We start from the raw sequence: 114,674 nt of genomic DNA, 5'->3' as shown, positions 1-114,674 counted from the left end.
CCGGGAGAGACCGTGGGCAGCTCAGCTCAGGAGGTGAGTGAGGCCTGACTGTGAGGATGCCTAGGAGAGCGGAGGCCAGGGGCAGGACCACAGGTTGGCGTTTTGTCAGTGTAGAGAGTAGAGTTTTGAATGTGATAGTATAATGAGAGACAGGTCCTAAAGAAAACTACAAAAGATGTGCTTAAAGTCTGATTACAAAATTGCTTAAATTCCTGGATAGTGACAGATGAGACAGGATAGATTTTAAGGAAGGGCAGGAGGGGAGCAGGGAATGGGAGAAGTCTTCATTTTAACTATCTGAATGGGAGCTAGAGTTTGGGGTGGGAGGTTAACATTTTAAAGAGGAGCCTTCCCTTTGTTATTTTAAATGGTGGGTGGAACTTAATAAAACTTTGTGTTTAAAAATAAAAGATAAATCCTATGTCTCTATGGCAAGCCTAATAACTGTTGTCACAAACTAAAAGAACTGCTTATACAACAAGCGTTCACATAAATAAGCCTCTTAATTTCTTTATGTAAAGAAAAACTCAGCATGTGTTTTTGTTATAGCAGGCTTTCTTCCAAGACAAATTACACCCCCATATTTAAGGAAGAGTTTCTCTCCAGGGTATGCAAGGAAATAATCACTCCTAGGAGATAACTACAGTCACCTCAGGATTCCTTGACCTTCAGTAAAACATGACTTTCAGTCGTAGGGGGGAAAAAGACTGAAAGCTATTGATTTGTAGGTCATTTTTCCATCTTAAATGGCACTGCAGAACACTGGAATAACACTGAGAGGACAAGGGAATCTGTAATCTGTACCCTCATTGAGCAACTGGTAAATGCCGTCATTGTGGATCTTACGAGCAACCCACCGGGAGCCTGTTCCGAAAGTGTTTGTGACCAAATCACATTTGGTAGGCTGAGGAAGGGGAAGCTTGTCACACATCCCTTGATGTTGCGTGTGCCATAGTGTATAGCTACCTGTATGGCTTGAGATGGGCATTTTCTCTTGTATTTGCCACAGTCACCATCACTCATCCTTTTTCTTTTTTTTTCTTGAGACAGAGTCTCACTCTGTTGGCCAGGCTGGAGTGCAATGGCGTGATCTCAGCTCCTGAGTAGCTGGTATTATAGGCATGTGCCACCACTCCCAGCTAATTTTTTTTTTTTTTCAGTAAAGACAGGGTTTTGTCATGTTGGCCAGGCTGGTCTCGAACTCCTGACCTCAGGTGATCTGCCCGCCTCAGCCTCCCAAAGTGCTAGGATTATAGGTGTGAGCCACCGAACCTGGCCCACTCATCCTTTTTATTCAGCCTATTAACCTGGCTGGCCCCTGAAGGCATTTGAATTTGTGATGCCTACACATCGAACAACAAAAGGAGAAAGTCTATACAGTTTTGCCTGGGCCCATATGATACACTTAGAGGGAGATGAAACACAGACTTATCGGCAGTGGCCCTAGAAACAAATGATAGATGTTACAAATCTCTCTGAAAGATGGAAGCACCGTACGTAAGGTAGTTCATGTAGAACCAGCTGCTTCTTTTTTTTTTTTTTTTTGAGACGGAGTCTTGCTCTGTCCCCCAGGCTGGAGTACAGTGGCGCAATCTCGGCTCACTGCAAGCTCCGCCTCCCAGGTTCACACCATTCTCCTGCCTCAGCCTCCCGAGTAGCTGGGACCACAGGCACCCGCCACCATGCCCACTAATCTTTTTGTATTTTTAGTAGAGACGGGGTTTCACCATGTTAGCCAGGATGGTCTCAATCTCCTGACCTCGTGATCTGCCTGCCTCTGCCTCCCAAAGTGCTGGGATTACAGGTGTGAGCCACCACACCCAGCTACAAGCTTCTATTCTTTTAAAGCTAGTTTAGACTTACAGAGTTTGATAAACTGGAAATAGTTATATTCAGTTGAAAAATTCATCAAATCTTGTCCAGCACTGTGTATCGTGGTAGTGATATAGAATGATCCAGATGAAATATCTGTTCTCAGAGTTCACAGTCTAGGAAAGTAGATAAACATTTAGTTATAAAATAAGTATTGAGGCCGGGCACAGTGGCTCATGCCTGTAATCCCAGCATTTTGGGAGACCAAGGCAGGCAGATCACGAGGTCAGGAGTTCGAGACCAGCCTGGCCAACATGGTGAACTCTTATCTCTACCAAAACTACAAAAATTAGCCAAGCGTGGTGGTGCATGCCTGTAATCCCAGTTACTTGGCAGGCTGAGGCAGGAGAATTACTTGAACCCGGGAGGCAGAGGTTGCAGTGAGCCAAGATCACGCCACTGCACTCCAGCCTGGGCGACAGAGTGAAACTCCCACTCAAAAAAAAAACCTTGCCAGAGCAACATCCCTAAAGGAAGTAATGCCTGAGGTCAGTTTAGATGGGTGAAGAATTCAAATAGACTTCAAAGAAAGTGGTGTCCCGGAAGCCAAGGAAAAAGAGAATATTTAAACAGTAAAATGCTGCAAGGCAGCAAGGTGAGCAACTAGTGAAGGAAAAAAAAAAAAAAAAAAAAGGCACTGAATTTGGTCCTTGGGAGGCAGTTGGCAAATTGCAGGAGCCTTTAGAATGAATGGGAAGTCAAAGAAAAACAATGATCAAGCAAGCCACATGAAAATCCTTCCTAAGAACTAGGGATGTGAAGGAGCAGTTACAGTAGTTGCTGAAAGGGAGGAAGAGCTAAGGGGTGTATGTGTTGGATACTTCCAGGAGCATCTGAGTGACTGCAGCTGAGATGGGGGAGGAGGAAGCAGTAAGACAGAAGCCGGCCCCTTGCTCAGCTCATGGGGCAGGGGCAGGGGATGCTTCAGGTGCCTTTGTCACCACAGGGAAAAATGCCCACAACAACATGCTGGCGAGACTGCCAAGAGAAGAGAATGCTTATACCCTGTGGGTGGGAATGTCCATTAGTTCAGCCCCTGTGGAAAGCAGTTTGGAGATTTCTCAAAGAACAAAAGCCTGGATTACCATTCAACCCAGCAATCCCACCACTGCCTATCTACCCAAAGGAAAATAAATTGTTCTACCAAAAAGATACCTGCATTCGTATGTTTATCCAGCATTATCCACAATAGCAGACACACGGGATCAACCCATGTGCCCATCAACAGCGGATTAGATAAAGAAAATGTGGTATATATACACAGCCATAAAAAAGAATGAAATCATGTCCTTTGCAGCAACATGGATGCACCTGGAGGCCATTATCCTAAGCAAATTAATGCAGGGGCAGAACACGAAATCCCACATGTTCTCACTTACATGTGGGAGCTAAACCTTGAGTCCACATGGACATAAAGATGGGAACAACTGACACTGAGGCCTCCAAAAGGCAGGGGTGGGGGGATTGAAAACCTTCCTATTGGGTACTATAGGAAGTATAGTATCACTATCTGGGTGACAGGGTCAACAGAAGCCTAAACCTCAGCATCATACAATATGCCCTTTAACAAACCTACACATACACCCCCGAATCTAAAATTTAAAAAGTTTTTAAAACCATAGATTTCAATAAAAACTTAACGACAATACAGGAAAGAAGACACTTCCCTAGAGTCATCTATGGCCTCTAGCAAATGCCCCTGAAAGCAGTCTACTACAGCCCTGAACCCTGCAAAAAATAGGCCTCGGTCTTTGTCACAGGAAGAAGGATGGGGAAGGAGTCAAGAGGGGAGGGTGCTTCAGGGAGGCCTGGTCAGCTGAGGTTCCAAGTACAAAAGCCAGGAGTTCATCTGCTGCCTGAGGGCAAAGCAAATCCTCAGGGGAGCTGCTCGGAGGACGGAAGGTCAGAGCACAGAGGAACACCTAAAATGACAAATGAGGCTGAGGCCACAGATGGCAACAGAGTCTGCCGGGGTAGCTACAGAGCTGCTCCCTGCTACAAGTGAGTCAAAAAGGAAGGGAGCCTGAGTGCAGAGCTGGGAATGGGCCCAAAGGTTGGCTCAGTCCCCAGGATCAAGGTGAGGAAGCTGATGCTGCTCTTTTTCCCTGAGGGCTGGATGTCAGCATCTCCAGGACGCCTCCTGGTCCAGCGTTCTCTCGGTGTTGCCTGGAAAAGCACATCAATTCCTGCCTCCTGCCACCCTGCGCCGTCTTTCCAGGACTGAGCAGCTCACACACCACCCGGCACAGCACTCCCCAGGCTGTTTTCCTGTTTCTTGGTGGAAGTGTTGGACTGATGTCTGTCTCCCCATTAGACTGCCACTCCTTGCAGACAGGGGCAAAATCACATTGAATCCTTGGCACCGAGCACAGCACATGGCACACAGGAAGTGCTATAAGGATTCCCTGAAGAAGACAATGTGGAATAGAGCCTCTCTGGTGAGTATTTTCAAAGAGATGGCCCCAATATCCCCCCAATATCCCAAGCTCATGGTTTTTGCAACTTCCATCAACCCATTCTCAGAATCAGCTCTTTAAATCTTACACCTACCACAGCCTCTCCTCTCTGTCCCCTCCTTTTCATTCCCAGGCCTATTGTAGTTGAGGCCTTTATTGCAACAGTAACCTCTCCCATTGTATTGAATGCAGCCTTCATACTGCTACCAGATTAACCTTCCAAAACCACTGTGTTCTTGTGTCTTCAGTGGCTGCTTCTTACCTACAGAATGAAGTCCTCCCAATCAAGCTGGTAAAGACACTTCAGTTTGGGCCTAGCCAAACTTAATTCCCACTAATATTCCATAGTATTACGGCCTCGCATTCTGCATTTTCATCTCTGTTCTTATATTCATGGAGGCATCCCTTTCCTAATCCTAGAAAAAAACTCCTTCATCCTTCAAGATCTATTTCAAGTGATACCTCTCCTCCAGGAAGCCATCCTGCTTACCCCAACAAAAATGACTTCTACCTCCTCATAATCCTGATGGTGCTCAGTTTACACTTCGTTTTGGCACTTGTCACATAGAGCCTTGATTTACAGTGACCTGGGTGTCTTACTGTCCTTTTTAGACTAAGTTCCTTGCAGCTAAGATAGTGTCGAATCCATCCTAACATCCTCCACGTCAGCTAACTCAAGGGTTTGTAGAGAACAGTGCTCAAATACATGCTCACTAGGTACTGGAAGTCATATAAATTCTTCAGATGTACTTCAGTGAAGACAGTCCATGTAATGGCACTGAAATCCATACACTCTCAGGTCATGAGAAGTGTAGCCTGTGAGCCCTGAACTGGATATACCTAATGAAATGAAGTTAGTTAACCTCATTCACGCTTTTGGACATAAAAATAAAGTGCTCTTGGCTGGGCATGGTGGCTTATGCCTGTAATCCAGCACTTTGGGAGGCCAATGCAGGCAGATAACCTGAGGTCAGGAGTTTGAGACCAGCTTGGCCAACACGGTGAAACCCTGTCTCTACTAAAAATACAAAAATTAGCCAGGAGTGGTGCTGTGCGCCTGTAATCCCAGCTACTTAGGAGGCTGAGGCAGGAGAATCACTTGAACCTGGGAGGGGGAGGTTGCAGTGAGCCAAGATCAGGTAATTGCACTCCAGCCTGGACAACACAAGCGAAATTCCATCTCAAAAAAAAAAAAAAAAAAAAAAAAAAAAATATATATATATATATATATATATATATATATATATATATAGAAGAAGAGATGGCAAAACTGGACTTATAAACATTATTTTAGACAAATTAAACTGTAAATTAATAACCTACATAATGTAACTAAGTTTTATTATATAATGAATAAAGTATTCAGTCTGTAGTCTTTCACTTCACTTACCTAGTCACGAACAAAGTTACTTTGTAGATGGCCTTAAATTATGTAGGCTTCATTTTTCCAAAATAAATTCAAATGCTTAACTGTATGTGCAACTTCATCCACTCAGACTTCACTAGAGCATTTAGTAATTAATAACGACATGATGAATATTTCTCCCCCACTAAAGGTGACACTTTGTTGAAGTGCTGGAGAAATGAGAATATTTGCAGATCAAATGATACCGCCTAGTAAGTTTACTCAAAACATATCACAGGCTGGGCACGGTGGCTCATGCCAGTAATCCCAGCACTTCAGGAGGCCAAGGTGGGTGGATCACAAGGTCCGGAGTTCAAGACCAGCCAGGCCAAGATGGTGAAACCCCATCTCTACTAAAAACACAAAAATTAGCTGGGCGCGGTGGCACGCACCTGTAATCCCAGCTACTTGGGAGGCTGAGGCAGAGAATCGCTTGAACCTGGGAGGCAGAGGTTGCAGTGAGCCGAGATCATGCCACTGCACTCCAGCCTGGGCCACAGAGTGAGACTGTCTCAAAAAAAATTAATTAATCAATTTAAAAAATTGTGAAGCCACCATTTTTACCTGAGCTATCTTCATCATCTTCAACTCAAATTTCTCCTTCCAAGAGATACATTAAATTGTATTTATACAGATGCTGCTAAAGTGTTTTATTTACACAAAACTTGAAGACATTTCTCCAACAAAAAAAGTCCATTTTACTTTTAAAATTATTAAAAAAAAGCAACACCACTCCAAGCTGTTTAACATCCTGAACTTTCTGTTAACACTATCTGACCAAATTTTAATAAGAAAGGTTAATTTTTATGAACAAATAGATAACTCAATTGCAAACTACCAACATATATTCTATCTGAACTCAGCAGTTCCCAGAAATGCTGTTTGGAGGGGGGGAAACTGAATGCATACAGAACACGGAAGTCTGGCTAACGTGGCCGGAGCCAGCGGTAACCTTGCTCTTTATCTTCGTCTTCAGGCAGCCCAGGCTGGCAGAAAAGGAAAAGGAGAGCAGTAATTAGTCAAGGCCAAAGTGTCCTCCTCTTAGTCCCTAAGAACCCTGAGCCAATATGAGCATCACTCCTTTTTATCCACTACATCTCACTAACTCAGGTATTCAGTGAAGCATCTTACATGTTCATCAAAAGCTCTTGTCAGTGTCCTCGGCAGAGACTGCCTGGTTATCCTCAGAAACCTCTTCAATACATGCCACTCTGAAGATGTACATGCCGTCTCTCGAGAGTTTAACATAACACATGATTTTGTTGGATGTTGGAGATAAGACGGCTCTTTCTCCGTTATAGCATCAGATGAAGGGGGTGGCCTGGCTTTAAGGGCCACACTAGGAAAACTATATGTCGTTAATAAACAGATTGGCAATCGGCCCTATTGTTATTATTATTATTACTATTTTGAGATGGAGTCTCACTCTGTCACAAGGCTGGAGTGCAGTGGCACGATCTTGGCTTACTGCAACCTCTGCCTCCTGGTTCAAGCAATTCTCCTGCTTCAGCCTCCTGAGTAGCTGGGATTACAGGCACGCACCATCACGCCCAGCTAATTTTTGTATTATTAGTAGAGACGGGGTTTCGCCACGTTGGCCAGGCTGGTCTCAAACTCCTCACCTCAGGTGATCAGCCCACCTCGGCCTCCCAAAGTGCTGGGATTACAGGCGCGAGCCACCATGCCCTGCCTATTAGCCCAATTAGATACTCATAAGTAAGAGGTTGGTAGGAGCTGATATCAACTGAGGGAACAGATTCTCCCATCCCACCCAAACTCCAGGGCACATGCCTATTGAGAAGAATTGCAGAATCATCTGTGTGACGTAAGTTATTTCTCCATTTTTTTCTGTGTGCAGCCTGTGTAATTTAATTCAGTTATAACAGACATGACTAGTTACCTATCCAACACCTATTCTCCCCCGTTTCCTTATTAATAGAGGCCCTCACTTTTGGGGAGTGCTGTGACACAGTCAAATTTTCACCTCTCCAGATTCCCCTGCAACTAGAGTGAGCCCTGTGACCTAGTTCTGGTCACTATGATGCAGACAAAAATCTATCCGCTTGGGCTTCCAGGAAAACTGTTTCCCTGATTTTAAAAAGCAGGAAGGAAGCTGGGCATGGTGGCAGACACTTATAATCCCAGCATTTTGGGAGGCTGAGATAGGAGGATAAGTTGAGTCCAGGAGTTCAAGACCAGCCTGGGCAACACAGCAAGGCCTCATCTCAAAATAGACTAAAGGAATAAAAAACGAAAGAGGGGAGGGTGTTGGCACACATCTTTTACCTTTTAGTTTTACTCAACTCCTTCTTCCTGCCTGGGGTGTAGAAAAGATACCTAGAGGCTCAACAGCCACACTGTGATTATAAAATTCCCAAGTCACATGAAGAATGGTAAAGCAAAAAGCTCAAAGAGCCCAGGTCCCTAATGACTACTTAAAGCTGCTGTACCATTGGCCCTGGACTACGTTGCTGCTCTTCACAGGGGAAAAAATAAAAGCCCTACTTGGTTTAGCTGCCAGAGTCCAATTTCTGTTACTTGTGACCAAATGCAACACGTACATTTAGTTCACATTTAATCCAATTCTCTATTGGAGCTGGGAATTATTCCAATATTCTTAGCGCAGATTAGTCTTTTTTAATATCCTCTTTTAGTCCTATTTTGATTTGGAGATTTGTTGCTATTGCTATGTCCTCAAAAGAAAACAGTATTTTTTTCCCTCAATAATGTAAGTAATTCAAGATATGTGTACAAAGATACTCACTACAAATTTTTTAAATCATAATTTAAAATAACCTGGATGTCCATCATAGGGAAAAGGATATTTAAGTTATAGCATGTTTATAAACTATTTTGCAGTTATTAAAAAATAAGATGTATATTGCTGCCTAAGAGGCGAGTCCTATTTTTATTGCTGAATGAACGAATTATATATATTTAGTATATCATTAAAATATATTTACAGGCTTGACACAGTGGCCCACGCCTGTAATCCAAACACTTTGGGAGGCCAAGGTGGGTGGATCACCTGAGGTCAGGAGTTCGAGACCAGCCTGGCCAACATGGTGAAACACTGTCTCTACTAAAAATACAAAAAAAAAAATTAGCTGGGTGTGGTGGGAGGCACCTGTAACCCCAGCCACTCGGGAGGCTGAGGCAGGAGAATCGCTTGAACCTCAAAGGAGGAGGTTGCTGTGAGCTGAGATCCTGCCGCTGTACCCCAGCCTGGGCAACAAGAGTGAAACTCCATCTCAACAAAAACAAAAACATATATACGTACACATGTGTAAATATTTGTATATATTCTGGTGTAAGCATCAGAATAAATCTTTGGAAGAATATTCTCCCAACTATCAAGAAGTGTTTATCTCTGGATCACAGATAAGAGGAAAGGCTAGGGAGAACAAGGAAATGTAACTCTTTATAAACTTCTATGTTGTTTATTACACAAAAGTAACTCCTATCTGTCTTTTTCTTTTTTTCTTTCTTTTTTTTTTTTTTTTTTTTTGAGACAGAGTCTCGCTCTGTTGCCCAGGCTGGAATGCAGTGGCACAATCTCGGCTCACTGCAACCTCCGCCTCTTCAGTTCAAATGATTCTCTTGCCTCAGCCTCCCGAGTAGCTTGGACTACAGCCTCGTGCCACCACACTCGGCTAATTTTTTGTATTTTTAGTAGAGATGGGGTTTCACCATTTTAGCCAGGACGGTCTCCATCTCCTAACCTCGTGATCTGCCCTCCTCGGCCTCCCAAAGTGCTGGGATTACAGGCATGAGCCACCGTGCCCGACCCCCTATCTTTCAGTAAGTTGTAAAAACACAGAATGACCTAAGATAGAAATTAAATTTACTTTAAATATCACCACACAGAAATAAACTCAGCTGACATTTCTACAACATCCATTTAGAATCTAGACCTCTTACTTCGCATCCAAGTACATAAATAAATGCAAACTCTCATCCTCCATAACCGCCCTCCCCCTGTCGGGTTATCTCTGCACTTGATCTTAGCCAAAAGGTCTAGTGGGGTGATAGTCTGATTATCTCATTCGTCACTCCTTCTCATCCTCTTGCTGGCTTCATCTTCTCTACCTGACTTCAACACATTGGAGTAGCCCAAGAATGTTGTCCTGGGCTGCCTCTCTATACTGAGTCCCTCGGTCAACTCATCCAGTCTACGTTCAGCCCCCAGCCATGAGCTTCAGTCTCAGATATCCAGTTACCCACATGACAATGCCATTCAGATGCTGAGATCACATATGGAATGCATGTCCTGAATGTGAGATGCATATCCATCCTTATCCCCCCCTGGGCAATCAACTGGTCCTTTCCCAATCTTCCCCACCTCCTTAAGTGACACCGGTTTCCACCCAGCTGCTTAAGCCCCAAACCTAGAAGCTGCCCTTGATCCTGCCTTTTCCCACCTATCACATCCAAGCCATCAGCAATCCTTCCAGATCCTTCTCTACTGCCCATATCATCCAATTCCCCACCCCGAAACATACATGCCTTCAAAAATAGTCCTTTGACTACTACCCATTCATTGCAATTGGAATAAAATCCAAACTCCTTACCATGGCCTGTGAGGTCCTGGGTCACCCCCACCATCCCCATCCACACCCCTCCTAACTTCATCTTATGTACTCTGCCTTTGCTCCTTCTAATGGGGCCCTCCGTAAATTCTTAGAATATAGTAAGTATATTAGTATATTAATATACTTAATCTCAGAACATCTGCCTGGGCCATTCCCTCTGAAATGGACTTCCTCAGAAGCTGCTGGCTCCATCTCAACCTTCAGATTTCAGCTCAAATGTCACATCCTTAGAGAGGTTTCACTTGGCCCTTCCTCCTTCCACGCTGTGAGTCTCTCTCTTATCCACAGTATTTTCCTTCTTAGCACAGGTATGAATCCTCATCTGTTTCCTTTATTACCACCACTCAATCCTATAGAACTGAGGTCAGGGATCCTGTGGATATCGTTCTACCCCAGCATCTAAGACAGTCCCTGGCACCTAAAAGACTTAGTTGTTTATTGAGTAATGAGCAGGCACATACTCATATAACATTTCATACAAGTGGGATCATGTTATATATGCTACTTTGCAACTTTTCACTTACTGTTAAACATCTTCTCAAGTCAATTAGTATCATCTAAATCTTTCTTTGTAATGGCTACATGGCATATCATACGACTGTATTTAGCTGGGCATCTAGGCACTTTCCATTATCTCCCTATTACGATCAAGTTTGTAATATATATTATCGCACGTATCTTTGCACTTGTCCAATTTCATCTGTAAGATAATTTCCTAGAAGCGGAATTATCAGGTCAAAAATAATAAAGCACAGTGTTAGACATGAAAACAGTGTTTTTATAAAAATCACCTACTCTATTTACTCTCAAGTAATTTACTCTAAAATTTAATTTACTCTAAAATTAAACTAAACACAAGTTTTGCAAAAATAATTACTCTACTTTCAAGTTAAACAGAATTACATCCTTATAAAAATATACTTGGATATGGTCTGCTTACAAAATCTACTTTAGACTTCTAAATTACAGAAAATCCCCGAGTGGATATCTGTATAAAAAGCCATATTATTAAAAGCTGTGAGAATGAACAAAATAATATTCAAAGAATCCAGCTGGGTGGGAGGGTCGCTATCCTTAAAGAGACTGCATCCAAGAACAGAATAGTTGGTGGCTGTCTCACACATTCCATACTTATTTACTCTGTGATCCTCCATGACTCTGCCAGAAAATTCACGAAGTAGTAGCATCATCAGCTGAAGGACCATTCAGCAAAACACAGGGCTCTCAGAGATAACTATAAGCTTCCTCCTTTGAAAAGCTCAGAGTCAGTTCCATTGGTCTCAAATCCCCTTGCTTTAGTAGCTGCTGAAAGACGGTCATCAACCCCCACATCCTCACCTGATGCTGTGTGTACATCTCCTCCTGGACCCCAGTCTATCTACTGCTCTTCCCTGCCTTCCCCACTCCCTGAGGTCTTCCTCTCCTGCTCCTACTATTCAGTCTGCCAGCAGCAAATGAATATCCTCAGCCTCTTCTAGAAGAAAATATTTCCTTTCCTCTAACATGGCTGGTTTCTGAAGGTACCACCTCCCCCGACACCCTGACTCAATTGAAAGCTTTTTTTCCTCTGAAATCCCGTGACTTCCTAGCCAGGCAGAGGGGTAGCGTTCTCCTTGCTCCCCACTGCTGCACGCAGGCATGACTCCGACTCTCACAGAAACCTCCCTGCCGACGTTTGTCATCCATCTGCATTCTACTATCAACCTCCTGGCCCCTTTGTCCACTGGGCCCTGGTTCCTATCAGCTTAGCAGTAATTACAACACTGTCATAAGGCATCCGTTTTCAAGCTCCGGCTTCTTGGTTCTTCACGTCCCTCCTTCTTCTAGTAGTTTCTTCAGCGCCACCACAGCTATGTGCACTCCAACCTGTTATCATCACAGATGTCTTGATTCTCAACATCCCACATTCTGACCACATCTTCCAGGCCTTTCGCCATCACTTGTTCTCCTTGCTTACCTGGACAATTTTATTCACAGGAAATGCCCATCCATTGAACCCATTACTTTATCTAACTGGTCCATCGAAGGAACTGGCTTCAATTTCTCCTTCCCAGTCAGGCTTAAGGTGCATCACTCTAACAACTCCTGAGGAAACATCCTCAATTTCTTGGAATGAGATTGCCCCTGGATTCTGGCAAACACACTCCCCTAGATGAAGCCTTCTCTCTAACTTTCTTTACACCTGAATCTGAGCAGAATTTTGCTGGAGAAAAATCATGCAAGAATGCTCATTACAAATCTCAAAAGGACACTTAAGGCTAACCAGAAATTACTAGAATCAGCAGTACACTAACTAGGAAGAAAGAACAGAAATTATTGTTAATGATTTTAAATGTGTCGCCATTAAGTTCAGTGTTGCTGCAGACATTGTATCCCTAGTTTTTTAAGAGTCTTATTGTTTATTGGTTCGATTTTACTCATGAATGGGTGCTGAATTTTTATCAAATGTGTTTTCTGAATTTACTAGAATAAGCATGTGGTTATTCTATTGATCAGGTAAAAATAAATTAATAGATTCTTAAATGTTAAATCATCCTTGCATGTATGATATCCATCTACTTCTAATGGCTTTTCTTTTTTTCTCCTCAATACACACACATACACACACACACACACACCCTCCACCCATACACATAATACTGGTGGAGTATGTTTGCTAAATTTTTAGCATTTTTGTATTTATGTTCATTTGAGACTGATCTATAATTTTCTTCTCATGATTGTCCTTGCCCTGTTTTGGTATCAAGGTTATAGAAACTTCCTAAAATAAACTGGGAAGCTTTCCTTTTTCCCCTCTTCCTTGGAATCATTTGTTTATGGATTACGTATTCCCTATAAATTTGATAAAACTTATATTAAAAATATCAGGACCTGATGTTTTTTTTTGTAAATTAAGGATGGGCTTTTTATACTATCAATTTAATTTCTTTAATTATGATTCTAGGTAATACATATTCATCTAGGAAATTGTTTATTTCATCTAAGTTTTCAAATTTGTTGACATATTGCTGTTTCTAATATATTCTTTTGCTTTCTAAGGCCTCTATGAATTGGTTATTTCTACACTGGTTATTTCTACATTTCATTCATATTCATCTAGGAAATTATTCATTTCATATAAGTTTTCAAGTTTATTGACATATTGCTGTTTCTAATATATTCCTATGCTTTTTAAGGCCTCTATGAATTGTTTATTTCTACATTTCATTCAAAATTTCAATTGTGCCTTCTCTATCATTTTATTTTCTTGATCAGTCTGAAGTGAAAGTTTGTTTAATGCATTTAGTCTTTCTAAAGAACCAGGTTTGGTTTTACTCCTTCCCCTATGGTTTCCATTTTGTTTATTTCGGATTTGAAACTCATTATTAACTCCCTTCTAATTGCTTTGGACTTGTACCAGTACTCTTTTTTTCTCATTTGTTTTTCAATCATGTTCTGTCTACTTTTTCCCTCTCCTTGTCCTTATACATTAGAATCAGCTGGTCAAGTTTCAAAAAATAACCCTGCTGGGGCTTTGAGAGTGGTAGATTTAATTCCTTTACTAATGTAGGCAGAATGGACACCTTTATGTTATTCCATCTCCCATTCATTGGTCCTGATTTTAGTGATAATGCATTTAGAATTTCACGATTAAGCAGAATACTGGCTTTTGAGCTGAGATTTATCATACTACAGAGTAACCAGTCACTACTATTTTATTAGGTTTTATGTAAATTCAAAAACAGATGTAGAATTTTCAAATGCTTTTGGAAATAAAGATAATCATAATGATTTTTCTCCCTAGATCTATTGGTAATTAATGTATTAGTATATTCCCTAATATCAAACCATCTTTGTGTTCCTGGAATAAATCTCATTTGTCCATGACAATATGCTGCTAAATTCTGTTTGCCAACACTTTATTTAGAATTTTGGTGTGGTTGTTATTGTTATTATTATTATTGAGACGGAGTATTGCTCTGTTGCCCAGGCTGGAGTGCAGTGGCATGATTTCAGCTCACTGCAACCTCTGCCTCACGGGTTCAAGCAATTCTCCTGCCTCAGCCTCCCAAGTAGCTGGGATAACAGATTCCCATCACCATGCCCAGCTAATTTTTGTATTTTTAGTAGAGATGAGGTTTCACCATGTTGGCCAGGCTGGTCTCAAACTCCTGATCTTAGGTGATCCACCTGCCTCAGCCTCCCAAAGTGCTGGGATTAATAGGCATGAGACAACATGCCCAGCCTAGAGTGGTTATTTTAAGTGAGAGTGTTCTGTACCTCTCTTTGCAATTTTTGTCCCATTTTGACATTGTAATGCAAGATTTATGTTAAAATTAGGAAATTTTTAATCTCCTATGTGCTAGAATGGTTTTTGAACAGCACTAACATTATCCTTCTTTTAAAAAACTAGTAGAATTCCTCTGTGATATAATCTGGATCCTACACATATTTGTAGGGTACTTCCTTGACAACTTTGTCTCTCTCTTCTATGAAGATTTGTCTGCTAAGGTGTCCCATCTATTTAGAAGTCCATTTTGTTAAACTGTATTTTCCTAGAAAATTGCCCAGTTACTCCGGGTTCTCATCAAGACTTGGATGTGCACAGACATCTGCAAGTTAAAATGTTAAATAAACTGTAGTTCCTGCTTGACCCACATATTCCTCCCACCCTGAGTGTTCCTTATCTCTCTAATTGGCAACACCATCATCTCATTGCAAAAGACAAAAACCTAGAAGACTGACTTCATTCTTCCTTTACCTACTGCTTCCAGTTATCAGCAATTTATTAACACTAGCTCCAAAATATATCTGAAATCTCTCTATTTCTCACCACCTCCACTGCTATCCTCCTGCTTAGAACCACCATCTTGGACACAAAAAGACTTCTGGTTGGACTCTCCTCTTCCAGTCTTCATTCCTCCCATCAATTCTTAACATAGCATCTAGAGTAATTTTCTTAAAATATAAATCAGATTATATTATCCTAATCTATTCCCAGGTTAGGATCATCAATACTTTCACCAAAAACCACATATATTTTCTCTAATTCTTAGTATAAAATTCAAACTCCTCAACATGGACCATGAAGCCTTACCTCATTGAGAGTTTACCATGCTCCCAACTTCACTTCAAATAACCGCCTCCCTTACTCACTGTTTCTCAAAGATGACCCCACCTGACCCTGTTACTTTAAACCACAAGTCTAGTTTCTTCTTATTCTTGAAACCTCATCTTAAATGTCATTTCCTCAGAGAGACCTTTGATGAGCAACCTATCTTAAGTTGACACTTCATACCACTGCTCTCTGCCAAAGCACCTTGTTAATATCCCTCAAAGTACTTGTTGTCATCATTTTGTTTACTTACCATTTTTCTATCTTCCTTCAAAAAATGTATCTTTTAATGGATTGCCTCCATTAAACACGTTTGTGTGTTAATCACTGAACAGGCTGAACATACCTAACCTGAAAATCTGATATCCAAAATGCTCCATAATCCAAAATTTTTTAAATGTCAATGTCAAAGAAATGTTCACTGGAGCATTGTGAATTTCAGATGTTTGGATTAAGGATGCTCAACCAGTACATATTCTGCAAATATTCCAGAATCCAAAAACATCTGAAATCCGAAACACTTCTGGTCTCACGCATTTTGGATGAGGGATACTCAACCTGTATCTCTATGTCCATCATAGTAATTGATGCAGGGTAAGCATTCAGTTATAAACACTTACTGAAGGAATGACCCAGACCCAAAAGGATAGTTTCTAAGACAGGAGAAATTGCTGTAAAGGAGAAGCTCCGCTGCAGAGATGCCCTATGAACAAAGCGTTACGGTATCTTTTAGAGCTTGCCCCCTGCCCTGACCCCGATTCATATCCACTGAACAATGCAAATCTTTGCACCTACCTGAGGGCTGCAATCACAAAACCAGGCTTTGGCTTTCTTATGAAGTCTGAGTTGATTTGAACCTGGAAGAAATTGGTCCATCTCTCATTACATTCACATTAGGCAATTTAAAAACAAGAACATACATCTAGATACATCCGCATATCAGAGTTATTTCACAGACCATTATATTACTTAATTATAGAGACCAACAACCGAGGATATTAACATAGAGATTAACATGTTCATTTGATTCCAGTTTATGCACTCTCTCTGTCGGCACCACTGGCCCACAACATACGCAGAGGTATTTCATGGGCACCATCGAAGCACTGAATCCCTAACTCCTTGGAGTTCTAAGCTAGGGGCCGAAATAATCCAGTCTGAGGGATATTCTTTTCATTTCTTTAACAAAACACATAGGCCATCACTGACATGAAAACATAAGACAAGGACAGACAAGGGATACCTGTTTGACCTTGAATAAGGCTGACTAACTTCTTATAAGGCCCTTGCACATCAAGCACGCAGCCCAGGGCCAGGCACCCATAAGCATTCAGTGTGAGCTAAGAGAATCACCATCATCCCTCACTGGCAAGCCAGAGGAAAGTTTTCTTGGTGTTTGGAAGAGAAAAGAACAAACGTAAAACCCCAAGGGAGGTATACTTAGGAGATGGTTGTTTTTAAGGCATTTAAGTTCACACAGGGACCTGTTATCAAAGGGAGATGAATGCAAATAGTAATTAATATCTTACAATATTTGAAGAGAAAGTTGCCTAAAATTGGGGATTTAGTCAAAATAAATGCATCCCCCAGGTTTCAGAAGACTAGGGGATATAATCTTCTCTAGTGCTTAACACAGCGTGGCTTTTTATCAGCTGTTCTCAAAGTGTGTCTGGGGAACCCCTAAGAAACCAAAGGTTCTGTGAAGTCAAAATTATTTTAGTAATAATAAGAATATTAAGACATTTTTTGTTTTTTAAATTCTTACTCCCTCAAAAATGTCCAGGGGAATTTCCCAAAGGCTACATGACTCACAACAGATTAAACTCAGAAACAGATACGAGAATCCAGCCGGCTTCTATTAAGCCAAACATTAAAGAGATTTGCAAAAACATGAAGCAATGCTATTCTTCCCACATGCTTCCTGTTCTGAAAAGTCTAGTTATTTTTCACAAAAAATCTGTTATTTATATCAACACGAAAAGGTTTATTGTTATTTTAAAATAAGTGTATTTTTAAAAATCTGTCTCAATTTTTAATATGAAAACTATTCACAGATAGAACCCACATAAGCAAAAGCTCTTTGGGAATCCTTAGTAAATGTTAAATATGTAAAGAGGTCCTGATTCCATGACCTTGGAGAACCACTCACTACCAAACATAGATATTAAGAGAAGACAGTTTAAAAGGTGTCATCACCTTTAACTATACATAATGCAACACAGAGGGAGACGGTGTGTGAGGGATTGTGGAAATGGTTCATACAGTCATTATCATTAACTGTGTTAACGGGAGTAAAAGGCAGGATAGATAACTCAAATTTTAAAAGATTTTTTTTTTTTGCTTTGAAATATATGTATGACCAGAAGAATATCCTTCCAAAAACCACATGCCTTAAATTTCTGTGAAAGCAGCTGATTCTCAATTGGAAGATAAAGCTTTAACTATTATAAATTTATATGGGGATTCCTTTTGATTATTCTAATGGGAAGAGAACACTAGAATTTTCCCTCAGGGCAGAAGTAGAGAAGTAGGAGTCCAGACTCAACTCTCCCCTTCTTTGGGCTCCGAAACATGGGACGATATCCCAAATGGATAGAAAGAGAAGCCCCAGGGGATGCACTGACAAATTACAGTCCAGGGAGCCATAGCAGGATCAATCCATTTGCTGTTTTAAAAAATGTGTAAATGAGTAAAATAGAATATAGTCTATCAAAAGCACAATTTTGTATATAACTGAACATTTGTATGAAACTGAAAACTGTTTACTTAGAAGCCTAAACATTTTTCTCAAAATCTAGTCATTTTAATTTTTAAAAATACTGCTTGAAAATAAAACAATCGGCATTTTAAAAAAACACAGAAACTTGGAAGTTAGGCTTTTCAAGATTTACGCTTCTTGACTGGTATCATTAGCCGCACTCTATCCTCAGGGAGGTGCCACAGAAGCGGCCAGTTCAAAAAGATGCAGTTATTTCGCTAGTTATGGGAGTTTCACCATCACCAACTGCCCATTCTCTAGCTAAAGCATTACCTCGTACTTCAACCAAGATTCTGCTAGAAAGAACACCTTTCCAAGTACCTTAGCACTTGCAGATCACAGAAAGATTGCAGATCAGCAGACTGTTTCCCCCAGAATTCCTAAGATTGAACAAAAGTTTTGTTTAAGTAGTTAGTGTTATTTTTCCCTGGGAAAGATCTGAAGTCAGAAAATGTTCCAAACAAAAGAAACTTACCAGAACCTCCTTCTCAAGGTGTTCCAGGGCCTGAATATCCTTCTTAAGACTGTTCAATTCTTGAAGAACCAAATTTTGAAAGTGCTCTAGTTTATTGAGTCTAATAAACATAAAAGCAGTAAATGTCATTGGGACAGCTTGGATGTGACAGCAGACTTTCTTAGTAAGTCATCTGATTACAAGGCTACTTCAGATTCTTCTCCAGACATTTCTCGTCATGGGAACACGTGGTGTCTCCCTTCTCTTCCCTTCCCTCCCTGCCTGCTCATCCCCAACCTGGAAACCTCACTGTGCAAACTCTCAGGTCATCTTTTTCTTTTTTTTGTTTCTGAGATGGAGTTTCACTCTTGTTGCCCAGGCTGGAGTGCAATGGCGCAATCTCAGCTCACTGCAACCTCCACCTCCCGGGTTCAAGTGATTCTCCTGCCTCAGCCTCCAGACTAGCTGGGACTACAGGTGCACGCCACCAGACCCAGCTCATTTTTTTGTATTTTTAGTAGAGACGGAGTTTCACCATGTTGGCCAGGCTGATCTTGAGCTCCTGACCTCAGGTGATCCGCCTGCCTCGGCCTCTCAAAATGCTGGGAGTATAGGCGTGAGCCACCGCACCTGGTCTCAGGTCAGCTTTCAACAGCAGCAAGGAGGAAGCTGATTTTTTTTTAGTAGAGAACAGGACAGATGACTCCAGGGAAGATGAGACTGAGGCTCCCCATCCCTTCCTACCTTCTACTTGCTCCCCTTTCTCTTGCATTAAGCTGGCCCTGAAAGCTGCGGTCAGGAATGAGCTAATATACTCTTTTCCCACATCTACATTTTAGCTCTAACATTTCTAAAAGTCGCTATTCTTTGTCTAATGGTCATATTTGCTTATTTGTTAATTTTCTTATTTGCTTGCTTATAGTTTGTCTTCTCTATTAGGTCAAATGTTTCCATGAAGAGCATCTAAAACTCGTCCTCACCTCACTCTCATACCAAGCACAGGGCCTGGTATCCGACGTTGCTCAGTGTGCATTTGCTGAGCGAATGCACAGATAATTGTGTGCCCTTGAAATAGCATGGGAATTCCACAAATGCAAAGTCCTTCGTGGGCTTGCTTTCACATTCAAAGGACACTGCATGCATACCAGACTTTGAAAAATAGTAAAAATTTCTATTCAGTCATAATGCATTCCATCCTCAGAAACTTTCTGTCTCGGTTAAGCAGATCAACTGGCCATTCCTTTCTTCCCTTCCTTCATTTACAGGCCATTCTCTCCAACAAGGAACAAGTTCTACTCTCACCTTCCCTGTGCCATTCGACTCTTTGTTTCTAAAACCTTGCTCAGGAAGCACTTCCATTGTAATCACTCTGAGTTAACTCAAACCACTACAGAAACCCATCCCTCCACTCGCCTTCCTCACCCCTCTGAAATCCTGGCACCTTTGTATTTCTTGTTATATGGTCATAAGGGTGCGTGTGTATGTGCACGTACAAATGTGTGTATTGTGTATGTATGGTGTTTTCTTTTTTTTTTTTTTCTTTGAGACAGAGTTTTGCTCTTGTCACCCAGGGTGGAGTGCAAGGGCATGATCTCGGCTCACCGCAACCTCTGTCTCCCGGGTTCAAGTGATTCTCCCGCCTCAGTCTCCCAAGTAGCTGGGATTACAGGCATGCGCCACCACGCCCAGCTAATTTTGTATTTTGAGTAGAGACGGGGTCTCTCCATGTTGGTCAGGCTGGTCTCGAACTCCCAACCTCAGGTGATCCACCTACCTCGGCCTCCCAAAGTGCTGGGATTACAGGCGTGAGCCACCACGCCCAGCTGGTGTTTTCTTACTGTGGTAAAATACACATAACATAATATTTACCCTTTTAAACATTTTTAAGTATAAAATTCAATGGCATTAAGTATATTCACAATGTTTTGTAACCATCATCACTATCCATTTTCAGAACTCTTCCATCATCCCCAACAGAAATCCGTACCCATTAAACAACAGCTCCTCCTTCCCCCCACCTTTGGCAACCTCTTTTGCACTCTCTGCCTCTATGAATTTGACTATTCTAGGTACACCTCATATAAGTGGAGTCATACAACGTTTGTTCCGTTATCTGGTTTCTTTCCTTTAACATAATGATTTCAAGGTTCATCCATGGTATAGCATGTATCAGAATTTAATTCTTTTTTAAGGCTGAATAATAGACCATTGTATGGAGATAGCATATTTCATTTAGCCGCACTTTTAACATATATATCCATGCTTGCCTTGTCTTCATAATTGGATAATAATTTTTTTAAGAACAGCATTTTAGTATCGTGGTAGACCATGAGGCTTAAGAAAGACATTTAGTTCAAACCCTTATCATATGAGTGAAGAACCAGAAACCCAGAAGGGTTAAATGATGTATCAATCCTCACATCTGCTCAGGCCCCAACTCCTCAGGGCCCTAGCACAGTGGTCATGAGACAAGCATTGCTGGTGAGTGATCATACTTCCATGACTTTGTTTGAAAATCTAATACTTACCTGTACAGTTGCATCTGGTTTAAAAGCTCTATTAGGCAATCTGGTGCTTTCTTTGCATTTTCTGAATTAAGTGGACGCTTTCCGTACCTAAGCTAAATCATAACAACAATAACAAAATGATCACATTTGGGTTTAATATAATTACATAAGTTGAGTGTATGTTTTGTGTTAAAAAGATGCTGCCAGCATGCAATGATATTCATAGCAAACATGAATGCTAAACAAGTGTGATCAGGCATCATCCTACACACCTGTCAGGTATTACCCCAGGTTCAGTACCAATACAGAACAAGCTGAAATAGAAAAATTTACACTCATGCTACCTGATGTAGTTTGCATATTTGTCCCCACCCAAATCTCATGTTGAAATGTAATCCCCGATATCGGAAGCGAGGCCTGGTGGGAGGTGTTTGGGTCACAGGGATGGATTCCTCATGGCTTGGTGCCATCCTCACAATAGCAAATCATGACACCTGGTTATTTGAAAGTGTGGCACCTCCCCACCCCTTGCTCCTGCTCTCCGTACGTGACACATCCACTCCCCCTTGGCCTTCCACCACGAGTAAAAGCTCCTGAGGCCTCCCCAGAAGACAAGCAGATGCCAGTGCCATGCTTCCTGTATGGCCTGCAGAACCTTGAGCTAATTAAACCTCTTTTTTAAAAAAACATAAATTATCCAGTATCAGGTATTTATTTATAGCAATTCAAGAATGGCCTAATATACTACCAATACACATAATGAAAACTATGAATAAATTTCTATTACTAATTGGCTTACACCGGTATCACAGAAAATAAGACTCTGGAGATCTAAGTTAGTTAAATGAATGTTGGTTAGAGTAATATACTTCTCTCAAATGTACTAATAAATAAGTCATTTGGGATTTATAAGTAACAGGACAAAAAAGGAAGATTGAAATGGTTCCAATATTCATCTTGTAGACAAGATTTGGAGATGGGCTGTATGCAGTGTCTCAAAGGTCTGCCACCACTTGGCCAACCACCAATCCACAGTCTACCTCCATCTTTGTCTCAGCTTCCTCTCTCTTTTTTAAAAAAATAGAGACAGGGTCTTGCTCTGTGGCCCAGGCTGGAGCACAGCGGCATGATCATAGCTCACTGTAATCTTGAACTGCTGGACTCAAGGGATTCTCTTACCTCAGCCTCCTGAGTAACTGGGACTACAGGCGTATGTCACCATGCCTGGCTAATTTTTAAAAACATTTTTGTAGACACAGGGTCTCACTATGTTGCGTGGGTTGATCTTGAACTCTGGCCTCAAGCAATTCTCTTCTCTTGGCCTCCCAAAGTGCTGGGATCCATAGGCATGAATCACCGTGCCTGGCCCCAGACTCCCCTCTAGTCCACTTGGTTCCCTCCTTCCCCTCCTCCTTGTCTATCACTGTGACCAAATCATTGCTTTCCGGTAGTTCAGTTGTCTGAAAATGCTACCAATGAAACCAAACTATCAGTCTGATTTACACATAGGTCCACTTGGTCTCATTGGGGCAAATGAAAATGGAATAGCTGTCTGATAAATACAAACCACAATTCAGAAACACTGAAATCAGTGACCACAGCTAAGACAAATACCCCTCCCAAAACATTTAGAAGCACCTTCACATATGAAGGCTAACAATAGCATTGATAAATAATATGAAGTTGTTACTTTAAATTCATAATGAACTAGCTTCTCCTTCTTTCCTCTTTTTCAGCTTTGTTGAAGTATAATTGACAAAAAAAAATCAGGCCAGGTACGGTGGCTCACACCTGTAATCTCAGCAGTTTGGGAGGCTGAAGCAGGAGGATCATCTTAGGCCAGAAGTGTAAGACCATACTGGGCAACATAGCAAGACCCTATCTCTACAAAAAATTTTTAAAAGTTAGCCAGGTGTGTTGGCATGCACCTGTAGTCCCAGCTACATGGGAGGCTTAGGTGAGAGGATTTCAAGCCCAGGAGTTCATGGTTAGAATGAACTATGATTTCACTGCTGCTCTCCAGCCTTGGCAACAGAACAAGATCCTGTCTCTAAAAAACGAAAAACAAAAGTTTTATGTATTGAAAGTATACACATGATCGATATACATATACGTTGTGAAATGATTACCACAGGCCAAGCTTGGTGGCTTACACCCGTAATCTCAGCACTTTGGGAGGCCGAGGCAGGTGGATCACTTGAGCCCAGGTGTTTGAGACCAGCCTAAGCAACAGAGTGAGACCTTGTCTCTATTTTTTTTAAAAAAATTTTTTTAATGATTACCACAATCAAGCAAATTAACATATTCATCACTTCACATAGTTACCTTCTTGGGGGTGACGGTGGTAGGAATACTTAAGATACACTCTCTCAGCAAATTTCAAGTACACAGTACATTACCACTAACTACAGTGATGTTATGTTATAGGTTAGGTCTCCTATGCTGCATGTTAGGTCTCCAGAACTTACTAACTTGTAACTGAAAGCTTGTATGCTCCATCCAACATCTCCCATTTCCCCTACCCCGACCCCGGGGGTAACCAGCATTCTACTCCCTGTTTCTGAGTTCAACTTTTTTTAGATTTCAATATAAGTGAGACCATGCAGTACTGTCTGGCTTATTTCACTTAGCATAATATCCTCCAGATTCATAACACTCTCGTTTTTTACGTTTTGTGGACTATTACCTCGTATTTTCTTTCCAGTTTTCCAGAGAAGTTTTCAAAGGTTGGGAGAATGGCAGAACCGTTCAAGTTCTCCGGCACAACTTCTAGGGATGAAGTGGAAATTCCTTCTGGAAAACAAAAATAAAACATTGAATAAAACTAACAAAGTGTTCAAACTAGACTTGCTCAATTCATCAGTTGCCCAGAGGATGAGTTATTTGGAAGCACAGATGCGAACCATGGAAGCCCCGCTGACTGCCCGGACATGACCTCGTTCTCTGGCAAGTGCTCATTTCTTCCAAACCTTCCCAGCACTTGAAATCAGGGCAACTGACATTCTGTCTAAGAAGCAGGCCAAGGTGTTGTAAGAGGTTCTGAGGAGGACACATGGCTAGGGTATTTCTCTGGTGTAACCGCTCCTGGGTGCCCCTTGCTTGCAAGGGGTCTGGTGCTGTTCTGAGGGATTTGCAAGTATCAATTCTTTTAAGTCTCACAAAAATTGTGTGAAGTACGTACTGTCAGGATTCCCGTTTAACGGAGCTCACATAAGTTTTGCGTGCTCATACCAGCAGCTCCTGGATTCAAATCCAGGCTGTCTGGAATCAATGCTTTCAAATCTGTTGTGTTGGAACCCTTTGTTTCAAAATGTGTGGTACCATTTGTCCAGAAGGCCGGCCTCAAACATGCAGACATTCCAGATCAGTCTTCTTAATTGGTATAGATATTTCACACACAAAAATTTGGTTAATAACTATCAACTGTATCAGAGGCCTGCAACTTTAGGAATGCTTGGGCCCTGAAAATTGCCAGAAGGAAGAGTTAAGAGGAAGAAATAAAAATGCTAGGGGATAATGGCACTTGCTTTTATCTATAATTTGTGCAACAATTTACTTGTCTCCGAAAGCACGCAAAGCTTAGTTTTTAGGATTTTGTAGCTACTATGATCTTAAAACTATACCTCCCTTGTAATTCATGTTGGTACATCCTGTGCTGACCCATTTATCCCACTCCTACTTGAATCACTGGCTGGGTGCATGATGTTACCTGGCAACTCTCTTTCTTCTGTTATTGAGAAAGGGGATCCCGGAGCAACCTCTTCTTCCAATCTTGATTGTTTTGACTTAGCAAAACTACCTTCTGGTATGTCTAAAGGCAAACAGAGCAAATTTCCTTTTGACTCAAAATTATCTTGTTCATTTTTTGGCAGTTAATATCTAACTTTGATGAGTAGCATCTGAAACTTGTCCCCTGCCTGTTGCTAATGAGTTACTCGGTGCATTGACTAGGCACAGCCCAAGTATCAAAGCACGATGTCTACTGATACCTGAACATGGGAACAGGCATCCCTTTGATGAGCTCAGTTACGTTTAGGAACCCTCTGCTTAGCACAGACCACTCACTAAGCAGAGCGTTCCTAAGTGAAGCAGTAATGGTAGACATCAAAAGCAACGTTTCCAGGGTTCTGAGCTAAACAGCAAGACAGCAAGGTTACCAGGCAGATGGGCCTTTGGAAGTGCTTCAGCTCACATCCTGGAGCGCGCCATCTGCTGGTGACACTGGCACATCGGCGCTATGCTGAAGGCTACGTCATAAACGAGGCCGTCTTGCCTCCTCCCAGCTCAAGTGACTGAGAGTCTCGAACATAGATTCCCATTTCAATTCAGCACAACATTACATATTTTCTATGCTGATGTTCACTTTTATCCCAGACATGTCTGGTCCTCACCTGGGCCCTCCCAGTCTTATCAATGGCACCACCATGGTTCACAGAGCCCTGGCGTTATGCTCAACTCCTCCTTTTCTTTGCTGCCCGCTTCTCCATCCTCAAAGTTCTGCCTATGGAATGAATCCCTCCTTTTCTGAGTTCCTGCCCAAGACCATCTCCCTGGAGGAAATCCTAAATCCTTCACCTTCAATTGTCACTTCCAAATCTCTCTCTTGCCTGAGCTCTGTCAAGCGGCCAACTTGTGTCTCCAAGTATTTGACATCTTTATTTCAAACCCCACTCGAGTCTATCCCTCCCCACCTAAACCACTCTCTCTCCCCCACCATACCTTTAGTTGTGACATCGTCTGACTTCTCTTTTGTCACCCACCTGTCTAGTTGCTGTTGATTTTTCTCTCTGAAAGTTCTGGAATTCAATTTCACTAATTCATTCCATGAATATGTGGACATTACTATGTGCGAGAGGCAGGGCAATGCGGCTGGCAGATAGCGAGAGGTAAAGAGGCAAGTGACCTTTCCTCCACTCTGCTCCTGATATCCTGGTCACCTTGTAGTTCCTCGGACAACCCTGGCACAGTCTTACCTCAAGGCCTTTGCACTTGAGACTCCTTCTGACCAGAGTACTTCCCCATAGATCTGCACCAAGGATTTCTCCATCCATCTAACCTTAACTTTCAATGTAGCCTCCCAACTCTTCACACTCTGTTCTCAGCTGAATTTTCTTATCAGCCTTTATCACATACAACATACTACATGTTTTACTTGTCCATCATCTGTCTCCCACACTAGAGGGTAAAGCCCAATGAGGGCAGGCATTTTGGTTTTCTTCACTACCATATCCCTGACACCGACAGAAGTGTCTGGCACATAGTAGACACTCAATAAACATTTGTTCAATAAATGAATAAATGAATGCTGCAGAATACCCAAGCTGCTACAAATAAAACACCTGATATGCCCAATGGAGATCTCAATACAACAGATAAAGAGTTTATTTCAATTCTGTTATTCTAATTCTCCTAGTGGTGAGGGTAGAGGTAGAGAAACAGCACAAGCTTTAGAGACCTAAATAGCCACTATATATTTGCTATAGTGGCCAGGCTTTGGGCTATTGCTACAAATTTGCCACCAAGAAAATAAAAGTTCCAGAAGGGGCAGAACAGGCAGTAAGGAAAAGAAACTGCCTGTATTAACAGACAAATAGCAATTAATACATTTAACACTTTAAGACAAATAGTAATTAATACATTTAGCACTTTAAGATCTGATAAAACTATCTTTTGGAGGAAGCTATAAATATATGAATTTGGAAAAAAAAGAGAATGGTAAACAAGAGTGGTAAGAGATACCAACTGAGAGAGAAAAAGGATTATCTCAAAGCAAAAAGGACTAAACCAGTAATAATAGTAACTAGTAATAACTATTAAGGACAGACCTCATGGGACACCCTAATTAGTATTCTATAATAGTACTTTCATAAATGGAAAAATTCATTAGAGATCACATTTCCATTCTGCAGAACTTAGAAAAGAAAGAGCCAGTATCTAGCCTCTCTGTAATAAAAAAAAAGAAAAGAAACACATTAAGAAATACTCTTATTTGTGAGAGGCATCTTATAGGAGCTAGTACCTCTTTTCTTCCCATTGCACTTAGACTTAGGTGTGTCCATTTGTTTGAAAGGTTTGGATGGATATTTTCTGGGGGGATCCCATCATTTCAAGGGCCAAGATTTTTAAAAATCAAAAAAAGAAACAATTACAACTCTATCCTTTTCTTTTAGCCTCAAGGCAAACAGCATTCATGCTTGCATCTTCTGTGGTGTCTATACCCCAGTCAGGGCCAAAAGAAACCACTTAAAAAGGATTCCACCTAGCCTCAATTAGGCACTGATCAACAATCACCACGTTTCTTTTCCTTACTGCCTGTTCTGCCACTTCTGGAACTTCTTTGTTTTTTTTTTCTTGGGGGCAAATTTATAGCAATAAGCCAAAGCTTGGCCTTGAATTTCAATCCTCCCCCCTTCCCCGCCCACTGGGCATACCTGGGGCAAAGCAAGGCATCTGTCAGCACAGACACTAGTTACATCCACCAAAGAGAGAAGTCCAGGAACATCATGTAAATAACCTGGTCACGCCTTGAATGAATTACTCAGAATCTGTGAACCTACTAACAAGGGATCATCCAGATGGATGGCTTCAGAGACACAGAAATCGCTAGACTTCTAGAAACCTTCTTCGAAGTGGCAGTGCTGGTGAAGTTCTTTACCTGTACCAAAGGCATGGCTCTCCAGGGAGCACAGGCTCCTGCACAAGAACCAGCACTTCATCAGGAGAGGCTGCAGGTCCTAAGTGATGTCCTTGGCTCAGTTTTGTTTCCACAGTAACCGTATGCTGCTTTTCACTGTCATGTTCCAATGTTTTCATAACAGCGTTAAAACTATATACAGAAAACACCTCAAAAACACAAACGTAGTCAAGTCATCTTAAAAGAACGTGAAATCCGTGTGTATGTGTTAGTGGCTGTAAAGAGGGTGTTCTGCTCTCACAAGAACCCGGCTTTCTTCATTTCCAAGAAAAGTGAAGACAGGTACGATCTGAGGAGCTTCTGAACTTCTCTTGGGTGGCCAACTGGGCACAAGTTTCAGTGAACGTATGTTTGGCATCTGTGTTGTATTTTTCAACTTGCAAAACTTCTGTTAAAAACAATGTTTAATGCCAGACCAGAACCAATCCTGTGGTTAACAGCCAAGTTCCCCTAAGTTAAGGCATTTTTTGAAACCCTGCTCTGAAGTGACATCCTGTGGTAAACAATGATATAGGCCAACAGTCTTTACTGAGCAAGAACAGAATCTACTGAAAGATCCTCCATGTGGTTTTTACAATGCTTTCCCAATGCAAGTGCTTTGTTTACCGATGTTTATTAAGTGCTAAGAGTATGACAATTTAAAGATGATTTTTACTGTTGAATACTCAGTCTGATGGGGACTACTAAATATCTTTTGTATAGATTAATACAATTAAAAATGGATAACTCAATTGATAATAAATATTTGTGACTACATATACATGCTTAAATATGGAATCAAGCAGAGTTTCATTATTAAATGTTGGGTTTTTTGTTTCATTTGAGATAGGATCTTGCTTTGTCACCCAGGCTGGAATAGAGTGGCACAATCACAGCTCCCTGCAGCCTCATCCTCCCAAGCTCAACCACCCCCATGTCAGCCTCCAGAGTAGCTGGGAACACAGGGACATGTCACCATGCCTAGCTAACATTTTTGTAATTTTTGTAGAGACAGGCTTTCACTATGTTGCCCAGGCTGCTCTTAAACTCCTGGGCTCAAGCAATCTTCCTGCCTTGGCCTCCCAAAGTTCTGGGATTACAGGCATAAGCCACCATGCCCAGCCTTAAATGTTGGGTTTTCTAACTTTCTTACTCCATTCCCTTGACAAATACTTATGGAGTGTATCTATATGCCAGGCACTGAGCTAGGAAGGGGCTATCCTCTTGACTCCTTCCTGATTCTGGAGACCTCTCCAAGAAGGCAGATGATGGCAAAATTCAAAATCTTAAAAAAAAAATTATCCTCTGGCTGGGCGTGTGGCTCATGCCTGTAATCCCAGCACTTTGGGAGCCTGAGATGACAAATTGCTTGAGTCCAAGAGTTCAAAACTAACCTGGCCAACATGTCAAATCCCTGTCTCTACAAAAATTACAAAAATTCATTGGGCGTGGTGGCATGCACCTGTAGTCCCACCTACTTGGGAGGCTGAGGTGGGAGGATTGCTTGAACCTGGGAGATCGAAGGCTGCAGTGACCCAAAACTGTCACTCCAGCCTGTCTGAGGGTCCCTCTGACACACATCTCTTCTCTCCCAGCTTCTGTTGGAGTGCTGGAGGAGAGGGAGTTAAGGGAAGGGGTCCTGCTGATCGTACTACAAAAACGAAAGACCAGTTGGACCTTAGACTCTGTTTTCCAAAAGAAACATCAATCCTGTAATGAAAATGCTGAAAATATTTTTTAGAGTAATTCAGGCAAAAAGAACAAAAGGACAGTGATACCAGGAGGAAAGATGCAAAAAGGAATTGTGAGCAAAATGATTAAATCTGAGTGTAAATCTAATAAAACACTGAGTGAAGTAATACCAACAGAAAACATTTTACAAATTAGAAAAACTAGAGAAGCAGCTAAATGGTCAGAAGAATAAGTACAGCACAGAATGCTCATGAAATTTGGATAGTTTTCAACCATAAGGCAAGTCCAATTGGCCTTAATAAAAACCCCAATAAATTCTAAACAATATTACACAGACTGTGTTTCTCTGACCATCTTGCAAAAAGTTAGCAAAAGGTAATGAAATACCTTTAAAATAACCCATATGTTTGGAAACTAAATGTTCAGAAATGTGATTGAAGTTAGTGTCTGAAGGTCCTTCTTCTGTTTGGAATATGGTAAAAATATTAACTTGAAGCTTTTAAAAGTGTGTGTGTTAAAATTTCTAGGGTTAACTTTAGAAATAGGAGATGAAAACTTCCAAACTAGGAAAAGGGGGAAAATGATTAAAAATTATAAATCTAAATGAAGGCAAGGACAGAAAGAATGAGAATGTGGGACAAAGACAAGAAAACTCAATCCAAATATATCAATGGAAGCACAATGGATTCATTGTTCCTATTAAAAGAGATTGTCAGATCAGACTTTTTAAAATCCAGGTAAAAGCTCTTTATGTGATAGCAATTCACAAGGGTCAAAAAAAGATTGAAAGTAAAAGAATGGCAAAAAAAAAAAAAAAAAAAGATGTATCAGGTAAATATTAGCCAAAAGAAAACTAGTGTTGCTTTATTGATATTAACTAAGAAAGAAGAATTACTAGAGATGAAGAGTCACTTCCTGATGCACCTAGTAGCATTGCCTCAAAACATATAATATACAACAAAGGGAAATACATAAGTACATACAGAACACTCATGAAATTTGGATACCATTTTCAGCCATAAGGCAAGTCCAATTAGGCCTTAATGTAAGCCCCAGTAAATTCTAAAGGAAAGATATTGTACAGACTGTGTTTCTCCGACCATGTTGCAAACAGTTAGCAATAAGTAATGGAAGTATCCCATATGCTTTGAAACTACATTAAATTTTACTAAATAACTGAGTTTTTAAAAATACATAAAAAGGAAGAACTACTAAGCATTGATAGTAACAAAAGCACTAATATCAAAATGTGATAGAGCCAAAGCATTCCTAAGAAAACTTTAAATGCATTTATCAAGAAAACAGAAAGGTTAAAAACAAATGAGTATTTAACTCAAAAGCTGGAAAAAGAACATCAGAGTAAATGCAAAGATATAAGAAGTAAAAATTTTAAAAAAGCAGATAACAACAGAAGATAAAACAATAGAAATAAAAACAGAGAAGAGTAACAAACCAAAAGACCAATTCTTTAAAAGATAGACCTCTAGTAAAACTTATCAAGAATAAAAGATACAAATAAGCATGACACAATATAAAGGAAACAACTGCAATGATTAAAATTAAATTAAACATTAAGAAGCACACTAAAAAATATGGTGCTGAGACATTCCTAGAAAAACACACAATTCCAAAACTGACCCAAGAAGAAATAGAGAACTTGAGTATATCAGTGACTACTAAGGAAATTGAAATAACAACATTTTCCCATCCCCCAAATTCCCAGGTGGTTTTATAAACTTTAAAAAAATAGTTAGTTTTTATCTTATATAAACTTTTCCAGCAAGAGAGAGAGCTGCCCAGCCTCCATCCACAGGCTAGTGTGACACTGATTCCAATGCCAGATAATAGCAGTAGGAGAAAAGTACAGGTTTGTTCCACTCATGAACGTAGATGTAAAGTTCATTAATAAAGTATTCACTAAATAAGTCCAACAATGTATCTTTTTTAACACATACCACGAACAAATGAGGTTTATCCCAGGAACACAAGTATGGCTGAACAACATAATACCTATTGATATAATTTGTCATATTAATAAGCAAAAGGACCACTATACCCTTCTATTGTCTGTTACTATGAGTTGTACTTTTTAAAATTCCACATATAAGTAAAATTATGCAGCCCTGGTCTGTGTTTGTCTTCTTTCACTTAGCATAGAAGGATGGTTACCTTCAGGAATCAAGGGGTTGGGAAAATGGGGAGATGTTGGTCAAAGGGCACAAACTTTCAGTTATTAAATGAATAAGTTCTAGAGACCTGAGATATACAATGGTGACTATAGCTAATAATAATGTATATGTACTTGAAACTGGCCGAGAGAGTAGATCTTTATTATTAACACACACATATACACACACACAAAGATAACTATGTGGGGGGATATGTAAATTAGCTTGATTATGGTAATCATTTCACAATGCATATGCATAACAAAATATCACATTACATACCATAAATATATACAATTTTTATTTGCCAATTATTCCTCAATAAAGCTGGAGGGAAAAAAGAAACCAAAGGAGAAAATTCATTTGATTATCTTAGTTGATGCAGAAAAATGCATTTCATAAAGTTCAATACTTATTTATGATTTTTTAAAAACTCAGCAAATTATGAGTAGAAAGGAACTTCTTTAATCTGGTAAAAATTCGATACCAAAAATCTACCACAAACATCTTACTTAACAGAGAAACTTTAGATGCATTTGCTATAAGATTAGAAAAAAGACAAGGATGCAGATTTTCACTGCTATGTTTAAAACATACTAAAGATATTGGCCAATGATACAAAGAACGAAAAATAAGAGATGTAAGTATCAGAAGGGGAGAAAGAATCTATCATTTTTTGCAAGTAATAGAATCATCTACTCAGGATAACTAAGAGAATCAACAGATAAATTATTTGACTTAATAAGAGTTCAGCAAGGTTGCCAGATACAGGGTTATTTTATAAAAATCAACAGTATCGCTCTACTTTAGCAATAACAAATTTTAAAACAATAGTAAAAAAATCATAAATATCTAAGAATTACCCCAGAATACATTAGCCCTTCATAGAGAAAACTTTAAAACTCAATAAAGGACGCAGACAATGACACAGACCAAGAGAGAGACATTCATACTCTTGTGTGGGATGGTTTAATATTTTAAAGATGTCACTTCTCTTCAAGTTAACTTATATATGTAATGCAATTTCTATCAAAATTCCAGTGAACTTAAGTAATTTGATCAACTTAGTCTAAATTTATATGAAAAAAAAAAAAGTCCCTTGAACAACTAAAGTCAACTTTGAAAAGGGAAGAAGATTAACTATTCTATTTAAACAAAGAAAAACAAGCTTAAAAATATCTTCAGGGAGGCCGGGCGCAGTGGCTCACACCTGTAATCCCAGCACTTTGGGAGGCTGAGGCGGGCGGATCACGAGGTCAGGAGATTGAGACCATCCTGGCTAACACAGTGAAACCTCGTCTCTACTAAAAATACAAACAATTAGCTGGGCAGGTGTGGTGGTGGGTGCCCATAGTCCCAGCTACTCGGGAGGCTGAGGCAGGAGAATGGTGTGAACCCAGGAGGCGGAGCTCAGTGAGCTGAGATCACGCCACTGCACTCCAGGCTGGGTGACAGAGTGAGACTCCATCTCAAAAAAAAAAAAAAAAAAAAAAAAAAAAAAAAAAAAAAAGTCTTCAGGGAATAGAAACTACACAAAAGGACCTAGCAGCTCTAGAAAGGACCAAACAACTTATAGAAATAAAAAAATATAATAAACATTCAATGTTAGGTCCAGTATTAGATACTGGTGAACAGGTAGTTGTGAAAAACAGATGAAATTATCTAGCATGCAAATAAAGTGAAGGAATAGAAAATATGTAGGAGTGGCTAAAAGATGTAGAATCTAGTTGGAGTTCAAGCAGGAGAAAGAAGAATGAGCCAAAAGCAATACTTGAGGAGATAGTGACTGAGAATTTCCCAGAACTGATGAAAGACATGTCATATTCCAGATTCCCTACAAATGCCAAGGAACATAAACAAAAAGGTTTTTCTTACCTAGATGTATTTAGACTTACTTAGACAAATTTTAATAAGTGGAACATTACCAAGGATAAATGGAAAAAATTTTATATATATTCAGAAGGAGGAAAAAAAAAGGACAAATTACCTTTGAAGACTGACTGGTAGATTGACAGCTAAATTTTCATCAGGAAGAATAGAAAACAAAAAACAACTGAATAATTTATTTGATGTATGATAGAAAAAGTTTTGCCAACATGGTATTCAAGCAAAATTCAAGAATAAGGGTTGAATGGGCATTTTCATAAAGCAAAAATTCAACCTCAAGTTTTAAAATAAAGAACACCAATACATTATGTGGTTGGGGTAGGCCAATGGAATTCAAGGATCTTAGATCTATATAATCTGGAGGAAAAGTAACAGTAAATTAAATTTAGGCTTAGAAATTTACACATTATGTAAAAGTCACACTAGATTAACACTAAATTAAATTTAGACTTAGAAATTTACACGTTATAGTTTCTAAGTTAATCAGTAAATGAAAAAAGAAAGAGGGTATTTAGCTACAAATGAGTAGAGGTAAGACTATAATAAAAATACTTATGCAAAATGAAAAGAATGAGAGAAAGAAAACAGAATGGTTGGGGCACACAGAAAGTACAAAATAAATTAGTAGATATAATCCAAATATGCGGGGAAGTACATGAAATATATAATGGACTAAATACTCCAGTTAAAAGACATACTATGAAATGAAGGGCAAGGAAGTCCAACTACAGGCTGTTTACAAGTTATGTATATAACAATATATAACATTAGGAAACACATACACATATGTCAGTCATAAGAAGACTTTTAGAAATTATACCATGCAAATTCTAAACAAAATAAACAGACTTTAAGACAAAAACATGACCGGATATAGGGGTCATCACTTCATAATGATAAGAGTTTTAATATGCCATAAGGTAAATACACAATAAGGTAACTATTTTACTTTTATTTAAAGACTTATTCTTTTTTTTGTCGTTTTTTTTTTTTTTTTTTTTTTTGAGATGGAGTCTCACTCTGTCGCCCAGACTGGAGTGCCATGGCACGACCTTGGCTGACCGCAACCTCCACCTCCTGGGTTCAAGTGATTCTCTTGCCTCAGCCTCACGAGTAGCTGGGATTACAGGCATGCACCACCACACCTAGCTAATTTTTGTATTTTTAGTAGAGACAGAGTTTCACCATGTTGGTCAGGCTGGTCTTGAACTCTTGACCTCAAGTGATCCACCTGCCTCAGACTCCCAAAGTGCTGGGATTACAGGTATGAGCCATCACGCCTGGCCTAAAGACTTATTCTTTAGAAAAAAGATTTGTAGGAAGCAAACATTGAATAGAACCAGAAGAAAAAACTGGCAAATCTGCAATCATAATGAAAGGTTTTAATACACTTCTCTCAGCACTTGATATAATAAGTAGACTGATTAAAAAATAGTAAGAATATAAGATTTGAAGAACATAGTTAAGAAAAGTAACCTAATGAATATACATATATAGAGAGACACTATACTCAATGATTGTGAAATATACTCTTTTAGCCACAAACTAATATTTTTAAAAATTGGCATATACTAAGCCATAAAGTACATCTCAAAATTTCAAAAGGCATAATCATACAGACTATGTTCTCTAGTCACAATGCAATCAAACTAGAAAACAACCAAAAGATAGCTAAGAACTCCTATACCACTAAGAATTAACAAATACATTTCTAACCAACATCTGGGTCAATAAAGAAATTTTAAAAAATAATATTTTAGGCCGGGCATGGTGGCTCATGCCTGTAATCTCTGCACTTTGGGAGTCCAAGGCAGGCAGATCACCTGAGGTCAGGAGTTCAAGACCAGCCCGGCCAACATGGCGAAACTCCGCCTCTATTAAAAATACAAAATTAGTCAGGCATGGTGGCACATGCCTGTAATCCCAGCGACTCAGGAGGCTGAAGCAGGAGAATCACTTGAACCCCAGAGATAGAGGCTGCAATGAGCCAAGATCACGCCACTGCACTCCAGCCTGGGTGACAGAGCGAGACTCTGTCTCAAAATAAAATAAAATAAAATAATAAAAAATAATATTTTTAAGTAAATAATGACAAATATTATATATTATAATGTGTGAGATTCACCTAAAGCAGTACTTAGAGAGAAATGAATAGCATTAAATGTAGTAATATAGGAAATAATATATGATCATATGTTTTTGGTAAGAATTTCATATGACTAACCACAGAGAAAAGATTGATGAAATAGAATTTATTAAAATTAAAAGCTTTGGTTTATCAAAAAAGCAATCTTAAACACATTATACAGAGAGAGAAGGACAGACCACACAGTGGAAGAAGATATTTACAAGCCACATAATGAAGGACGAGTGTCCAGAATGTATTACAAAGAATTCCTAGGAATCAATATAAGAAGATAATTCTATAGACAAGTAGGCAAGACATGTTAGACACTACACAAAAGCGGAAATTGAAATGGCTAATAAACACATAAAACTATGCTAAACTTCAATCAGGGATATTTGAATTAAAACTTCAGTGTCCACACACACACACACATCAGAAATTTAAAATACCAAGTGTTGGTGAGGATGTAAAGCAACAGGGCTCTCATACACAGCTAGCGGGAAAGTAACAGATACAGTCACTTTGAGAAAGTTTGGCAGACGTAAAATTGTTAAAGGTATGCATATTCTGTAACCCAGCAATTGTACTCCTAAAAATGTACCTAGACAAGATTTTTAACATGTGTATCAGGAGAAATGTGCATGATTCTTCATAGTGGCATTATTTCTAACAACCCAAACTGCAAAAATCCAAATATCCCACAGCACTGGAATGGATTTTTAAATGTGGTATTTTCATGTAACTGAATGCTAAAGAAATATACTTCACTTACACATATTAGCATGAATGGATCTCACAAATGACTGAGCAAAAGAAGCCATATATAATATATACAGTATAATGTCATTTGTTTACATTTAAAATCAGATAAAACTAAACTGTATATTATTTAGGGATATATACGGAGAAAGCAAAAGTATAAAGAGAAGTAACTGAAAGGTTTTTACAAAAGTCCTAAGTCATTACCTCTATGAGGGATGAAAGAAATTAATAAGTAATAATCTAGTATGGAAGGATTGTAAGCCAATGGCAATTTTCTAGTTCCCAATTTGAGCTGTGGTTACACAGACGTTCTCTTTATAGTCATTCTTTAAACTGTACACATCTGACTATCTCTTCTGAATGTATGGAATTCTCGCAACGCACAAATGAACAAAAAAGCAGAGATTCAGACATAAAATTAAGGGGAGGGGGTGGGATGGGTTTCAGGCAAAGCACACCAGGATTTTGAAAGTAATAGTCATGTTATATTTCTAAAACTGGATGATGGCTTGCAGATATTTGTTGCATTAATTTTCTAAATATCCTACACATATTTATAACCAGTTGAATCCTTTCGATATGTAATTTTTAAAAGTAGAGAAAAAATGCAGTCAAGAAACATCATAAACAGTAGAAAAGTATTATATCATTACATTATATTATACACAACATTGTGGACCAGGCTGGGAATCTTTACACCACTGTTAACATGAGTAAATGAACTCAGAAGTTTTAATAATTTGACCACACAATATTTTAGAACATTTCTTATAAACTGCAAGTACATGCTTGAGAATGAAATAAGCTCTGGATGAGATCCTTAGGAAAGTACCCGCACTGTGCCCTCCTCTGAGGCTGGAGAGAAGGTGTGACTGGCTGGTGGGATTCAGGTCCCAGGCTATACCTTCCTTGGCACAAGAGGTCCTGGTTCCTGAATGGAGCCCCCCATTTTTCCTCCTAACCTTCATGAACATTTAGAACTAGTAAGCAGCTCACACTCCTCCCTCCACGGCCTGGCAAAAGTCACTGTGCAAAGTGACTTGATCTGCAATCTGAGTAACAGCCTAGTCTGCCAAAATCAGATTAATTTCATTTTATTCTGCCCAAAAAAAAAAAAAAAAAAAAAAAAAGGACTATTCTCTCACCTCTGTCTTCCAAGTTTTGCAGCTTATGTTTCAAGCTAGTACTTTCCATTAGCGATTCTTGGTTCACAATCTTAAAAACAAAACAGACCACAAATATATGTCCTTTATGGCGAAGCAGGAAACAGGTGGTGGTATATTACCCCGTCAAAAGGAATAGCCAATGTGTTATGCAAATATGACATTAATTCTAGAAAATCAGATGAATAACCAACAATTAAATAGTACCTTAGATATGTTTTCTTCATCTTCTGGGTGCTCCAAGGAAGTGAGCTTGCTCAGCGAGTGAGGACCTTGAAGTTCTGAGCATTAGAAAGAAGTTTCAAGTGAATACATGCCAAGTAACAAAGCAATAAGAATTCACTATCATTCTAGATATTAAATCTCATCATCAAAAAAAGGGACACAGTTCTAAGTGAAACAAAAATCTACTGACTGTATCTTTCGGGCCATGAATTCTTACTAGGTTTGTACATCTGTAGGTAAGATTAACAGCCAGTTACTTCAACTAGATCGGCACCCATCTGGCCTCAAATAACATGGGCAGGGATTCTTCCACCTCTATCTTGTGATTCTTCCCTTCTCTCCCTTAGAATCCCCTCCCTTATTGCCTCTTACTCTTTTTTGATGATTTGATATACATATACATGGTGTAATGATGATCACTTTTAAATCAATGAACACATCCATCACTGCCTGTGCTGTAGATCCCAGAACTTGTTCATGTTATGCCTAAAAGTTTATATCCTTCGAGGACCATCTCCTCTTTCCCCCCACCTCCTAGCACGTGGCAACCACTGTTCTACTCTGTTTCTATGGGTTTGACTTTCTTACATTCCATGTATATGTGAGATTATATAGTATTTGTCCTTTAGTGACTAGCTTATTTCACTGAACATAATGACCTCCAGGTTTATCTATGTTGTTGCATATGGCCTGATTTCCTTCTTAAGGCTGAATAGTATTCCATTGTTTATATATACCACATTTTCTATATTCATTCATCCACTGACTGATACTTAGGCTGATTCCACATCCTGGCTATTGTGAATAATGCTGCAATAAACATAGAAGTGCAGATATCTCTTCAAGATGCTGATTTTATCTCCTTTGGATATATACATGGAAGTGGGAATGATGGATTCTATACAATTCTAATTTGTTTTGAGAAAACTCCATACTGTTTTCCACAATGGTTGCATCAATTTACATTCCCAGCAACAATGTACAATTATTCCCTTCTCTCCATACCCTTGCCAACACTTGTTATCTCTTGTCTTTTTGATAATACCTATCTGGACAGGTGTGAGATATCACATTATGGTTTTGATTTGCATTTCTCTAATGATCAGTGATGTTGAGTACATATACCCACCATTAGCTATTTGTGTATCTTTTCTGGAAAAATGTCTATCCAGCTTCTTTACCCATTTTTAATTAGGTTATGTGCTTTCTTGCTTTTGAGTTGTGGAAGTTATTTTGAACATTAACCCCTAAACTATTATCAGATATATGATTTGCAAATATTTTCTTCCATTCTTTAGGCTGTCTTTCCATTTGATTGATTGCTTTCTTTGCTGTGCACAAGATTTTTAGTATGACATAGTCCCAAAAGTTTATTTTGCTATTAGGGTCGTATGCAAAAAATCATTGCTAAGACCAGTGTCAAAGAGCTGTTTCCCTATTTTTGTCTAGTAGTTGTACAGTTTTAGATCTTAAAGTCTTAATCTATTTTGAGTTGATTTTTGTATATGGTGTAAGATAGAGGTCCAATTTCATTGTTTAGTATGTGGATAACCAGTTTTCCCAACACATTTATTGAAGAGGCTTTCCTTTCCACATGGTGTATTCTTGGTGCCCTTTTCATAGATTAAGTGGCCATATATATGTGTAGGTTTATGTCTGGGCTCATAATGTTATTTTGGCCTTATGTGCCTGTCTCTATGGCAGTACTATACTGTTTTGATTACTATAGTTTTTAAATACACTTTGAAATCAGAAAGTGTGATGCCTCCAGCTGTATTCCTCTTTCTCAACATTGCTTTGGTTATTTAGGGTCTTTTGTGGTTCCATATAAATTTTAGGATAGTTTTTTCTATTTCTGTGAAAAATGCCAGTAGAAATTTGATAGCAATTGAATTGAATCTGTGTATTGCTTTGGATAATGAGGACATTTTAACAATATTAATTCTTCCAATCCATGTACATAGGATATTCTTCCATTTATGTCTTCAATTAATTTCATCAATGTCTTATAGTTTTCAGATTATGATCTTTCATCTCCTTGGTTATTTTTGTGTTTTTTATAAGCTATTATAAGTGAGATTTTTTCTTTTTTCTTTTTTTTGAGATGGAGTCTCACTGTGTCACCCAGGCTGAAGTGCTGTGGCATGATCTCAGCTCACTGCAACCTGTGCCTCCTGGGTTCAAGCGATTCTCCTGCCTCAGCCTCCCGAGTAGCTGGGACTACAAGAGTGTACCACCACGCTCGGCTAATTTTTTGTATTTTTAGTAGAGATGAGGTTTCACTGTGTTAGCTGGGATGGTCTTGATCTCCTGACCCCATGATCCGCCTGCCTCAGCGTCCCAAAGTGCTGGGATTACAGGCGTGGGCCACCATACCTGGCCGAGATTTTCTTGATTTCTTTCTTAGTTTATTGTTAGTGTCTAGAAATGCAACTCATTTTTGTTTTGTTGTCGTTTTGTTGAAACCCAGAAGCAAACTCCACAACTGATTTTTGATTGTTGATTTTGTATCCTGCAATTTTACTGAATTCATTTATTAGTTCTAACAGTTTTTTGGTAAAGCCTTTAGGGTTTGATATATGTAAAATCATGTCATCTTTAAACAAAAACAACTTAACATCCTCTAATTTTGATGTCTTTTATTTCTTTTTCTTGCCTGGATAGAACTGGGTAGGACTTTCAGTACTATGTTAAACAGAAGTGGCAAGAGTAGGCACCTTTGTCTTATTCCTGATCTTGGAGGAAAAGCTTTGAGCATTTCACCAGTGAGTGGAATGCTGGCTATAGGCTTGTCATATATTGAGGTACATTCCATATGTACCTAATTTGTTGAGAGTTACTACGAAAGGATGTCAAATTTTGTCAAATACTTTTTTGCATCTATTGAGATGATTCTAGGAATTTAACCTTCGTTCTGTTAATGTGGTTTATCATATTTATTGATTTGTGTATGTGGAACCTTCCTTGAATCTCAGGGATAAATCCTACTTTATCATGGTGTATAGTCCTTTTAATGTGCTATTTAGTAAGTTTTGTTAGTATTTTTGAGGGTTTTTACATATACGTTCATCAGGGACATTGGTCTGTAATTTTCTTTTCTTGTAGCATTCTTATCTGGCTTTGACAAGAGGGTAAAGATGGCCTCATAAAACGGGTTTGGAAGTGTTCTCTCCACCTCAGTTTTTCAGAAGAGTTTGAAAAGGATTGGTGTTAATTTTTCTTTAAATACTTGGTAGAGTTCACCAATGACACCATCTGGCCCTGGGCTACTCTCTATTGGGAGGTTTGATTACTGATTTGATCCCTTTACTCATTCTGGGTCTCTTCAGCTTTTCTATTTCTTCAAATTCAGTCTTGGTAGGTCACGTTTCTAGAAATTCATCCATTTCTTTTAGGTTATCCGATTTGTTGGTGTATAATTTGTTTGTTGTAATTGCTTACGATCCTTTGTAGTTCTGTGGTATCCGTTGTAATGTCACTTTTTCATATATAATGTTTTTTCCTTTTGAGTCCTCTCTCTTTTTCTCTTGGTTAGTCTAGCTAAAGGTCTGTCAATTTCACTCTTTCCAAATACAAATTCTTAGTTTCATTGACCATTTCTATTGTCTTTCTAGTATCTATTTCATTTATTTATGGCTTAATATTTGTTATTTTCTTCATTAAGCTGACTTTGGGTTTAGTTTCTTCTTTTTTCAGTTTCTTGAGGGGTGAAGTTATTTGAGATTTTTCTTTTTTCTTAATGTAGGTATTTATTGCTATAAACTTACCTTTTAACACTGCTCTTGTCGCATCCTGTAAATTTTGGTATGTTTCCATTTTCATTTATCTCAAGATTTTTAAATTTCCCTTTTAATTTCCTTGGTCCATTGTTATTTAGGAGTGTGTTGTTTAATTTCCATGTATTTGTGAATTTTCCAATCTTCCTCCTGTTGTTATTTCTAGTTTCATACTGCTGTGATCAGAAAAGACCTCTAAGATTATTTCAGTCTTTTCAAATTTGTTAAGATGTATTTTGTGGCCCAACATATGATCAATTCTGGAGAATGTCCCACGTGCACGGTGCACTGCAGAAGAGTATGTGTTCCACTGTGAGATGGAATGTTCTGTATATGTTAGTTAGATCCATCTGGTCTACTGTATTATTCAAGTTCACTGTTTTCTTATTGATTTTCTATCTGGATAATCTATGGACTGTTGAAGGTGGGGAAATTAAAGAACTCTGTTATTGTATTGCTATTTCTCTCTTCAGTTCTGTTAATATTTGCTTTATATATTTAGGTGCTGTAATGTTGGGTTCATATATATATATTCACAATTGTTATTTCCTGTTGATGAATTAACCCTTTTATCATCATCTAGCCTTTGTCTCTTGTGACAAATTTTGACAGAAAGTCTATTTTGCCTGATGTAGGTGTAGCCACATCCCTGCTCTCTTTTGATTGCCATTTGCATGGAATATCTTTTTCCAACCCTTCACTTTCAGTTTATACCTGTCCTTAAGGTAAAGTGAGTCCCCTGTAAACAGCATATTGCTGAATCTCATTTTTTTCTATCCATTCAACCACTCTGTGTCTTTCGATTGGAGAATTTAATCCATTTAAAGTAATTATTGGTAGGTAAGAACTTAGTATTGCCATTTTGTTGATTGTTACTTTTTGGTAGTAACTTTGTTCCTTTCTTCCCTCTCTTGCTGTCTTCCTTCCTTTTATTCTGTTTTTTCGTTTGTTTGTTTGTTTTCTTTGTGAGATAGAGTCTCACTCTGTCACCCAGGCTGGAGTGCAGTGGCACAATCTCAGCTCACTGCAACCTCCACCACCCAGTTCAAGCAATTCTCCTCTCAGCCTCCCAAGCAGCTAGGACTACAGGCGCCTGCCACCACACCTGGCTAATTTTTGTATTTTTAGTAGAGATGAGACTTACCATATTGGTCAGGCTGGTCTCGAACTCCCGACCTCAGGTGATCCGCCTGCCTCAGCCTCCCAAAGTGCTGGGATTACAGGAGGGAGCCACTGCACCTGACCCCTTTTATTATTTAATGTTACATTTTCCTCTCTACTTTTTTATTTTCCCTACTTATTTTCTTCCAGTGGCAGCTACACTAACAGACTGTTATTGAAGTACTTACTAAATATCATTGTATGCCTGGCAATGTACTGAACTGCAGAATAATAAACAATATTAATATTGTTATTAACAAACAAAATCATATTCTTAACAAACTTAAAAAGGAGACAGCGAAAATAAAATACATTGAGGGTTAAGAAAAAGCCTATAGGTTAAGGGTGGGCAAACTCTGGCCCCCAAGCCAAATCCAGTCTGCTACCTCATTTTATAAAAAAGTTTTATGGAAAGACAGCTAGCCCATTGGCTTACATCTTATCCACGGCCAATTTTGTGCAACAACCGCACAGTTGAATAGTTACAACAGAAACCATATGGATCAAGGCCAGCTGTGGTGGCTCACGCCTGTAATCCCAGCACTTTGTGGGGGCAAGGTGGGCAGATCACTTGAGGTCAGGAGTTCCAGAATGGACTGGCCAACATGGCAAAACTCCATCTCAACTAAAAATACAAAAATTAGCTGGGTATGGGAGGCTGAGGCAGGAGAATTGCTTGAACCTGGGAGGCGGACGCTGCAGTGAGCTGGGATCACACCATTGCACTCCAGCCTGGGCAACAGAGCAAGACTCCATGTCAAAAAAAAAAAAGACAAGAGAAAGAAACCATATGGATCAAAAAGCAAAAAATAATTACTATTGGAACCTTACAAAAAAATGTTTACCAACCGCTGCTACAGGTCATAATTTGAGATGTCTTGCTTCTTTAAAAAAAGAAGAGACCAGCAATTCTTGGGCACAAGCTGATCTCAAATGGCAAAGCAAAATTAAAACATCATATCCTCTGTTATTTTCTAATAAGACACATTAAGGTAAAGAACAATGTTATCTTCATATTTTCTTTAATATATATTAAAATGAAAATGTTTTATTTACTTCAAACTTCCTTTCCCAAATACAAATTTTTTTCTATGTAAGTCAACAGAAAATCATGTACCTGTTTTCTGGGCAGAATCTTCAGGAGTCGAAAAAACAAAACTATCTTGGAATTTTTTTTCAGAAGTCTTTGGAGATACGGTGTTATTTTGATTGGGTATGTCTTTCTGTGATGGTGACAGAAGCTTAGCCTAAAATATAGTATCTTTTTAAAGTGTTAACATTCATAACAATTCAAAACAAGTTATCAAAATATTCTAAGACATTTTCAATATTACTTTAAGAAGCTTAAGTATTAGATTTACTCCATTTGAAAATAAATGCTAATTCTATTCAGAATTTCTGTGTGTTTTTAGTTGAGGGGTGGATATTAGCTTAATGCTATGGTACTGAATCTGAACTAGATCATTTATTCTTTCAGGAGATACAGAAATGAAAATCTTATGAATCCTTAGAAATCATAAATTCTGTTATGTAAAAAGAGAGAGGCTGGCACCTGATCCTAGACTCTGGTTTTCACAGTTGAAAAGGATCTTATAGATTCTTAAATTTCCAATTTCCAGTTATCTTTTTTTGTTTAAGATGGAGCCACTCTGCCACCCGGGCTGGAGTGCAGTAGCATGATCTCAACTCACTGCAACCTCTACCTACTGAGTTCAAGCAATTCTCGTGCCTCACCCTTGTGAGTAGCTGGAATTACAGGCATGCGCCACCACACCCAGCTAATTTTTTTGTATTTTTAGTAGAGATGGGCTTTCGCCATGTTGGCCAGGCTGGCCTCAAACTCCTGACCTCAGGTGATCTGCCCGCCTCTGCCTCCCAAAGTGATGGGATTACAGGCGTGAGCCACCGCACCCAGCCGATTTCCAGTTATCTTCTAATTGCTCTGCATTAAAGTACTGCTCCACTCAAATGGACACTAGATTCAAACCTTGACTCTTTGAACTATTTTCAATGTATATATTGAGATAGAAATGTTTTCCTTCGGAACTACAACATTACTATTTTTATTAATTTAAAATTATCTTAAAGACATTTTCAAATAATAGTACTTTTATTAAATACATTAATAAAAACCAAAGGGGAAGGAGAATAAAGCAAGCTTATTTTAGAGATTTAGTTAAGAGAGAGACAGAGTGCACGAGACAGAAACAGAGGGAATGTGCCTGTCTAAAGTCCTAGGGTCAAAGCCAAGTGACTACTCATTGAAACATGCCTGCTCTACCTGCCTCCATTGTATTACAGCATGAGACCTGATCTGCCTAATGATCCCAGTGAAAATCCTAAATGATCAATGATTCAATTATATTTCCTTTACTCAGCTTACTAAGAAATAAAATATCTAACAATTAGAATTAGTGTAAGGGGACACTAGATTTAAATTTTAATTAGCAGGAAAATTACATTAACTAAATCTTTCCTTCTTGAGGTACTCTGGTTAAGTGAGATTTTACTGCAGTAAATAAAAATCTGACTGCATTTTTTTTTTTTTTTTGAGACACAGTCTCGCTCTGTTGCCCAGGCTGGAGTGCAGTGGCCGGATCTCAGCTCACTTGCATTTTTACTGAATAGGAAATTTCTCCTTTAGCTTTCCATTCAAAGTTTGGTATAAATGCTATTGAGCTTCTCTTTTTAATTTTTCAAAGACACATCTAATAAACAATAGCCACAAAAAAATAAATGCTAAGATCATAAGATCCCTGAATTGGAAGAACATGAAGTCATATTTCAGTAGATAACTCTAAGTGTGGTCTCAAAGTGTGGTCTACATTGGGGCATGAGCAGTATCTGGAAACTTGACGGAAATGCAAATTCTCAAGTCCCATCTATTCAATTCAAAACTCTAGGGACAGGACCCAGCAATCTATGTTTTAGCAAGCTATCCTGGTCACTGTGATGGCCACTGGTGTTTGAGAACCACTGCTCTACATCAGGGGTTGGCAAACTCTAGTCTGTTGCTGTTCTTGCAAACAAAGTTTTATTAGAACACAGCATACCCATGTGTTTCCATTCTGTCTCTGGCTGTTTTCTGGCTACAAAGGCTGAGGTGAGTAGTTGCCACAGAGATTGCATGGTTCAGAAAGCCTAAAGTATTTATTATCTGGCCCTTTACAGAAAAAATGTGCTGACCTGTGCTGTAAATTATTATCTTATACAAGAGAGAAGTATAATTTTGAATACCAGTATTTGTAGAAAATCAGCAATGCCCTCACTGAAAATCAACATAGATTTCTTGACAGAGGCACAGCTTAAATTTATCGATTTTTGAAACTGTGGCCAGGCGCGGTGGCTCATGCCTATAATCCCAGCACTTTGGGAGGCCAAGGCAGGTGGATCACTTAAGGTCAGGAGTTCGAAACCAGCCTGGCCAACATGGCAAAACCCTGTCTCTACTAAAAATACAAATATTAGCTGGGCATGGTGGCAGGGGCCTGTAATCCCAGCTGCTCAGGAGGCTGAGGCAGGAGAATCACTTGAACCTGAGAGGCGGTGGTTGCAGTGAACTGAGATCACACTGTTGCACTTCAACCTGGACAACAGAGCAAGACTGTCTCAAAAAAAAAAAAATTTTTGAAGCTGCGGTATTTCTTTGGTGTTTGTTTCAAATAAAAGCTGTATTTACTAGAAACTGTTCTTTGGGTCCATTTCTAACTGATAACTCATTATTTCAGGTTGAACTATTCACTGAATAAATACTTACTCTGACTCATAGGTTTAACCACCCCTGTCCTTACAGAGCATGAGAGCCCTTCAGGTTGACAGAGGGCAACACATCCCAGGTTGATGGAAGAAAGATGAAGGTGTGATTAAAACCCTAACCAAACTCTTTCTGCATGAGCAGGCAGGACACTGTCAATACTCTCAGAATCACAGCAGCTGCTCCTTACAAAACACTCTGAACTAGATTATATACTCTGTACTGTATATATAGCTCATATGACACAAAACAAAAACCAGCTGCTGATAGAGGTAATCCAGTGAATAAAAGGTGAAAATTGGCTTTGAATTGGTGCAGACACTGCTGTCTCTACTCTTAACAACTTTGATATAAAACAAGGATAAATGAAGGGAAAGGAAGAAACTTTGAGGGTTTATTTGATATTTATATAAGCCTGAAGGTATCCTAAGCACTTGCAAAATAAATGTCTAAATAATTAAATCATTAAAAGCATTAGAAAAAACTAAGGGAAGAACTGAACCAACAAGTTTACCTCAAAACACACATTCAAAAGAGTATACATTTGCAGGAAATGGGAATAGCCCAGAATTTTAGCATCATTAATAATAAACATCCTCCAGCAACATTTGGGAACAGTTTAAAAAAAAAAAAAAGACCCTAAATCTTTTTTTTTTTTTTTTTTTTTTTCTGAGACAGGGTCTCATTCTGTCACCCAGGCTGGAGTGCAGTGGCGCAATCTCGGCTCACTGCAAACCCCACCTCCCAGGCTCAAGCCATCCTCCCACCTCAGCCTCCTGCGTAGCTGGGACTATAAGCACATGCTACCACACCTGGCTAATTTTTGTATTTTTTGTAAAGACGGGGTTTCACCATGTTTCCCAGGCTGGTCTCGAACTCCCAAGCTCAAGTGATGCACCCGCCTTGGCATCCCAAAGTGCTGGGATTACAGGCGTGAACCAGCACGCCCAGCATAGAAGACCCTAAATACTTACCCAAGAGTCATATTAAACATTTAGAAGTCCTTGCAATTTCCATTGACAGTGATTCACATATCAGTAAACCAATATTTTGTTATTTTCATACTTCTGAAAGTTGTTTTGGGGGAAATAAATGCCGTTTAACTCGTAGGGCACACATCAACCCAGATAACATGTACTTACTTGGTCTTTCTCACGGTCACTGCCACTACTGGGAGGGAAAACTGGCAAGACTAAATTGAAAGAAAACAAGTACACAACATACACATTAACTCATGAGGCATAAAACTTCACTACTCCCTCTCCCAATATGCTAAGGCTAAAAGCAATTCCCACTTCCTACAGCTTCCTGAAATGTCTTCTCTTAAGATCCTTTCTATATTCAACCTTGCTCCTCACCACTCAGTTCCTCACCACTCAGCATGAATTCTCTGCTCCAGACTTTGTCCCCGAATGTCACCCTTACATCCTTGTTGTGCCCTTGTAGTTTGTTTTGTTTGAGACAGGGTCTCATTCTTTCACCTGAGCTGCAGTGCAGTGACGCGATCACTGGTCACTGCAACCTTGACCTCCTGGGCTCAAGCAATCCTCCTGCCTCAGCCTCCCGAGTAGCTGGGACCACAGACACACACCATCATGCCCAGCTAATGTTTTAATTTTGTAGAGGTGTGGTCTCACCACATTGCCCAGGCTGGTCTCAAACAACCCTCCCACCTCGGCCTCCCAAAGGGCCGGGATTAGAGGCGTGAGCCACCACGCATGCCCTTGTGGTTTTACCTGCCTAATAATGCTTCCCTTTCTCCTCTTCACAATCCTATTCTTTTTTCCAAGGGTTAAATCAAGTCCCACCCACCTCTTCCTTGAAGATTTTCCTGATGATTCCAGCTCATGACAGATTCCTCTTATCTAAATTTCTACTCCATTTATACAAAACTCATCTGTAACAATTGTTGGTTAATTCCACATTCTTCCGTCTCATGTACACAGTACATTTTGCCTTTCCAGTGTAACTGTAGCAGGGAAAGCTAGCCCCATGATCATATCTTTCTTTGGACCCACTCCCATTACATACCGAAAAATAAATATCTCATTTGAAAATCACTATTTGAAAAGTGATTCAAAAGAAAACATGCCAGACTTACTGCTCATACTACTTCTGGTTCTTGTCTTCTTTCTACCAGAATATGATTTTAGGGATTTTCTTTTTTGGTTACTGATCCAAGACAGTTCACTGGTACTCGAATCTTGATCACTCTCAGAGAAGAGATGCTTTCTGTAATGAGACTTTTACAAGCACAGATCATAAATGAGAATTTTAGAGGGGTGTTAGTGCCTCTTATGTACAACTAAACACATTCTACAAAGCTAGAGATAAGAGAAGTACCCTTCTAGAAGCCTGGGCTTTCTTATATAATATAAAGGCAAAGAAGTATGGAGAGGAAGTAAAGGATTATTCCATCAGTCAATTCGCAACCAAGTTGCTGTTGTACAGGATGACAAAATCCTTTCTAATAAAACGTTTGCAACAGAAGAGGTGCTGGATGACTGTTCAAAAGCTGACCAATCTCAATATTGTGCCTAATACTACTTCAAAATACTAAGTCAGATGGCAAAAGAAAGTATGGGAATATTTTTTGCAAAGACAAGCCTCTCTACATTTTAGAAGAACTAAAACCAAACAGGAGGGTCATTTCTTTTTTTTTTTTTTTTTTTTTTTTTGAGATGGAGTCTCACCCTGTCGCCCAGGCTGCAGTGCAGTGGCGCAATCTGGCTCACCGCAACCTCTGCCTCCTGGGTTCAAGTGATTCTCCTGCCTCAGCCTCCAGAGTAGCTGGGATTACAGGTGCGTGCCACCATCCAGCTAATTTTTTTTTTTTTTTTTTTTTGTATTTTTAGTAGAGATGGGGTTTCACTATGTTGGCCAGGCTGGTCTCAAACTCCTGAGCTCACATGATCCACCTGCCTCGGCCTCCCAAAGTGCTGGGATTACGGGTGTGAGACACCGCACCCAGCCCAGGAGCATAATTTGTTTAAAACATAAAGCATTTTGAAATTAAGCCTGGATTACAAAAGATTAGAGATTTAGGGCAAGTGTAATCTTTCTGGTGGATTATTCAACTGTACTTGAGTATTTATATTTTTAAAATCTTTTTCTGTTACATTGTCATAAATGCTGTGATGAACACATGTTTATGCTTGATTTTAATATGGAGTTTTTTTCAGTTCTGTTTGTTGGGTATCTTCAGGGCCCAATCCTCAAGCCCTCTTACCTCTCAAGGGCTGCAGCATTCAGCTACTAATAGTTCATTCTCATTTCAGGCCAGGGAGGAGCTAAGTGTCACTCCCAAACATTAGGCTCCTTCAGTCTCTAGATCCCAAATGAAGAAATGAGACAGAGGCCAAACAAGTCATGTATTCCAAGGGAAAGCCGAGTTGAACGAAAAGAGAACACACAGCCGGGTGCCGCCAGGTGCAGCGACTCATGCCTGTAAATCCCAGCACTTTGGGAGGCCAAGGCGGGTGGATCACCTGACGTCAGGAGTTTGAGACCAATCTGGCCAACATGGCGAAACCCAGTCTCTACTAAAGATACAAAAATTAGCCAGACATGGTGGCATGCGCCTATAATCCTAGCCACTCAGGAGGTTGAAGCAGGAGAATCATTTGAACCCAGAAGGTGGAGGTGGCAGTGAGCCAAGATCGTGCCATTGCACTCCAGCCTGGGTGACAAGAGCAAAACTCAGTCTCAAAAAAAAAAAAAAAAAAAAAGAAAAGAAAAGAGAATACACAAACATGGAGGCAAAAACAATCTCAAGGAGGGGATGGTGAAAAAAACTGACAGAGAGCTGATGAGGCATGGTGGCTCATGCCTGTAATCCCAGAGATTTGGGAAGCCAAGATGGGGGAATCTCTTAAGGCCAGGAGTTTGAGACCAGCCCGGGCAATGGAGCAAGACTCCATCTCTATAAAAAATGTTAAAATGAGGCAGGCATGGTGGCACCACATGTAGTTCTTGCTACTCAGGAAGCTGAGGCAGGATGATCGCATGAGCTTGGGAGGCTGAGGCCGCAGTGAACTATGACGACAGAACAAGGCTTTGTCTTAAAAAAATTTTTTTAATTGACAGATGGTTGGCCAGGAGAAAATGGTCTATGAACCAGGAAAGGTGGCTTCCACCTGTCACTACCCTAGTAGAGACAGATAAGAGCCTTGAGCCCCACTCCCTGTACTCACGGGTGGCTTAGGTTGGTCATTTAAGCGGAGAGTTATTAGGCAGCGGTCATCTTCAGCACTCATAAACTCTACCACGTTGGTGGATTCTTCTGCCTGCTCTATACAAATTAAGAGAAAGACATTTACTGTAACAACCATGCACACACTGACATTCTCACCAGTGCTCTTCATGGGATGCCCCCTCTGGTACCTCTCCATCCTTTGGTAAGAGCTGGTAATTAGGTCCTGCCTCAAACCTCCAATCAGAAATCTATGGGCACTGGCTGGCATGTTGGCTCATGCTTGAAATCCCACGACTTTGGGAGGCCAAGGTGGGAGGATCACTTGAATCCAGGAGTTTGAGACCAGCCTGGCCAATGTGGCAAAACCCCGTCTCCACTAAAAATAGAAAAAATTAGCTGGGCATGGTGGCACATGCCTGTAGTACCAGCTACTTGGGAATCTGAGGCAGGAGAGTCGCTTGAACCTGGGAGGCAGAGGTTGCAGTTAGCCAAGATCACGCCACTGCACTCCAGCCTGGGCAACAGAGCAAGACTCCATCTCAAAAAACAAAAAATCTATGGGCACTTGGGAAAACAGCCTTGGGGCGTAACTTAAAAGAGAAACATGGTCTAGTGCAGGGCCGGCTTTATGGGTAGACAAGACCCTCCCTACCCCCCAATGTCCTGCCTCCCCCAAACCCCATCATTTCTTCTCCTTTGTCATTTCCAGTTGACTGACAAGAGAGACCTTATCAGGTGTAGAAAACAATTCAAGGCTATCAGCAGTTCTTCTTCCTCCAGAGATGCCATCAGACATGCACCACTCATACGACCACAGGTTTCCAGTGACCTCTTCCAACTAAGGTTTCATTGCTTTTACAAGAAACTCAGGTCAGAATTTCGTTATTTCCCAATATACCTGTTTCTCTTTCATGGCCACTGGGATTCTCCCTGTCTTCTTTATCAGACTTACTAAAAAGTTCTGAGGAGATTTTCATCTGGTCAGGCAACATCTGAAATGGAAGACAAAAGTCAACTTTGAAATGTAGTCATTTAAAAAAAATAAATAAATAAGGAAAACCTAAAGCTTAGGAACAAAACATGATAAATCAGAAGTTAGTCAAGTTTACCAGTTTGTCCTCTCCTGACGGATCATTCCACTGTTTCTGCCTTCTCCAGGCCCCATCTCCCTCCAGGACCAGCTAGGGCTAGCTATTCCCCTGCTCTAAGCACTCTTTCCTAGTGTCTTCCCAGCCTCTCCCGTCTCTGGCCCAGGTCTCACCCCGTTGGGTAACGGCTAATCCCTGCTTCTCGTAGGCACTGAGTCTCTCTCAGGATGAGTCTGTAGTGAGTTCCCAACTGTAGGGCGCTCAGGCCAACCCCTTTCCCTAGGGTAGGGGCCTCCTATTCTAGGAACTGCAGCTTTATCACAGGAAAATCCTCATTCTCCCCTCCAAACATATTATTCATTTTGTGAAATATGGAAATACATATGGTTTTGATGTTTTTGTGAGTTAAGGCAAACTTCTCGTCAGAACATATGTAATTTGATGGAGGAAGTGTTTTTTTATCAAGTGACTGATTTCCCCTTTATTTCTCATCCTCATCCTCAACCACAAAATGGAGTTTTTGTAAAAAGACCATGTCATTAAAATAGGGTGAGTTTTTGGAAACTATTTTAAGAGCACTTTGCTACATATAAACACTTTCATATACAACTCAAACCAAAAGGAAGCCGGACCAAGACCTCTCCCTCAGATCTCTGAGCTCTTAATTCAACTCTCTGTGGGCCATTACCACAGTATTTTTTGCCTTTTGTCACAAATTTCTTTGCCCCGTCTACCGTCTGTGATATAGAAAGGTTTCCTGTTCCTGTCAACAAACAGGAAACATTACGGTCAGAGAGTTGGAGACCACAGCAATCTAGAGAGGTACAGACCATTTCCACAAGGTAAGACCAACAGGTAAAACTGTGGAAAAACTCCCTCAGAAACTTTATTCCTAATGACTCCCTGATATGGTTTGGCCGTGTCCCCACCCAAATCTCATCTTGAAACGTAGCTCCCATAATTCCCACGTGTCATGGGAGGGACCCCATGGGAGGTAATTGAATCATGGGGACGGGTCTTTCCCATGCTGTTCTCGTGATAGTAAGTCTCACAAGATCTGATGGTTTTATAAAGGGGAGTTCCCCTACACAAGCTCTCTTGCCTGCCACCATGTAAGATGTGACTTTGCTCCTCCTTTGTCTTCTACCATGATTGTGAAGCCTCCCCAGCCATGTTGAACTGTGAGTCCATTAAACCTCTTTCCTTTATAAATTACCCAGTCTCGGGTATGTCTTTATTAGCAGCATGAGAACAGACTGATACACTCCCCATAGGTCCAGGGGGAGCTGAGAGAGATGGAAATGCCAGTGTCCTCAGGACTCCAGGAAGAAGGTGGTAAGAGGGTGATATTATCCTAGAAAACCTTTCATCTGTTCACAGTAAGTAGAATAAAGCATTTCAAGGAACAAAGAGGCTTTCTGTCCTACCTCGTCAAGACAATGACCCATGGAAAGGGAAAACTGGGATTCAAATCCAGAACTCTCAACTCTTTTTACATGGCACTCGAAAGACCAGGTTTTCTGCTTGATCAAATATTCACATCAAAACCCAACAAGGACATTTAATAGACATGAAACATACTAAAACACTTTTAAATAATCCAAAAGAATGAAACCTGCCACCTGTTTATCTTTTCCTAAAGCTTGAATGGAAGCTTGTGATATGTTGAACTGCAAATCAAAATGGATTTCTATTTTCATGACTTCTTTGTAGCTGATAATCATGGGCTTCTTGAGGTAAATGATAAATATCTTTATCTTCTCAGTTTCTACAAGAAAATATGGAATATCAGTGCATAACAACACACTTCAATGTTTTGTTTTAAAATGTTATAATTTTAAATAACTACACTAGGGTGCCTGTTCAGATTTTTCTGTGGTAAGAAGTTGAAAAGAAATCATATTAAATAACATTACTTTGAAATTGTCCTTTAGATGCACATGTGTATTTACACATATACATATACTATACAATTAAGTGGTTGATCTTGCAAACATTGGAAGTAACTTACCTTAGCAGCAAATAAATGAAGATAGTTTTGCGTTCTGCAATTCAATTTTTTAAGAGCATTTTGTTTAATACAAGGCTATCATCTGCAATAGGTATTTCATTCCCAAATATACCAAGCACAACATTCACTCTCTCTCTCTGAAATTCTACTTATTTCTAGAATTGAAAATAAAGTGCAAAATGGAATAATCTACCCCCATTTCAATGGACTCCACTTGAAGAAGAGGCAGAAACACCTTAGAAAGAAGTCTGCAGGCCAGTGGCGGTGGCTCACGCCAGTAATCCTAGCACTTTGGGAGGCCAAGGCAGGCTGATCACGAGGTCAGGAGATCGAGACCATCTTGGCTAACACGGTGAAACCCTGTCTCTGCTAAAAATACAAAAACATAGCCGGGCACGGTGGCGGGCGCTTCTAGTCCCAGCTATTCAGGAAACTGAGGCAGGAGAATAGGCATGAACCCAGGAGGCAGAGCTTGCAGTGAGCCGAGATCGTGCCACTGCACTCCAGTCTGGGTGACAGAGTAAGACTCTGTCAAAAAAGAAAGACAGAAAGAAAGAAAAAGAAAGACAGAAAGACAGAAGAAAGAAAGGGAAGGAAGGAAGGAAGGAAGGAAGGAAGGAAGGAAGGAAGGAAGGAAGGAAGGAAGGAAGGAGGGAAGGAGGGAAGGAGGGAAGGAGGGAAGGAGGGAAGGAGGGAAGGAGGGAAGGAGGGAAGGAGGGAAGGAGGGAAGGAGGGAAGGAGGGAGGGAGGGAGGGAGGGAGGGAAAGAAGGAAGGAAGGAAGGAAGGAAGGAAGGAAGGAAGGAAGGAAGGAAGGAAGTCTGCATCTCCCAGCACTCTGGGAGGCCGAGGTGGGCGCATCACGAAATCAGGTGTTCGAAACCAGCCTGACCAACATGCTGAAACCCTGTCTCTACTAAAAATACAAAAATTAGCTGGGCGTGGTGGTGCACCCCTGTAATCCCAGCTACTCAGGAGGTTGAGGCAGGAGAACCGCTTGAACCTGGTAAGTGGAGGTTGCAATGAGCCGAGATCGTGCCACTGCACTCCAGTCTGGGCAGCACAGTGAGCTTCCATCTCAAAAAAAAACAAAAAAAGTCTGTGTCTCAGACAACGGCCTCCTTGCAGGCTCCTACTTGGTCACCGGCCCTTTCCTGACAAATTGTCATCAGGCTTAGAAGAGAAAATAGCTTAGACCAAATTCACAAAGAGCCCAAGAATAAGCCACGTTAAGTACAAGGTAAGTTGGAAGAAGCAGAATAGAAAAGGCAGCAAAGTTCAGGAAAGAACAGGCAAAGCTAATGGCCACAAATTAATGAGAAGGGAAAGAAGGGGAAAAAAAGAGTGAAACATACATGAGTCTAAATCTGTGAGGTCCAACTCATCAGAGTACTTAAAGCATGCCTAGTACCAACTGAGATGTTGTGTAAGCATAAAATATACATCAGATTATGAAGACTCAGTACACAAAAGAAGAATGTAAAATGTATCATTAATAATTTTAAAATATTGATTACATGTTAAAATAATATTCCTGATATTATTCCTGGATATAATATTCTGGGTTAAATAAAATATATTATTAAAATTAATCTACTTAATCTTACTTTTTTAATCTACCAAGATTAATCTACTTTTTTCTTTAATGTGACTACTAGAAAATTTTAAATTAAGTATCTGGCTCACCTTATATTTCTATAGGACAGTATTGGTCTAGAGTAAGGCTCCGTGATCTCCCCAAAATACTAATCTTACTGGACATTTTACTCATCACTGCAGGGAAAGTCTATAAAACCATGCAACAAAAGTAAGTTTAAATATCTTAAAAAGGAACTAGCTAATTGTTAGCCCAGCGTGGTGGCGGAAGCCTGTGGTCTCAGCTACTCGGGAGGCTGAGGCAGAAGAATGGCGTGAACCCAGGAGGCGGAGCTTGCAGTGAGCCGAGATCGCGCCACTGCACTCCAACCTGGGTGACAGAGCAAGACTCCGTCTCAAAAAAAAAAAAAAAAAAAAAAAAAAAGGGGGGGGAGGGTCATAGGACATAAACAGACACTTATCAAACAAAGATATTCATGCAGCCAACAAACATGAAGAAAAGCTCAACATCACTGATCATCAGAGAAATGCAAATCAAAATCACAGTGAGATACCATCTCATGCCAGTCAGAATGGCTATCATTAAAAAGTCAAACAACAGATGCTGGCAAAGTTGCAGAGAAAAAGGAATGCTTTTACACTGTTGGTGGAAGTGTAAATTAGTTCAACCATTGTGGAAGGCAGTGTGGTGATTCCTCAAAGACGTAGAGAAAGAAAGCCATTTGACCCAGCAATCCCATTACTGGGTATATGCCCAGAGGAATATAAATCATTCTATTATAAAAATACATGCACACCTATGTTCATTGCAGCACTATTCACAATAGCAAAAGCATGGAATCGATCTAAATGCCCATCAATGGTAGACTGGATAAAAAAAAAATGTGGTACATATACACCATGGAATACTATGCAGCCATAAAAAAGAATGATATCATGTCCTTTGCAGGGACATGGATGGAGCTGCAAGCCATCATCCACAGCAAACTATCACAGGAACAGAAAACCAAACACCACATGTTCTCACTTATAAGTGGGAGCTGAATGATGAGAATATATGGACACATGGTGGGGAACGACACACACTGGGGCCTGGGAATGTTGGGGAGAACATCAGGAAGATTAACTAATGGATGCTGGGTTTAACACTTAGGTGATGGGATGATCTGTGCAGCAAACCACTATGGCACACATTTACCTATGTAACAAACCTGTACATCCTGCACGTATATCCATGAACTTAAAGTAAAAGTTGAAGAAAAAAAAAAGGAATGCAATTATAACATTTACCTTCTTTCCATGAGGCACTCTTTGTGCTGCAAGCTCATCTAACTGTATGTTTGCTTAGAAATTCTAAGGAGGCCAGGCACGGTGGCTCACACCTGTAATCCCAGCACTTTGGGAGGGCGAGGCTATCAGATTACTTGAGGTCAGGAGTTCGAGACCAGCCTGGCCAACATGGCAAAATCCCATCTCTACTAAAATACAAAAATTAGCCAAGTGTGGTGGTATGGGCCTGTAATCCTAGCTACTCAGCAGGCTGAGGCAGGAGAATCGCTTGAACTCAGGAGGCGGAGGTTGCAATGAGCCAAGATTGCGCCACTGCACTCCAGACTAGGTGACAGAGATACTCTGTCTCAAAACAAAACAAAACAAAAAGAAATTCTAAGGAAGAAATGTTGAACCAAACCAGGCACCCCCTGAGATTCTCCCCACCAGGAGATTGCCCTGAGACAACAGTCAATGTACAACCGAGTTCTGCCCACAATGGCATCAGCCAGACCACCTGATGGATAAGCAAGTCATGGAGACCCCACACTTCCTCACTCTCTCCCTTACATACCATTCATGCCAAGTCCTCTTTAAAAGCCCCTGCTTTCTTGCTCACCCACTGCCTGGAAACAGACTTGGTGCTGTTGGGGGTGGGGGTACAGTGGGAGTGAGACTGGCCTTTGGATTGCACAGGAGCTGGGTGAGGCCTGTGACTGCTGACTTTTCCCCACTTCCCTGACAACCTGCATGACTCAGCAGAGACAGCCATAATCCTCCTAGGAACATAACTCCATTGACCTGGGAACCTCACCCCTCACAGCCGCAGCAAGACCCACCCAAGGAGAGTCTGAGTTCAGACACTCCTAATCCTGCCCCCACCCAGTGGTCCTTCCCTACCTATCCTGGTAACTGAAGACTAAGGGAATAGTGGCCCCACCCACCACACTACCATAGCTGATGCTCTCTGGAAAGCGCCATCTCCCAGCAGAAAGCCAACCAGCACAAAAATAGAGCATTAAACCACCAAAGCTAAGAACCATCACAGAGTCCATTTCACCTCCCTGCCACTTCCATCAGAACAGGTGCTGGTATCCAAGGCTGACAGACCCATAGACAGTTCACATCACAGGACTCTGCAGACACCCCCCAGTACCAGCCCAGAGCCTAGTAGACTTGCTGGGTAGCTAGATCCTGAAGAGAAATAATAATCTCTATGACTGGGCTCTCAGGAAGCCACATGCATAGGAAAAGGGGGAGAGTACTACATCAAGGGTACACCCCATGGGACAAAAGAATCTGAACAACAGTCTTCAGCCCTAGACCCTCCCTCTGACAAAGCCTACCCAAAGGAGAAAGAACCAGAAAACCAACTCTAGTACTATGACAAAACAAGGTTCTTTAACACCCCCCAAAAATCATACCAGCTCACCAGCAATGGATCCAAACCTAGAAGAAATCCCTGATTTACCTGAAAAAGAATTCAGGAGGTTAGTTATTAAGCTAATCAGGGAGGAATCAGAGAAAGGTGAAGCCCAATGTAAGGAAATAAAAAAAAAAATCATACAAGAAGTGAAAGGAGAACTATTCAATGAAATAGATAGCATAAATAAAAAACAATCAACATTTCAGGAAACAATGGACAACTTACAGAAATGCAAATGCTCTGGAAAGTCTCAACAATAGAATCGAACAAGTAGAAGAAAGAAAGTCAGCCAGGCATGGTAGCTCACGCCTGTAATCCCAGCACTTTGGGAGGCCAAGGTGGGTGGATCATGAGGTCAGGAGATCGAGACCATCCTGGCCAACATGGTGAAACCCTGTCTCTACTAAAAATACAAAAATTAGCTGGGTATGGTGGCACGTGCCTGTAATCCCAGCTACTCAGAAGGCTGAGGCATGAGAATCTGGAGGTGGAGGTTGCAGTGAGCTGAGATCACACCACCATACTCCAGCCCAGTACAGAGCAAGACTCTGTCTCAAAACAAACAAACAAACAAACAAAACAAAGTCAGAGCTCAAAGACAAGGTCTTCAAATTCATCCAATACAACAAAGACAAAGAAAAAAGAGTAAGAAAATATGAACAAAGCCTCCAAGAAATCTGGGATGATGTTAAATGACCAAACCTGAGAATAATCAGTGCTCCTGAGAAAGAAGAGAAATCTGAAAGTTTGGAAAATATATCTGGGGGAATAATCAAGGAAAACTTCCCTGACTTTGCTAGAGACCAAAACATCGAAATATAAGCAGCACAAAGAACACTCAGGAAATTCATCGCAAAAAGATCATCGGCTAGGCACACTGTCATCAGGTTTTCTTTTTTTTTTTTCTTTATTGAGATGGAGTCTCGCTCTGTCACCCAGGCTGGAGTGCAGTGGCGCGATCTCGGCTTACTGCAAGCTCCGCCTCCTGGGTTCACACCACTTTCCAGCCTCAGCCTCCCAACGAAGGAAAGAATCTTGAAAGCGGTGAGACAAAAGCACCAGGTAACCTATAAAAAAAACCTATCAGATTAACAGCAGATTTCTCAGTAGAAACCCTACAAGCTAGAAGGAATTGGGGCCCTATCTTCAGCCTCCTCAAACAAAACAATTATCAGCCGAGAATTTAGTATCCAGTGAAAATAAGCTTGACATTTGAAGGAAACATACAGTCTTTTTCAGACAAATAAATGCTGAGAGAATTTGCCACTATCAAGCCACCACTATAAGAACTGCTAAAAGGAGTTCTAAATCTTGAATCCTGGAAACACATCAAAACAGAACTTCTTTAAGGCATAAATCACACAGGACCTATAAAACAAAAATACAATATTACAAAAACCGAGGTATATAAGCAACAAATAGCATGATGAATGGAATGGTACCTCACATCTCAATACTAACACTGAATGTAAATGGCCTAAATGCTCCACTTAAGAGATACAGAACTGCAGAATGAATAAGAATTCACCAACCATCTGCTGCCTTCAAGAGACTCACCTAACACATAAGGACTCACATAAATTCAAGGCAAAGGAGTGGAAAAAGACATTTCATGCACATGGGCACCAAAAGCGAGCAGGAGTTATTCTCATATCAGACAAAACAACCTTTAACAAAACAGCAGTTAAAAAAGACAAAGAGGGTCATTATATAATGACAAAAGGCCTTGTCCAACAAAAAAATATCACAGTCCTAAACACATATGCACCTAACACTGGAGCTCCCAAATTTATAAAACAATTACTAAGAGACCTAAGAAATAAGATAAACAGCAACACAATAACAGTGGGGGACTTCAATACTCCACTGACAGCACTAAACAGATCATCAAGACAGAAAATCAACAAAGAAACAACGGATTTAAAGTATACCCTGGAACACATGAACTTAACAGATATAGACAGAACATTCCATCCAACAACTGCAGAATATACCTTCTATTCAACAGGCGCCTGGAACTTTCTCCAAGACAGACCATATGAGAAGACCACAAAACTAAAATTATTATGATGATTATTTTATTTTTTGAAATGGAATCTTGCTCTGTCACCCAGGCTGGAGTGCAGTAGCATGATCTTGGTTCACTGCAACCTCCACCTCCCAGGTTCAAGTGATTCTCCTGCCTCAGTCTCCCAAGTAGCTGGGATTACAGGCATGCACCACCATGCCCAGCTAATTTTTTTGTATTTTTAGTAAAGACAGGGTTTCACCATGTTAGCCAGGCTGGTCTTGAACTCCCAACCTCAGGTGATCTGCCCACCTTGGCCTCCCAAAGTGCTGGGATTACAGATGTGAGCCCCCATGCCTAGCCTAGAAAGTTGAAATTATATCAAGCACTCTTTCAGACCACAATGGAAGAAAACTGGAAATCAACTCTAAAAGGAACCTTCAAAACCATGCAAATACATGGAAATTAAATAACCTGCTACTGAATGATCATTGGGTCAAAAATGAAATCAAGATGGAAATTTAAAAATTCTTTGAACTTAGTGACAACAGTGACACAACCTATCAAAACCTCTAGGATACAGCAAAGGCAATGCTAAGAGGAAAGTTCATAGCCCTAAACACTTATACATCAAAAAGTCTGAAAGAGCACAGACAGACAATCTAAGGTCACACCTCAAGGAACTAGAGAAATAAGAACAAACCAAACTCAAATCCAGCAGAAGAAAAGAAATAACCAACATCAGAGCAGAACTAGATGAAACTGAAACAAAACAATACAAAAGATAAACGAAACAGAAAGCTGGTTCTTTGAAAAGTAAATAAAATTGATAGACCATGAGTAAGACTAATCAAGAAAAGAAGAGAGAAAATCCAAATAAGCTCAGTAAGAAATGAAGCAAGAGATACTACAACTGACATCACTGAAATACAAAGGATCATTTAAGGCTTCTATGAACACCATTACACATATAAACTAGAAAACCTAGAAGAGATGGATAAATTTCTGGAAAGATACAACCCTCCTAGCTTAAATCAGGAAGAATCAGATACCCTGAACAGACCAATAACAAGCAGTGAGATTGAAATTGTAATTTAAAAATTATCAGCACCAAAAAGTCCAGGACCAGATGGATTCACAGAATTCTACCAGACATTCAAAGAAGAATTGGTACCAATCCTACTGACATCATTCCACAATATAGAGAAAGAGGGAACCCTCCCTAAATCATTCTATGAAGCCAGTATCACCCTAATACCAAAAGCAGGAAAGGACATAACCAAAAAAGAAAACTACAGACCAAAATCCCCGATGAACATAGATGCTAAAATTCTTAACAAATACTAGCTAACCGAATCCAACAGCATATCAAAAAGATAATCCACCATCATCAGGTGGGTTTCATACCAGGTATGCAGGAATGGTTTAATATGCACAAGTCAATAAATGTGATACACCACAAAAACAGAATTAAAAACAAAAATCACATGATCATCTCAATAGATGCAGAAAAAGCGTTCGACAAAATCCAGCATCCTTTATGATTAAAACTCTCAGCAAAATCGGCATACAAGGGACATACCTCAGCGAAATAAAAGCCATCTATGACAAACCCACAGCCAGCATAATACTGAAGAGGGAAAAGTTGAAAGCATTCCCTCTGAGAACCAGAACAAAACAAGGATGCTCATTCTCACCACTCCTCTTCAACATACTACTGGAAGTGCTAGCCAGAGCTATCAGACAAGAGACAGAAATAAAGGGCATCCAAATTGGTAAAGAGGAAGTCAAATTGTCTCTGTTTGCTGATGATAATGATTGTATACCTAGAAAACTCTAAAGATTCCTCTAGAAAGCTCCTTGAACTCATCAAATAATTCAGCAAAGTTCCCAGATAAAAAATTAACGTACACAAATCAGTTGCTCTTCTATACACCAACAGCAACGAAGCTGAGAATCAAATCAAGAACTGAAACCCTTTTATCATAGATGCAAAAATAAAATAAAATAACATAGGGATGGGCCAGGTGCAGTGGCTCACGCCTGTAATCCCAGCACTTTGGGAGGCTGAGGTGGGCGGATCACCTGAGGTCAGGAGTTTGAGATCAGCCTGGCTAACATGGTGAAATCCCATCTCGACTAAAAATACAAAATTAGCTGGGTGTGGTGGTGAGTGCCTATAATCCCAGCTACTCAGGGGGGCTGAAACAGGAGAATTGTTTGAACCCAGGAGGCAGAGGTTGCAGTGAGCTGAGATCATACCACTGAAATCACTCCAGCCTGGGTGACAAAGTGAGACTCCATCTCCAAAATAAATAGATAGATAGATAAATAAATAAATAAAACTTAGGTATACACCTAACCAAAGAGGGGAAAGATCTCTACAAGAAAAACTACAAAACACTGCTGAAAGAAATCATAGACAACACAAACAAATGGAAACACATCCCATGCTCATGGATGGATAAAATCAATATTGTGAAAATGACCATACTCCCAAAAGGAATCTACAAATTCAATTCCCAGTAAAATATCACCATCATTCTTCACAGAATTAGAAAAATCAATCCCAGAATTCATATGGAACCAAAAAAGAGCCCACATAGCCAAAGCAAGACTAAGCAAAAAGAACACATCTGGAGGCATCACATTACCTGATTTCAAACTATATTATAAGGCCATAGTCACAAAAACAGCATGGTACTGGTATAAAAATAGGCACATAGATCAATGGAACAGAATAGAGAACCCAGAAATAAACCCAAATACATACAGCCAACTGATCTTTGACAAAGCAAACAAAAACATAAAGTAGGGAAAGGACACCTTTTTCAACAAAATGGTGCTGGGATAATTGGCAAGCCACATGTAGGAGAATGAAACTGGATCCTCATCCCTCACCTGATACAAAAATCAACTCAAGACGGATGAAGGACTTAAATCTAAGACCTGAAACTATAAAAATTCTAGAAGATAGGCCAGGCACAGTGGCTCACACCTGTAATCCCAGCACTTTGGGAGGCCAAGGTGGACAGATCACCTGAGATCAGGAGTTCAAGACCAGCCTGACCTAGAGGGAGAAACCCCATCTCTATTAAAAATACAAAAAATTAGCCAGGCATGGTGGCACATGCCTGTAGTCGCAGCAACTCGGGAGGCTAAGGCAGAAGAATCGCTTGAACCTGGGAGGTGGAGTTTGTGGTGAGCTGAGATCGCGCCATTGCACTCCAGCCTGGGCAACAACAGCAAAACTCCACTTCAAAAAAAAAAAAAAAAAAAAAAAACTCTAGAAGATAACATTGGAAAAACCCTTCTAGACATTGGCTTAGGCAAGGATTTCATGACCAAAAACCCAAAAACAAATGCAATAAAAACAAAGATAAATAGCTGGGACTTAATTAAACTAAAGATCTTTTGCATGGCAAAAGGAACAGTCAGCAGAGTAAACAGACATCCTACAGAGTGGGAGAAAACCTTAACAATCTATACATCCAACAAAGGACTAATATCTAGAATTTACAACGAACTCAATTCAGCAAGAAAAAAAAAAAATCCCATCCAAAAGTGGGCTAAGGACATGAATACACAAGTCTCAAAAGAAGATATACAAATGGCCAACAAACATGAAAAAATGTTCAACATCACTAATGATCAGGGGAATGCAAATCAAAATCTCTGATCTGCAAAGCCCTTGATCCTAACCACTAATTACAAAACAGCCTGATGATCCATCTCCATAGAGGGGGCAGGCACCTACATTTCCTGACAGCCATGTTCCTTCTTGCTTGATGTCTCCCTTACTATCCACAGTTTACTGCCTGATCTTCTAGGTTTATCAAGAGAGGAACCTAGGATGACATGTTCTCCTCTCCCCATCAGACTCTTTCAAACCAAAGCAGCACTTTGGGGAAAAGCATTGTTAATTGATTGCTGGATCACATGGTAGTTCTACTTTTAATTTTGTGAGGATCTACAAACATTTTTAAAATGAAAAAACTAGACAAATAATTTAATCCCAAGGTCACAAAGCACAGAAGTCACAAATCTGTGACAGCGCACCTTCCATCATACCATACAGCCTTCCTACCCCAAGGCATGATGAACATATGCCCTAGATTATAATAAAAATAAATATGCAGTATGTATAAATAAATATACACTGCAAATACAACAGAAATAATACTTGGAACTGGACGTAGGTTGTTTAAATGTATCATATTACCTATTATGCCGAAATTCATCACTGCTTCCTTCCGAAGTATCACTGAGTCCCATAGAGTATTCTTGGGAAAATGAATAAGTGAAATTCATGAGCGCAAAACATATACTTCCATAAAAATGATATCTAAAGGCTTAGTTCTAACCAAGAATCATTACCTCAGCGTTGTCTATATAAAAAGTGACACTGAATCATTACCTCAGCGTTGTCTATATAAAAAGTGACACTCTGACTTCCCAGGTTGAAGTCGATCCAAAATTTCTCTAATTTTTCATCTGCTGGTTTTCTCATCTGTAAGAGATCATTTCAGCATGAATTATACACATAAAAATCATGCTATAGGGTCAGATAAACATTATTCCCTTGAAAACAGAATTTGTGCTTTTCCTGGAACAGCATTCTCCTAGCATCATAGGGCCTCTCTTTATTGACTGACTCTTTTGTGCAAAACAGAAGGATTTCAGTTTTATAGAACTCAGCCATTTCTCCTCACCCCTTCAAAAATCCCACTATCCTTAGCGTATTTAATAGATATTTAAATATGTCACATGATTCTATCTACACAATTTTTTTCTAATGAAAATCACAGAGAAAACAGTTCTATGTTGAATCAGTAACAATCCACACTGCATATGGATGGAAACTTCCAGAGAAGGAGATACTGTAACCAATCATGAGTGATTTGCCATCTATCTTCCATTAGAGTAGAGCTAAAACTTGAAGACTTCAAATTTCCTTCATTTTAATTATGCTAAAATAAATAGATGCTTATAGTTAAAACAGGGGAAGAAAGATTCTAACAGTATGGTGTTTATAGAAACAGTAAACATCTTCTCTGCCCATCAGCTTTTCGTAAGTACCTTTCCATAGGCACCATTAACAATGCCTTTGTTTCCTTCCAGATGTTTTCTAGACATGCATCAAGTATAGGCCAGGCACAGTGGCTCTCGCCTGTAATCCCAGCACTTTGGGAGGCTGAGGCGGGTGGATCACAAGGTCAGGAGATCGAGACCATCCTGGCTAACACAGTGAAACCTTGTCTCTACTAAAAATACAAAAAATTAGCCAGGCATGTTGGCAGGCGCCTGTAGTCCCAGCTACTCAGGAGGCTAAGGCAGGAGAATGGTGTGAACCCGGGAGGCGGAGCTTGCAGTGATCTGAGATAACATGACAGCACTCCAGCCTGGGTGACAGAGCGAGACTCCGTCTCAAAAAACAACAACAAAAAGAAGTATATAGAAAGATTTTATTCCCCAACAATAGATAAAACACTAGACTTACTATTCTACAATCTAATTTTCCAATACGTTGTATTTCTTGGACATCTTTCCTTTCTATAGTACATGTCTACCTTTTAATAGCTACAGAGGTGAATGAGGGCTTTCACCCACAATACATGTTCCTGGAAGCCAGTGTAAGGGTTAGGGGTAAGGGCCCTGATGGAAGGGAATGGAAATTTGGATGTCGTAGAAAGAAGAAAAACCAAACAGAGCAGAATCGTCAGACAACCGGAGGGAAAATAAACAGAATCAGCCTACCAGACTCAGTTCTAGAGAGAAGGAATGTGTAGTGTAGCCATGAGTTGAAAGTTTAGCTCAGAGAGGCCAAGAAGGGGACTCCGAACCCAAAACAAAAAAATGATGAATGAGGACATTCTGAAGACAGGGTCCAGGACACTCAAAGTCAAGGTTCCAGACCTCTAAATATTTTAGCCTGAAACTGAGATGCTGTAGGTTGCGGCCCTTTTATATGAAGGACCTTGTTCCTCTAGAAACCAAATGGGGGGTGGGGAAGAAACTGGTCAACCTTGGACTATAAAGTGCAAGGTAGAATGAGATAGAGAGAAAAGACAGTGGCCCCAGTGGTTGAGAATAAGAGGGTGGGGCATAAGATGGAAGGAGAGAAGCAAGGAAATCATTCTTTTTACTCCAGTCTAGGCATGAATTATGTTGCTCATGAATAGGGTAAAATGAGGCAAGCTTCCTGTAACTGTCCTCATGTACACAGTATAGATCCTAAAATTCCTTTTTCCCATAGTAATAGTAGAGCCCTTAAACTTACTGGTAATGCATTCTGGTTAGGGTATGGTATGATCAGTTTGAGAATTTAGGTCATTAGAAGAAGTTGGCATCCTTTTTCAAAAAGCCCTTTTGAGTTATGAGAACAAAAGTTTGACCTAACCATATAAACCTAACTCCTGGTTTCACTGCACACCACCCTCAGACCTCCAAGAGAGATCAACATACCTCATGCTCATCAGCAAAAGCAGCAACACACGGAAATGAATACACCCTGCAAAACACCTCACAATTAAAAAATAAAATGTGAATGAACCTTAAACACATCTACAGACGTTCCGCAACAAGCACTTATAACTAGAGTATGCATTAAGTCTCCTCGTACAGAGTACGATAGGGGGTTTAAGTCTGCAAATGGAGACCTACTATGGGTAGATTTCAAATCTCCATCTGGCAGTCAGTAAACCAGGTTTACTAGTACTATATGTCAACCCAGTTACTCAGCCAGATTCTCAAACAAAAGGAGTGAATTTAGCAAATATTGTCTGATCAAGGACTTCACTGTTCATGATACAACTAACTCCAGCAACTTCAAGTCAGGAAATTGTTTTTAATACAATCTATGAACTCTTTAAAGAATGTATTATTTTAAAATACATACCCCAAGTCACAAATATAATAAAACAGATAGAGATAATTTTTAAACACACTCCAACAAGCTACTAGGCAGAAAGAGTCTGATCTTCTCAGGTTTCTTCTCAATGGACAACTCAATATGCTCTGTAAAGATGTACCCAATATTCTCTCCCAAAATGAAACAGATCCTAAACTGTTCTTTTAAAACATTAGACATTTTCAGAATACAACTAGTCAATAATGCTCAGAGACACAACTTACCTTCTTTGGTCACCGAGTCTGTCGTTTAGGTGATTGAGAAAACGTCTACTGTCCTTCAAAGCAAATGATATAAACTCTTTTATTAAAAAGAAAATCAAGATGTCTTGGTCAATACTACCTTAGCATATAGAGGCCAGTGTGTGCTTCTAAATGACCAGGATGCAGTAATATCAATGAGGCTTTATAAGGATTCGTTATTATATGTTAACAATACTTCATGCCCCAAAGAGGAGGATCCGGGATCATGTTTCTAGAAGGAACCTTTGCTCCCTGCAGCCATTAGATTTTCAGCTGAGGAATACTTAGGTCTCCAAAAGTTAAATGCCTGGTTATGTTTCATTGGGTCAGAAGTGTAAGCAAGAGAAATACATCTTACTGATGACCTAGGTTACAATATTTGACCAACCCATTGGGCATCCACCTCCCTAACACCTGCACAGCACAAACCAACCACAAACCTATAAAATTTATCAACTTTGGGTTGATCTGGGTGTATTATCTATGGCCAATTTTCCTTTTTGGGAGTTCTCTATCTCACTCTCTTCTCCTAGCATATGTTCTAAGAACAAAGACTATTATTAGAGTTTACCTAACCAACAGCTCTCAGGAAGAAATTTGTTGCCCCACATTCTAAAACCAAAGAGACACAGATCCAAGATTTTGTTCCCTTTTGTTAGCAAGGATTGGCTACTGTAGTCAACACTCCTTATGCTCCTGATCTACCATTCAGCAGTAATTAGACATCAGCAGTGTAAGCCTTTCATGTAAAAAAGCAATTTGGGCTGGGTGTGGTGGCTCTCATCTGTAATCCCAGCACTTTGGGAGGCTGAGGCAGGCAGATCGTCTGAGGTTGGGAGTTGCAGACCAGCCTGACCAACATGGAGAAACCCCATCTCTACTAAAAATACAAAATTAGCCGGGAGTGGTGGCACATGCCTGTAATCCCAGCTACTCGGGAGGCTGAGGCAGGAGAATCACTTGAACCCAGGAGGCGGAGGTTGTGGTGAGCCAAGATCGCGCCTTTGCACTCCGGCCTGGGCAACAAGAGCAAAACTCTGCCTCAAAAAAAAAAAAAAAAAAAAAAAAAAAACAAACAAAAAACATTAAGAAACTGATAGCTCTGGGGAAGGAAATGATTTTGGAAACAAGATAATTACATTTCTCTATTTTCATCAAATTTTCCTGCAAATGAGAAATGACAAAGAGCAGAAAGGAAATTAACACATGAGTGCCTACAATAGCCCTGGACCTTTCAGTTTCTCTCATTGAATTCTCAAGACTTTGAGGTGAGCTTTAGTCCCATTTTACAGATGAGGTCACTCAGGCTTCACACGTCAACTACCTTGCCAAAATGCATACATCCCATAAATTGGAGAGGTGGGGCTCAAACTCTAGGTTCAACCCAATTTGGGACAGACCCAAAGCTCATGGTCTTTCCACTGAGATTATACTGAATCCTGGCTAAATAATTACTATATGAAGTATATGACAGTAGGTTCAGAGTCTGAGGAAATATAAAGGTCCATGTTTAATAAAAATCCTGATTACATGGGAATTTTGACCAGAAAGGTTTTGTCAACATGAGTACTGTTATTAAGAATTTTACGTTTTCCTACAGGAGTCTAACTCTCATTTTAAAAACTTTTTAAAAGAAGAGGGAAAATGTTTTAGCTATTTTAAGAGGAAGGTGAATACACAACAAAGTCATAAGCTATTTTTGTGTGGCTTTTGTGAACACAATCACAGGAAGCCCAGGTTGCAGAGAAGACACTAAAAAGTATTGTTTCTCCAAATTGTACAGGTCGGATGGCTCAGAACACAGCCATCCCATAATACTCCTCTGCCAGGCCATGTCCATTTCAGCCTCCTGCCATCACAGCAGCTGCCTTCTGCAAGGCAAAAATGCTCTGATTTCTTCTTCAATTCTCCCTACTGTTCAAGGTTCATTGAAAATTGCTCACCCTTCCAAGACAATTTTTTTAACTGAATCCATCAAATTCACCTAGTTCTGTCTCCTATAAAGAAGTCCTGGACAGACACGGTGGCTCACACCTGTAACTCCAGCACTCTGGGAGGCCAAGGTGGGCAGATCACCTGAGGTCAGGAGTTCAAGATAAGACTGGCCAACATGGCTAAACCTGGTCTCTACTAAAAATAAAAAATTAGCCAGGCGTGGTGGCAGGCACCTGTAATCCCAGCTACTTGGGAAGCTGAGGCAGGAGAATCACTTGAACCTAGGAGGCAGAGGTTGAAGTGAGCTGAGATTGTGCCACTATACTCCAGCCTGGGCAATAGCATGAGATTCTGTCTCAAAAAAAAAAAAAAAAAAAAAGAAAAGAAAAAGAAAAGAAAAAGTCCTATCTGTATCCCTATATCTAGCTCACAATATTCTGTTCATATTACCTTCAAGTTGTTTCTCCTAAGTGGGAAACAAGTTTAAGAATGGCAGTGTAATCACACTTAAGCAAAAAAAAACCCTCCCGTAAGCCCAACACACAGGAAAGTTCTCAGAGGATGCTTAATAAATATTGGCTAAACAGAAATTCGCATGACCAGGAATCTCACCGTCTCAAATTCTCGATCCTTAATTTCTTTGAAACCTTCAGCAATGACTTCATCATCAAACCATTTATGGACAAGTTCCTCCCTTGAATTTCTAATCGTCAGTCTACACAGCGCTTCAGAAATAGCAACCTGCTGGTCATAATCTAGAGATTAAAAACATGGTAGACACAGATAATTCTGGGCACAAAGCAAAAGAAAAAATGAGTTCCAAGTTCTAGTACTTGCTCTAAGAAACTCCATCTGAGAAGCCTAGCATTATGTCTTAGAGTTACCACGGCAAGATGCATTCTGGAGTAATCAGAATCATTTAAATTCTTTTTTTTTTTTTTTTTGAGATAGTCTCACTTTGTCATCCTGGAGTGCAGTGGTGGCTGGAGTACAGTGACCCAATCTCGACTCACTGCAATCTTCGCCTCCTGGGTTCAAGTGATTCTCCCGTCTCAGCCTCCCAAGAAGCTGGGATTACAGGCATGTGCCACCATGCCTTGCTCATCTTTATATTTTTAGTAGAGATAAGGTTTTGCCATGTTGGCCAGGCTGGTCTTGAGCTTCTGGGTTCAAGCGATCTGCCCACCTCGGTCTCCCAAAGTGCCGGGATTATAGGCATGAGCCACCACGCCTTGCCAAAATCATATAAATTCAGTATTTAAGAAATAAAATAAAAATCTAAATAAGAGGTTGGTATATAACAATTTTTAAATAAATAATATGTATGGGTATTATATTTTAGATATATTAAAATACTCATCCAAAGCAAATCATCAAACAGCCTTAAAAACGTTTCTACTGGCCAGGCGTGGTGGCTCATGCCTGTAATCCCAGCACTTTGGGAGGCCAAGGCAGGCAGATCACCTGAGGTCAGGAGTTCGAGACTAGCCTGGCCAACGTGGTGAAACCCCATCTCTACTAAAAATACAAAAATTAGCCGGGCACGGTGGTACATGCCTGTAATCCCAGCTATTCAGGAGGCTGAGGCAGGAGAATCGCTTGAACCTAGGAGGCGGAGGTTGCAGTGAGCCGAGATCATGCCATTGTACTCCAGTCTGGGCAATAAGAGCAAAACTCCATTTAAAAAAAAAAAAAAAAAAAAAAGTTGCTACTACAAAATAAAATCCCAAAATAACTTGTAGTATTTCACAGCAAATAAACTAAAACTACATGTAGTAACATGTTTAAATTACAAACAATTCTAAGGGTAAAAAGGGAGTTGTAGCCCACGGAATGGCATTTATAGGATGCTTTTAAAATCTACAAAATGATAATGCATGTTGTTTAGGGATCTACAGAGTAAAAACAGAAAAATATGCTTGGGAATGAAAAACAAATCTGAGTCAAGGAGAAGGAAATGGGATGAGGAACATGGACACAGGGGACTTTATCCATGACACCTTTTTTTTTTTCTTTAAAAACAGACTTGAAGCTAATGTGGTAAAATGCTAAATTTTGATGAAGCTGGCTGGTAGTAAACGAGTATTCATGAATTATTCTTTACAGGTTTCAGCATGCTAAAATCTCTCAAAATAAGTTTAAAATAAAACCCTAATTCCTATCTTCAATTTAACCATAATTTATTCCCCATGGTCCCAAGATGCTCATAAAACCCCCAGTGTCCAATATTTAATATTCTAATACTGAAAATTCTAAAATTTCTTACCACCCACAGTCAAGAGTGTCCTTGCAAGGTCTTTCCTGAAACATTTAGATAAATCACATTTAACTGAAGTGAACATCAAGAGGTAAAACTTTACTATACTGGCATTAAACTGTAAAACCAAAATATGTTTCTGAAACTATTTCAAATTCAGCATCAAAATTTCCTTAATGTCAATAATACATATTTATCGAAAAACCTTCTCAAGTTTATATATTAATGACCTAGACGTTATTTTTTAAGAAGCTAGAACTACTATATACACTCTGAGGTTCTATTTTCCCTCTTGTAAAGTGAATTCCATTTGATGATCTCTAAGGGGTCATCAAATTAATTCCAGAGTTTTATAATCACCGCACCAACCTGTGAGGGCATATGTCCTTTTACACAGTTTGATAGCTGCAGGAAATGATACAGTCAGTGATTCTTTCCTATGAGCTGCTTGATCTGATTTTAAAAACTAATTTAGGCTGAGCACGGTGGCTCATGCCTGTAATCCCAGAATTCTGGGAGGCCTAGATGCACAGATCACCTGAGGTTGAGAGTTCGAGACCAGCCTGACCAACATGGAGAAACTCCATGTGTACTAAAAACACAAAACTAGCCGGGTATGGTGGCACATGCCTGTATTCCCAGCTACTCGGGAGGCTGAGGCAGGAGAATCTCTTGAACCCAGGAGGCGGAGGTTGCAGTGAGCTGAGAGCATGCCATTGCACTCCAGCCTGGGCAATAAGAGTGAAACTCTATCTTAAAAAACAAAACAAAACAAAACAAAAAACAAATTAATTTAGAGATGTAATAGGATTAAGCTACTACATTATTAAAACTAATGCAGACTCTCGAATTGTACATTATTCACTCAGAATTTCAAATAAATGCTAACAAGTGTGAGTCGATCTTTTTTTTTTTGAGACTGAGTCTGGCTTTGTCACCCAGGCTGGAGTGCAGCAGCACGATCTTGACTCACTGCAACCTCTGCCTCCCAGGGTCAAGCAATTCTGCCTCAGCCTTCCAAGTAGCTGGCATTACAGGTGCCCGCCACACCCAGCTAATGCTTTCTATTTTTAGACGGGGCTTCACCATGTTGGTCAGGCTGGTCTCGAACTCCTGACCTCAAGTGATCCACCTACCTCAGCCTCCCAAAGTGCTGGGATTACAGGTGTGAGCCACCATGCCCGGCCAAGTCGATCTTTTAATGCCTGAAATAACTCCCATTTTAAAGAATAGATTTGTTGAGAAACCTTGTAAGAAGTAGATCGACTTGTTACTATTAAACAGAAACCTGGAAACAGTACCACTGAGCAAAATTACTGCTTAATTTTATATTGCAGGTTTTACCTTTGAAGTCCAGAACATTCCAGACTTTCTAGAACACACAGACAATAAGGTAGTGTGTTCAAAGATTAGTTTGAAAACTTAAGAGAAAACATGAGATCAGCTGCTCCCCAAATCTAAATAAACCACTAAGAGTAGCAATTTCACTAATGTATTAAATAAAAATGTGTTTAGGAAAAATTCAGTGTAAAAACTATATCCTGCAAAGACTAAATGGACAAACACGATGACAGTGAGTTTCATGCTCACAAATCACCTATTTCAGGCCCCACACTGTGGCCACACACCACGTAAATAATGTGCCACAATGATGTCCTCCATGCTGGCTGGTGGTTAGCGCAGCCACAGGTTCCGGTTCCAACTTCAAAACAGGGTGCTGGTTTTGTTGTTTCTGTGGTCACACATGACAACCTTACCTCCAAATCTCACATCCCAAGAACTATGCAACAGTGGCTTTGGGTCACCAAAAAACAAAAAATCCATCACGTGAAAAGCAATCAAAATTCCATCTCACAACAGTGTAGCTACCTTGCGGCACTTCCTCTTTAGCAGATAATCACTTTACATGGATTGCTTGATTTAACCTTTACAATAATTCTATCAAGTAGGTATTACTTCGACTCCATTTTACAGGCAAACAAACTGAGGTATGATGAAGTCAGGGCTGTGCTCATAGACAATGGGCAAAAGTGGCAAAACTCGGATTTGAAACCAAGCAGGCTTTACGGTCTATACTCTTAACATTCTCCCCTGAGTCACGAATTTAGTTCACATTTACAATGAAAAAATAGAGCCTGAGAAAGCATTTTGCCTCAATGTTGATGCAAAAAGAAAAAAAAAAAATACTTCATAATTATTAAAAAGGAAAAATCTAGCAATTTTTTTTTTTTTTTCCTTGAGACAGAGTCTGGCTCTGTGGCCCAGGCTGCAGTGCAGTGCTGCAATTTCGGCTCACTGCAACCTCCGCCTCCCGGGTTCAAGTGATTCTCCTACCTCAGCCTCCTGAATAGCTGGGACTATAGGTGCGTGCCACCACGCCCAGCTAATTTTTTGTATTTTTGGTGAAGATGGGGTTTCTTTTTAATTATTATTTTGAGACAGAGTCTCGCTCTGTCGCTCTCAGGCTGGAGCGCAGTGGCATGATCTTGGCTCATGGCAAGCTCCACCTCCTGGGTTCACGCCATTCTCCTGCCTCAGCCTGCCAAGTAGCTGGGACTACAGGCGCCTGCCACCATGCCCGGCTAATTTTTTGTATTTTTAGTGGAGACAGGGTTTCACCGTGTTAGCCAGGATGGTCTGGATCTCCTGACCTCGTGATCCACCCGCCTCGGTCTCCCAAAGTGCTGGGATTACAGGCCTGAGCCACCGCGCCCGGCTGAGATGGGGTTTCACCATGTTAGCCAGGATGGTCTGGATCTCCTGACCTTGTGATCTGCCTGCCTTGGTCTCCCAAAGTGCTGGGATTACAGGCATGAGCTACCGCGCCCTGCTGCAATGTCTTCTTTTTACCTCAGCCCCTCTTTATCACCTAGCATAGTGCCTGACTCATAATAGGTGCACAAAGCATTTACCGAAGAGAGAAAAGACATAATCAGGTCTAAGCAGAACACAGACTGAAGTCGTACAATCATGAGAGGTTTTACCCTTACTACAGCACGTAACTTATACAAAGTCACTTACATAAGATGGCACATGCGTTCTGACAAAGGGAATTTTTTTCTTTCTTCCCGAGGGACAGCGTCCAAAATGCAGTTAAAAGTCTTCAAGCCCTTTTGGGAATTGAGAAGACATTCATGGAGAAGAAACAAAACAGAGACCTATGTACGATCTTCTCCAAGGTTTCTGGAGCCACTGGTATCTATTTTGTTATTTGCAACTTACCTCCTGTTGAATCAAATGATGTACAGTCTTTTCTGTCACCAGGAATCCTAAGCTAAGTAGGAAGGAATCCAACATCTGAATTTTCCCTGAAAATATAATTTCAAAGACTCCATTTTATGTTTGAAAGAGTAAGAAAATGACTCCTACACATGGTCAGAGCCTTTCACTGAGGGTGCCTTTCTGGATTTTCTACAATATAACTCACTTTGCAGCCTGTGCCCCTTACAATCCTGTTGCTTTGTCTTCTGGTATCAAGGGTTGTGAGCATGTGCACACATTCATATACGCGTTTATTTTACATGGTTCTTGGTGACTTATTTTGAAACCAAATCTTACTTTATCTCAGGAAAATTAATTCTTTGATACTTTTATTACAGTAGACTTTCTCAACTTTGGCAATATTGATATTTCAAGTCAAGTAATTCTTCTAAGAAGAAGAACTTGAGAACTGCTGTCAAAATGCAGGGGGGAAAAGGAGTGAGGAAAAGATGCACATGAAGATAAAAACAAAGATGCGACAGTTAATCTTACAAAGAGGGAACAGAAAGTAAATAATTATTAAAAAGGAAAAGTAAAAACAGAAAGTAAATGTAATGGACTTTTTGGTGGTCTCTCCACCATCCTTCCCCACTCCTCTGTTATGGAGCAGTTGTGCTATTTGGGTGAGACCGATCAGTTCCAGGGGTAAATCCGGACTGGCTTAAACTAGGCAGAGGTGGCCCATTTATCTTTTCATAGTGACTGGTTCATCTGGAGGGCAGGGCACCCAATCAGAGCAAAGCTAGGGCTTTTGTTTGCTGGTTGAGGAAAGGGAACCTTTCTCCCCCAGATGTGAACCAGGAAGCACAAAGTTCTGGTTGCAACCAACAAGGGAAACCACCTTGAGAGCAAAGACTAGACTCTGAGAAAGGCAGAACTGAAAGGGCTATAGAGAAATGGAATGGAGCCACTCTATTTCCAAACTGCCCACCTCTGGACTCTTCAGTCCCTTCAGCCAGTAAGTTGTCTTTATCATTTAAGCCTATTTGAGCTAGATATTCTGTTAAATACACCCAAAGCACTTTACCTCAGTAGTTGTTGACTACAGACGATTTTGCCCCACGGGGGACGTGTGGAGATGTTTTTGGTTGTCATGACGTGGGGATGGATGCTGTTGGCATCTAGAGGGTAGAGGACAGGGATGCCGCCAAACATGCTTTGATGTGCAGGATAGCACCCAGGACAAAGGACTACCCAGTTCAAAATATCTATATTGCCAAAATTGAGAAACTCTGCTGTAATAAAATTATCAAAGAACAAATTTTCCTGAGCTAAAGTAACATTTGGATTCAAAATAAGTCGCCAAGAACCATGTAAAATAAACGTGCTTTCAACCCTTAATATCAGAAGATAATGCAACAGGATTGTAAGGGGCACAGCATGCAAAGTGAGAGTAATATTGTATAAAAGCCAGAAAAACATCTTCAAACGATGAAAAGCTCTGACCACATCCCTCCCACAGCCTAATACTCTTACATTTCTTTAACACATTAAATGTATTGTCATACACAAAGAAGAAGAAATAAGGTACCATCATTTTGATGTTAGTAACTAATTTAAGGGTAACTAACAGTAAAACAAAACTAGGACATAAGTCATTCAAATCAGTAGAGAGGGATAAACTGTGAAAGAAAGTCATAATCCATATAGCGGAACACAAACAAAAGAATCATAAAAATAAATAAGAAGACATAAGTTTCAGAACAAAAAAGAAGGAGTGATTAATGTTATCAACTGCAGAAGGAGGTGGGAAGAAATTCAGTGAAAACATCTTTCTACTTCGGAGAGAAGGATTAGACATTAGCTCTGCAGAGCCTGGGCATAAAACTCACACACGACAACTGTCGAAGGCCACATGTGAAAACCTGTCCCTTGCAGAGAGGCCAGCCCCGCTAAGGTGACCACAGTGGGCTCCAAGCACGAATTGCCATTGCTATAGATGGGATTGTGTCCCCCCCAAAATTCATATGTTGGAGCCTTAACCCTCAATGTGATGGTATTTGAGATGCAGCCTTTGGTAAGGGAAGTTCAGATGAGGTCACGAGTGTGGGATCCTCATGATGGGATGAGTGCCCTTATAAGAGCTCGGTCCAGGTGCGGTGGCTCATGCCTTGTAATCCTAGCACTTTGGGAGGCCGAGGTGGGTGGATCACATGGGGTCAGGAGTTCAAGACCAGCCTGGCCAAAATAGTGAAACCCCATCTCTACTAAAAATACAAAATTAGCCAGGCGTGGTGGCACACGCTTGTAATGCCAGCTCCTCAGGAGGCTGAGGCAGGAGAATTGCTTGAAACCAGGAGGCAGAGGTGGCAGTGAGCTGAGAACGTGCCACTGCACTCCAGCCTGAGCAACAGTGCAAGACTCTGTCTCGGAAAAAAAAAAAAAGAAAAAGAAAAAGAAAAAGAAAACAAAAAGAAAAAGCTCTGGCTCTCTGTCCACCTTGTAAGCACACAGCAAGAAGCCAGGTCTCTGCCTACCATGTAGGCACACAGCAAGAAGTCAGAAAGAGGCCATCACCAGAATCCAATCATGCTGGTACCCTAATCTGTTACTCCCAGCCTCCAGAGATAAATGTCTGTTGGCTTAGCCTCCCAATTGATGGCACTTTGTTATGGCGGCCTAATTGGACTAACACAGTCATCTAGAACAGTGTTTCCTCTACCAGGGGCAATGAAAGTCATTATAGCATTATGTGAATCCATAAATGCCCCAAGTGATGACCATAGAGCGAACATATAGCTCATATATGCACTGTTTTTCAAATATGCAGTATATACATACTGTTGGGATTAATACAAAGCAAGTTTATTTTAAAATGTTACAAAAATCAAAGTAATTTTTTACCACTGTGCATTTTATCAACCAGTTTTAAGGACAGTAACTATCATTGTGATGATCATAAAACTTTGACTTGAAAATGTTTGGAACCACTGACTTGAATTATGAGGACCAACCAAGTCAACCAAGTTTTAAAGTCAACCAAGTCCAGTGCATGCTTCAGCTTCTGGTACTGCATTTCCTCAGCTACCAGATACCATCCATTGCAGAATATAGTGTCAATTGATGATAGCCTTTCAGAAGAAAACTAAAAACATGTAACATAGGAAAATGACATATCAAGATGGCTCCAATTTCCAAAATGTTTAAATATTTAAGTGCATCTTTGAATCCATGGTATCATAATTCAAATGTCAAATTACTTTTTTTTGAGACAGGATCTCACTGTCACCCAGGCTGGAGTGGAGTGGCACAATCATGACTCACTGCAGCCTCAAACTCTGGGGCTCCAGTGATCCTCCCACCTCACCCTCCCAAGTAGCTGGGACTACTGGTGCACGCCACCACACCCTGATAATTTTTTATTTCTTGTAGAGATGGGGGTCTCACTATGTTGCCCAGGCTGGTGTCGAACTTCTGGATGCAATCAGGTCTGCCTCTTCAGCCTCTGAAAGTGCTGGGATTACAGGCATGAGCCACCACACCCAGCATAACTACCTTTAACTTGAGTTAAATGGAACAAAATCAAGCTATCCTCCAAAGTTTCTAAAATTTTACCTTTTACACTCTTGAAAGACAGAGAAGGGCATCTGAATCAGCTTCAAGCTAAATCAGTAGTAGCTAAGTTTTTGCATATTTGAATGACAAAAGTGGCTTTCTATTACCTGAACAGAGCTAGCCATATGTCAGGAGCAGCTAAACAAAAATGTTTCTCAGACAAATACAAGACTTTTTTCTACAATGAAATACATTTCCAAATGACACCATGATGACCATAAGGTGGTCAATAAATCCAAATAAAATGTTTAAACTTTCTTTACTTTTACATATCATTTAAATATTCTTTTCTCTGTGCCAGAATATTCTATTAATGAAAAATTAACAGCCAATTAGTAGCCAATAATATACTTACCTTCACTACTACTCCTGGAAATAATCTAACAAAAAGAAAGAAAAAGAAAAGCTCATATTATTTTTAAACAGCATGATAAACTATAACACGAATGTATTAGTGTTAATTGTCTCTAACAGGCAGGCATTGACTTTACAGAAGGAAAGAATTTTAGAGAAAGCCTATTTGAGCCTTAATCACATCCTTAAAATGTGCATATCACTCTCAATCAGGTGACTAATATATTTGTATATATGATAATAAATCACCTCTCATTTTTAACATTGGTTATATAGTTTATTACTATGTCACATATTAATAATATTCTAATAATAATACATGAGAGTCTTTTGTTTTGTTTTGTTTTAAGACAGAGTTTCACTCTTGTTTCCCAGGCTGAAGTACAATCCCGTGGTCCCAGCTCACTATAACTTCCACCTCCCAGGTTCAAGTGATTCTCCTGCCTCAGCCTCCCAAATAGCTGAAATTACAGGCGCCTACCACCACACCCAGCAAATTTCTGTATTTTAGTAGAGACGGGTTTCACCATGTTGGCCAGGCTGGTCTCGACCTCCTGACTTCAGGTGATCCACTCACTTCGGCCTCCCAAAGTGTTGGGATTACAGGCGTGAGCCATCGCGCCCAGCCACGTCAGTCTTTTAACGAAACTTACATATTTAGAAAACCATGTTTTATAAATAACTTGAAGATTCCTGCCAATTACCAATGGCATCTGCTTAGTGAAGCATCCATCCCATCCTTACCAACGCAGTGTCAAAGAAGTCTTCTGTAACACTAATCAGCGATGTGTCTGAGGCTAGGCCTTCCAAGGTCAGAATTCCTGTTGTTCTTTCAAACCAGGAAACTAGGTACACAGGAGGACACTAATGTAACTACATATGACTAAATGCTGCCTATTCAATAAAATTTCACAATTTTCTCATTACAACAAAATAATCTTAAAGATCTTTTCCCATTCCATTCCATTTCAGTGAGGCCTGGCTCTGACACCTCCCACCGGAACACTTCAGGATGGTGCCATACTACTACAGAGCTGTCATAAGTAAGCTCTCAGAGATCAGCACAAAATAGAGTCCCAGCCAGGATCCGTGTCAGAAAGCCGTATAAATGGACTAGTGAGGAGCATTTAAGACATAAATGAGGCCAGGCACAGTGGCTCATGCCTGTAATCCCAGCACTTTGGGAGGCCGAGGCAGGTGGATCACTTGAGGCCAGGAGTTCAAGACCAGCCTGGGAAAGATGGTTAAACTTCATCTCTACAAAAAATATAAAAATTAGCTGGGTGTGGTGGTGCACACCTCTAGTCCCAGCTGCTGGGGAGACTGAGGTGTGAGAATCACTTGAGTCCAGAAGGTCAACACTGTAGCAAGCGCTGTGATCACACCACTACACTCTAGCCTGGGCAACAGAGCGAGACCCCACCTCCAAAAAAAAAAAGAGATAAGTGAACCTCCCCAGCACAGGGGCAAGAAAAATCTTATGATCTGAGAATCTGCTGAAAACAAACTATCGAAGAATATATAGAATTTGGAAAGTTCTCAGAAGTATTCTTGGTTATAGTAAATATGCCTCAGGCCTAGGTATCTTTCTTTTGTTAAAAAGCTTCCAGCTAGAGAATTTTTCCTATAGGAATATATATCCAATTTCATATTAAACTGCTGGAATTGGTATGATTTAAAATAAACTTCTGTAACCTTTCCTCCCCCACTCCAGAATATACGGTATTTCCTCCATAAAGCAAAAACCATCTTATTTTTCCCATGATTTTTGCTGAGACTCGTCACTCTTAGAAAAAAAATAAGAAGAAGAAGAAAAACCCCGCATGCATAGTTAGAAATCATCAGCTGAACATGACATCAGTCACGTGAGTTTCTGATGAACAACTCTTGCAGAAGTCAGGCCTTCAAAACTCTGTACACTTTGGGCCAAGAACCTGACTCATTCCAACTGAAGATAAATAAACCAGTTTTCTACCTTGGCTGTACATTAGGAAAACCTGGAGAGTCAGGAAACATCCCCCAGACCCAGTAATCAGAATCACTGGTGATACACCCTCACCTGAGTTTTCTATTTTAGGTTTAAGAAGGTTTGTGAGAGCTCTCCAGGTGACTGTCATGTCCAGCAAGGTTTGAAAGCCATTACTATGTTCCAAGTAAGGTTTCTTTTGTCTCAAATCAGACAAATACTTGCACTAGATTGAATCATCCACCTGCTGAAGAAAGCTTTTCTCCAATAGCACAAGAGAAGAAACGTCTCTCTACGCAGCAGAACTCACTGGTAAGGCTATATTTTCTCCCTCCCTATGTTCATACTTAAAATTCTATGCTTTTTAAATACATTTTTGTCACCACTCCATCCTTCCAAAGCCCATCGCACTCCCAGCACCCTCCCAAATACACTGGTTGAATAGATACAGAAGCGGCAGAAAGGCTGCACTCTCTGATCAATACTTGGCAACAGGAAGTTCTCACTGAACCCATTTATACACCCTGGTCACACATTGTCTAACAGACATCCCAGCTCTCCCCACAGTTGTGTCACTACCAGAAGCCAGACACAATAGCCATGACTTATTAGGAATATGGTATCAGACAAGTTGCTTAATCCTCCTGGATTTTACAGTGCAGGACTAAAGATGTTCCTTTCTGTAGGGCTTTTTTTTTTTTTTTTTTTTGAGACAGGGTCTCACTCTGTCACCCAGACTGGAGTGCAGTAGCACCATCTTGGCTCACCACAACCTCCAGCTTAAGCAATTCCCCTTCCTCAGCTTCCCAAGTACCTGGGATTACAGGCACGAGCCACCACTGCCCAGCTAATTTCTGTATTTTTAATAGAGACGGGGTGTCACCATGTTGGCAAGGCTGGTCTCGAACCCCTGACCTCAGGTGATCCACCTGCCTCAACCTCGCAAAGTGCTGGGATTACAGGCGGGAGCCCCGTGCCATGAATTCTTATTCTATGGAGTAGAAGAACTTCCAAGCACGCTTTGTGTTGAGTTTGCAAACACAATTGTCTTTAGAAGTGTAGAGCTGGCTGAGCGCGGTGGCTCACACCTATAATCCCAGCACGTTGGGAGGCCAAGGCAGGTGAATCATCTGAGGTCAGGAGTTCAAGATGTGGAATATGATGAGATTTCTCTTCAAATAATCTGATCAATCTTTTATTATTTAATTCATAGCACCCACCCCCCCTTTTTCTCCTTCTTTCTCCTTTTTGCCTTTGTTAGATGCCCAGGCACACCACAGTACCAGGCGTTATCAGTACCAGCTGACATTCCTTGCCTTATTTGAAAAGAGGACTAACTTTCTAGCTCATTACAGACACCCCTTCCCCTTCCTCTCCACTTTCTTTTACGTGCCCACCCTATCTTAAAAAAAAAAAAAAAAAAATCAAATGTTTAGCCAACCGGAATTAGTTTAGATTGTACGACCCGACCCCGGTCAATGGGGAAAAGGTACACGGGCAGGACTTGCGTCAGCAATAAAGGCTCTCATGCCCCTTTGTTCAGGTGTGCTCTCATGGCAACTGGCCAAGGAGGCACCCCTCTGCGCAGAAGTAAAATTGCTTTGCTAAGAATCCTTTGTTCGAGTGTTCAATTTCCCTAGAATTTTGAGCGTTATTCCCAACAGAGACAAGTCTGACCAACGTGGTGAAACCCCATCTCTACTAAAAATACAAAAAAATTAGCTGGGTGTGGTGGCACACACCTGTAATCTCAGCTACTTGGGAGGCTGAGGCAGAAGAATTGCTTGAACCTGGGAGACGGAGGTTGCAGTGAGCCAACATCGCCCCTGCACTCCAGCCTGGATGACAAAGCGAGACTCCGTCTCAAAAAAAAAAAAAAAAAGAAAGAAAGAAAAGAAAGAAAGAAACAAGTATAGAGTCTAAGCTGGGTGTAGGGGCTCATGCCTGTAATCCTAGCACTTTGGGAGGCCAAGGTGGGTAGATCACTTGAGGTCAAGAGTTCAAGACCAGCCTGGCCAACATGGTAAAACCCTATCTCTACTAAAAATACAAAAATTAGCTGGGCATAGTGGTGTGTGCCTGTAATCCCAGCTACTCAGGAGGCTGAGACAGGAGAATCACTTGAGCCCAGGAGGCAGAGGTTGAAGTGAGCTGAGATCGTACTACTACACTCCAGACTGGGTGACAAAATTAAGACCCTGTCTCAAAAAAAAAAAAAAAAAAGAAAAGAAAAGAAAAAGAAAAAAGAAAGAAAGAAAAAAAGAGGTATAGAGTCTAGTATCCCATTCTCTTTGATAATGTTGATCTATTCTTGCCAAAACCTATATGAAATAACGTATCTAAATAATGGTTATGAAATTTCCATCACCAACTAGGATGCCAATGGAATATAGAAATTCCTACTTGATTTCAAAACTCCAGTGGGGATTTGATCTGACACTTTTTTAAACCTTGGGAGGGAATTCTTAAACCTAAATAGAAAAGTTAGGCTGGGGCATATTCCTATTCATATCCCAAAAGGTCAGCTTAGGGTTCCAAGGTATACTTAGAACATCTCTGCTTCATTTCCTTTGAGATTTTATCTCCTTTTCCCTGCTTCCTATTATCTGCATAAGTTAGTGTATCAGCAGGTCAAGTGGGGTTACATGCAAAATGAAATATATACGGTCTGCATAAGCACAGTCTTTAATTCCCCCTGCAAACACTTCTAAAGTCCCTGAGAGGAGTTTGGGAAAGCCTGGAATTTGCTTTTCCTCCTAAAGGGGTAGCTTCAGAATCAGACGCATTTTAGAGTAACAAAGGGCAAAGACAGATCTTGGCCCAATCTGGCCTTAATAAACTTCAGGTACTAGAGCTCAAGGTGTAAATCAAAGACATTATTAGCAGTCAGATCATCCTTCTACCTTACTTCTTCCCCACATCTCCTCACCAATAAACAAACTTGTCTCTGGGTTGCAAAAACCTCACCATTAAAAGAGAGGAGCTACAGCAAGAGATGTTGCAGATTCTGCTTTGCTTCCAGATGCCGTTACAAAGGCATTCACTGTGTTATCTCCTGGTTAATATTTTTAAAAGAATAAAATTTGATAAATTGGGTAACTTTGAATAAGCAAAAATGTTTTTGCTATTTGTTTTTTCAGATTCATCCAAGGTTGAGAAAACAGGAAAAGTGACGTGTTACAAGAGCAAAGAAAAGTTTTTGATGATCATTTTTCTAGGTCTAATCTTGTTAATAAAGTCTATTAAAATAGTTCTAGAGCCTACTCCTACTCATTTTACCCCAAATTCACTAAAATAATTTAAAATAATAATCACTGCATAGGCTCATCAAGAGGAGTGGTTGTGTCTGACTCGATCCCGTGCACTCCCAAAGTGCCTTGCATAGCAGGTACATCAGGAAATGTATGTTGAATTTAATTTTTGATTAGATATAAGCAATAAGAATGGATATCAATTTCTTTTCAAATTGAATTTCAAAGGAACAGAAATACCAAACTTAACTAGACAACTAAATCCATATAAGTTCTTTAAGTTACCCAAAGCCATATAAAATAAAAATAGGACACTTATCTTTGGGATCAGTCCCTGCTGAATTAGCAAAGGTTCATCTTCTTTCGGGCCATCTATGAAGAATCGCTGAATACATTTCAGCAACAGTGACACAGACTGAAATTCATTTTTATCTAGTTCCTAGGTATAAACCACACTAAATTAAAACACTTATAAATAATTATACATTCATATTTTGGTCACAAAGCAAACCAACTTGCCTTATTTATTAATCTGTTAAGACGGTGTAATAGAAGATGATTATATTTTTGAGGACAGTGGCTCTCTCTCTGTTGAAAGTATTCTTTTATTTTCTGAAATCCTTTATCATGGAATGCATTCATAATAAGTGACTGAAGCTGGAAAGATGATAGTTTGCAAATTACTTTTTCCCTAAAAACATTTATTTTATAGTAATATTTCTAACTGATATCATTATCAATAAGAATTCAGTGTGAAATAATATAGGGTAAACATAGAATGGAGATCTCTATCTTGAATAGTAAACAATCATTTCACAAATGATTGATGTTTCTGTTGGCTTAAGACAAGAGTTCCCAAAATGTGGCTCCTAGACCACCAGCAGCGTTGGCATCACCTGGGGAATTCTTCGCACTCAGACTCAGGGCAGAGCCCTTCATGTGATTCTCGTGCATGCTGAAGTCTGGGAACCACTGACCCAAGGTATCATGGGATGAAGACCCTCTCCAATGTTGGGAATTCTAAAACACTAAAAATTCAAGTCTATGATCACTCACTGAGTGACATAAATGATCATAATAGAAGGAAGAAAAATAATACTAATAATTATAGATAAGTATGCAAATTGACCATAATGAATGAAATTCATCTTTTCTGCCTGCACATTAGCTAAGACATGCTTCTAAGTACATATACTTGAAGGGCTGGGCGCAGTGGCATACACCTGTAATCCCAGCACTTTGGGAGGCCAAGGCAGGCGGATCACCTGAGGTCAGGAGTTCGAGACCAGCCTGACCAACATGGAGCAACTCCGTCTCTACTAAAAATACAAAATTAGCCAGATGTGGCGGCGCATGCCTGTAATCCCAATGCCTGTAATCCCAGCTACTTGGGAGGCTGAGGCAGGAGAATGCTTGAACCTGGGATGGAGGTTGCAGTGAGTCGAGATCGCACCATTGCACTCCAGCCTGTGCAACAAGAGCGAAACTCTGTCTCAAAAAAAAAAAAAAAAAAAAGTGCATATACCTGAATAACAGACATTTCCTTAAATATTTAAACTATAAAAGATTTTTGATCTTTAAAAATAAAACAATACTATTTTAATAAGGAAGCAATTTACTATCTATGGCCCAAAATTCCACTTATTCTTAGTACTGAATTAAAAGGGAAAACAGCATTTAAAATTATTCCATTTAAACGGAATGTTTTCTTTTTTCAGTCAACACATAGTGAGTTTTTTTGTGCCAAGTGTGTTAAGTGTTCTGCAGATGTTATTATTTAATCCTCACCTGGGTCCTGAGAGGTTAGGTTCTTTATCTCAGGATAGAAGTAGCAAGGATAAGAAAGGTTACAAACTTATGTGAGATCACTCAGCTGACATTTACTCCCTTTTACCCGCTTCAAACTCTGCCATTGCCAGGCGCAGGGCTCTCGCCTATAATCGCAGCACTTTAGGAGGCCAAGGCAAGAGGATCGCTTAAGCCCAGAAGTTTGACATCAGCCTGGGCAATATATTGAGACTCAATCTCTACAAAAAATGAAAAACTAGCCAGGTGTGGTGGTTCATGCCTGTAGCCACAGCTACTCAGAAGGCGAGGCAGGAGGATCACTTGAGCCCAGGAGGTCAAGGCTGCAGTGAGCCATGATTGTACCACTGCACTCCACCTGGGGTGACAGAGTGAGATCCTGTTAAAACAGAACAAAACTTTGCCATGGCTTCCTCTGCATTCAGAACAAATCCAAGTCCTTTGCTTTAGTCCACAGAATGTGGCATGATCTGATCTCTGACAGTCTGACACTACCCTGCTAATGAGTCCTAGGATAAGTCAAGCTCTTGCCTTGGGGCCTTTGAACTGGCTGTTCAAGGCCTGGGCTACTTCACACCACCACTTTCCACATGGCTGGCTCCACTCAGACCACAGCTTAAGCATAACTTTTTCAGGTAGATCTTCCAGGACCACCTTAAGTAGACCAGGTGTCTCCTCAACACTCCCAATTATTCCCCATCTCAATACCCTGTTGTTTTTCTTCCCGCTTTCTTTGGCTCTCTGCCAGTCTATAAGCTCCATAAAGGCAGAAGTTGTATCTAGTTTGTTCAGTACTATCTACATCTAGCATAGCACAGGACACAAGATAGTTTAGACTAGGATATTGGTAGGATAGCTAACAGTAAATTGACTAGATATAGTAATAAATTGGACGTGAGAGATTAGGGAAGGAGAAAAATCAAGATTTCTCTGCTTCTGATTTGAGCAACTGGAGGAACAATCTTGCTAATGACCCAGGGAACACAGAACTAGAAAGAATACATACACTTACACACACATACACACACAGACACAGACACACACACACACATTATAAAAGAAACTTGATCTTTACCCAGAAAGCATCATTCTGGGCCTTCCCAGTCCTATCTTCCTTAATAGGCTGCAAAGGATCTTTGTTTTTCTGTGTGGAATAAAAATATGTTTTTAAAACAATTTTTATTTCAAAGAAATGCATTTCAAGTTTTAAACATAAAGCAAAAATAAATAAATAAATAAAGGTTTGTATTGTTTTCCTGAACAGAAATTTTTGTTTGCTCATATTATCGGTCTAAGTAAAACAGTACTTGGAAAAAAAAAAACTTTATCCAACCTTCTTTAGCATGGTCTATGACAAATACAATACAAACTATCAGAAGAAGCAAAGCAAACATCATTTGAATAAATAATCATACAAAACAAACTCTATAATGATGATTATAAAGTAGAAGTAAAAGGTTTTGAACTAATAAACCATTTTCAGAATGAGAGCTTGTAAAATAAAGTTAAATAAAAGTGTCTTGGAGGCATCATAGTACCTGACTTCAAAATATACCACAAAGTTATAGGAACAAAACAGCATGGTACTGGCATAAAAACAGACACATACATAGACCAGTGGAACAGAATAGATAAACCCAAAATAAATCTACTTCTTTATAGCCAACTGATTTTTGACAAAGGTGTCAAGAACGTTCATGGGGAAAAGATAGTCTCTTCAATAACTGGTGCTGGGAAAACTGGATATTTATATGTGGAAGAATGAAACCAGATCCCATGTCTCACCATATACAAAAATCAACTCAAAATAAACTAAAAACTTACACTTAAGATCCCAAACTATGAAACTACCAGAAGTAAATACAGGGGAAACACTTTAGGACACTGGTCTAGGCAAAGATTTTATGGAGAAGACCTCAAAATCACAGGCAATGAAAGCAAAAATAGACAAATGAAATTATACAGACCAAAAAGCTTCTTACAGAAAGGGAAATAATAGAGTGAAGAGACAACCAGCAGAATGGAAGAATGTATTTGCAAACTATGCATCTAAACAAGCCATTAATATCTAGAATATACAGGGAACTCAAATACCTCAACAGCAAAATAACCAATCCAATTAAAAATGGGTAAATAAGCTAAATAGACATCTCTCCAAAGAAGACATACAAATGACCAACAGGTATACGAAAAAATACTCAACATCACTAATCATTGGAAAATGCAAATCAAAACCAAAATGAGATATTATCTTACCCCAGTTAGAATGGCCATTATCAAGACAAAAAACAACAAATGCTGGCAAGGATATGGAAAAAGAGGAACTCTTGTACACTGTTGGTAGGAATATAAATTAGTATAGACAATATGGAAAACAGCATGGAGGTTCCTCAAAAAACTAAAGCCAGAACTATCATAAATCCAACAATCCCACTCCTGGAGATATATCCAAAAGAAAATAAATCAGTATGTCAAAGGCATATCTGCACTCCCATGTTTATTGCAGCACTATTCATAATAGCCAAGATATGGAATCAACCTAAGTGTCCATCAGCGGATGAATGGATAAAGAAAATGTGATATATTCACGCAGTGGAATACTTTTCAGCCAGAAAAAAAGAACAAAATCCTGTCATTCATGGTAACATGCATGAGCCTGGAGGACATTATGCTAAGTGAAATAAGCAGGGCACAGACATACCCACTGCATGTTCTTGATCACATGTAGAGGCTAAAAAGCTGATCTCGGCCAGGTGTGGTGGCTCATGCCTGTAATCCCAGCACTTTGGGTGGTCGAGGTGGGTGGATCACCTGAGATCAGGAGTTTGAGACCAGCCTGACCAACATGACGAAACCCTGTCTGTACTAAAAATACAAAATTATCTGGGCGTGGTGGCACATGCCTGTAATCCCAGCTACTGGGGAGGCTGAGGCAAGAGAATCGTTTGAACCCGGGAGGCAGAGGTTGCAATGAGCTGAGGTCGCACCATTGCACTCCAGCTGAGGAAGCAAGAGCAAAACTCTATCTCAAAAAAAAAAAAAAGAAAAAAAAAAAGCTGATCTCATAGAAGTAGAGAATAGAATAGTGGTCACTAGAAAAGGGGAAGGGTGAGATAGGCAGAGGTTAGTTAATGGACACTAAATTACAGCTAGCTGGAAGAAGGAGTAAGTTCTAGAGTACGATAGCACTGTAAAGTGACTATAATGAACAACTTACTGTATATTTTCAAATAGCTAGACAAGTAGACTTTGAACATTCCCAACACAAAGAAATAAATGTTTGAGGTGATGGATATGCATAATTACTCTAATTTGATCATTACACATTGTATACACATATGGAAATATCACATTACACCTATTAACATGTACAATTATTATGTATCAATTAATATATGTGTCAATTAAAAATAAATGATAAAGGCAAAGAAAAAGAATCATGTGTTAGTAGATAATTGAGTAGAGGCAAAAGTGAGATAGAAGGAACAGCTAAAGCTACAATTAAAATTGGGTGTTAGGCCAGGCACAGTGACTCATGCCTGTAATCCCAGCACTTTGGGAGGCCGAGGCGGGTGGATCACGAGGTCAGGAGTTTGAGACCAGCCTGTCCAATATGGTGAAACCCTGTCTCTACTAAACACACAAAAAATTAGCCGGGTGTGGTGGCGGGCCCCTGTAGTCCCAGCTACTCAGGAGGCTGAGGCAGAAGAATGGTGTGAACCTGGGAGGTGAAGCTTGCAGTGAGCCGAGATCATGCCACTGCACTCCAGCCTGGGTGACAGAGCAAGACTCCATCTCAAAAAAAAAAAAAAAAAAAAAAAACAGAAAAACAAAAATTAGCCTGGCATGATGGCGTGAGACTGTAGTCCCAGCTATTCGTGAGGCTGAGGAAGCAGAACCACTTGAACCTGGGAGGTGGAGGTTGCAGTGAGCCGAGATCGAGCCACCGTACTCCAGCCTGGGTGACAAAGTGAGACTCCATTTAAAAAAAAAAAAAAAAAAAAAGGGTGTTAATTCATAGCACAAACTGACATCAAATAAACACTATGCTATGGATCTATAAAGAATGTCTAAGTTTTGTCAACAAATTCTGAATTAGTGGGAAATACTTCCCATCCCAAAGAAAATATTCCCAGGAGTCTTTACGTTACGCTTCTTTACCTCTTTTCTCTATAGACACTGCCCTATCTCTCCTTCGGTTCAATTCATATGCAGAGATGCTCTGTGTATTTTTATTTCTACCTCCTTTCAACCGTCTCTGGCCTTGGTGGTCAGTACTCCGCAAATTCCAAAGAAATGCTTACTGTTTCTGGAATTTCTGGAGCCACTCCAATGCACAGAAAGGCATCCCCCTCTGTGAAGATCATGTGGCAACTTTTGTGGGTAGGAACTGGACAGGAAAATCAGAAAGTGGGATGGTTTAGGCAGAAAAGGTCGTTAGATTGTCTGAGCTTCAGTCTCCTCACTTAAAAAACATGATGATAGCCGGGCACGGTGGCTCATGCTTGTAATCCCAGCACTTTGGGAGGCCGAGGCGGGCGGATCACGAGGTCAGGAGATCGAGACCATCCTGGCGAACATGGTGAAACCCCGTCTCTACTAAAAATACAAAAAATTAGCCAGGCGTGGTGGCGGGCGCCTGTAGTCCCAGCTTCTCGGGAGGCTGAGGCAGGAGAATGGCATAAACCCGGGAGGCGGAGCTTGCAGTGAGCCGAGATCGCGCCACTGCACTCTAGCCTGGGTGACAGAATGACATTCCGTCTCAAAAAAAAAAAAAAAAAAAAAAAAAAAAGATGAGAACCCCTATACGGAAGGATTGGAGTGAGGACTGACAGAATGTTTGTAATGTTCTTAGCATAGTGCCTGGCACATAAAAATGGTTCACTGAATGGCAGCTTTCAATGTAAGAGGGATGGTGAGGAGGTTATGCTTAAGTGCTCTGAATTTAACCGTAGCTTGACGTTAGAAAGGTTTGTGTCCCAAATTTGTTTCCCCGTGGCTGGGAAGATGGCGCCAGATGACAGATGGACGTTATGGAGAACAAGAGTGAGTTCCTGAATCTAGGCAAGCAGTTATCCCTGGCTATCGGAATCACCTGGGGTCCTCACTAACAAACTACCGGCCCACCGTAGACCAATTAAATCAGAATTTCTACCACCAGGAACCCAGGCAGAAGAATGTTACAAACACGCCCCAAGTGGTTTTTGTTTGTTGTTTTTGGAGTCCCTGGGTGGGCTCACACTCCACGTGTTTTTACTTTTTATTAATTATTGATAAGTAATAATTGTAGCTTTATCTTAGGGGCTGTCCTTTGTCGTTTGGTTAAATGAAGTCCCAGCACTTCGGGCTGCTTAACGCTACTGCACTTTCTACGCAGCAAGGTGGAAAGAGGGCTGAAAAACCGGCTAGGAAACTACGCAAAACAACTAGAAAAGAACTATCTCATTGCTTTCCGAACACGAATTATCGGTTCCCCTTTCCTTGAGCGCTATTTAGCGAGGGATCCGAGGTTTCTATTCTGCCTAGTCTCACCGCAAGCTGCCAATACACTCCGAGCAAATCCAAGGAGGTGGCGGGGGACTGTGCTCAGCGCCCGATCTCTGAGAGAACACCTCAGGGCGGCAGAGCCTGAGCCCCAGGGACCCCGAGCCCTCGCGCGCCCTCGCGCGCCCTCGGACTGTGGACAAAAGGTTCGGGCCTTCCGGGGGTCACTCACCGCTTGCATACCGAGGCTTCGGTCCTGAAGCGGCGCGCCGCTCAGCTTTGCTGCGCTAGGTCAGCCGTCTGCGGTTTCCCTGCCCAAGATACCCGCCTGCTGGGGGCGCTGCTGCGAGAGCCCTGGTGGCGGACCGCTTTTTGAGTCGAGTCTTCTTCCGCAACTGTAATTGATGAATCCGCCCCTGCAGTTTACTAGAGCTCGGTGTTTGAGACTCAAGAAAAGCGTGCAAGTAACTAGCGCACACAGGCCAAGCCACCTGGGCGCACGCACACACCCTTTAAGAGAAAGCCAGCACTCAAAGGATGTGAACTATGTCGTTTAAAGGTCCCGTATTTGCGAAATTCCAGAGAGATAGTCGTTCGCTTTGCGGTAGCTGTTCAAGTTTTCGCCCCGCTTTAAAAAGCCAGAGGAACGGCCGGGCGCGGTGGCTCACACCTGTAATTCCAGCACTTTGGGTGGCCGAGGCGGGTAGATCACTTGAGGTCAGGAGTTCGAGACCAGTCTCGTCAACATGGTGAAACCTTGTCTCTACTAAAAATACAAAAAATTAGCCGGGCGCGGCAGCATGTGCCTGTAATCCTAGCTGCTGGGGAGGCTGAGGTAGGAGAATCACTTGAACCCGGAAGGCGAAGGTTGCAGTGAGCCGAGATCGGGCCACTGCACTCCAACCTGTGAGACATAATAAGACCCTATCTAAATAAATAAATAAAAATAAATAAATAAATAAATAAATAAACCAGAGGAGCAGTTTTTGGCCCATTGATGTATGTAGACAGAAGCCGAACCCTTTGCTATGGTAACCAGACTTGTACCCGATATTATTAATACATTCCTGATTTCACACACACAAAAAGTGTGTTTGCTTGTTGTTTTTTAAGTACCGTGGTGCGGAGGAAGGGAATTTTTTTTTTTTTTTTTTAATCAAAGCAAATAGTTTTTTTTGTTGTTGTTTTTTGTTTTGGTTTTGGTTTGGTTTTTTGCCTATTTCCTTTAACCTGACAAGTATGTGTACCAATGACTGGGTTGATTTGGGTAGGTGGCCAGTTGAATGAACACGGTGGCAAAACTAAATTGGATTGGAGTTTTCCACAAAAACAAAAAAAAGACCCCTCCAATCCAAACATTCTTTGTGTAAAAATCAACTTGTATTATAACTAGACCTGTGAGTATTTCATGTCATAATATGTACAGAAGATATTTGTCTACACCAAAGCAAAACATAACATAACCAGAACCCCTGTTAGCCCAGGACTTGCACACACTTCTAGTCTGTTCAAAACAATGTTTGTGTCAAAGCCTGTTGTATCCATTTTCTGGCAAGTATAATGTAAATATTCTTACATTAGTTTACCTATTTTAATCTAAACCAAGGAAATTCAAACGCAGGTTTTCTTCCTTTTCAATTAAGGGAGTTTTGTAATATTAAACTACTAATCAAGACAGGAACAGCTGTGAGTATAAACTATTGTGAGTCAAAACAAATATAATGCCAGGGCAAGAAAGAAAGAATAATAAGAAGCAATAAACAAAATGCTACAGTTTAAATGAATTTTATTTAATAGAATATTTAAAAATTAGAGTTTTCATAATATTAGATAGCAAACTTCATCATCTGTTATTTTCGGGCTTTTGGGGAAAAACATATCCTTCCAAAGTCATGGTTCAATGCATTCAAATCTTTAAGAGAAATTAAAAATAACAAAATAGGCAAAATACCTTTTACCTGTTTATTTATTGTTTTACTTTGATTAGCTTCTTTTACTAACGTGTTTTGCCCAAATATAATTTGTGGGAACTTGAAATGCATATTTTAATTCTTCTCAAAGTAAATATGGTAGAGGCTCTATGACGTTTCTTTGGATACCAGAATCCCTTTAGAAATTAATTGATTTGCTTTTAACATAAAAAAGTTTTATTTATTTACATTTTGACGGATCAGGACTCTCTAGGAACATTCCAAAAGCACAGAGACAAGAACTATTCTAGCACTGCAATAAGACCAAAAATTAATTTCTATGCATTCTCAGAGGTAACTTTAAATCACCATTTTAAAGTTATTTTTAGAACATTTGAAAGGATAAGTTATCTTAAACTACAACATTTAATGAAATAAAATATTTTAAAATGGATGATCAATACATTTTCATTCAATTTTGGAAGACAAAACAACACGAAAAGCAACGGAATCAACAGGAGTTTCGGGGACCTTTGGCAGTCAGTTAATAAGATGAAAATCTGTGAATGAAACTAGTGGGTGAAAAGTAGACACATCTCTTCGTTCCCAACTAGACCTTAGTGGCGACCATTTGAGAGTGGTTTTAATCAGAAACCCTGACTACTGACAGGACCTTTCAGGAGGGGAGAACTTCGGGAGAAAGGAGGCTGGGAATGAACACATCACTTTCTTCTGCTAGGACCCTTCAGCTTTGCTTGGGAGGAGGACCCAAGCTTGAAGATAAGGGAGGAAAAAATCGCGAGGAACTGCTCAAAGTTGCCCTTTCTCCCCAACAGAGTTCGCTGGTCCGCTGCCATTGGCCGGCTTCTGTGACAGAGCGGGATATTTTTTTTCTTTTCTTTTCTTCTTTTTTCTTTCCTTTTCTTTTTTTTTTCTTTTTTTCTTTTATTTTCCTTCCTTCCTTCCTTCCTTCCTTCCTTCCTTCCTTCCTTCCTTCCTTCCTTCCTTCCTTCCCTCCCTCCCTCCCTCCCTCTGTCTCTCTCTCTTTCTTCTTTCTCTTTCCTTCCTTCCTTTCTTCCTTTCTTCCTTTCTTTCTTCCTTTCTTCCCTTCCTTCCTTCCTTCCTTCCTTCCTTCCTTCCTTCCTTCCTTCCTTCCTTCCTTCCTTCCTTCCTTCGTTTTCTTTCTTTCTTTCTCTTTTCTTTTTTTTGAGACAGGGCCTCGTTCTGTCGCCCAGGCGGGAGTGCATCCGCGCTATCTCAGGTCATTGCAACCTCTGCCTCCTGGATTCAAGCGATCCTCCCGCCTCAGCCTCCCTAGTAGCTGGGACTACAAGCACACGCCACCATGCCCGGCTTATTATTATTATTATTATTATTATTATTATTATTGCTATTAGTATTATTTTGGAAGAGACAGGGTTTCTCCGTGTTGCCCAGGCTGGTCTTGCACTCCTGGGCTCAAGCGATACTCCCGTCTCGGCCTCCCAAAGTGCTGGGATTACAGGCATGAGCCACAGCGCCCAGCCGCGGGGTCGACTTTTCTAAGCAAGCTTCACTGTGCCTTTGGCTGGGGAAGTAAAAGGACGAGGAGCGTGGACCAGCCTTAGCTTCCTGAGGTTGTTCCGCTCTTCCTTTATCCGCCTTTTGCCAACCGAAGGCACTAATCCTGCAAGAGGCGTTGGCATGGGCGCTCTCCCGGCCGAGTCCCGCGCAGCACCCGTCCGTGTGCCGAGCGCGGGCTTTGCGGTGCCGAGGTCTAGGGCGCGTCGCTCCCCAGGTCTGGAGGGTCATGGGTTCGGTTCATCCTCCTCTATCAAGGGAATCCGCAGCGAGGAGTTGGCTCCTCTTCTCTGGCTAGGGCTGGGAATGGAAGCGTGCAGCTGCAAAACAAGGGCGCCGGGAATAAATTCCAGAAGCCCTTTTCCCTGGCCGCCCAGAATCCGCTGGCGTAGTCAGAGTGACTTTAGTCACTTCAATCATTTTTTTTTTTTTTTTTTTAACTGAGGGTCTCCAAGTGCCGTAGTAGCCCTGGGCGAGACGGCTGCTCAGATGAGGAAGGTTTCGTCCCAGCCCCGGAAAACCCAAATTATCCTGCGCACCCCCGCACCACCGCGATTCTCTAATCCCCCAAAGCCTCCCAAGACTGTAATGGAGTAAATACAATTTCATCGTGATATTTCCACGACTTTATCAGTACAGTTTTTTTTTTTTTTTTTTTTTTTTTTAAGAGTTTTGAAACAGTTGTGAGCCGGGCGCGGTGCCTGTAAACCCAGCACTCTGACAGGCCGAGGCGGGCGGATCACGAGGTAAATAGATCGAGACCATACTGGCCAATTTGGTGAAAACCCGTCTCTGCTAAATACACAAAATTAGCTGGTCGCGGTGGCGCGCGCCTGCACACCCAGCTACTCGGGAGGTTGAGGCGGGAGAATCGTTTGAACCTGGGAGGCGGAGGTTGCAGTGAGCTGAGATTGCACCACTGCACTCCAGCCTGGGCGACAGAGTGAGACTCTGTCTCAAAAAGAGTTGTGTTCAGGTGGGTGGCAACTGAGAGCTCCCCGAACCACAACCCCTTATTTAACAGATAAGGAAGCTGAGACCCAGAGGGAGCCAAAGCAGTGGAGAAAGCTAGGAGTTCTTCGGGACTTTCCCCCTCTCCCTTTTCCCTCCTTCCCCAGGCTCCCACCTACCCCAGGCTCATTTCCCCCCACCTCCTCCGGGTTCACTTAGTAGGACTCCGTTCCTGCAGGGCCAGGTCCCTCCGAAGTCCCCGGGAGCGTGAAGGCGCCTGGGCTCGCGAGCATACGCTGAGGCGTGGCGCCCGTTCACACATCCCAAACAGCCGAGCGAAGACTCCGAGACACGCACAATAGTTAGAGGAAGAGCCGGCAGTGAAGGCCCAAAATGGGCTGACCCGTAACTAGGAGGCATGGGCACGGTTATTCAGGGTAGGGAGCGCGCGGACGGCAGAGGGGCCCATGCACGGTTCCCATGCTCTACTGGAATTGAGTGTTGACTCTCAGGGGACTTTGCTGGAAAGCCTCTGCTTCCAAAGCCTCCATCTAAGCCTCTTTCCGAAATCAGGGAAGCTGGATGCGTTTAGAAAAAAAAAAAAAATAGGCCGGGTGCGGTTGCTCATGCCTGTAATCCCAGCACTTTAGGAGGCCCAGGCGGGCGGATCACCCGAGGTCAGGAGTTCAAGACCAGCTTGGTAAGGGTTTCGCATGGCGAAAACCTGTCTCTACTAAAAATACAAAAATTAGCCAGGCGTGGTGGCACCGACCTGTAATCTCAGCTACTCGGGAGGTTGAGGCAGGAGAATCGCTTAAACCTGGTAGGCGGAGGTTGCAGTGAGCCGAGATGGCGCCACTGCACTCCAGCCTGGGCAACGGAGTGAGACAAAAAAGAAGAAAAGAAAAGAAAAGAATAAGGTGTTAAACTTAAAGGATACATTCCAACTTACCCTCTCCACCCCCACCCCCTGGCTGCAGTTTCCCTTTGCTTCCAGGGCTGAGTTTAACCTCCACCTCCGTTCCTGGGTCTGTGGTGGAGGTGGTGACCGGCCCCTGGAGCGTGGGCGCTAGCGAGGTAGGCGAAACAGGGCGGAGCCCCCCGGAGATGCATCTTTATAAAGGAGGGGTCAGCTGCAGACGTCGATGCTACCGTTCGGGTGGAGATCGTTCAGCACCGCAGCCGAGGACAGGGCCCCGCCCGGGTCCATAACCATTGTCCCCAACTTCCAGATTTCTAAACAACCTCTCTCTCTCTCTGCCCCTCCCCTTCACACACATACCCCACTTTCTTCTTTAAAGAAGAGAAAAAAAAATCACCTGGCGCACCTCTCCTTTTTTCTTCTATTTTTCAGAACCCTGGGCGGAAAGCGCCAGCGAGTTGGGCAGATGCCGGCAGCCGCGGTGCAGGATACGGTCGGCATGTGCTCCTACGGGATGCAGCTCAGCTGGGACATCAACGATCCACAGATGCCTCAGGTGAGTAAACCGGGTGTGTGCGGGCACGCGGGGCGCTGTCCATCCGAAGGGAGGAGGGAGAATGGCATTCGAGTTCTTGAAGAGTCTGCGGACGGACCATACACACACACACACACACACACACACACACACACAATTTCTGGGTTTCTGAGGCCCCCTCAAATGTAGAAAGAGAACTGAACTCCACAAAAGGCTGAATTGGGTTTAGAAATGTGTCTTCTCGGCCGGGCGCGGTGGCTCACGCCTGTAATCCCAGCACTTTGGGAGGTCGAGGCGGGCGGATCACCTGAGATTGGGAGTTCAAGACCAGCCTGACCAACATGGAGAAACCCCGTCTCTACTAACAATGCAAAATTATCTGGACGTGGTGGAGCATGCCTATAGTCCCAGCTACTCGGGAGGCTGAGGCGGGAGAATCGCTTGAACCCGGGAGACGGAGGTTACTGTGAGTCAAGACCACCCCATTGCACTCCAGCCTAGGCAACAAGAGCAAAACTCTGTCTCAAAAAAAAAAAAGAAAGAAAGAAAGAAGAAGAAATGTGTCTTCTCCCAGCAATTTCCTTGTGCTTGCCTGAAATTACGCGGAAAGCAGCAGGAAATGTTGATCAGGCTCCACATTCCCAGTCTTGGGGAGGGTGGGGCGCCTGTCCTTTCACTTCCCGTTAACCAAGGTAGAAATCAGGTGCCTCTCTCCTTATTCATTTACTTTAAATCCATGAGAAAGCTAACGAGAAAATCTAAACAGATGTAAATACCGCTGCTTCTCATACAGCAAAACTATGAGGTACAACTATAAAGTGAATCTAATGACCTAAACTTAAAACAAATAGCCAGACTTCAGCAATTTGTTCAGACCTGCCTTACTGCCCAGAGGAAGGAGGCCCCATAGTCATGCCAACGAGGCCATCTGTCCCTGAAACTTACTTCTTCTTTAATGACAAGCAAATCATCATTATTTTAGGGTGAATTCGTTGTATTTTGCTTTATTTCAATAAAGCAAAAATGGTTTGGAGCCAAGTCCAAAGAATGAACTGGGATGGATGAAGTGGTGAATGAAGTGGTTTGAAGCCAATTCCAGAGAATGACCAATTATGCTTGGTCATACTGGTTTGGGCCAAAACTGAGTGACTCTGAAGTCTGGGCTGTGGGGGATCGGGGGTGTAGAATGAGAGTTGCTTCCCAACCACTTACAAATGTGGGCTTCCAGCAATGTTGTGGCACAGGAATAAAAGAGATGTGCCATTTTTTCAGCAACTAAAATGTGCCTGATAGGTGTTCAGATGAATAGCAATTCATTGCAACATTGTGTCGCCTCTCAAAGAGGTCAGCACTTTTTTGGATCCATACATTTGTAGGTTAGGTGTGTTTTACTCCTTTGTTTTTGTTTGTTTGTTTGTTTGGGGGTTTTTTGTTGTTTGTTTTTTGAGACAAAGTTTAGCTCTTGTTGCCTAGGCTGGGTGCAATCAAGTGATCTCAGCTCACTGCAACCTCCATCCGCCAGGTTCAAGCGATTCTCTTGCCTCAACTTCCCAAGTAGCTGGGACTACAGGCATGCGCCACCACACCTGGCTAATTTTGTATTTTTAGTAGAGATTGGGTTTCTCCATGTTGGTCAAGCTGGTCTCAAACTCCTGACCTCAGCTGATCCACCTGCCTCAGCCTCTCAAAGTGCTGGGATTACAGGTGTGAGCCACCGTGCCCAGCCCACTCCTTTGTTTTAAAGTCTGCCTACTTTAGAGTCACATGGTACCACTTTCATGAAAGTGGACCACAGTACAGCAAGTGCATCTCATTCTGTTTCTGTCCATGTACATCTTCATAGGAAACAATCATATCTTGCATTTTAGAAAATCACATCCAAATAATGTAATTATGGTTCGTCTCTCAAGCATTTGGTAGACTTCCTATGTAAATACGAACTTTGTTTTAGGAGACTGGTTGTTAAGCGGAAGTATGTGTGTAATAGCTCAAAAGGGCCAGGCACACTGGGACATAGTGAAGTGAAGAAACTTAGCATCGCCCTGCTCTGGCTAACCGAGTGAGCGAGTTAAACTGCCTGTATGACCTTGAGAGAGTCCTTGAATTTGCCTTAGTCACAGGCTACTTAGCGACTTGTCATCAAGTGGTAGAGTGAGATAACCATCTCAAACTCTCCTCCAGGTCTACGATCAGGTTCAGGTGGAGTGTGTGTGCGTACACACACACACACACAACATGCCAACACTTTAGAACAAATGAAACCCAATCCTTGACATCCTCTAGTCTGATTTTAAAAATACAGTCTCTGAGGCTTCACTGCCGGGGTCACTACCTCAGTAGCTCGTGTGAGGCATGGGGGCCTAGTCTACATCCTTAAGGGAGAACTAAAGAAAGGCTGTTTTCTGGAAAATTGTCAACTCATTACTAAGATCCTTAAGTTAAAATATTCACTTTTAAAACAAAGATATTAGCATTTAGTATAAGCTTGGAGTTGATAGTACATCATTATATATTTCACTTGTGTCTTACCTTACATTGATGTACTAATTTATGTCAATTGTAATATTTCAGAGAAAAGATAAATAATACCTAATGGTAGTAATAATGATTTCAACAATATCTTTGTAATTTTGGAAACAAAATCACTCATTTACCTTATTACTGTTAGAATGTGCAGTATTCATGATATATACAAGTCTGCATTTTCCAACTGTGAATACTTTGGCTTTGCAAATGCTTGATCTAATTTTCCTGAGTGGCAGGAGTGGGGAGGAGATACAAATGGCTTACTACTATGACACACTGTTCTGAGACTTTATCACACCAGCAAGGCTACTGGGTCTGGCTGCTACCCATCTTCTGTTTATATTCCAGCTATGCCACTGTGAAAGGTTATCTATTGAGCCTCCATTTCCTTATTTAGTAAACAAGAGTAAAGATGTCCATCTTGCAAAGATGTTGTGAGAATTATATATATCGCATAATATGGCTTTGCAATACAATTCTGCATTGTAGTGTGAAAGCAGCCCTAAACATTACATAAAAGAAAGTGCTCAGTGGCCGGGCATGGTGGCTTATGCCTGTAATCCCAGCACTTTGGGAGGCCAAGGTGGATGGATCATGAGGTCAGGAGATCAAGACCATCCTGGCCAATATGGTGAAACCCCATCTCTACTAAAAATACAAAAATAGCCAGGCGTGGTGGCATGCACCTGTAGTCCCAGCTACTCGGGAGGCTGAGGCAGGAGAATCACTTGAATCCGGGAAGCGGAGGTTGCAGTGAGCTGAGATCATGCTACTATACTCCAACCTGGGTGACAGAGCGAGATTCCATCTCAAAAAAAAGAAAAAAGAAAGTACTCAGTAAAGGGTGATTATGCAATGAAACTTATATGCAAAAGAGACATTTATTGCAGTATAAATAACGCATTAAATTGACAAAGACTACCAAATATGAATACTAAGGCAATGCTCGGTATTTTAGAAATAACTTATTATTTCAGCCATGTGGCTCTTTGTTGAGGAGAATGATGATCCCATGTTACTCCGGGGAGCAGTCCAGTGCCAGGCAAGCTCACCCACACCCCAAAGCTCATGGCTTAAGTCCTTCATTGCAGTACCCTTTTAAACTTGGAGAGCCAAGTTGAGAGTAGGGAGGGGAGCTGTTCTTTCCTCTCTGACACTACTCTGGGTGCCACTGCTAATGTGACTCACAGGTTTGGCATAGAGAGCCAAGAGCTTTTGAAGAAAATGCACTGACTTAAAGATATTTACCAGTTAAATTACATTTCAGGGATAGAACATTCCAATCATTTTTCCCCCGGGTACTTCGATACTTAACTTAAAAATGTTTTCCACATTTAAACACACCAAGAAGTGATATAACATAGTGGTAAGAAGTACCGGCTCTGGAATGGGACTGCCAGGGTGTAAATCCTAGAGCCAGATCTTGCTAGCCGTGTGATGTGACCTTGGGCAAGTTGATTAACCTCTTGGACCTCCATGTCCTCGTCGGTAAATTGGAAATAATTGTTTGCCTGTAACTTGAAGTCTAGATGAATTAATACATGTATAGCATTTAACAGATAAGCACTATATAAACATTACTTATTACCTGGTTGTCAGGAAGTCTTATATAGAAAGAGTGGCATTTTGGGATTTGACATTACTGGATTTAAAAGGAACATGTTTTTATCCTAATGTGCTTGGAGAAATTTTAGACCATAATGTGTGCAGTTCGGACTGGATAAACTGACCACCTTTACTTCTGCACTCTTCTAGGAGCTGGCCCTCTTCGACCAATTCCGAGAATGGCCTGATGGCTACGTGCGCTTCATCTACAGCAGCGATGAGAAGAAGGCTCAGCGTCACCTGAGTGGCTGGGCCATGCGCAACACCAACAACCACAATGGCCACATCCTTAAGAAGTCGTGCCTGGGTGTGGTGGTGTGTGCACAGGCCTGCGCCCTGCCCGATGGTTCCCGCCTGCAGCTGCGGCCAGCCATCTGCGACAAGGCACGGCTGAAACAGCAGAGTGAGGACGCGGGGCCAGGGAGAGGGTGACCCTGGAGTCATGAGCTTTTTGTTGTTGTTGTTTTTGTTTGTTTGTTTGAGATGGAGTCTCACTCTGTTGCTCAGGCTGGAGTGCAATGGCACGATCTCAGCTCACTGCAACGGCCGCCTCCCAGGTTCAAGCAATCCTCCTGCCTGAGCCTCCCAAGTAGCTGGGATTACAGGCATGCACCACCACACCCAGCTAATTTTGCATTTTTGGTAGAGACTGGGTTTCTCCATGTTGGTCAGGTTGGTCTTGAACTCCCGACCTCAGGTGATCTGCCCTCCTCGGCCTCCCAAAGTGCTGGGATTACAGGCGAGAGCCACCGCACCCAGCTAATTTTGTATTTTTAGTACAGACAGAGTTTCTCCATGTTAGTCAGGCTGGTCTTGAACTCCTGACCTCAGGTGATGGCCCACCTCAGCCTCCCAAAGTGCTGGGATTACAGGCGTGAGCCACTGTGCCCAAACATGAGTTCTTTGTTCCCAACTAATTTACCCTTTCTTTCTTCAGAAGGGTCTGGGGTCAGGGTTAATATTTCTCCCTTCTGGGCTTTGCAGAGAAGGCATGCCCTAACTGTCATTCTGCTTTGGAGTTGATTCCTTGCCGAGGGCACAGCGGATACCCTGTAACCAACTTTTGGCGGCTTGATGGCAACGCGATCTTTTTTCAGGTAGGTCAGGTGCAACGCGATCTTTTTTCAGGTAGGTCAGGTGAGAACACAATTTGTGATGGATACTTTTCATCAGACCATAAAGACCAAACCACCTATCATGTGCCTTGGGAACCCTGGGCCAAACAAAATACAGCCCCAGTGGCCAGAAATAGGTGCTAGAGCTCCCCAGGGACCTAGCGGGAGCCTAGAAATTTGCTCACTACTTTGTGCTCTTTAAGGTCCACAGATGGTAAACCAAGTTATAGTTACAGTTCTTTCAATAGAGTGAAGGGATTGCAGGTGATCTTTTAAGATGTCAATTCTTGAGGCTGTTTTATTTGTTCGAGAATTTTTTTTTTTTCCTGTCATTTTGAAAGAAACAAAACTAAACACTTGAGATCTTGGGAAACGCATGATCAATTTTTGGGCTACATTTTCAGCTTCCTTTCGAGGCACAAATGTATGATTCATTTTCTTCTTATTGCAGGCCAAGGGAGTTCATGATCACCCAAGACCAGAGAGCAAATCGGAGACAGAAGCTAGAAGAAGCGCCATCAAGAGACAAATGGCCTCTTTCTACCAACCCCAGAAAAAGAGAATTCGAGAATCCGAGGTAACAGGGAGCTGACAGTGCACAGCGGTCTCAGCTCATTTTCATCCCAAGATACACTGATCATTATGCAAAATACGAAGGTCATACATCAATTACAAGGGTTTGATTTCATGTGAAAATTATATGTCTGTAACAAAATATCATTAAGTCAACATTTGGATAGGGTTTCTAATCCCTTCTTCTCCTTAAAAGAAAAAGCAACAATCTCTACAAGCAATGATACAGTCCTTGTATGTCAGTGTGCTGACATCCTAATATAAGGGCGATTATGCAACAGTAATAAAGACAGAAATATGTGCCTACCAACAGGAAGTTGTCAGTGCACCCTTGAGAGGGTCCTTTCCATTTTTTCATCCATAAGAATGGATAAAATTTCTCTGCGCAATTTAATTCAGTTTTCCTTTTCAACCAAAGTTTGCCAAGCAGGCAGAGTGTTAGTGTAAGGATAACAGAAACTGACATTTTCCAGCACTTCCTATGTGCCAGGCACTGGTCTAAGAGTTTCACACATTTAATGGTTGCAGAACCCCTATAATGAGGTTACTATGATTAAGTTCCATTTTTAACATGAAGAATCTGAGGCTCAGAGAGGTTAAGTGGCTTGTACAATTCGTGAGGGACAGAGTCAGGAATTGAACCCAGGCCTGTGTGGCTCCTAAGTCTCCACTATTAGGAACACAGTATGGGTGAGAACAGGACCATCTGCCACTCAGAAGCATCCTACCTGCCTACCACGGACCTTCCTCATTCAGTTGTTGGTATTTATGTCTGAGAGAGCTCAAGCTTAGCAACCCTTGGACCATGTGCTTAAATCACATACCTGGGCAGTGCCATGTTCACAACACAGAGCCCAGCACATGGATGTCTGTTTTTACTTACTTGTTGGCTATTGTTACAGGTGAGGGTGTCCACACAATTTACATAGCATGTGTCTGTGTTTGTATCGTTTTTCTAGGCAGAAGAAAATCAAGACAGCAGTGGTCATTTCAGCAACATACCTCCCTTGGAAAATCCAGAAGACTTTGATATAGCTACTGAAACCAGCTTCCCTATTCCGGGGCAGCCTTGCCCTTCCTTCCCAAACTCTGATTCTTACAAAGCTACCTGTGACCTAGCCATCTTTCAAGGAGACAAAATGCCACCCTTTCAGAAATACTCAAGCCCAAGAATCTATTTGCCTAGGCCACCTTGCAGCTATGAATTGGCAAACCCTGGTTATACAAATTCAAGCCCATATCCCACCCTTTATAAGGATTCCACCAGTATCCCTAATGACACAGACTGGGTTCATCTGAACACACTACAATATAATGTCAATTCATACAGCAGCTATGAGAGAAGCTTTGATTTCACCAACAAACAGCATGGCTGGAAACCAGCTCTTGGAAAACCCAGCCTTGTGGAGAGGACTGACCATGGGCAGTTTCAGGCCATGGCCACTTGTCCTTATTATAACCCAGAGCTTCCCTGCAGGTACCTCACGACTCCGCCACCAGGTGCCCCTGCCCTGCAAACTGTGATTACCACCACCACTAAAGTGTCCTACCAGGCCTACCAGCCCCCTGCTATGAAATACGGTGACAGTGTGCGAGAGTTGAAGAGCCTTTCGAGCTGTAACTATGCTCCTGAAGATACTGGGATGTCCGTCTATCCAGAAGCCTGGAGTCCTCCAGTGACAGTCACCAGGGCTACCTCTCCTTCAGGGCCACTTCCTATGAAAATTGCAGGAGATTGCCGGGCCATCAGACCCGCTGTGGCTATTCCCCACGAGCCAGTTTCCTCTAGGACAGATGAAGCGGAGACTTGGGATGTGTGTCTGTCTGGGCTGGGCTGTGCAATCAGTTACTCAGATAGAGTGGGTCCCTTCTTTACCTATAACAATGAGGATTTTTGAAAGACAATCCAGGGGACAACATAATAGCAGTGTGCATGCAGGCAGGAGGCAGGGAAATGTGAAATGGCAGTGATCTCTTATGGAATGGGGATATTCACCTTATGTGCAAAGAAACACAGATCGTAGGAAAAAGGCTGAGTGGCTGAGAAAATAATCAGTTGGAAATGTTTAGATAATATGGGAAATTTCACACAGCATTTTGAAACTGGCTACAATACATAGAAGTAACTCAGGAAAGTGTGAGTCTCTCAAATGAACCAATAAGCAAACTGGAGGAGGTTAAATACTGACCTAAGTTCACTTAGCTTACTAGTGGGAGTAGAAGTCAAGGATTCTGGTTCTTATTCTAGGGTTTTTCCCATTAGAGCACCTTAGGGAATTTCACATTCCCAGAGGCTGCCAAAATAGCTTCAGGAAGAAATTTTTACAGTCTAATCTCCTGAGTCATTTCATGAAACTTTTGTTTAGCATTTAGAACCTGTTAAACTAGCTTCAGGAAGTAATTTTGATTGTTTTATCTCCAATGTATATATCTACAGCTTTTCAAAAAATCTCTAGCAATGGTAAAGTTCAGTTGTTTTTAAAAGATTCATATTAGCTGAATACCTTTTCATAACATGATAATTTCCATAACAGAGACAGCCTAACAAGGATTTGTATTCAGTGGATTATCATTGTACTAAATACATTTTTTTCTGATTAGGTTTCAGAATCAGAATTAAAATGTTTTGCTAAAATACAGCTTTATGGTTCCTCTGTTATTCTTCATAAAGGTAATTGATAATGTTCAATTAAATGTAACAAGGACATTTTAAAGTAATGAAGCCAACTCTTGACTTACTTCAAAACAGAAATAGGAAAAAAAATTGTTCATATTATGATCTGGGAGACAGTTGTTATGAATCATTAAAACATAGTAAATAGGCCAAGAGAGGTGGCTCATGCCTGTAATCCCAACACTTTGGGAGACGAAGGCAGGAGGATTGCTTGAGCCCAGGAGTTTGAGACCAGCCTGGGCAACAGAGAGAGGCCTCATCTCTGGGCAACAGAGAGAGACCCTGGGGCATGGCAGTGTGCCTGTAGTCCTAGCTACTTGGGAAGCTAAGGTGGGAGGATAATTTGAACCCAGGAGGTCAAGGCTGCAGTCAGCCATCTTTGTGCTACTGCACTCCAGCTTGGGCAACAGAGCAAGACCCTGTCTCAAAAAAAAAAAAAAAAAAAAGTATTAGTTTGACTGTTTTGTAGTTTATTTGCAAAATACCTGTTGTTGCATTCTGTCATAACAGAAAGCCTTTTTAAAACATTTGGTGTGTGCACACACACACTTTTGCACTACTCCCAATATTCACTAATGTTTAGTGAAAATATTCTGTTTTCAAATAAAGATAAACTACCTGAGCAATATATTTTTGAGGGGGGGTGCCTAGAAGTATCATCCTCAGATTTGCATAGAATAATCAATTTGTATAGCTAAATTGTAGTAAGTCAGATGCCATTTTAAATCATTGAGCATTCTATATTATCCAACTAATTCATAAAAGCTTAATACTCAAACATCACAAATGCATGCAGTCTTACCAAAAGATTAAGTAGGTATGAGTACACTCCTATGAGTTTCTAACCAACCAATTTTTTTCAAAGGGAAAGATGCTTGTACACTCACTGGTTACTTTTTTCTTTGAACTTCCATTGCCAAAACTCACAAGCTATAGTAATATCTAACATTTATATAGCACTTACTGGCCAAACACGGTGGCTCACACCTGTAATCCTAGCACTTTGCAGGGCTGAGGCAGGGGGGTCACTTGAGCCCAGCGTGGGCCACATGGCAAAACCGTATCTCTACCAAAAAAGAATACAAAAATTAGCCGGGTGTGATGGCACACGCCTGTAGTCCCAGCTACTCAGAAGATTAAGGTGGAAGGATGGCTTGAGCCCAGGAGGTAGAGGTTGCAGTGAGCTGAAATAGCACCACTGCACTCCAGCCTGAGCAACAGAGCTAGACCCTGTCTCAAAAAACAAAGAACATTTAAAAAATGCTAATATATATATATATCAGCATTTACCATGTGTCAGACATTGTAAGCTCTGGACATACATTAATTGATGTAATTGATTTAATCCTCACAGCTGTCCCCTGAGCTACCTGAGGAGGTGAAATGACTTATAGATCAAGTGGGAGACCAAGATTTGAATCCAGGTCATGTCCCTGTTCTTAGCCAATACATTATATTGGCTTTGATTGTACTCTTTTATCAATAAAATTGCATTTATACTTAAGCATTGCTCTTGGCACAGAGCGAGCTTTGTTACTTCTAAGTGTTCGTGTTCCAATGTGGGACTTGAGGAATCCCGGCAGGACGGGGAGGAAGGGTCAGGGATGGGAGTAAGCACACATACTGGAGGCCCTGACACAATTGTTTCCCAACGTGTGGTACAAGGGTCCCATGGGGTACAGAGTGAGTCTAGACAGTCCACAAACATTTTAACAGTTACTGACTTACTTTAATGTATAATAGAAAAAGATATAAATAACACATAAAACCCATGATTTTAGGTGGTGCCCATCATAATCCCAAAAGACACAATACTGAATGCCATAATCCCAAAGGTTGAAATCCAGAAAGATCAAAATCCCTAATGTCTAAAATCTCAAAAACCACAATCCCAAAAGATTAAAATTCCAAATGTTGAAATCCTGGAAGCTGAATTCTGGAAAAGGGGTTAACGCATATTCAGTTGCATGCAGATAGTTACATTGTGTTAGTTGCATCATGTTAGGCTGAGCTACCATGTCTTTATTTGGAAATCTCGTATGGTTTAAGGAGATGCATATGGGTGTCACATTAACAAGCGATCAACTTATCACTGATAGGAGAAATATGGCATGAATTGGGTTGAAATGGAAAGCAGGGCTCAGGACCTTGAAGTCCAATACAGGGCATCTAGATTTTATTCCAAGAACCATGGCAAACCACTGAAGAATTTTTTTTTTAAAACGGAGTTTCGCTCTTGTTGTCCGGCTGGAGTACAATAGCGCGATCTCAGCTCACTGCAACCTCCGCCTTCCAGGTTCAAGCAGTTCTCCTACCTCAGCCTCCCAAGTAGCTAGGATTACAGGCGCGTGCCACCACGCCCGGCTAAGTTTTGTATTTTTAGTAGATGAGGTTTCACAATCTTGACCAGGTTGGTCTCGAAATCCTGACCTCGTGATCCACCTGTCTTGGCCTCCCAAGGTGCTGGGATTACAGTCATGAGCCACCGCACCCGGCTACCACTGAAGAATTTGTAGCAGAAAAGTGGCATGATCCAATTTATGTTTTGAGAGGAATCATCCCGACGCTGTGTGGATACTGGATTAAAGCTGGGTTTAGGAAGCAGGAAGACGACTGCAAGTAGTCCAGGCAGTAAATGGTGGCTTGGACTAGATGGTAGCGGTGGAGATGGAAGGAAGTAGACTGATTCAAAATGTAATTTGGGGGGAAGACCCACTCGGGAGCCCCTCTGTCTCTGCAGGAAAGAGAACTATTCTCCTTTCTCTTTCTTTCGCCTATTAAACCTGAGCTCTTAAACTCACTTCTTGTGTGTACGCGTCTTCAATTTCCTTGGTGTGAGACGACGAAACTCGGATATTTACCCCAGACAATGATGCTGCTTCATTTTAGGGCCCCGTCTGAGATAGTGTCTAATAGCTTCGAAGGGTTTCTAATAGGTTTGAAGATTGCAACATTGGAATAGAGAAAAAACGTGCAGGACTCATGAAGAGCTGAAATGTTCATGAATGTCAAACAGGAGTTAACTGCATGCACTACACCAATAGAAGTCTGAAGACACAATTGGAGAAACTGATTGTCTTACCAAAGCTTTGACTGGAAATGTTCTTCCCTTTAAGGAATCGAGCTTGACTTGCAGAGCCAATAAAAGCCCCTTGGGGATGACTGGCCTCTTACTTTGTCTACACAGTCCCCACGCAGATTTCCTAACCTGTGACTAACCCTGCTTATTCCCCTGAATCAAGTAGTGATCTCCTGCAGCTTGGAAGAAAAAAAAGTCATGGGTAATGTAAAAATCTGGATCAATATGCCAGTTCTGGGCAATTATCCTGCAAATCCGGCCAGGGAATAAAAGTAAATAGCGTGCCTATAAAAAAAAAAAAAAAGTAAGTTGGAGGTAACATACATGGAACTTACTTATGATTTAGGTGTGGATAGTAAGGAATAAGGAAAAATAAAGAACTACTCTCATTTTCTGGCTTCAACAAACTGAGTAACTGGTGGTACCATTCCTGAAGTATAGACAGCTAAGAAAAGAACAGTTATGGTCCCTTAATGCTTATGAGTCATCGAAGCTATCAGATAGACACAACCCTGGAAGTCTGTGGAGGGTTAGAGATATGGATAAATATCAGGAGATCATAAGAATAAAGCTGCTTTTTAAAGCCAATAGTAGCTCACCTACTAAGATAATCTAGAGCTGTACTGTCCAACATGGTAGCCACTCGCCATGTGTGGTAATATAAATTAATCAAAATTAAATAAAAGTTAGCTGGGCACAGAGGCTCATGCCTGTAATCTCAGCACTTTGAGAGGCTGAGGCAGGTGGATCACCTGAGGTCAAGAGTTCAAGACCTGCCTGGCCAACATGGTGAAACCCAGTCTCTACAAAAAATACAAAAATTAGCCAGGCATGATGGCACATGCCTGTAATCCCAGCTACTCCAGAGGCTGAGGCAAGAGGATCGCTTGAACCCGGGAGGTGGACGTTGTAGTGAGCCAAAATTGTGCCACTGCACTCCAGCCTGGATGACAGAGTGGAACTCTCAATAAAAAAATTAAAAAATTAAATAAAATTTAAAATTCCATCCCTCAGTCACACTAGTCACATTTCAAGTGCTTAGTCGCCATATGTAGCTAGTGGCTACTGCATTGGATCGTACAGAAAGAGGACATGTCCATCATCACAGAGAGTTCTGTTGGACAGTGTTGATACAGATGAGGATGGAGGAAACCTTGTATGAAGCCATGAGGAGTTCCCAATTTGGAGTTAAAGGAGAAGGATCTGATAGAGGAGATGAGAATCAGTGGCTAGATAAGTAGAAAACCAGGACAGAGAATGGGGTCACAGAAGCCAGAGCCGAATTCTTTCAAAAGAGAGAAGGAGGTCAACACTGCAGAATGCGGTCAAGATGTTAACATGAGTACAGAAAAGTGTCCATTGGGTGTGGCAACAAGGAACGTGTTGGTGACCATGAAGACACCTGTTTCCATGGGGTGATGGGGCTCTGTGAGGCAGATTGGAATGGGCTGAGGGCCAATGGGAAACAAGGAGCTGGAGACAGCATATGTACTCTCTGGATAATGTAAGGTTGATTTTCAAGTGTGAATAGAAGTCTATGTGCTTGATTAAAAACTGTATTGACAGCTTCGAATTTCTTCCAGTGAAATTTGCCTTGGTGATAGGGTTGCCACAGTTAGCAAACAAAAATACAGGCCACCCAGTTATGAATTTTGGATAAACAATGAGTAATTTTTGAGTATAAGCACAGTCATTCATCACTTAGCAATGGGAATATGTTCTAAGAAATGTGTCCTTAGGTGACTTCGTCCTTGTGGAGAAATCAGGTTGTATTTACACGAACCTAGATGGTAGAGCCCACTATACACTTAACGCTAATATGGTAGAACCTATGGCTCCTAGGTCACAAACCTGGACATCATAGTACTGTACTGAATATTGTAGGCAATTATAACATAATAAGTATTTGTGTATCTAAACATAGAAAAGGTACAGTGAGCATATAGTATAAAAGATAAAAAATGGGCCGTGTGCAGTGGCTCATGCCTGTAATCCCAGCACTTTGGGAGGTCGAGGCAGGTGGATCACCTGAGGTTAGGAGTTCGAGACCAGCCTGACTAATATAATGAAACGCTGTCTCTTCTAAAAATACAAAAATTAGCCAGGCATGGTGGCATGCTCCTGTAATCCCAGCTACTCGGGAGGCTAAGACAGACAGGAGAATCGCTTGAACCTGGGAGGCAGAGGATGCAGTGAGCCAAGATCGTGCTGTTGCACTCCAGCCTGGGCAACAAGAGTGAAACTCTGGCTCAAAAAAAAAAAAAAATAGATAAAAAATGGTACATCTGTGTGGGACACTGATCATGAACAGAGCTTGTAGGACTGGAAGTTGCTCTGGTTGAGTCAGTGAGAGGGTCATGAGTGAATGTGAAGGCCTAGGACCTTACTGTATACTAGTATAGACTCTATAGGGGGGGATTTACTAAATTTATTAAAAATTTCTTTTTTAAATATTCTTTCTTTAATAATAAATTAACCTTAGCTTACTATAACATTTTTACTTTATAAAACTTTTTAATTTAAAAAATATTTTATATATAGATACATTAATTTTACTTTAAGTTCTGGGATACATGTGCAGAATGTGCAGGTTTGTTACATAGGTATACACGTGCCATGGTGGTTTGCTGTACCTATCAACCCTTCATCTAGGTTTTAAGCCCCACGTACATTAGGTATTTGTCCTAATACTCTCCCTCCCCTTGCCCCTACCTCCGGACAGCCCCCAGTGTATGTTGTTCCCCTCCCTCCTCCCTGTGTCCATGTGTTCTCGTTGTTCAACTCCCACTTATGAGTGAGAACATGCAGTGTTTGGTTTTTTTGTTCCTGTGTTAGTTTACTGAGGATGATGGCTTCCAGCTTCATCCATGTCCCTGCAAAGGACATGATCTCATTCTTTTTTATGGCTGCACAGTATTCCATGGTGTATATGTACCACATTTTCTTTATCCAGTCTATCATTGATGGACACTGGGGTTGGTTCCAAGTCTTTGTTATTGTGCATAGTGCTGCAATAAACATATGTGTGCATGTATCTTTATAGTAGAATGAATTTTTTAAAACCTTTTGACTCTTGTAATAACAGCTTAAAACACAAACACATTGTACAGTTGCACAGAAATATTTTCTTATTTATATTTCTTTCCTTCTATAAGTTTTTTCTATTGTTAATTTTTTATTTTATTTTTTGCTTTTTAAACTTTTTTGTTGTTAAGAACTAAGACACAAACACGCACATTAGCCTAGGCCTACGCGGGGTCAGCATCCTCAATATCACTGTCTTCCACCTCCACATCTTGTCTCTTTGGAAGGTCTGCAGGAGCAATAACATACACAGAGCTGTCATCTCCTATGGTACCAATGCATTCTTCTGGAATCCCACCTGAAGGACCCACCTGAGGCTATTTTACAGCTAACTTTTATTTATAAATAGAAGGAGCACACTGTAAAATAAGGATAAAAAGTATAGTAAATACATAAACCAGTAACATAGTTGTTTATTATCATTATCAAGTATTATATATCATACATAACTATATATGCTAGACTTTTATATGACTGCAATGCAGTAGGTTGATTTACACCAGTATCACCATAAACACATAAGGAATGCATTTCGCTATGACACTATGATGGCTATGATGTCACTAAGCAATAGGAATTTTTCAGCTCTATTGTAATCTTATGGGACCACCATCATATATGCCATTGATAGTTGACTGAAATGTCATTATGTAGTGCCTGAGTTTATATCCCAAATAGTGCATGGACATAACAAAAATTATTCATCATTTTTCTTAAATTCAAAGTTAGGCATCCTGTATTTTGTCTGGTACTCTACTTAATGTGAACATTATAATTTAATTTCACTCTTGTCCAAAATGTACTAAATGACATTTGAATAAACTAAAAAACTAAAAGTACATTTATATAAAAACAATTCAGGTACTGAACACTTATGAAAAAATAATATTTATTTTAACTGTGTACTGTAGTGGGAGAAAAATATTTTATTATCCTTTAAAGTATACACGTCAAAGATAAACAGTACAAGATTTTAAAAAGCAAAAAAATCACGCTTTGACGTTTTCATTTACAAGCGACACTATCAGCTGCTCATCATCCTATTTACTCACATTTCCATTCCACTCGGGTGAAATAAAGCAAGAGCATCCTTTGAGTGTTACATCAGCAATGTATTTTCTATTCATCAGCCCATTAGAGTTGGGTTTTCTGATCCTTTCTCAGGCAGCTGAGCTACCCACATAGCATTGTGTTATGGTTTGAATGATAAATTTGAATGACAAGCATGAGGCATGTCAGGGTTGCGGGGGTGGGGAAGAAGAGGAAGAAGGAGAAGCCCTCTCCAACTGCAGCCACCTGTGGCTCTTCAGGCAGCTGCAGCAGGACACTACTGAGTAAAAATGCCAGCCACCTGCCTTTGGAGGCCTCTGCCTGCAGAAAATAAACATTCTCTCTTCCAATGCTTCTTAAGGGCGAGGTTTTAAAAACCCCAGTTGAAAAAGTCTTCTGCTTCAAGAGGGCCTATATATTAGACTGCAGTACTGATCCGGGTTTCCATAAACCGCCTGAATTCCTTCTCTTAACCACTTTAAGCACTATGCTTTTAAAGATCCTTTCCGGCTATTACCAAAATGCAGCAATAAAACCCCTTAATTCAAACGTGCCCAGAATTGTGACACCAGAATGGATGTCATCTATCCCACTCTTCTGTTATCAGGACTGAGTGCCCTGTGGGCTTCCAAACAGATGCCCATCCATTTCTGCTTTGAGTGCTACTGTCCTCTGCAAGAATGCCACTGTCCTCATGGAATGCTAAAAAGAGCTTTTAGAATAAAGGTACAACTTTATGATCTGGTTTTGTGATTCAAAAAAAAATTTAAGTTTACCTCAGAGAATATATCTGCAAAGATGATTTGAAAAAAGAAAAAACAACTCATGACGTAATCAACAGAATGTTTGCATTCACCTGTTAGATGCTAAATGCTCACTATGAGAATTACAGAAAAGCATAAAATGAGGTCTCTGCTTTTAAGAAATGTGTGGTATGAAAAAACAAATAGGCCAGGCACAGTGATGCACATCTGTAGTCCTAGCCACTCAGGAGGCTGAGGCAGGAGGATGGCTAGAGGCTGCAGTGTGGTCATGAGTATGCACTGTGATGGCGCCTGTGAATAGTCACTGCCCTCCAGCCTTGGAGACATAGCAATACCCAGCCTCTAAAAAATATTTCAAAAGAGATTTGTAGTAAACAAGAGAAATAAGACATGCCAAATAACAGGTTAAATAGCAGGGCAAGGCAGTACATTATTGCATGCATTATATTTTATACATAGGAAAATATAATGATATTTCAAGAATTTTTACTTGCTAATTATATGGTTGTTGGAAACATTAAAATTGTGACGGCTGAACTTGTCCCTGCAGCTGGAAGAACTGGGCAGAGGAAACTTCTTCAAGGAAAGAATGAAATGGGGAAGGCAAAACAGCCCAGCTGCAGAGGCAGAGGGGAAGATGAGGAACACTCTTCATGAATATTTTCTTCATCTTGAAGTTTTTCTTATTAAAATATTTTCCTTATTAGTACTTTCTTCTCCAGATGTTCTTCAAAAACTTTTCATGTACACATTCCTCAAATTACTTCATAATTTGTTCATGAAATCTTCATGAAATTTGTTTGTAAAATATTTACGAAACATTCTTATGAATATTCAACAACTATCTTTATGAATATATTCTTCTTGATTATGAATACTTTAATACATTTGTAAGAATAATATACTTGAATGAATAGAGCACTGTTTCTATTTGTAAAGAATCTATTTTTGAAGCAATAGATGTTGAATATGTTCATGCACGTAATAAACATATCGATCCCACATTCAAACAAATTTTCTGAACACCTACAATGTTCTAAAACCTGACAATAAAGGGATGGACAATGTAGGCATGGTTCTTGCCCTCATGGGGCTTACATTCTTTGTGAGGAATATGGTTTTTATTTTTTTTGAGACAGAGTCTCACTCTGTCCCCTAGGCTGGAGTGCAGTGGCGCAATCTCAGC

The 114,674-nt window shown here is 40.8% G+C and overlaps 2 protein-coding genes across 2 annotated transcripts; one reads left to right on the top strand and one right to left on the bottom strand.

The window, feature by feature from the left end:
- Positions 1 to 16,252: 16,252 nt before the first annotated feature.
- On the bottom strand, positions 16,253 to 91,381 carry SYCP2L (synaptonemal complex protein 2 like). Its single transcript, XM_073006214.1, has 28 exons — positions 91,373 to 91,381; positions 86,732 to 86,800; positions 84,370 to 84,507; positions 84,166 to 84,289; positions 79,378 to 79,478; positions 78,635 to 78,659; positions 74,686 to 74,771; positions 74,485 to 74,573; positions 71,473 to 71,507; positions 69,819 to 69,961; positions 67,254 to 67,306; positions 66,585 to 66,630; positions 64,537 to 64,629; positions 64,342 to 64,402; positions 53,434 to 53,579; positions 51,622 to 51,715; positions 50,722 to 50,819; positions 48,630 to 48,771; positions 47,671 to 47,720; positions 43,892 to 44,021; positions 37,820 to 37,893; positions 37,595 to 37,664; positions 24,849 to 24,950; positions 23,826 to 23,932; positions 21,161 to 21,252; positions 18,654 to 18,753; positions 18,500 to 18,558; positions 16,253 to 16,277 (listed from the first exon to the last, which is right to left on the bottom strand). The coding sequence occupies exons 1-28, from the start codon at positions 91,379 to 91,381 to the stop codon at positions 16,253 to 16,255; spliced, it is 2,361 nt and encodes a 786-aa protein (XP_072862315.1).
- Positions 91,382 to 96,949: 5,568 nt separating this feature from the next.
- Positions 96,950 to 104,938, top strand: GCM2 (glial cells missing transcription factor 2). Its single transcript, XM_007973697.3, has 5 exons — positions 96,950 to 97,039; positions 101,300 to 101,552; positions 102,134 to 102,246; positions 102,716 to 102,841; positions 103,797 to 104,938. The coding sequence occupies exons 1-5, from the start codon at positions 96,950 to 96,952 to the stop codon at positions 104,733 to 104,735; spliced, it is 1,521 nt and encodes a 506-aa protein (XP_007971888.3). The 3' UTR covers positions 104,736 to 104,938.
- Positions 104,939 to 114,674: the final 9,736 nt, after the last annotated feature.

The sequence above is a fragment of the Chlorocebus sabaeus genome, chromosome 17 (genome assembly GCF_047675955.1).
Source record: "Chlorocebus sabaeus isolate Y175 chromosome 17, mChlSab1.0.hap1, whole genome shotgun sequence".
NCBI lineage: Eukaryota > Metazoa > Chordata > Mammalia > Primates > Cercopithecidae > Chlorocebus > Chlorocebus sabaeus.
Note: the sequence above shows the minus strand (reverse complement) of the source record. Positions and strands in the feature narration are given on the sequence as shown.

Excerpts from the sequence above, each read along its gene's own strand:
- SYCP2L (XM_073006214.1), bottom strand. Across the intron at positions 74,574-74,685 it reads ATCATTTGATTCAACAGGAG|GGCTTGAAGACTTTTAACTG; the intron begins GTAAGTTGCAAA and ends AATTCCCAAAAG. Across the intron at positions 69,962-71,472 it reads GACACTCTTGACTGTGGGTG|ATTATGACCAGCAGGTTGCT; the intron begins GTAAGAAATTTT and ends TTTAATCTCTAG.
- GCM2 (XM_007973697.3), top strand. The coding sequence starts at position 96,950 with ATGCCGGCAGCCGCGGTGCAGGATACGGTCGGCATGTGCTCCTACGGG. Across the intron at positions 101,553-102,133 it reads GGCACGGCTGAAACAGCAGA|AGAAGGCATGCCCTAACTGT; the intron begins GTGAGGACGCGG and ends TGGGCTTTGCAG. Across the intron at positions 102,842-103,796 it reads AGAGAATTCGAGAATCCGAG|GCAGAAGAAAATCAAGACAG; the intron begins GTAACAGGGAGC and ends TCGTTTTTCTAG.